This window comes from Rhinolophus hipposideros (assembly GCF_964194185.1).
Source record: "Rhinolophus hipposideros genome assembly, chromosome: 7".
Lineage (NCBI taxonomy): Eukaryota > Metazoa > Chordata > Mammalia > Chiroptera > Rhinolophidae > Rhinolophus > Rhinolophus hipposideros.
The window spans coordinates 97603733-97735697 of record NC_138053.1 but is presented as its reverse complement, the minus strand read 5'-3'; the positions used below and the strand labels follow the sequence as shown (position 1 = coordinate 97735697).

Below are 131965 nucleotides of genomic sequence, written 5' to 3'. Positions count from 1 at the left end.
GAAAGAAAGAAAGAAAGACACTCACATCAGTGGTTCTCGACCTATGGTGGTTCTGGCCCCAGGGGACATTTGATTCGGAGGCAACTGGAGAGTTTCCATTGTCACAACTGGAAGGGGCTGCTGCTGGCATCTAGGGGACAGAGGCCGGGGTGATGGTCAGTGTCCTGCCGTGCACAGAACTAAGAACGATGGTGTGACAGACCAGCTGCCACGAATTGAACGGTTTCTGGAAGGGGGAGCGGGAATGACAAAAGAGACACACACAGGAAATAATGCGGCCGGTCTCCAGGGATGCTGGAGCGCGGATTTATTTTACCTTCACCAATATATACCCTATGGGTACGTGCAGTTTAACAATCACATGTGTGCATTACCTCACAGAAAGTAAATTTTCAACTTTTACAAAGAAACTACAAAATCACTACAAAACTCCCCAAAGTAATTAACAAGACAAAGTCTACCAATCATCCTGATAGCCCTCAGTTATCTGTATCCGGGAAAACCAGCCGTTCCCACTTTATTCCTCAGTAGCCTGCAAGCCCCCTGGAGGGACAAGCAGAACAATGTCTTAGGACTTGAAACAAGTTAATCATGAACTAAGCCAGGCCACAAGTTTCCAGAGAAACAAGAAATTATGGCTCCCCACACGATGGGCCCCAAATGCCAACAGTGCAAGGCTGAGAAGGCTTGATCAAAATGAACAGCTATAAGGATTGGGCTGAATCAATGATAGTGGAACGTCTTCGAGCCGTAAAAAAAACCTATGATCGTGTTGGTATGGACGCAATTTATGATTAGAATTCATTAAGTGGAAAAATGGTCATAAATTATATTTGCAATGGCCATATGGTTAGAAAAAGGTAAATATATTAATAAGAGATCCATATTTATAGAATGAGACTTTTCATGTTCTGTGTAGAAAGAATATATTCTTTCTGTATCTCTATAGAAAGTAGCATATGAATGAAATACACATTACATGCACACATGCTATGGAAATTATGGTCTGTTTTTCTACAGTTCTCTCTCTCTTTATATATATACGTTTTTCTGTGATGCCTCAGGGTCCTGTTTCTGAGCGAAGATGCTGTTAGATCTGTACTAACACAGTCGTGGGGAGATAGTGCATTGATCCCTTATCAGCTGTGTATCTGGCCTGTGAAGTGCTTGACTGGATTGGCGGGCCTTCCTGTCACTCAGCCTCAGCTCTGCCCTAAGGAGAAGACAGCTTTGGTGATGACCTTGGCTAGGCGGCTAGACGCTGGGACTGCCCCTGAGGAGGGTCTACCTGTGAGTGACAGGGGAGGGAAGGAAGGACGCTGACAGGGCCCTGCTTTCCCTTAGGCCTGTCTGTCCACTCGCTGAGTCATACAGAGAGCAGAAGGCACAGAGAGACGGGGAGACACCGGACAGTGCGTCCTACATCTGGCCTCCCCCTGGGCTGTGCCACAGGCCCCACCAACTGTGGAGTGGGCGTCAGCAGGCCCCAGGGCCTTCCAGGCCTCTGACCCTTCACTCCTCTCCTGTGTCTGTCCCAGGACTCTGCAATGACTGAGCGGTTCCCATCCTCACCACTCACAGGCCTGTTGAAATAGGTCCCTGGGCTGGACAACTTCTGCTTCTTTTTTTTTTTTCTTTTTTTTTTTTTCTGAAAGATCACAGGTTCCAGTGAAAAGAGGTTAGGTAGACCTCTCTCCAAGTACTGGGCCCCCCAAATCCCAAAGAAATTCCTTCTTACAAAGCATTCTCAAGGTCTGGGGTGTGTGACCACGGGAATCCAGATGGTCAGCCAGCTCTGTGGAAGGGAGGCAGCAGAAGAGTTGGTTCTGCTGTGTGTTTTCCAACCTTTGATCAATTCTGATCTGTCACTTGATAACATAATTTTCCCTTTATTCCTTAAAGCTCAGTAAATCTTCTCCCACCCATACCCTTTATTCTGGGAGGATATAGTTCCTACCTGATCTATTAGTACCCAATATTGCTATGTGATTAAAAAGGGCTGAATTCTGTACCTGCTTTCACTCTATTTTCACTGGCTTCAGCGATGGGGTATGACCGAGACAGAAATAAACACCTTTGTAAATAACAACAACAAACACCCCACAGTATCTTTAGCTTCACGTTTGTGTGTAAGGATTGAGATCAGCGGTTCTCAGCCTCGGCTCTGCTGGCATTGAGGCTGACAATTCCTGTGGTGAGGGACTGTCCTGTGTGTTGTAGGATGTTTTACACCATCCTTGACTTTACTTGTTAGATGCCAGAGGCACTCCCCACCCTCAACAGTGGGACAATCAAAAATTCAAAAATGTCACCTCCCAGGGCACCTGGGGCTCATTGGCCCAGTTGGCTAATAGCCTCCACTGGAGAGCTCCAGAAATGTCTCTCTTACCAATAAAAATAGAAGCCACCTCTCTGCAATGCTCAATTTCTCCTCCTTCACTACTCGTCTACGGGGACTAACCTAAGAGTTGCTGTGACACTGCAGGAACCTAGCTGGGGCTGTCACCTGCACGCTGTGCAGAACCCTGTGCCACGAAGGCTTCATCTTTTCCTCCTGACACCTGGGCACAGGACCCTCCTGAGGCCATCGCTGTGGGCCGGTTTGGAGATGTGCTGCAGAACTGGTGGGAACACTGAGGGGGGGCCCCCTGCTCCAGCCATTGCATTACCTCAAGGCCTGCTATGCTCAGTCTCACAGATGTCACTCGATGTGACCTGCTGCTGTTCAGGAAATCAAACTTAATGACTTAGACCATGTAGTCACACGATGGCTCATGGTTAGGCATTCAGTCTCAACTGGGGCCCAGTAACAACCAAGAGCCATGTCAGAAACAACAAAACAAATGAAACAAAAGACTGTTGGAGTCATTTTTCAAAAGTGGCCTTACTTTGTGCCAAAAGCCTAAGGGACATCACATATTCCCCTACTAGGGCTTGTAATAGGTTACATGAACCACACGGTCTGTGTCACTGCGTGTGCCAGGAAAGCAGATGACAGAGCTCCTTGCCTTCTTGTTCTCTGAGCTCCCTTCCAGGTTGGTAGACTTTCACGTTACTCAATAAATGGGTCAGAGCAGCACACCCAAACGGAGTATACTTTGCCTTAAAAAAATAATAATAATAAAAAAAAAGGCTGACCCAGTGTCGCAGCATTGAGCATCTTTGTTGGAATATACCTGGACCTGTAGAAACTTCACTGGGAGTGGTGGCCCCTGCAAGCGTCTATAGATTTTTATCTCACCTGCTCTATCATGCAGGTGATAGGATATTTCTGACTCACCAAGTTCAATAAGCATGATGACATCAATACACTGAACCAATATGGCACCCTCTAGGATAAGATAATCAAATTCCCAATGACTAGGTTGTGACAATGAAAATGTTGATGTGTACCAGAAGAGTCCAGAATATCTCATTTACATATATTTTTTGCCCAAACTAGTTATATTCCTCTTACCTTACTTTAGCATGTTTGTAATCCATTCCAAAATGTATTATCCAGGTTTCTTCTCATTTAATTAAATATAAACAAATCATAATTATTTTGACTAGCAATTCTTCTCTGCCTGGGTCAAATTCTATACTTTGCTTCTAAGGCCTGTGGGGCTCAGGTTCTAATTGTATGTCTAGAGGCAACGAGGGAGGTGGGAATGGCTCCGGGGAGAAGTAGCATTCCTTCAGGGTAACTGGGTCAGAGGTGGGCTAGGATAGGATTGACATCAGACTAAGAAGGAAGAACTTCTGTTAGCAAGGTGATCTCCCCATTCCGATTCTCCAGTTCCCACTCTTAACTTAGCGGTCCCCTATATTTCAAAAGGTGACCTGCTGACATTGAAATCAACTGAGGTGGCAATTCAGCGATGCGCATGACCGGACTCCTGTGATCCTTTCGGCTCTGTCTGGCCTGCAGCTACGAGTGAGCACTGGCTATCTTGTTAGGACTCAGGAACACCCCGCCCTACACACACACAGACACACTGACTGCACCGTGAGCTGACAGCGGACACCCTCAGGCATGGCGCTTTCTTCCTTTGCACAATCCGGTTCAGCCACAGCAGCCAGCCCCCCTTCCCTCTGTGCCCCTCACTCCGGCCCCAATGCTGCAGCAGCCACTCGACCCACGTCTCACTTTCAATAGGTTCTTTATTCCCTGTGATTCCAGATGACAGTTTAAGCCAGTTTGTGTCCTACTGTGTGCCACTTGTGCCCAGTTTCTTTCTCTAGTGGTAATTGGATCCTGTTTGTCCTCCAATTCAACCAAGACAGATGCACAGTCTCATGGGCTCATCCTTGAGGGTCGGCTGCCCACAGCTACTTCCGCGGCCAAATTCCATAGGAGTAAGTGCCACACAGCAAGAGCTAAAAGCCACGTCAGCCATTTTAAGTAGAGATGGCTTCAAAACAGTCCACACAATTATTGGACACTGGGCTGCAAAAGTGCTGCAGACTGGGCCTCCAAGGATGACACCCAGACACAGCAACACAGAGCAGGTCAGGAGTGGTGAGCTGTGCTGAGTCGGGAAGTTGCAGGGTTAGAAGGGCTGTGTCACCGGGTGCCTTCCGCACCCTCCTTTCCTAGCTGGACAGAGAAACTCCTCCCATCATGGCTGCCAAGGACTCGAGGCGCCTAAAAATCCTAGTGATATCACATGGGAACACGGCTGGGGAAAAGAAAGCCCTCCTACAGAGTGACAGCAGGGGAAAGGTGCCTTCCCTCCTGCTGCTTCCCAAACTGTCTTGAGTGCATCTAATTGGCAGAAGCTGCCTCACATCCATCACTCGAGATACGAGGAGCCATGATCACAGTGCTGTTAACTTTCTAGACCCTCTGGTCTGCAGAAGATACAGCAGAGAGGAGATGAAAGGAGGCTGCTATGGCTGCCACCTCTGTCCACCTCAGTAAGCCGCGTTTAAACAATGGGAGAACACCTACTGTTCCTTCCATGGGATTTGAATTTATTTACCATGTCATTTTCCTTTCTAGGTGGAGGTTTGCAAATTCAGTACCACTGGAGGCGTCTGCTGCTTTCTTCTCTAATATCACATTGACGACTTGGCTCACGTATCATCACTTACGTTTGGGTATGATGGTTATAGCTACTTACTCTGAACAACTAATCTGCAGCTGGGCAGTTAACTAAATGAATGCTCATCAAGCATTCTCGCTCATTCCTTTGAAACAATAGGGCCAAACCCTTTGTTTTTATGGAATAAGCATATAAAGCTCTTGAATTGAGCACCCAGGTATAGCTGACTTTCCCAGAGATATATGACCACAGTAGGTGTTCTTAGGACTTCCTTCTTTCTCTTTCTAACTTCAACAACACATGCTCTTAGCTCCTCTCAGTTACTTGACTCGGAAGTGAGCTTCTGGTGACAAGGTATGGTAAGCCTGTAACTCCACGTCCCAGCGCAGGACACAGGCCCTGGCACGGAGGAGAATACTGGCCCATGAAATCGTGTCCACTAAATGAATGAATGAATGAATGAATGACAGAAATCTGCCTTCATAGCCACCCTCCCAAAACTGGCTTCCTTTTACTGTTGCAGTCTCTAATATAATCAGCCCCCTTAGCAATAAAGGGAGCCATTCATCACCCACAGGGCTGTTCCCCTGTACTTCACACGAGTGAAAAGTACAAGTGCGCAGCATAGTCACAGAGTCCGTGGGAATCAGCTTACACAAGAGGGACGCCCATCACCCGGGCTTCCACGTGGAGTAGAAGTGTCTGATTCCATGTAGATACCTGGCCCGCACCCTTACAGCCTGGCTGTCAGCCAGGGAGTGAGACCAAGACCTAAGCTTCTCCCACCTGACTTAAGTGAGGCAGGATTTTGTTTGCTGGGAGCAGGAACAGAGAACTCTCTATCCTAGCGGATGAGAACCCACAGAAATGCAGAATGAGGAGCTGCTATCACCTGTCACGTGACTGTGTAGAGGGCCTGTCTGATCACTGAAACATTAGAAAGTGAGATCCACTGAGTTCTGGACCCTGCAAGTCACATGAACAAACACGTTCCTTCAAAATCAAATGAGGTTGCATTTTCTGTTGATCATAACTGAGTCATTTCTAAGTCATGTAAGTAACTACCTGGCCTCAGCAGAACCCTGGATAACTTTGTCTACTCAAAAGTGCCCATGATTGTTTATATTTTTGTAAGCAAACAGGAAGTACTACCACCAGTTCCCCATCCTACTTCCCTCCCACACCCACTTTGAGTTTCTTAGTTCTTGAAAACAAGGATGGACTTAACAACCTGCAATTCAAACTTTCAGAGCATCACGGGGCTGTGCCTATTTTCCCGAAAGTCCTTCTCAGATCTTATTTCTGAATTTTCAAAGAGATTTCAACCCATGTTTAAACAGATATTTGAATTCATTTTCTCAACACCCATAAAATTTCTTACTGGATAGGAAAGTTCTTTTGGTAGAAATTCAGACTCTAACAACCATTCAACAGGACATATCCAAGAGATGTTTCAGGTTATACATTTCTTGCCCCCCCCCCCAAAGGTCATTAAACTAAGCTATTAGTTTCCACTCTAGCGTATGGAGAGTGATTGTCTTGGAGCTCCCACCACGTATCTGGAATGTACTGCTAATGCTGAACACCATTTTTCTTCATGTCAGGGCTTGAGGTTGAGGCCAAAGAAAAACTGGCCGAAGATGTTTGGTATCATTTTATCTAAAATTCAAATGATTGCTAGACATTTATTTTAAATAAAAGACATTTTTTTTTCCTTCTCCTTGGCTATCATTTTCTGCCTGGATAAAGGACCAAATGTGTTATATTCTCATGATCTTAGAATAAAACCATCCGAACTCATAATCTGAACCTTTAGGTCCCCCAGATCTAAAGACCAGAAGGAAAGGAAACAACCTCTTTAAGTTACATACATCTTCAATTGCCTGCCCAAAGTGGACTCCTCTCTCCCAATTCAGGAAATGACACCCAGTCTCACAGACTATTTCCAGATGACAGACAGAATGAAGAGTTTTTATTGTAAATCAGATAACGCCACTTTATTCTTAAAACTGTTTGATGGCTGCTCCTTGTACTTAAACACTAAAACAGTTCCACCCTGGCTTGCCAGCGCTTGTATGACCTGGTCTGTGCCCACCCCTCACCTCAGTCAATCTAATCGATACCCAGAGACTCCTTGCTCACTGCACTCCAGGCCCTGAGCTGGTTTCTGATGCACGTGCCACATTTACTCCTGATGTGGACACTTTCTACTATTATTCCCACCACCTGTAATTTTTTCTTAAGTTATTTTCTTAAATTTTCAGAGCAGCTTTAAGTTCACAGCAAAATAAAGTGGAAAGTACAGAGATTTCCCACGAAACCCGTGAGCACAGCCTCCGCCATGATCAGCATGCCCCTCCACGTGGTGTATTTGTTACAACTGATGAACATGCATCAATATGTTACAACCACCACACAGTTGACATTGTGGCTCACTCTTGGTGCTGTACATTCTGTGGTTTTGACAGATGTATAATGTGACCTGTGTCCATCATTACAGTATCAGACAGAGCAGTTTCACTGCCCTAAAATAATCCCAGGCCACGAAAGTCCTCTACAATTGTGCTTCATCTTTAACAATTGTCAGTTTTGCATTCTATTCCAAACTATGCTTGTTTTAAAACAAAAAGATTCTTCTGATTTCTAAAAACTCAGTCATCCAGGAGAAAGTAACGTTTGCTACCACCCCCCACCCTGACTTAGCATCGCTGAGGGTGACAGCCGAAGCTCTAAGCAAAGGCACTGCCTGTTGCTGATCCCTGGGGACAGAGCAAAACACCGCGATCACCCAGGGGAGTGAGAAACACTGGAGCAAAGTAGTTCAACACTGAGCACCGTGGATTGTGAATGAGCAGATGGTTCGCACAAAACTCCTCCTACCCTAGTCTGCCCAAGAGAATGGCCCCCCCAGTCCCCCACGAAGGGGCTGACATGTTATAAATATGGCTGGAAATTCCATTGGTGTCTAAAACACAGACAGGGAAAGATGGACCTCTTGTGGGCCTGTGGTAGCATTACCTCACAGGCCTGGAAATTAATATAACGTAATCAGATAACATCCCTGAATTGTAGACTGCTGGAGTTGCAAACTGCTCCGTAAGATATCTCCCAGGGTTTTACGATAAAGAAGAAAATGTAGCTCATTTTTCGGATGGGTACATGTATTAAATGAAAGGATAGCTCTTCATAAAGCAAAATATAACAACTTTCAATGAACTTTCCATTTTGAATTATGATAAAACCTCCTTTGCTTCCACAACAGATCTAGAAGCCATTTCAGTGGAAGTCTATGGTAACAAGTTAAATCATCAGTCACCTCTCAATTACGGTGTAGAGAATCAGTTTCAGAAAGTTACCAAGGGACTGGGAGTGGACGACGGGAGCCAACTGAGACTTCCATAGTCGGATCCTCTGAGCGGCCTGGACTCTGGAGGCACAGGGAGGCCCCCAAATTAGTCCCCAGGTCTTAGGACACTGACAGAAAAACACACACTTCCTCTGTTTTCCAAAACAAAAAATGGCGTCAATAAATTGTTAACAACTACTCTCCGTGCAGTAGATCCTAGGGATTCGGCCCCAACCTTGTCACTGTTCACCTCAATGATCGCGAATCCTCTGTAAGGAAGTTCCAGCTCAAGTAAGTCACTAGCTTCAGAATCTACAGCCAGCTGTGTAGTTCCAAAGCGAGTGTTCACTTTCTGCAGTGTAGACATCTGCTTGCTTGTTTGTTTCCATCACAATGACAAAACATGGGGTCTATAGTGCGGGAAAGAGGAACGATACAATTTTCAGCATTACTCAACTAGTGACCTACAACGATTTGCATTATTTCCTATAATTACACTTGTTTTTGTAAGCCTGCAATGTAAGGATATCTTTTACATTTTAAAGGGTTCTTTAAAAAACCAAAAAAATGACCCAGACAGATATGTATCAAAGGCCTGGGTGGCTTTCAAAGCCTACAGTATTTACTATTCTCCTTAAAGGAGAATTTGCTCACCCTGCGTTACACAAACAAGACTTGTTTCTTTAGACGTCTTAGACACTGATTTTGAGAAAGGTAGAAGTAGAAAACAAACGCACTTTCATTTTTAAACACAAGCGCTTATTCTTTTTTTTTTTACTTTCAATTAGCTGCAGAAATTCAATTCACTGACATTGAGCACCTACTGTGTACAGCACTTTGCAGGATTTAAGTGGAAAAACACCTCTAAGGCATAAAAACGGCTCTGCTCCAAGTCCGAATGTGGTGTGACAAACAACCACTCAGGGCTAGGGAAGACAAAGGAGGCAGGCATTGTTTGGGGATGAGGAGGTCACATTTGGGACCAGGAAGGGCAGGTACACTAGTGCTGGGAGGAGGGTGTTCCCGGCAAAGGGAAGACCAGGGCAAGGGCGCAAAGGCGGGACGGCAGCAGCAGTTCGAGTTCCAGCAAAGGCAGGTGTGTCGTGGGTGCGGGTGGACAGCAGCGAGGGAGGTACGGAAAGCTGGACGGCAAGCTGCCGCCCCGAGGAAGGTACTCTGGGAGGAACACGCGTTTGGGAAACCTTACACTCAAGGGAAGGGACTGAAAACACCTTTGTCCGGGACCGGAAGCCAGACGGCAGGCATCAGGACCCACGCAAGTCTCGGCTCCCGGGGCGGCGACGGGTCCCGCGGTCTGCGCGCCCCTGCCACGGCGTCCGCTCGCCTCTCCTGCTCCGCCGAGCCCCACGCCGGCTTTCTGCCCACGGTCCGTGGACCGGTCAGAACCAGTCAGGTACTGCGCGGCCTTAGGTGTGAACGACAGGGCACCTGGCTGGCGGGGCTGGACACGCGGCCCCGCCCACGGCCGGCGCCTGCCAGGGTGGAAGCCCCCCGCTGCAGACCGAGGACGCCGCCGCCAAGGTCTGCGCGTCTGCCGAGGACGCGGACGCCGTGAGCGGACGTCGGCCCGCCACGCGAGGTTTCCGGGGGTCCGGACGGAAAGCCGCTGTGACTGTCACCGACATTCCGGAGGCGGTGGGGCCCGGGTTGGACGGCGCACAGCTGCGGTTCCAGCAAAGCGGCGGGGCTTGGTTCACGCAATAAACGCGGCGAGGGGCGGGGGCGCTGTTCTCCCCTCCGTCCCCAGGGGAATCACGGGGGCCTGGGGTGGCTGGCTGTCACCCACGAGCGGTGGCGGGGTCCCCGACGATGCACCCGGAGGGGGGCGGCGCCCACAGCCCGGGCTTCCGGGGGCCACGGGGGTGGGCCTGGGAGCCCGACCCAGGAGCGCGGGGTCGGACGCAGCAGGCGCGGGAAGCTGCCGGGAGGAAAACCGTCCCGCGGGGAAGCAACGGCCCCCGGCGACGAAGGCCGCGACAAGGTGCTGGAGCACAGCGGGAGCGGCCCGGGACCGCTCGGAGTCCGCCCGCGCAGTCCTCGCTTCCCTCCTGGAATGGACAGCGCGCTTCCCCTAGCTACAGACGGCATACCCGCCCGTCCGGGGCTGGGGTCCTTCCAGGACGGGAGGCGCCTGAATGACGTCATCGCGGCCCCCCTCTCCCTGCTTGCGTGGAAGGTTTTAGGCGTCTCTAGGAAGCCTGTCACGCAGCAAGCCGGCAATAGACTAGTAACCCCTACACGATGGAAGCAGCGCACCTCGGAGGCCTCTGCGCTCCCCGGGTTTCCCTCGGTGGGCGTGGCCCCGCCACTCAGCGCGGCTGCGCTCCCTGTTTTACTCAGGCGGCGCCTCAGGCAGCCCCGCGGCGCGGCGGGGGGCGGGGCGCAGCAGGGCGGGGCGGGGTCTTGGCTGAGCTGCGTCGCACTCGGGGGCCGCGCCGGGTAGCGTTTCTCTGTGGTGCCCGAGGCAGCTCTGGCTCGGAGAGCCCTTCGCCGGCTCCACGGGGACCTCTGTGCACGGATGGACCCGCCCGGACACGGCGGGAAGCGGCCTGGCAGGCGGCGGCCCCGGTGGCGTCAGCGGAGGCACTGCAGGGCCGAGGCCGCGGGCCCCTGAGGCGCGCGGGCCCAGCGGGCCCGGCGGCGGCACCATGATGCCGGGCGAGACCCGCTCGGCGGCTCCCGGGACGGCGGCGGACCTGTCGCGGTGTCAGGGCTGCGCCTCCCTGCAGCAGGTGCGGGGCCTTCCCGGAGCCGAGGGCGAGGGGCTCGGCGGCGCGCGGACCCGGGTCCTGGGCGCGCCGCCCGGTCCCTGCACTTGTTCGGGCCGCGGCCTCCTTTGTGTGTCGGGGGTCGGGGCCGCGGTGGTGGGGCCGGCGGGGTCGGCGGCGCCCTCCTGCCTGCGCCGCCTCGGGCTCCGGGCCCGGGGGTGGGTGTCGGGCGCCAGGCGGGCGGGCGCGTGTGACAGGTGACGTCCGGGGTCGGGAGGCAGGAGCCACAGGCGCAGGTGAGGGAGTTGCTTCCTGGGGGCGGACGGAGGGGCCGTGGCCGGGAGGGGGCGCCGGGGAGGGGGCGCCGGGACGGGCCGTGTTACCCGAGCGGACCGCCCGCGGCCGTGCGCACGGGGCAGACCGGCAGGCCCGGCCCGGCCCTCTCCATGGGGGACGCCTCGCGGGGAGCAGCGTGTGCGGCGGCGGCGGCCGGGCGTCGGTCCCGGGCTTCGCCCCCCCGAGCCCAGGGCCGTGCGGAGGTCCCCGGGGGGCTTTGGGGCAGGCCTCTCACTGGACGAGCGCGTGCTGAGCGCGCGCTGCGCTTAATGGCCGCGCGGGGGGAGACAGACGGGGGTTCCGTCCTAGCAGGTGGGGGCACAGTTAAACGGGTTCCAGAGAAGGTGATACACACGCTGGAAACGCGTTGGAGCCGCTGGCATTTACACCCGCGGCCTGGGGGCACGGGGCGGGGACGGAGCGCGCGCCGCGGGTGTCCCGGGGGAAAGCAGCCCGGGCTGCGGAGGGCGCGGGGCTCAGCGCGGGGCGCCTGTGCGGGGGCAGGGCCAGGAGCAGCCTACGAGCAGCAGGGACGGACTTCTCACGGTTCGGGGCGCTGCACGTCCCACGTCAGGGCCCGCGCCCTGGCTCACCGCGGTCTTCTGGCCGTGTCCTCACGTGGCCCACGGGGAAGACAGCTCCCTGGGTCCCTTTCGTCAGGGTGCTGATTCCATCCGTGACCTCATGACCTGATCACCTCCACAAGGCCTTCCGTCCAAGTACCATCGCATTGGGGATTAGAGTTCAACACAGGATTTTTTTTTTTTTGAGGGGGGGTGCCGCACAGTCTGTAGCAGTCGGAGTGTGAAGAAGTCGCAGAGGACAGCCTGATCGCGTAGGCCCTTAGAGACCACGGCGAGGGGTTTGGATTTGACCGAAAGAAGAATGAGTCATTGGAGGCTTTTATGCAGGAGAACAACTGGTGTGAATTCCGTTGTGGATCTGGTCTCACTTCAAAAACCTGGTCTTCCCATAGTGCTTCCGTCTTGGTGAAAAGTACCAACTGTATCCTGGTTGCTTAGGCGGGAAACTAGACTTGCCCTCCAACCTGCATGAAACCCATCAGCTGATTCTGTTGGCTCCACCTTTGTTGTCCATGCACTTCTCCCATCCCCACGGCTGCCCCCTTGACGGGGACCACTAATCCATGGCCTGGACGTCACTGCAGTAGCCTCCTAAGGAGTCTCCCTCCTCCCGGCCTTGTCACGTTCCCCTGTTGGCTCTCAAACGGCAACAGGAACAATGCTGTCAACTCTGAATCCAGGGCCTGCAGACTTTGCAAGCACAGGATCCGAAGTCGGGTCCTGGGCCGCTGCTCAGTGCTCAGGTTCCGCCGTTGTGCAGCCTGGTCCCAGCCACAGCACAGGCAGGACAAAAGGAAGGGGCGTGGCTGTGTCCCAAGGGGAGAGGGTTTACAAACACAGGCCAGGCGAGCCTGCCTGAGTGTGCACACCTCTTCCCCACGTCCGGAGGACACTCCATTGCATTTGGGTTTTCTGTTGCCTGGAAGCCTTTTTGGGGGAAGAAGGCGGTTGGTTAGTCATGATTGGAGTCTCTGAAACAAGTCTCTAATATTGCAAAGTAAGGCTGGGAGAGAAGGTTCATGGCAAGTGATGTGGGGCCTTGAATGGTTACCACCTTAGAGTCTTGTTCTCATTTCTGTCAGCTTATAGAGCGGTGAAGGGTTTTGCATAGTTACCACACCAGAGCAGTACTTACAGTAAAAATAGGGTGGATTGGAGGAGGGGCGACTAGCTACGGGAAGTTATTTTACTAATGCCTGCTAGTGGTAATAAAAGTGTGGGTTCGTTGCAGTTTCTGGGAATGGAACTAGAGAAGAGAAAGCTGATTATGAGAAACTGCAGAGTGGACAGATCTCAAGTGAGGGAGGTAGAAGGTGCAGAGATTTAGAATCTGAGTGGCTGTGAGAACTGGTAGAGGCAGGAGAAAGTGGAAACCAAGAGATTTTGGAAATATGGGACTGAAGTTTTGGAGTGACTTCAGAACGGGATTTTTAGCTGTTTTCACATTTGTTGTTTGTGGAGCACAGTTTCTCCAAGGTACCTTAATATACTTCCAAGGAAATAGATAAGAGGCCAGGTTAGGTGGGCACTGAGTTCACTGTAAGAATTTTGTTTGGGGAGCTATGGGAATAGGAGAATGGAGGACTGTGGCCCGTCACGTAAAATAAACTTTGGAAACCTTTGTGGCACTTTATGAGACCACATGCCATCAGGAGTCAGTGAAGCAAAACCAGCTGGGCGGTGATGAAGGCCAGCATGGAATGGTGAGAAAAAGAAACGTGGAGAGTAAACAGGAAGTGTATAGAGACTCGAGATAGGAAAGAATGAGAACTGAGGCCAGGCGATTGCATTTGTCAGTGATGGCTCAGGGGTCACCCCTAGGAAAGATGTTTCTAGGTGCTAGTACCACAGCAGGTCCTGGATTCCAGGTAAAGTGCTCCGAGAGAAAAACGGAAGGGGTTCCATGTACAGAGGAGATTTCCTGCTGTGGAGTTTGAACACAGGAACTTCTGAATCCTGCAAGTTTACAAGCATATTACAGGCGCCCTCCGTGGATGCTGGGACTTCATTCTGAACCATAACAGAAAAAAAAGTGTCTCCTGCATCGGACAGTTCTTTTCTCAACTGCACTCTCCTTTCATATCCTCCTCCTGCAGCCCCTCTTTCTCCGTGGCTGGAGATACAGTACCTTGGCTGAGATCAGGGCTTGGCGAGACGTGTGTACACTGACCCCATTTTATGCAGCCTTCTTCTTGTGGTCTCACACGTCACCTCATTTCTGTTTTCTCACCCTAATTCATTGAAACAGTTCGTCAGGGATCTACATCCCTGTATCCACGTGGGCTGTCGCACGTGGGTGACCATATACCAGTGTGGACCTTCCTTTGGTGACATGCAGTTACACAAGTCTTAAAGTGAGTGGTTTGAAGTAGAGCTGCCGTAGTGGTTTTATTCTGATGAAGGAGAGCCCTCCCCCCACCCCTTTTCTATCTGTTACCAGTTTTGTTCATTGTAGAGCCAAAGAGTAACTCCTGGCAATCCAGATGGGTTTGAAGCAGACGATTGTCCTGTTCAGCTCATGGAACGGGAATGGCTTCAGAGTACATGGTGCTTGGCTGCCCTTGGGGCGGGTTTGAGCCTCATTTATGGAGACTTGTGCTGGACTCCCGTTGGTAATTACTGGTGGTTTGAACTTCATCATTTGGAACTTGACACACATGCCCCCTAGACATAGTGGTTTGTAAATGGTTGTTACAAGGAATGCTCACAGAATTGTAATTCATTCAATTAGGAAACATTTACGAGCATCACTGCGTCTGATGCTATGGTGTGTTTTGGAATATGGTCAGGAACCGAAGAGGCGTGGAGCTCAAGTTCTGGGTGAGCTCACAGATGAGGAAGCAGCCAGACTAGGTGTAATGCAGTAAGTGCTGTGTTGGGGGACGTCCAGGGGACCCTGGGAGCATCTAGGAGGGGCAACTGAAGTCTTCATAGAGGAAGTGACTCTAAATTGAGTTCTGAAGGGTGATGTCGGGAAATAAGAGGGAAGAGATGCAGGAGTTTTGTGGACAGGGGGTATCATGTGCGAGGCTTGGACGGGAGAGAGGAGTCTTATGATTGGGCACAAAAGTCAGAGGTCAGGGCAGCTCAAGAGCAGGCTGGAGAGAGTGGGGTCTGCGTGCCCAGGACAGGAGCCGCTCAGCTTGTTCTCGGGGGTGAGTGCAGGTGGAGAGCTGGCCGGTGCCCCCCTCCTGCCTCGTTCTGGTCCACTCAGTGCCGAAGGAAATCCCTCGGAGTCCCGCCCGACTGCGCTGGTGGGGAGCAGCATGGCCTAGAGTTGTAGAATCTGAGCAGTTAATAAAAAGGAACCCAGCAGGAGCAGGCAATGTAGCTTATCAGAGAGGATTCGCGCGGAATCCTCCAGCAAAGCAAGTAATGTGATTAGTGTGGTTTGTCAGAATAGTTTCTTTTGAAGTAATTTAGAACTTGCAAGAAAGTCACCAGGATAGTACAGAAGACTGGTATTCTGTTCACTGCATTCCAGCCTGTTCACGTATTTCTGCCTTTGCTTCATTATTGGTATGACACACCGAAACCTTCTCTCTCCTTCACACGGCGGGTCATGTTCCCCCAAATCTGAACACTTTCAGCAGAGTCCGCCCACGGCCCTCCAAGTCAGGGCGCTCGCCTTGGTACAGCATTCCTTCCAGCCCTCACCCCCGTCAGGGTCTGCCTGGGGCCCAGGTGTAGCTTTTCCCTTTCTGGCTCAGGCTCCTGGCAGGAAGCTGTGTGCTACACCCTTGTCTGTAGATGCCTTCATTTCGTTGTTCTCAGTCTTTGTGGAAGTTTAAAGAGTGGAGAGGCTAAGACCACAGTTCTGTGATTCGTTCTGAGGACTCAGGACTCAGCATAGAGTCCTGCCCGTGGGGGAGGTTTATTTCAGCTAAAGGGTAGATGGAATGTGCAAACAGCGGAGAGGCAAGGCGCTTGGGGTGAAATCCAGAGGAAAGTGGGTGGAATGACTCTGAATTCGTATGAAGTGTTGTCTACCAGGAATGCTCATTAGAGACTCAGGGAGCAGAGATGCTGCTGGGGCTGGTCATGCGGACACCCCCTGCCTGGTAGGGACCCCAATTGCAGACTCCCAGAAGGAAAGCAGGGGTCGGCGTAAGGCACCCTTCGCAGCTCAGGCACAGGGAGCCACCCTCACGAGTTCGAGGCATGGTGAGAACCGTCCAGATGTCTGAGTTCCTGGACTCCAGCCAGGGTCCCGCCTCCCAAACAGGCTCTTCTGTGGATGGCAGCTGTAGGCCTGCTGTGGTGACTGTTCTGCCCACACACCTTGGGGTGGGGGTGCTCTGTCCACCAGCTTTGCTGCCAAACGTCCCAGTGGGCGCAGACAGCGGCCCCCACCAAGAACCATCCACCCCAAACCATAGCAGTGTTAGGCAGTTTCCTTTTCCCATTATCGTTAATTTACCTGTTTGCTGTGTCTACATGTTTTACTTATTTGTGTATGTGGCCGTTCTGTAAACCACACTGGCTGTCTCTGTCAGCCCCTCGGCCTGCCGGCTTGCTCCTTGCCGAGGTGCTCGGCCACTGCCCTGATGCCACTTCCGCCAGAAGAGAAGGGAGGAGAGGAAGTCCACAGTGGGTTTCTTTCTCTCAGTGACATTCAGGAGATGTGTGGAGGAAATGATAACAGTGCACTGTGGAAAAGGAGTCAGTGCGGAGCAGTCTAGTAAAAGACGGGCTGCTCTTGGGGGTGTGTTAGGGACCCAGTGAGGAGTAGAGAGGAACTCAACCAGAGGCCAAGAACAGGATGGCAGTTAGGAGCGGAGAGGAGAGAGCGTTGGCGGTAAATCTGCTGTTAGAATAGAAGTTCCAGAAGAAGAAGGCAGGACTGCTGGGAGAGCAGTCATCCAGGAGCACAGCGCCAGTACCTTCCCTGGACGGAAGAACTCCGGGGCCTGGCTTCCTTCCCTGGAGGCCAGGACATCAGGGCACAGCGCAGGGCACAGCGCAATCCTGAATGAGGGTGGGTCGGGGGCCTCCAAGCGCCTGCCTCCGGGCAGCCTGTTTGGCGTTTACAGTTCTGAGAGTCATTAGTTGGAAGCTTTGGTTGTGGCCCACAGAAGTGACATTAGAATAAGATTGGAGGGAAAGAGTGTTTTATTAGGATACTGCAGAATCTGACCAAATTTAATCGCCACCCAAGCAGGCTTTAGGGAAACTTGAGCTAGGAGCCAGAAAGCTGTAGGAAAGCAAGCCACCGTCTTCACTTAGTCTGTATTTTCCCCGTGCAATGCTATGTTTTGTGATTTTAAGTGTTTGCCTTTATTAGAGTCACACACGGACATGGATTTGTTAAGACACCCGGAGTCTCCAGCTCCCCCAGTCCTCTTCCCAAGAGACAGCACTTTTAATTGTCCTGTGTGTTTTATACTGAACTTGCACATTTTTAAATAATAGACTTGCTCCTTCTCGCTTTTCAGTTTAGGCTTATTGTCGGAGTTCTGGCTTTGGAAGGTGAGCGGGAGGTCTCTTTCTGCCCTGTTCCCCACCACACCTGACCCCCCGCCCCGCCAGGCCTCCGTGCACTTAGGATTTCGATTAGGACTCTGTCAGAGCTGACCTAACTATCTTATTCAGAGCTAAACTTTGGAGTAAATTACCATGGCTTTTCCTTTCCTGTGCGTTTTCTTGTTTCTTTTGGTTAATGATTATATCCTTAATTCAACTTACTGGCCTTAAAAGTGTTGCAAGTGCTGACTGCATGCCAGGGGCTTGGTGAAAGGCTTGCTTCCTTCGGGCTCATCCTATTTAATCCTGAGCGCAGGCCAGTTGTGTAGCCTCCGGCGTTTGCCTCCTTATCTGGGGGTTGGATTGGTCCTGAGGCAGGAGAAGTTAAGTACATTGGCCCAAGGCCACTCAGGCAGAACATGGAGGAACAGGAATTTGAATCCAGCTGTGTGTGACTGGAGTCTGAGGTTTCTGGAATGTCTCTGGCATCCTACTTGACATTACAGATGGTGTCTGGAAGCAGAAGGTGGGGAGGCTGAGATTCACTGGCAGAGAACTCGAAGCAGTGGGGGAAAGGAAGAATTGCTTTTACTTAAAAAACAACCATGGTTGAAGGAGATGCTGCAAACCAGCTAGCCCCAGTCACTTGCAGTTCTCTGCCACTTAGGTACAAGTCCCGCTAATGCTCGCTCTCCACAGATGTGCTGGCGTTTTCCTCTTTGATCTGGCGCTCAGCTGCCGCGCTGTGTGTCCCTCCTCGTCTTCTCCTTTACTCCACGGTTCCGGTGCAGCCTGTGCACACCCAGTGCCGCCCTGAGCAAGGCCGTCTGGGAAGAAAGTCTGTGGACACTGGGGATTTGAAAACGTCTGTTTTACCATCACGGCTGATGGATAGTTGGTACAGAATTTTACGTCGGAATTTTCATTTGTCTTCAAAATTTTGAAGGCTTGATGTGTGCATCTAGATTTCTAGGTCTCTAGGCTGCTGTTGAAGTCAAGCCATTCTGAGTCCAGATTCTTTGTACGTGACTTGTCCCCTTTGATTGTTCTCTCAGGGTTCTTACGGGCCCTTTGCTTTGTCTCTGACGTCCTGAAATTCTGCGCTGATGTGTCATGCTTTGGATCCTGTGTGGATCCGTGTGCGGGGCCCTTTCCCTTTGGACACTTCCGGCTTCATTTCTGGGATTTTTTCCCATGAACATCAGTATTTCTTCGATTATCTATCCCCCCATCTCTTCCATTATCCTCTCTCTGGCACTCTTATTGCGGCGCATGTGAGATCTCTTGCACTGACTCTAATTGTTTTTCTTTTTCTTTATTTGTTCCCAAGCCTGTGGTTTATTTCGGGAGATGTTTTGTTTTGTTTTTTTTTTATAACTGTGTCATCAAATTTTTTGAGTCTTGCTTGTTTTTAACTTAGTTGTACCAGTTTTATTGGGATATGATTCACGTGCCGTCAAATCCACCCGTTTAATGTGTGCAGTTCAGTGGTTTTTAGTGTATGCATAGCTATCCAGTCCCGTCACCAGGATGTGATTGTGAAACATGTTCGCCCCACCCCCAGCCCAGGCCTCCCCCAGGAACCCTCTTAAAGTTTAGCGCCTGCTCCCTGCCCCACCCCCCACTAACCTCCTCTCTGACTCTGGCGTTGCTTGTTATGAACAATTTCTGTGAATGAAATCATACAGCAGGTAGCCTTTCGGGCCCGGCTCCTTTCACTTAGCGTACTGTTTTCAAGATTCATCCATGCTGTGGCACGTGTCATTCATTCCTTTTTATCACCAAGTAATCACATTGTGATTACTTGTCTGTAGGACGTTTTGTTTATCAGTCCATGGGTCGATGGGCATTGAATTTATTGTTACTGTTTGGCTAGCAGGAATACGGCTGCCGGGGCTGTAGTAAGAGCCTGCCGGTTTGGCCTGCACACGTGTTTTCAGTCTCCTGGGTGTGTGTGTGCCTAGGAGTGGAATCCCTGGAGCTCGCGGCTGCTCTGTGGCCGGCGGAGGACCTTATTTCACAGCCCAGCCGCCAGCGTGTGAGGGCCGTTTCTCTGCGTCCTCGCCCGCACTTGTGGCCGCCTGGCGTGCCAATGCGTGCGTATGTTAATTGTAAGAGCTATTTAAAAAATTCTCTAAGAGCTCTGATTATTCCTTTTTAAAATAGCCTCTTGTTTGTTTCATGAATTTGCTATAATTTATATCAGATTATATTAATGTTGTTGAAGTTTCCTCCTCAGTTTTGCTTCTTCCAGCTCGCTTTGGTTTGTTTTGGTCTCTCTTCATACAGTACAAGTTGTCTGCGATGTCCGGAACCCCTGATGTTCATAAAGAGCTGTGGCTAATTATACAGTGTGGGGGGGCTCGTGGGCCCTGAGCCTCAGAGCAGTGGGTCTGGGTGGGCTTCATCTGGGCCTAGCTCCAGGCCGTGTGTTCCTCAGGTCCCCAAAGGCACGGCGCACTCTTCTGCCTGCAGGGCGAAGGCTGGCCGGCCACTGTCGGAGCTTAATGGGGAGAGCAGGCGGGTGGCCGTGTGCACAGGTCTGCCTGGCCCCTCTCTTCTTGCTCCAGGCCACCTGCCCCAGGTGTTCACAGTGTCCCAGGCAGGGGCTTCTCCAAAAGCAGAGTCCCTTCTGCCAGATGGGGGAGGCGCACTGTCCCTGTGGCATGGCTGACAGCAGCCGAGTGTCCCTGCTTCCCACGCTTGTCGGAGTTTTGTGTGTGAATGGAGGACAGCTCACTATGATCAGATACCCAGAGTGTCAGTAAAACTGACACTGTACTGTTGGTTAGCGTGTCGTCATTCAGACAGATTCGGAGAGAGCGGGCTCAGGTCACACAGAGTATGTCTGCGTGTTGATATACAATGTAAATAATAGAGTTACGTGTTTGTTTATGTAGCATAGTAAACGATGTGTCTGTATTTTACCATAAATTACATGTTACAGAAAAAGTTACATTTAAAGTAATCTAAAAACAAGTAGCTGACTGTAGTGTTTCTTTTTCTTTCAGAATTTAAATGAATATGTTGAAGCATTAATTGCCTTGAAGCAAAAAATTATTAACACAGAGTGAGTATGTTTTCACGTTTGTCTGGACTTGGTGAATCTGATGAACAAGCTGGAGGTCTGAAAGGAGAACCTGAGTTTCTCATCTGAGGCCTGCGTGGTGGTGGTTATGATGCAAGTCCTGTGTATTGGCCTTTACAGCAAGGCTCATGGGTTAGGAAGTGATTTAAAGCTGTTTTCCCAGCCTTCTTAGCTTTAGGACTGGATCTCAAATGTCCTCATTATTTCATAGCCATGCTGTGACATTTAATGTGTGTGTTTTTTTTTAATTCTATAAAAGTCACATGGATTTATAAAATATTACTTAGATCAAGAAGATTTTAAGTTAAAAGCTCCTATAATGCTGTGTTTTAAGAAATTGAAGGTAATATAGTATGTGTGTGTATGTACTGTAAACAAATTTGTTACATAGGAAAAAGATGTCTTGCATATTTTGAAACATGATTTTAACATAGTACGTTTTCTAGAATAACAAGAGTAACAATTATTTTCTTTGTTGCAGTAATTTGTTAACAGAGTATCAGAAGAAATGTGATGATATCCTTTTACTGGCCTTTTTCCATTGAATTTTTAAATTATGGTTTCTTAAAGAAATGTGAGTCTTCATAGTTATCTTTTGGAAGGCAATATTCACAGGCTCAATGTAGGGGATATTTCTTGATAAGCACAATGAACAGCTGGTCTTTTGCTGTTAATACGTTTCATGATAAAGACTGCTCATCTCCTTATTTTAGAATTTATTTTTTGTCATTGATTTTGATTTTCTTAAGGTCCTATAAGCTTTTTTTAAGTTTCATATCAATTAAATTTATTGGGGTGATATTGGTTAGTAAAATTATATAGCTTTCAAGTGTACAGTTCTGTCACACATCATCTGTATACTGCATTGCGTATTCACCACCCGGAGTCAGTTCTCCTTCCGTCACCATGTATTTGACCCTCTTTACTCTCCTCTGCCACCCCCCTACCCCTTACCCTCTGGTAACCACTAAACTGTTGTCTGTATCTATGAGTTTTTGTTTGTTTGTCCTGTTCGTTTGTGGCTTTCAGTTTTATATCCCACATATGAGTGAAATCCCACATATGAGTGAAATCATTTGGTTCTTGACTTTCTCTGCCAGGCTTATTTCGCTTAAGATATTGTCGCGATCCATCCATGTCACAAATGGCGGTGTTTGTCTTTTCTTCACAAATGGCCGAGCAGTACCCATTGTATATATGTACCACATCTTTATCCATCCATCTATCGAAAGGCTCTTTGGTTGTTTCCATGGCTTGGCCACCATGAAGAATGCTGCAGTGAACATAGGAGTACGTGCATCTTTATGAATACATGTTTTCAGATATTTTGGGTAGATACGCAGAAGAGGGATTACTGGGTTATAGGAGCTTTTTAATGAGTAATAGGTCTTTTTCATTTGTACTGAGACCATGCCACAAATTCTTTAGGTTCACGAATAATGTGAAGCTGAATAGGATACTGTCAGAATATTTTGGGATTTCTGCAAGAACGGAGGGCACTGTGGGAATGCTACAGAACTGACTTCTGTTAATCAGTGTTATGACTTGTCAGAATTAATGTATTTGTCCCAAGTCACAGTGTGATTTATATTCACAGGACAGTGCTTGTGCTCATAGTCACATTTGTTCAGTAACCACGTAGCGCACCAGTGGTGTCGTTGGCCTCTGGTTAAACATTTTCCCGGCTGGGTGAACACTGGGATGAATCCTCCTGCGTCTTGTGGTGATAACCCTCACCCTGAGCTAGGCCTGCCCCATGGAAATGAAAGCTCGTAAGGACACACGTCCATGTCCGGGGTGTCCCGCATGCAGCGGCCCCTCCGTATGGGGAGATCTCCCTGTTCACCTTGGCCTCCCCGTGGCCTGCTCCAGGCTTTCTTCTGGCACCTTGAACTCACACATGCTCATGGAGTACTTGTGTGGTACCGTCATATCTAATTTGTGCAGTTACAGCAGTAAAATCAAGGCATAACATTTCAATTCATTTTTCGTATCTGAATTTTTACATTCAAGAGCATAGGTCATTGAAATCTCTTGTGCTTTATTTTTGAAACTGTCAGTCTCTTTAACTATGTATTATTGCACGAGTAATATCTTTGCTTATGAAAGCTTACAGAAACAGTTACTGCAAGTGCTTTTAATTAGCTACATGGGAAAATAGGTAGGCAATTCCAATATTAGGAGAGTATGTGTTTATTATATCCTTTTGGAAGAAATGGCACAGCCTTTTTGAGGTAATTACACAGGTAAGCGGAAAAATTCTTGATTTGCTTTTCTAAAATTTGCAAAATTTTAAAAATCAAATTGCTAGGATAATTTATTTAAAAATTGATAAAACTTTCAATTGTTCTTTTTTTAAATTTATTGGGGTGACAATTGTTAGTAAAATTACATAGATTTCAGGTGTACAATTCTGTAATACATCATCTATAAATCCCATTGTGTGTTCACCACCCAGAGTCAGTTCTCCTTCCATCACCATATATTTGATCCCCCTTACCCTCATCTCGCACCCCCCACCCCCTTACCCTCTGGTAACCACTAAACTATTGTCTGTGTCTATGAGTTTTTCTTTCTCATTTGTTTGTCTTGTTCTTTTGTTGTTTTTGGTTTATATATCACATGTCAGTGAAATCATATAGTTCTCTGCTCTTTCTGTCTGAATTATTTCACTTAGCATCATACTCTCAAGATCCATCCATGTTGTCACAAATGTTCCTGTATCATCTTTTCTTATGAATAGTATTCCATGGTGTATATATACCACAACTTCTTTATCCATTCATCTGTCGGACATTTTGGTGTTTCCATGTCTTGGCCACCGGTTGTTTCCATGTCTTGCAGTGAACATTGGAGCACACATGTCTTTATGTATAAATGATTTCAAATTCTTTGGGTAGATACCCAGGAGAGGGATTGCTGGGTGATATGGTAATTCTATTCGTAATTTCTTGAGGAACCTCCACACTGCCTTCCATAGCGGCTGCACCAGTCTGCATTCCCACCAACAGTGTCTGAGGGTTCCTTTTTCTCCACAGCCTCTCCAACACTGGTTACTATTTGTCTTGTTGATGATAGCCATTCTGACTGGGGTGAGGTGATATCTCGTTGTGGTTTTTATTTGCATTTCTCTGATGATTAATGATGTTGAGCATTTTTTCATATGTCTATTTGCCATTTGTATGTCCTCTTTGGAGAAATGTCTCTTCAGGTCCTCTGTCCATTTTTCAATTGGGTTGTTTGTTTTTTGTTGTTGTTGAGTTTTATGAGTTCCTTTTATATTTTGGATGTTAGCCCCTAATCAGAGGCACTATTTGCAAAAATCTTCTCCCATTCAGTTGGTTGCCTCTTTATTTTGTCAGTAGTTTCTTTTGCTGTGCAGAAGCTTTTCAGTTTCACATAATCCCATTCATTTATTTTAGCTTTTACTTCCATTGCCTTTGGAGTCAAATTCATAAAATGCTCTTTGAACCCAAAGTCCATAAGTTTAGCACCTATGTTTTCTTCAATGCAGTTTATTGTGTCAGGTCTTATGCTTAAGTCTTTGATCCATTTTGAATTAATTTTGGTACATGGTGACAGATAGCAGTCCAGTTCCATTCTTTTGCACGTGGCTATCCAATTGTGCCAGCACCACTTACTGAATTATTCTTCAATGCCCATTCTGTGATGTGGCAGTCGGCTTTCACCCCAGCTGTAGGTAAACGGATTTTTTTTTTTTTTTAACACATTTGACAGTTGCCCAAATAACTTGATTTGTTACTTTTTTGTGTGATTCTGTTTAGTTATTAGTTCCTCTTTCTACAGGGCAGAGTGTGTTTTATTTCATCAGATGTTTCTTGAACTTTTCTTTCTTGCAAAGACTGCAGTAATTTAGAATTAATACAATATATTCCTTAATCTTGAGAAACTTACATTCTAGGTAATAGAGGATAATGTAGACATGTTGATACAAATAAACATTTGCTATAATGTGGTATGAGAGTAGGAATTATAGGAGATGAAACTTGAAGGAATTATTTTTTGTTATCTCAGAATATTTTATTGGGAACTTGAGATGGGAAATGAAGTCCTCAAATTGTGTAAATTGTGAAAGTGAAGGGTTTCCTGGATTTTATGTTCTCCCTGTCTTTCTTTTCTCATTGCTCATTGAATGTAGTTCTATGTGGTTTTATGTAGTTATGTAACTTTTTGGCTGGAATTATACTCTGGACTGTTTGAGGAGTGAAGGATGAGTTGTTTGGGGATTTCGATACATAGAGGATTATTCAAGGTATTTCCCATTAGTTTCTTATTGTCTTTATTCTTGAAATGTAATATTAGTCATATATTTAATCAGGCATCTTTTTAAATTTAGAGACATGGACATTTTGACTTTTGGTATGTTAGGGTAAATAGGAATAACTCAGTAAAAAGCTTTATCACTGTTATACGTTATAGATGGAACTTTAAATATTGTTTTCTAGTAATTATGATATTGCTTGTATGTACATTCAATACAGATTATTACAGATCCTTGTAAAGTGAGTTTTATCTTCAGACAAGCATCAGTAGATAAAATTCTCAGTTTTCTTTAACAAGTCTTACAGCTGCAGTTTGCCAGAAGGTAAGCTATCTGTTTTCATAGTTGATTTGGGGGAGACATGTATCAGCCTATATTTTTAAACAGATTGGAACAAAGTGTCACGTAGGATTGACCCATTATTTAGAACATTGCTTTGATGCTCATAATAAAAGATTTGCATTTTCCTTACTGTTAAATTGTCTAAATGTATTTCTTAACTAAGGTCTTAAATTCTGACCTGGTTTGCCTTTTCAATAACTTGTACTGATCATGTTGCCATTGAGAGGAGGCTTGTTGCTATATATTTATTGTCGTCTCTGTTAATTGGACTGTTTAATGGGACTGTTTATCTTGTGTATTTGAAACAATTTAAAATAGATTTACATAAAAATTTAGCAGTATTTTATACTCTGATTACATTTATCTCTTAGAAAAAGGAAAAACATGATTATAAACTGAATCACAAAATGGCTTATCCTTTAATTTGAATAAAGAGACTTGAGTTCAAGATTGGAAGGGCCAATTATTTGGCAGCTTGCCCTTTAAAATATTCTCTTGTTGTCTTCACTTCTCAAGTAGCTTTCTGATACACTTTTATTAAAAGTAGACTACAATACCAAAGAAATCAAAAGCAATACGGAGGTCATGTTGGTATACATAGATGGAATGGGCTTAAAAAGAGAATTTCTTTTATTTTTTGTTTCAATTTAGAAACAGATCTGAAAATCACCAATAGATATATCTAATAATTTATTGCAGGTTCTTTAGTATAATAATGTTAATGCATTGTCCATTTTTAGAGAAAATAGCACGCTGCATCAGCAGGTGGAACAGATGCTTCAGAAAATCTCTCCTCTGCAGAGATGTCAGGAAGAGCTGGGATCTTTAAAAGCAGAGCTAGAAGAGAAAAAGGTACCTAAAGTCATTTCCCTACAGAAATTTATCTTCAGGCAGTAAGAGCTGCTAGTGTGTTATTCTTGGGGTAAGGGGACATTCTGTGTCTTAACAAAGGAAAGGACTGCTGTCTAAGTGTATTGCTGTGGTTAGCAGACATTGAACTGCGTGATTAGTGGCTCGGCCCCTACAGTAATTACCAACTCTGATTCTGTGTTAGTAGCTTATGCTTCATGAGAGGTTCAGTAGAATAACCTCCTGGCTATGAATTTTTATGGCTCTGCGTGTCCTGCATTCACTGCCTTTTCACTTACTTTTTTTTTTTAACTTTAAGTGTACAATAAGATGCAAAATTTTAAAGTTAAAGGTAGGAAAATCAAGTTTTCTGTTTTAAAATGAAGTTGCAGTCAGTTTATTTAAAATAAGTTCACTTTTTTATATAAATTTTGGTTTACCCTTTATAGGAGTGTTAAAAGAGAATTCATGGCTTCACAGATAAGAGAAATCTGGTACTAATAAAGTGAGGTGGTTTCCATGAGACAAGCTGTAGACAAGCTGGGATGATTCTTGGCTTCTCTTCCTGTTTTCAAAGTTCTTCTCATGGTGGTGTTTGTATCTCTCCATCTTCAGGTCGTGCCATTTTAGTAGTGCTTTCTGCCTGTCTGAGTCTTTGTACTTTCCCAGCGATTGAGTTTCCTATTTCTGTAGGAAGTCCTTGTTAATATGTTTGACTGTGCAGTGGAAGTTAAACAGAACTAGCTGTGACACTGACTGCTGCCTTCCTCTGGTGCTGCGATCTCGGTAGCCATAGCTGAGAGGAGACAGGAGCACTGGGGTGGGAGCCGAGTGGCAAGCCCTCAGCTCCCTCCCTCCCTGGGACTGTGGAAGACTCGGTCAGCTTGGGGGCCCCAGACCCTCATCTGTGAAAAGGGGTCATAAAGCTCATCACTCAGAGCTGTGGCGATTAAAGACGTATCATAGACACATGACACTGCGGCATAATGTCCGGTAACAGTTTCTTTCCCATCCATAGAGGCCACCAGGGGGAATGTGTTGGTAGTATTAACACACTTTTCCCAGTTACTGTTCAGTGTAATAATTGTTTTATATTTTTGCACAGTAGTAACAATAGCTTATATTAAGCTCTAAAATTTCTGTGTATTTCGTTGAATTTTCAGTAGTATTCTGAAGATTTGGAGTTGCCTTAAAATTTGCATATTTTAAATGTTATAGCTTTGTTTTATTAAACTGTTAATCATATATCTGTTAAGGATCTGGTTATATCCATTAAAGTGTTCAATTAATTGAACTTTGGTTTCCTGCCTAATGTATTTATTCACTTGGTTACTTCATACTGCTAAATGGTAATTTAGCTTTTCAAGGTCAGAATAAATTGTTACTGATGGTCAATGACTTTTAAATTGACAATATGTTTGTTTGTTTGTTTCCAGAGTTCTCTAAAGTTGTATCAGGATACTCATCAGGAATATGCTCGTGTAAAGGAAGAATGCTTGAAAACTGATGCTCAGTAAGTAGTTTTAAAATTACTGTAGAAATAGGGTTTTCATCTCTGCAAAAAGCTAACCCTTAATAGAGTTTCTCTGTTTTGTCTTTGGGTTTGTCGGCTGTAATTAACTGCAATACTGAATTAAATGAGTCTGTCAGCCTTGGTTTTCATATCTGTCAAATGGGAATGATGCCTGCTTTGAAGGATTCGAAGGAGGGTTAAATAAGCCTCACACGATAACAGGCTACGCAGAGGAAGAGCTCCATGGAGGTGTTGGGTGTGTGTGTGTGTGTGTGTGTGCGCGCGCGTGCACGCACGCGCTGTATCTGTGAAAGCGTAGCGATCGACTCCTGTCTCTGAGCCAGCACTTTAACAGGTATCACAGCGACTGGTGTCTTTGTTACCATTCCCAACAAGGGCTGTTCAGAAGCATCCACTTGATTATTTTAAAGTTTAATACTGTATTCACATTATTCAAACATCTTATGAGCTACATATGCAGTAGTTAAATTTCCATGTGATGTAACAGTAACTCAGAGAGTCGCCGGCCTTCTCTGATCAGAAGTCCATCTTAGAACGAGGGCACTTCTCCAGCCACGGCCGCCGTCAGGCTCCCGGAAGTGGTACTGCCTAGTAGGACGCTGGACTGACTGACCTTAGGACCCTCCGGACACATCAGCTCCACTCCTAGATGAGGACACCGCTGTTCAGGGACAGAAAGACAGATTTCTCTCAGCCGTTTTAGAAATAATCACACACTAAACGGCATACCGATTTTGCTTAGGCTTACTCCACTCTTAGAACGGTTGCTGGGAATTTTATTGGTTGATGCGTGAGACTCGTAACTGACATTTTCTTTGTTATAGAAATTTCAGGAATTAAAAAAAAGAAAATGTACCACAAACTGTAATACGTATTTTTTTATAATAGTTATTTTTTTCTAACCATTTTAACTGATAACATTTTATCATCAGGAAGAAGAAACTAGAAGCCAAGGTGAAGAAGCTGGAAGGTAATTGGCACAATTGTTGTCTAACAGATGGATGCCATTGGTCTATATACAAATCAGTGGTGACTCCAAGATTGTAGCTGGGTCATCGTGGTTTTGAGGGCACTCCTGGGTGACTGCATGAAGGGCACTGTTAGCAAGAGGTCTGAATGCTGCATTCCTCTCAGTTACTGGGGAGTACGGAAATGGAATGTGCAAATCCTTGAAATGTTACACTCAAAATAATAGCAGCCTGTACTTTTCCTGTAAAAAGAAGTAATTCATAAAAGGATTTAATTTTGAAAGTTGATTCTCATGGTGCCTTCTCATTTTTCCTAATGAAATCAATAAGGTTCGTAGAGAAGGTTATTGTTAGTCCCAAGAAAGCTGACGTGTTTGGACAGTTAGAGCATACCCATGGGGACATTCCCCACATCGGGCTTGTCAATGTCTCCCCACACCTCAGCTTGGCTGTGGCTTGTGGTCCACACTGACTAGTCAGAGTGCAGAGGGGCCCGGGAGGTCCGGCTACCGCCTCGTGGGCTGCTCAGTCAGAACGCTTTCAGGAATTGTGTTCCTGAATTGTGTGACCCCGGGCCTTTTACTTTCCTTCCTTGTGTTTTCATTCTTCATTTTTTAAATCTTGTGTTTTCCGCCGTCATCGGGTGGTTGGGATGTGGAAATAACATAAGGTAGACGAGTGGGCACTAGTAGACCCAGGCCTGGCACATGATCCCCCCTTTAGTCCAGTGTGGGCGTCAGCAGCCCTCTTACCTGCTGTGGCTCACTGACCCCACTGTCCGTGCTCTCAGCAGAGTGCCCTACTGCGCACACATGTATTTGGGAAAGGGTTCTCACTCTAGTGTTTTATGGGATTTTACTTTTCCTAGCAATGGTGTATGAACTCAGGTCAAATCCTGCTCAAATTCTTCATAGTGTATTTGGACTATCCAGTGCTTCAGAATCAAAACCAGGAATGAGGAATTGGCTGAAGATTCAGGAAAGAGCCATGAAAATGCCTTAAAAGTACAGTTGACCCTTGAACAACTCGAGTTTGAACTATGACAGTCTAGTTACATGCAGATATTTTTCAATAAATAGTGTAAATGTATTTTCCTCGTGATTTTCTTAACATTTTTTTTTCTCTAGTTTGCTTATTGTAAGAATACAGTGTATAATACATACAACATACAAAATATGTTAATTGATTGTTGTTGGTAGGGCTTCCAGTCAACAGAAGGCTATCAGTAGTTACGTTTTGGGGAGTCAGAAGTTATGTGTACATGTTCAGCTGCTCAGGAGCCGATGCTGAGAGGTCAGATGTAATCTACAGTAAAGGTATTAGCACTGAGGACCCTCAGCTTACGGAGGGCTCCCAGGAAGGAGTGACTACAGTAAGCTTCAAGGAGAGCCCTCCCTCCACGTGCAGAGAAAGCCATTAACTGTATGCCAAGGTGAAAGCCCAGTTCTGCAACCTGGGCACCTTGAATGCTGCTGATGGTTGAAGAACAGGGCGTCTCCTCCTCTCTGAGGGTCGTGCATGTTGGAATCCAGCCTGCCAAGAGGGCTTGGGTGGCTCGTGCAGGCCTTGGAAAGGGTGTTGAGGTCTGGTGCCAGTTCTGTGGGTATATAAGCAACAGAGAGAATACTGTGAACAAAAAGGGTTTCTGCATTTATCCCTGCTACAATACTGAAGGAACAGTAACCTGTTCAGACTTGTTTCAAAGTTTTAAGGTATGAGGAAAAAACCTAAATGGATTATAGTTTGAGAATTTCATTAATTGTAGTTGTAAAGTTGGTTAATTAGTTTTCTTTCTTACTTTACTGTATTCTTTAAATAAAGAGGCTGCCATCAAACAAATTCAGGACTTCAAGCAACTGAGGAATGAAAAGAAAGTCCTAGAAAAGGAATTTAAGAAGACACAGGTAATAGATGACAGTGCGCACACGCTGAGCTTCTGGCTTCAGGGCTCCTCAGTGTCCTTTTAAGTGGCACATCCCTGTCACGCAGGAGTTGGGGATGAGGTCCCTGAGGGAAACAGTCACGGGAGGCCCATCAGAGTGCCCCTTGCTTAGGCCAGAATGGCTGCGCGCCATACCCGTGCTGACACTCAGTGCTTTGTTTTCACAGGAAAGGCTTGATGAATTTTCTAAACAGAAAAATGAAAAGGGTGAGTATTCAGTTATTGCTCACTTAACAATTCTGTTTTGATACACAGAGTTCTTTTTTAACTGGTTTCCCCCACATTTTTAGAGTTGAGAAATATCGGAACACAAATTTCAAGTGATTCTTACGGAAGCATAGATAAAAGTAAGTATACTCCCAAGTTGTATGTTAATTTCTCTGCATTACTTGTAATGGTTTGGGAGGTCACTTGCTGCTTTAACCTATGACTAAATATGCCAGGGCTTAATTGATGTTTCATGTAATAGCCATACATGTTTCAGGTCTTCATTAGATCTATGTTATTACCTTGCTGTCTGATAAAATAATACAGTGAATGAAAGCGTGTAAAAGCAGTATTGTTTGGGAAAGGAAAACTAGTTGGAGATACGATTTCCACACTTCTCAATAAATGAGTATTGTTTTCTCATTAGGTTACAATTTATCAAGTCAGTTTATTAAATTTCTTAGGTGCCAAATGTATAAAAATTGTTAAAGTCAGGCAGGAAAACTGAAGTCAAAGCCCTATTTTTGGAAGACAAGAATTGAGGGAAGGCCAAAAGTACAAGGAAAGTAAAGTGGTCACACAAATCACACGGGAAATCACAGATGTTCACATGTGCCTTTCATCACTGGGTATGTGATCTCGGAGAGGAGAAGGAATAACCCAAGAAGGTGAGAAATAGGGGTTTTTCCTCCAATATTTCTGTTTATTAATTGTGTGACCCCGGGCCTTTTACTTTCCTTCCTTGTGTTTTCATTCTTCATTTTTAAAAGGGAGATTCACTTTGTGCTCTGCTTATCTCTCACTTGTTTGATAGGGATCAATTTAAAATGTAAATAATGGTATTTTCATGTTACTAATGTGTTATTTTTCTCTCCAATAGAAATGATTGAAACCACTTACATTATTTTGTAGAAGTATATAGTGTCTCTTCAGAAGTCACTTTTATCTTTCCCATCCTTTTTTAATTCAGATCACCAGATCGTTTTTATTGTGGCTTCAGGCTTTGACGGCTCATACCTTTCGGTTGCCTGGACACTGATTTATCACTGTCACTAATACACAGTACTGTGTGCTTTAGCTTCCATTCTGCCTCTGATGTGTGGAAAGTGACATTCACCGTAGGAACAGATGTCGCTGAGAGCCATAGAGGACTTGCCAACACTTGGCTTTCCCAACCAGCAGCCACCTATTGGACCAACAGATTTGTTTCAGTATTCAGCCAGTCTCAGGCCTGTTTCAAACCAATCCCGTTGCTGTCTGTCCTGCATGCTGTTTTATTTTCTTCAGAGAACTTGTTACTAGCACAAGTAATTTTTTAATTTAATTTTATTTTTTTATCTTCCTTCACTGTGAGGGCAGGGATCGTATCTGTTGTACATTTTGCTTTTCCCAGACAAATAAATGAAGTCTTTAGGAATCTACTGATGAGCTGTGGACCTTGATAGCTTTAATTCCTAATTCTGCATTGTATCCTTAATGCTGTCCTCTATTAATACTTGACTTCTGAAAGAGATTTGTAAGTTAGGAGGAAAGGGTATTTGGTTGACTGCACTTAAAAAAGACTGCCTGAGTGCCACGTCTGCCTTTCCTTTTTTTAAAATTCCAATAAAATTGGGAGACAATAAAAATGGCTCTTCTTTAGAGTGACATAGGTTTAGCACCAGTGGGGATTTTAATAAGGTGATGTAAAGCAGAAGGTATCAACTGATGATGCAGCCCCCAAATTGCGAGAAAATAGCAGCTCTCCAAAAGCAAGTTGGGGGGGCAGAAGCGTGCGTGTCCCCAAATCAGGTGGCAGAAGGTGCAGGGCACACGCATAGATGACAGATGGAAGGTGTGCGACATTATGGGTTCAGAACCATTTCTGGGTTTGTCCACAGGTTGTGGCCCCAAGTTTAGTTCTCTGAGTGTTAGTTGTGACATGAGAGGCACCCAGAGTGGGCACTTAGGGCAGCTTTGAAAGACAGCTGCTCTCTGCCCAGAAAGTGAGATCTTCTACACTCCGTGTAATCCTCACGGAGGATTACTCCGTGAACTGCATTCACTCTTCCTCGCCTCCCTCTGGAGGCAGGGCCTTATACTCATGAGATGAGGACCTGCATTCATTGCCAAGGAATAGGACTGGAAATGTAGACTAAAGAAATGCACTCTGGCTATCAAAGATGTCCTCCCTAAACTTTCACCTGAAACTGAGGAAAAGCCATGACAAGAAAGAAAGGCACCCAACTCCAGGAGAAGGGCTGGTTCCTGAGGAAACAGTATGAAGTCATGAACCAGAGGAAGTGTTAGAAATTGAACTGTTTCCTTAGAGAAAGCCTGAGAACATATGCATAGGCTGCTGCTGTGAAATTGGAGTAGGGCTTCTAGAGTATTAAAAATAGGATTAGAAATATACCCACTAAGAAGGCTGAATTGTTGAATGCACAGATAGATTGATTTAATAAACTGAGAAATTTAATCTCTGAATGGTGGTGCAAAAGAACAAGGAAAATATAAGAATCTGGAAGATAGAGCTGGATGTCTTAATAGTTATCTATTAGGGGGAGAACAGAGCTGAGAGGAGAGGTTTCCTTCTCTCAGAGCAGAGCACCGGTGTGGTGCTTACATGAGAAAGGCCTCCCAAGTATTGAGCATGACGTTTGTGTACGAACTCCATCTCCGACATATTCTTTGGAAATACATTTAACATCAAATGGAGCAGAAAGATTAATTTACAGGGATGGTTGAAAAAATTTCAAGCAGATGCTAACCTTGAAAGCTGTAATGTAAGGTGAAAAATCAAGCCTAGAAATGAATTTACGTGGATTAAAAGGGAACATATAGATTTTTTTAAAGGTGTAATCTTTCGAGAAGATACTGCTATGTATCATGGACCAAAGAGCATGAAACTTTGTCAGGTAAAATGCTTAGAAATTCTAGGGGCAATAGCCAACTTCGTTTTCATGGGAGACTTTACATGCTTCTCAGAAATAGAAAACCAGACAAAACAGGAGATAGGATTGGAGTCGTAATTACAAGACTGATGAGTTACATATGACTCTTAAACCACAAACCTAGAATTTAAAATACTTTTCAAACATATGTAAAAACTGGCTTTACTAGACAATGAAAACTACAATCGGAGATGTTTAATAAGATGCTTGTAAAGATGTCTCTCCCACCACCACCACCTCCCTCAAAAAAACAAAAAAAAACAAGTAAAACTAAGTTTGAAAACCTACCTGGTAACACACAAACACAAATCCCTCTTGGATAACAGAAAAAAATAAAAATTTAAATACTAAACGGTTGTGGAAATAAACAACAGTAGGGAAGCATTTACTTAATTTTTGAGATATTGTCAATACGGTATTCAATGGAATGATATGTGGTCTTCAGTGATTGTTTTAAAAAGTAAGAATTATAGAAAATGAATGAATAACAATGTAGGAAAATACAGCAGACACTTCAGGGAAATGGAAGGAAGGAATTGATGAAAATCATAACATACGATAATGAAATAGGAAGCTAAGCAATTGATTTGCGACCATTAAAACTAATAGCTGGAACTTCGTAATGTTGGTGAAACCCACAGCTCTTGGCAAGTCTGATCAAGAAAGATCAAAGACCAGTAGCACCAGGACTCAGCTATAACACTGCGGTTGGAGAATATCTTAATTCACAAATTGATATTCCTATTTGATCACGTTCATGAGGTAGACCATTTTCTAGGAAAACATGCTCAGGTTGATTCAGAATAGTTGTTGCAAACCTGAACAGAAAAATAGCAGAAGAACAAAATAGTTAAAGCTCTACAGCAACACCATGGAAGGTCCAGGTGGCTTAATGACGAGCTCTGTAAAGCCTTCAGTGAAAACGAATGTCTTTATTATTATTTTGTTTGTTGTAGAATTTAGGAAAAGATGGAATGCTTTTTGTCTCATTCTCTTAGACTAGCATAACCCTCTACCGAAGCCAGTTAACACGCACACACACCCCCGGCACAGAACTCTGTGACTTAGGACTACACAAAGTACAACTTGAAGAACTCAGATCTACTGGTAATTTAGAATATAGACAAAGTATGAAGTAAGAGTTTATCTCAGGAATACTGCAACAGCTGGTGAAGGAAAATCATATGATCTTGATTTACCCATTCCTTATTAAAAAATACTTGGTGAGGAAATCATAGGAAACCACATTGGAACTTGAGAAGGTCGGACGTGAAGAGCGCAGCCATCTCTGCTGAGAACAGCAGGCGTGTTTGTTCCTTCCGCTCTGCGTACTGGAGGCCCCGCGCAGCGCCGCAGAGCGAGCAGGACACCTACGAGCTGGAAGGACTAACAAAGAGTCAAACCGTTGTCATTTCTGCTTGCACAGAAAATGAAAGACGCAGCTGGAAAACACAAGTGAGGCGCTTGGGGACATGGTGACAAACAAGGAGCACAAAACGGACCATTCTGAACCTGTGGCCACGGAACCGTCAGACGTCAAGGAAAAGGCCTCAGAGCCGCCTGCCGTGCGTGCGGCCAGGAGACACCGGACCAGCCTCCTGAAGGGCATCCCAGGATACCTGGATGCAGAAACTGTCCCTGGAGCTGAGGACTCCAGTGCGAGGATGTGCATTTGCCCCAAATGTGTTTGTAAATATGCAGTCTCATTCAAACTCCCGGGAGGCTTTATATGGGAAGGACAAGCAGATGCAAAACTACATGTTCGGAATAAGATTTTTGGAATGGAAATATCTGAGCAAGTCTCCTCCCCATACAGATACTAAAACAGAATCATGAAACGGTTGTGATTAAAAACACATGTAAGCATGTGGAAACCAACAAGTCGGCGGAGTAGAAAAGTGTCGTGCGGGGTGGCCTGCGGGGTCTCAGCGCCCGCTCCTCACATAAGAACGCAGGACATGGTGAGGCCGAAAAGGAACACTTACGGAGCCATAAGTAGGGGAGTCATACTACTGTATTCTCGCCGGCGGCTGGGCTGGAGACCCAGGAAGCAGGATCTACATAATCTGCAACCCACCGTCCTAACAGCAGTCCACGCTTGCTAGCCACCATCTTCTTGTTAGCCCCTCATTTTTTCTGCTAGCATAGCCACAGCAGTTATATTAGTGGCCAATGGCTTACGGGTTACAGCTGACGGCCAACTAGCCACAGTTGATGGCCATTTACTACCAGAGCCAGCACCTTTCCACGTGAGGCCGAGAGCCTGGAAACTGCTTTCTAGGGCTCTGTCCCCACAAAAAGTCTAGAAATATTCACAGATGCCTTAGATTTTGCTAAAGGCAGTGTTTTAAAGGATTGGGGAAAGGTGTGCGGTTCAATTTAATGAGGGCTTCTCTTCGCAACTATGGAATGGAGGCACAGAGCTGTTCTGCTTTGTTGAGAATGGATAGCTCTTTTTGTCAGATTGGATGCAGTGAAGGAGTGCTCAATTAGCTAGGCTGGTTTAGCCTCCATAAGAATAGACGAGGAACTCTTTTTCTTTAAGGTTCCTTGTTTGCTGCTTTCGGTATATTTTATAACAAGCAGGGTCCTGGTCAGGTCACTTAAGCAAAGAGGATTATACTGTTTGCAAGTAGGCTTTGGGGTCGGCTAAATCATTGTAGACAAGTTACTAGGCCCCAGAACTTTGCACTCAGCAATGGATGTGCCCCACACTCCATGATTGTGAGGGGCTGATTGGCTCAGGGGGGGTTGGCAGCATCCGCTTTGAACCCGAGTCTCCTCCGCTCTAGCCCAGCCCCTTGAGCTGCGTCACTTGGGCTTTCATAGGGCTGTCCTTGTGCAAACTAGGTGGTTCCTTGGAGGTGCTTTGCTTTAAAAGGTTGGTCTTCATTAACAATCTTCGCCTTAGAATGGAAATGACCTATGCAAGAACAATTATCTTCAGTGAAATTGCCTATTCTTTCCAGGTTGTCAGGGGGCCTCATTTTATCGTATTTCAGTAGCTCTTTTTTTTTTTTTTTTTTTGTAAATCCTCTTTCTATCAGCTTTGTAATTTCTGTTTATCGCACTTGCTTCTCTCAAAGCTTCTTATATCAGTTACTTTGATTTCAATAATAATAATAAAAAAGATGATGAACTGAAAAAGAAATAAAAAAAAATAAAAGGTTGGTCTTTGTAGCCTCTCTAGACTAGATTAAAGATTTCAGTATTTTTAATAAATGCTTCAGGTTAATTTAAGAACTTAAGTTCAAGGAAACTAATAGAACTTTGAGGTGGCCTGAAATTGCCTAATACTTAAGTTTATTTTTAGTTGAATTTTGGTTTATGTGGGTTGTCCCTTTATGCAGATTTGACCAGAAGCTATTGACATTTTTATGAATATTTTTTGCTTTGGAATTTTTTTTTTTTTTGGAATTTGTGTATATATTAATGTTAAACTCACTTTAAATCCCTAGTATCATATTCTAATGTTACATGAATTTCATTGGGCCTGTCTTTGTTACAACTACCCTTGGCCTTTCAGCTTAAGCCAGTGGTTCTTAAACATTTAAGGAATCCAGACAGACCCCTTTGAAAATTTATAAAAATTCCCTGTGTAGCTTTCCCTGTGTGTGATTAGCTCTCCCTACCCATATGTTCATACATTCATAGTTTTGTCTCCTGCCCTGTTTTCCCTTAAGACCATGAATGGCTTTTTTGTGATCCCTGAAGCCCCTAGGTTAATTTCAGCATGGCCGACTGACGGCCTCATGTAACTGAGAAAGCCCTTCTCCACTGCTCTTCATACTGTACACAGCCCACATCGCTGTCCGGCCATTGTGTCTCTGCTTCCTTCCCCAGCCCCATAGCTCTGTCTGTAGAAGATTTGTGGGCTGAAGAGTTATGTGTTCCACACACAGGTGAAAGGGACAGAGCCATTAACAACAGGCAGCTTTGGTCTTTTGTATCCTGTAGTCTGCCTCCCATTCCCTAAGGCGCCCCCAGCAAGAACAAACCACAAAATCCCCAAGCCTGTGTTCAGCCTCCAGTGTTGGGCTCAAGCATGGTGGCAGACCCTTGCGACGGGAGCTACCGGAATGATCCACAGTGATCGAATTTGAGGAATATGTTTAAGTTGTCTGGTTTTCTAAAGTCCTACCAAGTCCTGACTTCACAGGACTGTTTTGGCTTGTGTAGACTGAGCCAATTGGCATGTCTTTAATACTTTATTCTCTTCCACAGGAAAAGTAAAACTACTGCTAAAGGAATTGTGGCTCTGTATAAACACAACACACAGAGTACCTGGTGAAGGCAGCAGATGTGTCCCAGGTGAGACAGAAGCTTCCAGAAGTGCATATCGTTGCATGAAAGTAGAAGTGTTTACTGCAGGCATTCTGTGCCTTTAGTGTTTTATGTCTCCTGAACGTTCCATTAAAGGATGAAACAAACGAGTGGGTATCCTTAATTATTCACAACTTCCTTTCTCTTCAGCGTGACTTCCACCAATCTTAGTACACACATGTGCTTTTTAATGTTTAATAGCAGCGTTCATCAGAGAACGTGACGGGAACTGGAAGGACACTGGAGGCCTGCACGGCGGTGGGTGCAGAAGGCTGAGGATACAGAGTTTTTTCTAATCATTTCCTGCGTTTCATCTGTCTGCCAGCAGTTTAGCTTAATTTATTTTTCATGTACCTTACCAGTCCCTTTGGCTGACATTTTAGTTACAATCTATTATGCATTCCTGGTCTCTTAGGATACCAATATGGGTAGATTTCCCTCCACGCCAATTGTCATGTGAGATTTTTGTACAGTGTAGTTAGCTAATGCTTTTCAGAGAATGACTGAATCTGTGGGATACCTTGATTTGCAGTAAAAAGTCACACAGGCATTCTACCACATTCTCAGTTACACTCTACTCAGGATTTAAGATCTGGAAATAGGTATTAGTCACACTAGAGCAGATGGGGGAAGATGGTCGTCTTGCATACGATTCAAGTGCTTCTCAACGTTTTTTCCTTGACTGCCATCTTGGATTAGCTGCTATGAATTCACAGATCATTGCAGGTCTAAATCTGTAGGAATGTGCCCTCCTAGTGTTTCCTTTCAGGCTTCTGAAGGGAATGCTTCCAGAGGAAAAATTTTATAGGAAATGCCTGTGAGTCCTGCAGAGGCGGATTTGATGGGGTCTGTTACAGGGATTTCTCCCCGTAGTTCACCTCCTGGATAATAGCTCTGATGATATAACCCAGTTATGTTGTCTGGTTATATATGTGCATCTCCTAAGTTAGTCTTCATTTTAGAATGTCTCTGTTCCTGGCTTCAGGCAGTAGTGGGTTCTTTACAGTCTCCTTTGTCAATCAGTATTATTTTATTATAAGCACTTGATTTCATGTCATTATTTATTTTTTAACTTTTTTTTCATATTAGAAAAGTTACATAAATAGTGCAGAGACTTCCCTTACACTCCTCATCCAGATTCCCCTGGATGTTTAACATTTTCCGTCCCAATAATCAAAAGCAGGACTCTTCATACAATACTGTTAACTAAACTAAACCGCATGTGAATTCCACCTGTGTTCCCACCAATGTCATTTGTCTGTTCCAGGATTCCACGCTGCATTTACTGCCGTCCTTCCTTTTAGCTCCCCCAGCCTGACAGTTCCTCCTCCTTTCCATGTTTCCCAGCTCTTTGATACTTTTGCAGAATATGCATGATTTTGTGGGAAGCCTGTCAGTTTGGGCCTGTCTGATGTTTTCTCATATTAGACTGAGGCATGAACTCTACAGTGGTGATGTTTAGGGTGGCCTCGGGGGACGAGACATGCCGATGCCCTACCCCTGGGGGGTTAATCTGGATCGCTTGTGTAAGGCAGCAGCTGCCAGCTTTCTCCATTGTAAAGTCAATGATAGTTCATTCTCTTCAGGGAGACACTTGGACACAGCACGTACTCTGTGTCTCTCCACCCGTAGCCCACTGCGTTTAGTCGCCATCCAGGTATCTTGTCTGCTGCAATACTGCTTTTGTCTAACAGGTCTTATTGTATTTCCCTAATTTCTTCTGCATTTATTAACTGTAATTCTTCTGTAAGGAAGAGCTGTCCCTTTCTATCATTTATGTATTCCTTCACTTACTTTCTTCTGTCAGTACAGGCTCATGGGTGTTTATTTGGTTCTGTGCATTGTAATTTGCTCTGCCGTGTTTCTCATTCACAGTGCTCTGGTTGTCGTTATTGGGGCGCCCTCCGGTTGACTCGCGGGCCCTTTCTGCATTCCCCATCCTGTTTTGCAAACTTCTTTACTTTCTGGCACTGTGCGATAGTTCAGGCTCAGCTTGTTTTTCCCCTCCCTAGTCCTGTAATCAGCCACTTCTCTTTCAAGCCCTGAGTCCTTCTGTAAAGTGTATTTCTACAGCTTTCAAATATGACAAATAGATATTTCCAATAATTTCTCAGAATACTTCTGTCCTCAATAATTAGCATCAGTGCAGTTCACCAGGATGGAAACCCCAAAAGAATTGGCTTTGTATAGTAATCCTTCCGCTGCTTTATAACCGAGTATGTGTGTAGCCTAGTTCCTTAATTAGAGCACTGTACAAATGCGGTCATGCTGCAGGCTTGCTGTCAGGTGGCTTTGGGTCACTTTTCAGACAGAGAAAGTAGTGTTTCCTGCCAGGCTACATGCACGAAGCCGTATCTCCCGGGTACCGCTGGCTGTGTGGGGAGGCTCACAGGCCATGTGGGACAGTGACCGCCGTGGAGGGGTCCGGGGCATCCCAGCGTCCACCTGCCTGTCTTCTTTTGCGTCCTATCTGTTGTCAGTGAAGCATGGTTATGGGGAACGTGTTCAGGTATTACAGGATGGTCCTCAGGGTGGCATCTTTTACATTTTTTGTCTTTTAAAATGTTTTTATTTAGACTTGCTATTGCAAGAATTTTGAACTGGTAGAATAAGGTGGGATTTTTTTAAAGTTTTCTTGATATTGTAAGTATTTGATGTGTACATTTTTCCCACAGAAAGGCCAGCCCAAGAAGAGCCCCGACTCAGGGACCCCAGGGAAGCTGGAGTGCCGGCAGCGGGAGGAGGCGGCCCTCTGAGAGCCTCAGCGGTGCAGACATGCCTGGCAGAGCTGTCCATGGAGATAGAGGGCGACTTCTCTGCATGCGAGAATGTGGGAAGAGAGGGGCCCTCCGGAGCGGCCCCCCAGAATGAGCACCACATTCCTGGGGCTTTAACAAAGCATGGGCATGACAGCGACGTCGCCGACTTTTCTGACCATGAGCATCTTTTTGATGAGGACCTTCAGGCTGCAGTGGACTTCTTCAAACTGCCTCCTCCTCTCCTGTCGCCGGTGCCATCACCCCCTCTGGGCTCAGCCCCGCCCCTGGGCACCTTGCCTTCTGCGCTCGCACCCGTGAGTTTTTACTTTGACTTTGAGTCACCAGGCGGCTACAATGGCCATCCTAGTATGTTAGCCAAACTCAGCGAACATTCTCGGCACTCAGACTAGACTTTGTCAGGGAGCGCCGAGAGGAGTTAGAAGGGCAGGCCAGGGCACTCTGAACCAGCAGGTGCAGTGTGGCTTTGCTCACTTGGTGTTACGGTTGCGTTGCTGTCTTTCTCCACAAACAAATTGTAAGTCTCCTGGGGGAGGACACTGTCGTGATCGGTTGCTCTTATCTCCAGTGCCTGGCACTCAGCAGATCTGGAAGGAAGGAATTCAGTACATTTTTGCAGGCATGGAGCTTTTCCGAGATGGGAGGTCATGTGCAGCGTGCATTCACCTGCGATGCTGAATCCCCCCTTTCACTTGACGAAAGCATCGTCTTTTTGTGTTTGCACAATGGTTTATCAGAATTTCTTAGGAAACCACTCTTCCTAAAGCAGATTTCCAACTTTTTGGATTAAGGAGCAGCTAAGTGACTCTGCTGAGTCACTGCTCTCCTTCAGGAAACATGCCTCCTGCCTGCTGTGTTCCAGACGCCGTGCTGGGCACCAGGAAAGCAGAGGTGACATGGCGTGCTTTCTGTGTAGTTGCCTCTTGTCGTGTGGTGGCTGGGCCAGGGGACAGGCCAGTGCTGGGGACGCGGGCTGCAGGAAGGGACCCAGACAGGAGCTCCGTCCTGAGCAGAGGCTAGTGTGTGGGGTGGTGGGGGCTCCAGGAAGGGAGGGGCCCAGCTGAATGTTGAAGGGAGGCGCTGCAGGTGGGCTTGCTGTGCACACTGAGCTCCACTGTGAGAGGGAGCTTCATGCTGGGGGCCGTTCACGCAGACCGGCAGCCCAGGGCCGCGTGTGTCCTGACGACTTTCCGTCTGATCCTGATGGAGCCTAGGGAGTGGCCCTGATGGCAGATTTTTATTTGCCAGCTTGACTTTGTCACAGTGTGAGTAGGTGGGGCATGGGGTGGTCAGGGAAGAGTCGGGCATGAACAGGATGGTTTAGTTAGTGGCCTCCTTCATTCCTGACACCTTAACCCATAGTGGCGCCCGGGTCAGAGAGGTGAGGCGGTTTGAAAAGTTACAAGGTCGAAAGCGCAGCCTTCGGTGAGATTTTCAGAGTGGTGCTTAGGGGCGTTGAGGGGTCAAGGATGTTGGAAAATAACACATACAAGAAGGAGCTCTACTTGAGTGGGAAGATACTGTGTAAAAGGTTAGCCTGAGGTGCGTGTGGGATTTCCAGGCTGGCACGTGCAATGTGCATTTTAGATCCACGGGCATGGTGGCCCAGGTGGGGCTGGTGGGACTCAGACGCTTAGCATTTGGGTGCGGCAGAAGCCACGGCCCTGTGATGTCACTTAAGCAGTGTGTAGAAGAACAGGACGGGTCCCAGACAGACTCCTGGGGAGCTGTCAGTACATGCGCAACCAAGTAGAAAAGAAGAAGCGGGAAGGAGATGGAAGACAGGTGGCAGGATGCTAGAGGAAGACGGGGCTGACGGGACCTCGGACTCCGGGGAGGGTGGAAATGACGGAGTAGGAGCGAGGCTGTGTCAGCGGTGGGCACGCTTCCCAGTCCACCACTTCCCTGACTGAGCGGGGAGGCCCGGCGCTTGATGACTTAGCTCACGTCGTGGGCCACGTGTGATGCAGGCAGGGGTGATGGGGGGAGGGGCAGGGGTGGAGAACGGGTGGTGTGGGAGGGAGAGTTGTCGGTGTAGTGTGGAGGGGTGGAGCAGGGCTGGTTGCCAGCATCCAAGGGGTAGCACTAGGTGTGAAGAAGTGTGTGGCAGGAGCTGCCTGTGAGGCGTCGCCCCGACGGGTGGCCCGCTGGGTGCGCAGAGGGTACCGCTGTGGGCTCGAGTCAGTGCGTGGAGGAGTGACATGGAGGTGGGGGAAAACGGGGGGCTGTGTAGCCAGAACGGGAAGTGTTCTGGCCAGAAAATGGGGAGAGAGGAGCTGAGAAGTGGGGGTGTTTGGAGGGTAGCACTGCACCTGGGCTGTGTGTGGACTAGAGCCCGGAAGGGCCTGTTCCCGGAGAAGCCGTGAGTGAGGGGATCCCCGGGAGAGGTGGGCTTCCTGCCAGCGAGGGCGAAGCCGTGTCCTGCTCAAGACTGAGGCTCCCACCGGTGACAGCGATTCCAGAGAGCAAACTGTCCTCAGATGTGTTCTAGAGGGTTCTTCAGGAAGCGTGTACTCTTCTAATGCATTTCGTTGGTACTTTAGTTGTTGAACTAGTGTTTCATTAACTAACCGGTGACTCGCTTACTTTGAAGGAGACCTACTTTGGAGAGTATGCGGATTCCAGCGATAATGACTCGGCCCAGCACAGAACCTCCGCCGAGTCCGCTTCGGAAGCTGAGGCATTGGTGGCTGACGACTGTCCCGGCTCCTCCAGGAAATCTAAAGGACATGGTGCGCACACGGGAAAGCTCAGGCCACGTGAGGCCGCTCGGGTTCCTAGTATGTGGAAAGCAAACGAAGTGACAGCTGTTGGGTTTGGGACATTTACAGCAACACTAAGAGAGCCTTCAGCCACGTACTCCTTGGCTTGTGAGAAACACTGGACAGTGTCATCTCCACCTGCGAGTGACAGACACAGGGGCGTGGTAGATGAGGCCACACAACAAAGGGAGGCGAGGGAGATGGAGAAGTCAGTGCAAATGGAGGAGGTGCGTCGTAAGCCCCTTGGAAGCGCGAGTGTTGAAAAGCTGTCTGGCAGCCTCGCTGAGGAGAAGGAAGTGGCCCTCGGGAAGTCGGACTTGCGTTATTGTCCCCTCGGCCAGAGGCCATTAAGTGAACTCCTGGGGTCCGAAGGAAAAATCATGGCATCACCCAAATCAGACTTTACTAAGTGGACGCCAACTGTTGAAATCACTTCTGAATCAGATCGTGTGTCTGTTTCTGACCGTCTTCAGGGAACAGCTAGAGAATCAGGAAAGGGAAGAGGAGCTATGCAAGGGTTCATGTTGGGAGAATCACCTGAACTGGAAGAAGATGCAGGCGACGTCATGGCTTTGACAGGGCTTGATGTTGGTGCCAGATGTCCTTCCTCTGCTACCTCGGGAGCGCTGTCTATCTACAGCCATCCCCAGGCTTCCTCTGGGTTACAGTGTGGTGATGAGACTCCTGTTCCTCCCGAAGCCGTCCCTACTGCAGTGTGTCACTCAGAGCAAATGTCGCAGGCCAGAACTTCAGACACTCCAGGGCTGCAGCCTGAGCCACCAGAGTGTTCTGCAGGAGAACATGATCCGGGGACTCGTGTGCATGCTTTGTGCCCTGAGTTGGGAGCACCTGATTTGCACGGTCAGAGCAGCAGTGAGGTGGGACGTGCAGAACCTGTGAAAGGCACCTCCCAGGTGTGCACACTCCCTCTGTCAGTGTTTGCAAAGGCCACGAGAGGTGGGCAGGGTGAAAACCAAGGTCTGCAAGTGGGGCTCACACCCAGTCAGTCAGATTTCACACCGCTAGTGGAGTCTCAGTCTGGCTTGATCAAGCATGTTTTTGGTTTTGTCAGAAGCACTTCCTGGCACCATAGTGATCATTTGAGGAGAGGAGGTGAAGAAAGGCTGAGAGCTAAATCAGAACATGAGCAAGAGACCCACCACCAGTTACAAAAGGCAGTGGCCTCCTTGGAAAACAGAGGGTCGGCGTCCAAGCCTGACCTCGCTATAGAAAGTGCCGGTGCTATGGGCCTCAGGGCTTCTGCGTCCATGCTGCCTAACCAAGTGTCGGTGATCACCAAACAGGCCAGACCTGAGAGGACACACGGTGCTCGGCCTGAGCCCCTGAGCCTGCCCAGGAGTGAGCCTGCCTCAGCGACAGAAAGTGTCAGGAATGGGACTGCTTATGTGTCTTCTAGAGCGAGATGTGGAGAGGGAGAGGACGCAGCTCAGAAAGTCCAGGAGGTGGCTCCCGTGGAAAGGACTGTACCAGAAGTTTCCCCTTCTTGCAGAAAACTCGATTTTAATTCTCCAAGTGGCTCTTTATCAGTAGAAAATTCTCATCGTTCCACAAATAGCAAATTACCTTTCTTTTCTGAAAACACCCCTCTCCCAAACCAAGACGTCATGATGGAGCCTGCAGTGCAGGAGGAGATACGGAAGCAGAGGCCATGTCTGAACGCCACAAATCTGGACACGTCCGGTTTGGGTGGAGATCAACATCCGGCCACAGGAATGGCAGTGGCAGGAGCCTGTCCCGCTGAAGACACACCCTTTGGAGACAGAGCCGGGCCTGATGGGGAAGGCGCAGTCCTCGCCAAGGACTGTCCTCGCATTCGTCAGAGCCCGGAGCGGCCCGAGCAGCTGCCATCGCCGAGTCCTGGCACTGCTTGTCCTGAAGGCCCAGGCCCCACAGCTGCTGCCTTTTCTTCAGCGACCGGCAGGAAAGATGAGATATGTGCTGTCCCCCAAGGGGGCTTTCCTGGTCCTCTGTACTCTTACACAGGACTCCGGGAGGCGGGCGGCGGTGACACAGAGCAGGAGAGCGAGGCCCCAAGCTGCAGTGAGGGTGAAAATGAGCCTGACTCGGCCCTGGGGCCCCGACCTTGGGGAGCTGCCCAGGCGTCCGGGACGGACTTGGGAGCTGCAGGCGCCAGTGCCACCGAACCCAGACCGTCCACCGCGCTGGGCTGCCTGACCTCGGCGCTGCGGGACTGCAACATCAGCGCCCTCCCTGAGACAGACGGCCTGTCCACCTCGGAGGTGGTGCAGTTCCTGGAGAGTTGCCAGCTGAGAGATTACAGTTCAGGGGACTCTGTTTCAGAATGTTCCAGCAAAGAAACCCTAAACAAAGAAATGAACAGAGAGTTAAAGCCAAGTGGAAAAACAGGAGCAAAGTGCAGAAAGCAACTCAGTGAACAAGAAGCGCTGGAAACCAGCGAGGAGTGGCTTGGGTCAGAGGACGAGGAGGGCCCCTTGCGGAGCGCCAGTGGGCTGGCCCAGTGCTCTCTGGAGACGCTGTCCGAGGTGCTGAGCACGATCGGCCGGGAGCTGCAGCCCGACTCGGAGGACCCGAGCAGGAACGATGTCGCAGACTTGCTGCTCCGCAGTGTGCACAGCGGCCCGATGAGTGAACTCGGGAAAGAACGCGTCAAAGCCCCGGAAACAGGCAGCTCCTCGCCCCCTTCAGACCCGCCCCCGCCCACAGCCGGCCTAGATGCCCAGGGCACTTCTCCCGCGACTGGGACATCTAGTGACGAAAACACTCAGCGCATACTTGAGGGTCCCTCAGATGTGACGAGGCCAGTCGATGGTGGGGACGGGGTTCTGTCAGAACCGGTGGGGCCCCCAACCCAGGGCTGTGACTCTGGAGCAGGAGAGGCAGCCGAGCGCAGTGCTGGTGGTGAAGCGGAGAGGACATTTCAGTGTCAGATCTCCACAGTGACCTCCGAGGTTATAAATGTGCTGATAAATAAGGACCAAAATCTAGTCATTGAAAAGGGGGACAACTGGACCATCATCAACGGGGTGGCTCTCGTGCCAGATGTGGACCAGGTTATCTTATGCGACGCGCCTGGAGAAATCCCAGCTTCCCCGGAGGGAGGAGGGCTGGCAGCTGGCTTCGTGCCCGATACTTCCGGGGCAACATCCCCAGACCCCGGTCACACTGGCTCTCCATTTCAGGACCCCCCGTGTGGCGGCAGTCTCCCAGGTGCCCAAGAGGAGATTTCCAGCAGTGGTCAGAGTTCCAACTTTGATAAAAGTCGTTTGCGGAATAGACCTGTTAAACCCAGTGTGAGGATTAATTCTGAAATATATGACCAGATCTTTGAGTCTCAGATCGTTGCATCTGATCACACGTATTATAACTCGAAACTAGAGCCATTTAGCAAAACCAAGACTCGATCAAAGATTTCAAACAAAGATCAGTCAAACAAACTGGTAAAGACTTCAGCGTCCAGCAGAGTTGAAAGTAATCCAAGTGAAGTGTCTCGGTCACCTTCAGGGGACAGAGGTAACACAAGAACTCCGAGACACCCACCTCAGACCATTCTCGCCAATGCTGACACATCTACTCCCACAGATTGTTCTGCTGACACTCTGAGTAAAATTCGGCAGGAGGTGGGACCCCCTCTGCCACCCCTGCTTGCTCCTTTGATCGCCACGCCCCCCAGGACTTCGCGCCCCATCTCCCCCCTGATGTCCAACGCCAGCCCCACCTCACCCACCTCTCCTGCCAGCCAGCTCTCTCCATTGTGTGATATCCCAGCACCACCCGTGACATCTCCTTTGTTGGAAGACCCGGGGCCCGTCTCCCCTTTGTGCACACCGCCGTCCCCGTCTGCTGTACCTACCGGGGAGAGGACATTGTCCTCTCCTTTGCAGTTCTGTGCTGCCACCCCAAAGCATGCCCTTCCTGTGCCTGGCCGACTGCCCCCCTGCGCGTCGGCCCACACTGCTGTGGCCGGGCCCCAGGAGAATTCCGTTAAAATCCTCGACACCATGTACCCAGAGCTGTCGGCCAGGGCCCGCACACTCAGCATCCTCAAAGGTAACATTCAGCTCACACGCGGGCCACCTGCTGCTGCCCGGCAGGATTTGCCAGGGCCTGTCAGCGCCATCACAGGGTTCAAAGCAATCACTTCCACCTCTACTGCCTTTGTCAAGACGGGGGGTAGTTCTGGGGGTGACTGTAACCAGGAGAAGTCGAGAGACTTGGGGAATCCACAGGATTCAGGTGGGAAGAGGGCACTGGCAGTGTGTGCACTAAGGAGTGCTAAAAGGCTGCGCCTGGACAGCGGGTCCCCAGATGCAGAAACGGACAGCGCCACCGCAGAAGGTGTCCAGAAGCACCTCCGCAGAGACGTCCCTCAAGCTCAAGTCCCAGCGGCAGATGAGGAACCGGCTTCTGTGCCGCGAGCTGGTACAGCTTCACAGCTGCCTCTGAACCCCAAAGAAACCGTGGAGTCACATGACAGAGCCATCGCCGATGCCCTGAAGAAGATCGCGGAGTCCTGCTTTGACCTGCTGCCTGTCATCCGCAGTCACGTGTACGTGGGAAATATCTCCAAAAAGCCTGTCATGAGAGATGAAGAGAAGGAGGTCGTGTACGACTTCAGTACTGCCAAGAAGGTATGTGGCCGCTGTGCTCAGCCTGGGGACAGGCTGCCTGGGCTCCGCAGCGTGGGGCGGGGCCCCAGCAGGCGTTTCAGTTCAGAGCTTGGCAGTTCCCCAGGCAAGTCCTGGCCTGGACCTTGTTTTCAGCCAGGATTGTGTCCGTTTGAGATGTGATAAGACTAGAGCCTCAGTGATTTGTGTTCATCACATAATTTGAAATCTTAAAACAAGTATGTCTGGACAAAAATGGTGTATTTCCCATTGATTGTGGCTCGTTAAAGGCTCGCAGTGGTTTGCATCACCTGATTCCCACGTGGCGGAGCCTTTCTGTGAACAGTATCACACGCACGTTGGTGCGTCTGAGTCTCACAGGTAGCAGGTGAGTTTCCCCTCGCTCCCTGAATGTGCTTCTGCAACCCCACGAGAGCGGGAGCCCAGGCTCAGGATGGGGTCGGGTTGTGCAGATGTACGGACAGTTTACTCGGACCGGTGACACGCAGGACGTGCTTTAGTGGTATGTGTACGTCCTCAGGGTCACAGTGGTACAAATACTTGTCTTAGGTCTCTTCCAGAAAGTATTCAGAGCAGTGCAAGTGACTTAGAAAAGGTTTGTTTTCAAGGGGGTGAATGCGTCAGCATTTAGTGCTCCGCTTCCTAAGCAAGGTAAATAAATGTTAGCTAGTATGTGAAGATCTGGTGGCATCAGCGTGTGGGTGCACTGGGGTTGAGAGAACAGGAAGAGGAGTGGGGTAGGGATGGCTTATTGCACATAGATGGTTGTAGCAGAAATTCGACACCGTAACTGGTGGGAGTGGTGCTGGTGACAACAGGTAGCCAGGTGTGCTCAGACCTGGCACCTGCAGCACCCGTAGCTGCAGGCAGCCTGCAGTGTGCGCTTCTCCCCCAGAACCCCTTCTCTCACCAGCTGAGCAGGTTGTGACTGGTTCCTGCTGTCTGCAGCCTTCTGATGGAGCACACATTTTATTTTGCTAGTAGGGACTGAATTTTGCAACATGTAGTCATTTTTACTAGTCTAAAGGTAAATATGTCTACATCGCCTCTTCCTTTTTTGTGGTTTTTCCCCTCCAGCACTTAGCAGAGTGCTTGCTTCACTCTATTCTCTCAGAACTGAAACTTCAGAAAGTATCTCTGGAGCACAACTACATCCATGCCCTGTGCAGAGTGTATGTGGGTCTCTGTCGGCAGCTTGGAGACGTGGAGAGAGCTCGCTTGTTCTGCTACAGTCTCCTTAAGGAAGGTATGTTCCCGGCCCCGTTGCTCTCTTACCTCCTCCTACTCGGATCTGCATTTGTAGCTACGTGATCGCTGTGTATCTTTTAAAGCGGCGTTAGGTTTTGTACATGTATCAGTGGGTGTGAACAGCCTTGGCTGTACCTGGGTGTGTGTTGTTTCCACTGGGACAGTTTCTGTGACTGCTTCCTTATTTGGGCATTTTACTTCCGTAGAGTAGAGGATCTCCCATTACTGTGCATTTGTTTATTCCTTGTGCAGCTGCTGTAGAAGCAGGGATAGCTGACAAAGGATAAGGGATGATTTAAAGTAAGTGTCAGACCGCACGCTGTGTCACCAGCTGGAAAGAGCAGAAACTGTAATGGATTAAGCGCATTAAAGGAGGAAAGTATGACAGAGAAATGGGGAGGAGGCATATCCTTTCTTGCTCTTTTCCTTGTACCACCATTTCTTCAGCCTCTTCTAACATCCACATTAGAAGTCATTCTTCATTATGTCAGATCACAGGTGACCAATGCAGTTTAATACAGACAATCTTACCTAAATTGCAGATTCCTGTCCTTTGATTACCGTAATGTTTATGGGCTTATAAGTCAGGGTGGGTGAGTGTGACCGTCACTTTCAGAGTTGTACATGAAGCTGCTCTGGTTTTTGCCCACTTCATTTCTTTATTTATTCTTTAAGTCGCTGATTTATTCAACAAATAGTTATGGGGCACATGTGAGGTGTCAGGGCTTCAATGGGGACCAAACCAGACATAGACAAGCCTGTTTGGTGGGGCCAGTCTATGATGACACTGCACGTGCACACATCGGGCTGTCATTGGTGGGCAGTGCTGCGTTTCTGGCTCTTCTCCGAGGCCCCCAGCCCCTCTCACTCAGGCCTGTCTCAGGAAGCTTTCCCTGCAGCTTTGTCACAGCTTTCTCAGTGACATCACATGCCCCTCGGTCATTCTTTACCCTTCGTCTCTTTCCTTATGCACTTGCCCTGCTTACAATGTACTCTTAATCTTTTCGTTTTTTATCGCACTCTTCCCGGGAGGCACACTCTGCAAGGACAGGAATCTTGTTTGTCTTGTTCCTGCTCTGTCCCCACCCCAGTCCTTCTCTGCCGACTGAGCAGGTTATCCTGTGCGGGATGGCTTTGAGAGCATCTGAGGGGTGAGAGAAGCTTTCCTGGTCATACTGACTGGAGCTTGAGATGTGAAGATGCAAGAGGATACATCCTAAATTTAGAAAAGTGAGGCGTGAGTGCCAGACTGAGGGAGTTCAGGAAGAAGTCCTGGGCCGCAAGCACGTATAACCGGATGGACGCAAGATTTCAGAAGTAACGGATCCAAGTAGTGCGGGGAGTTTATGCTTTGCGTTACCCACTCTCTAAACACATGGCCCTGTTAAATAAAACAACAGATAAAAGCAAAATGTGGCTTTGCGTCAAACAGGACACAACTCTTCACCTTGACTGGTAAATCTACACTACAACACACTGTGACAGTTTCTTATAAAATTAAAACCTTATCATCTGACCCAGAAATTTCACTCCCAGGTACTTATCCAGCAGAAATAGAGACATAGTCTCATGTGGAATAGCGCACGGGCGTTCATAACGTCTTAATCCATGATAGCCATTGACTGGAAATGTGTCCATAGGCAGGGGAATGACACTGGGCCGTACAGAGGAACGGACCCCATGCGTGCAACCCCGCAGGTGAACTGCACGTGGGGCGCTGGGGCTGACTGGGCGCCAGACAGAAGGAGAGGGTACATGGGCCCCACATCAGTGAGGCAGACTGGCGACAGTGACAGGCAGGGGTCAGGCGGTCTGTGCCCGGGATGCAGTGCCTACTGGGAAGGCTCACACCATGGAACCTGGTGTGCTGGCCACGTTCTGTATACTGATTGTGGTGGAGATTATGTGGGTGCATTTCATGTGTCAGTATTCCTCAGGCTGCCTGCTTAAAAAGAATGTATTTTATTGTATGGAAGTTATGAGGTGTGACCAAAACGTACAGTGAAGGCCGCTGCCGAGTGCCGGCCAATGGAAAGGCATGGATCTTCAACACAGGAAGCGGCAAGGCGAACCTTAATCCCAGTGTGTGACAAGTTTCAATTTGTTCGGTGCAGTTGGTCTGGTGTGAGCTATGGTTGAGAGAAGGTGTGTTTTAAGTGTGCCATAAGTCACCCTCCATCATGACAAGGCTCCATGTCACACATTACTTCCGGTACGGTAATTTCTGTCAAAAACATTATGGTGTGTCCTCATGCACCTTATTCACTGGACCTGGCACTGTGTGACTTCTGAGTCTTCCCCAAAGTCAGAATGATTCATGATACCGGGGCAGCCATGACAGCGCAACTAAAGACACTCACGAAAGAGGACTTCCAGAACTGCTACAGAAAGTAGCAAGAATGATGGGATGAGTGTGTTTGAAGCAAGGGGGAGTATTTTGAGGGGGATTAACGGCAATGTGTCTTTTAGTGTAATACTATTTTTTTTAAACATTCACTATATTTTTTGATCGTACCTCATATGCCTCTGTTAAGTTGATTGTACAAACAAAAGGCAAACCACAGTGTAGGACCAGGTATTTACAACAGAAGGATTATCATCCATAATTTATAAAACATATATCTTTAACCCAAAGCTGAATGTGTTCTACAAGCGAGTTCGCTTGTAAATGCCTAAAAAAAGGCCTGACATGGCAGGAATCCAGTGGGAGGGTTCTGGGGTTGGGGCAGACTGGAGAGCGGGTGTTTGCCTCATCTTCAGTTTTAGAGTGTATTGCTCATTTCATGCAGCAGTGTATATCCATGTATTATGTTTCAATTTTAATTAAAGAATGTTCACCAAAGAGGAGATGCGGGGGAAGAGAGAAGATTTCAAAATAACGGCAGCTGAGGCCTCACCGGGCGCTTCAGCTGCAGGAGGCCACATGGAATTATTAAAATGTGTTCTTAGTATGTAACTCATTCTCTTGATCAGACATAAAGGCTTATTATCTTATTTTCCTTCTTACAGATTTTCCAGAGTCAGAAAAGCTGACTTTGTTCATTGCAAACATGTGGCACGATGTGTTTGTCTCCCAGTCGGTGATCAACAAGGCGATGCAGCTGGTCGCCAGGCAGCGCGCTAGGGGCGAGGTCCTGAGCTGCCTCCGGGCTTTTCTCAGCTGGGAGAAGGTGAGGGCTGCTCTCCTGCCTGCCCACACTTGCAGGGCTCCGGGAACACCAGTGTCTGCGCCTGTACCAGGTCCACGGCCTCTTATAGATGATGTTCTTGGCATTAGATTCTTTCAAATACCATTTTAGCTTCAACTTTTGCATTTTGTTCATTGAGAATGCATGAGACCCTTTGGGAAGACTCATAGACCTGTGCACGCTGTTAATTTAACACAGTTAATTGTGTGTATTAATTTATCACTGATGAAACCCATACGTATCCGTGTGTGTCGGGGCTCCGAGGAAAGATGCAAATCATTGGCTTCTATAGGAGGTGCTTAGAGAGCTGGGAAGATGGGTACTCAACTCCTTTCTGTTAAGATTTTGCTGAATCTAGCATTCTACACTTTTCTTTCTAGTTGACGGAATTTGTGTTTGTTTTAAGTATTTTATTCCCATGTTTCATGTATTCTTTAGTAACTGATGTACTAATAATAGTATCTAGGTTGGTATTTCACTATTTTTTGATGTTCATGTTTATTAGACATTTTCTTATAAAGAGTAAAGGAAAAGGTTATTGAACAAAAGTTAGGAAAATATTGAAAAGCAAGTTTGTAATCATCAGAGTGTATTCATGTGAGGTGCCATGAGTTCCAGTCAGTCACTTGGCAGTCAGAAGAGACCTGCTTCCTCCTGTCCCTTCTCCCCAGGTGGCCCAGGGGCTGCCTGTCCCTTGTGTGGTCCTCCACTGTGCACAGGTGTCTTCTTCTTTGGCCCGCTCAGGATGAAGCCAGATGAACATTTGATAGTAGGGACATTATTCACAAGGAATGTAGAATTTTAATAAATTTTAATACCCTGTGCCATATCAAATAAAAATATAAAGTTAAAGCTTTAAAAAATGAGGGATCCTTGGGGGGAAAATTCCTTTATAATACAAGACTTCCAAATTCTCTTACAGAATTGATCTGATAGACAAAAATCAGTACAGATATAGTGGAATTTGGTAACATAGAAGGGAAACTTGAATGAAGAATAGGTATTTTTTTCTTATGTCTGTGGCACATTTACAAAAACCAGTCATGAGTTTGGCCACGTGGAAAGCTTAGTTTTTAAAAAGTAAAGTTTCTACACTACACTCAAAATTCTTTGGTAATAGTTCAATAAAATTAGGCGTAAGTAATTCAAAGATTCCATAAAAATTCTATAGAAATTACTTGGAAATGTAGATACACAGTCATGGACAACCTGGGAAGAAATATAAACTTAAAAGTAAAGTCACAATCTTATACAAGTCATTGAAAAGGAAAACTTGTCATACCAAAGATCTCTAGTTTTTGGAAAACCTGTACTCATTAAAAATAGTTTAATTAAAACATCTTTGTTATTAAACTAATGATAAAGTTGGCTAATAATTATCTTAAAAATTAAAAATCGGAGAAGGAATCTAGGAAAAAGGAATATGTTTTAAAAAGTATTAGTAATCAAGTAGAACAAACATGGAAAAAAATATTACTTTAAAAATACTGACAAAAGTGATAACCCAGTTCAGATTATTGAAAAAAGAGAAAAGCAAAAATATCCAAGTTTTCAGCTGAAAAAGAAGACATAGCTACAGATCCAGGACAATTACTGAGATGCAGCCTGAAAATCTAGAGCAATAGATTCCGCAACCTAGAATGATTTCTTAGCAATGTAAAACGTACCAAAATTGGTTTTAGAGGTAGAACACTTGAATAATAAGCCAGTTGTTTTCAGTTATCAAAGAAGAAGTTGAAAAGATGATTAGAGATGTACAAAAAAACATGTACAGGTTTCACCAGAATTTTATCTCCCCTTGAAAGCACCTGGTGATTCCATCTTTTTTCAGGTATTGGAAAAGATTGAGAGCTCCCTGTTCATTTTTCATAACAGAACTCAATAAAAAAATAACAGAAGAAAGAAAAAAATTATAAATCCACTGTTGGTGTTTACCCAAGAGAAGTCACCTTTGTGACCACACAGGACTTGTACACGACTGTTCATACTGGCATTATTAGCTGTAGGCTCAAGCTGGAAGTAATGTAGATGTCCAATGTGAGGGGAATGGATGAACAAACTGAGGTATCAGTATGATGAGTTACTCAGCAATAGAAAGGAACACTCAGACTGCCAGTCCATACGAGAATGTGGGTAAATAGCAAAAATACACACAGGTGTGAAAGAAGCCAGGTAAAAGAATCTAGTACTGTCTGATTCACTTTTATGAATTTCTGGGGTAAAAAACAGACTGATATTTAGGGTCAGAAAGGTGACAGAATTTAAAGTATTTTTTTGAAGTTTATTTTATTTTTTTATTATGACAACTTTATAATGTCAAATCTCTAGTTAGAGTTCAAATGAAAACTTGCATCCTAGTCTGGATTGCAGCTAGTTTCTTTTCTACCGAATGGATTCTGCATCCTGCCTGGGTTTTTTGTCTGGCCTGTCAGCCACCCTTCTATTACCGGTTCAGGACACGTGCCATAGCTAAGAAACTGTCCCTTATTCAAAATGAGACGTTCAGAAGGTGTCTTTTTAAATTAAATGATTATCCGTCTGATGGTTGTTACACTCTTTGAGATTACTAACATAAGATGTGTTATACTTGGAACTCTAAACCTTATTTGTTTGTTTGTTTGTTTGTTTGTTTGTTTAATTTCTTCATTTGCTAGAATGCTCCTGCGGACGTTGGCTTCATGGTTTCTAAGCTGCTTCTGACCATCCAGTTATGTCCAAAAACAGAATTCCAGCCGAGCGAACGGTTCGGTGAAGACCTGAGCGATAGCACTTGGGAGTACATATTTGCCATCGAGCTGCTCTGCTGCTATCAGAAGTGGGTGTGGACACATGATAACATCATAAGGTACAGGGCTGTTGAATGTAAAGTGAATTGTAGTCATCTGTTGAATTGTAGTCTGAGTCATTTGTTCCATTTACAAGTAATGCAGCAGAAACATTTACAAATGACTTTGATTTGGATAAGAGTTAATAAAACTACCCATTCAGTATCTCTATCACATCTCCTTGTTTTATTTTTTTGTGGGACCCGTCACTACTTTTCTTTATAGTCAGTTACTACTATCTCTCAGGAGCGACTCCGGTGCCCCGGCCTATCCCAGCACATGGGACAGCGCCCACATCAGGGAGATGCTCAGCGTCTCCTAATATCCTGTGTAGATGGCCATGACCTTAACATACAAAACCCACGTGAGCAGAAATCCAGGTTAGCAGCTCTTCTTACCTGGGGTTTGAGGAGGAGAACTAACTGATGAATTAATTTGTCGGGGTGCATCGAGAATTCTGGCACCAGCTGTGTACCGTCTTGGGGGAATGGAGAATACAGTCAAATTTGTCTTCTGCAGATCTTAGTTTTCTTGAGTCCCCTGCCTGAAAAAGGTGGTTTGAAGGAGTTTGTGGCAGTGGAAGGGATTCACCCAAGCACTGGTCCGTATCCTTGAGATACTTGAGGAATATATTCTATGGATATTTGTTCTCCACTCTTTTCTTCCCTCCTTAACACTAGGGAAAGATACATCTAAATGTCTGTAATAGGAATAGAATGAGGGTGCATTTATATAATGAGATACAGCCATATTCAAATAGCCTTAAGTGGAGTTCCACGTATTGACATGGAAGGATTTCATAGTCTGTTACTAAGAAAGTGACACGTCTGCCCAGTGTCATCTGTGTAATGACGTTTGAGTGCCTACCTGGGCCTCATCTCCCTGACTCTTCATGGGAGTGGGGGCTCCTCTGTCCCCAGTGACAGAGCAGACCGCCCGGGATGGTGCCAGTCATAGGTGTTTTGTCAAGGTCCCTCCACTGGTGATGACACTGATTCTCAGGATCCATCTGAGCAACTGCAGCCCCTGCTTCCTGAGCACCCGTCACTTCCACCTTGTTTGTACAAACACGCACACCTAGAATGTGTGGGAAGAAAGCCCCCAATGAAAAGAGTGACCATTATCTGAGAATGTGTTATTTGGGGTACTTTTACTTTACATTTTTCTTTTGTCTGCATTTAACTTTTCTGATACAAGCATTATGTAAGAACTAAACACATTTTTAAAAGAAGAGAAGGCAAAGAGGAAATGGCACTGTTTTAAGTGAGTAGAAAGTTTCTTTAATCTACCTAAAGTTTAGTTTGATTATTTCCACTGGTTTAGTTCCTTTACAAATATAGCCTGTTTGTCCTTGCTCGTCCCCAAGAAACTGGGCGCCAAGGTCACAGGTGCTGCTTTAACGTTTGGAAGGTCTGAGTGAAAACGCAGATCCCTCCACTTCCAGTTCTGTGAGTTGGGGACATCGTTCAGCTTCTCTGTGCAAAATCTTGTGGAAAGGGTTGAAACAGAGAACACAGGTGCAGGCATAGGTGTCTGTAGCCTATGCCAGTCTGGGCACAGACATCCTGGAGAGGTGGGGAGTGTGTGAGCTTCCAGTGTGTTCTCATTTTAACCTAAAACGTTACAGCTTCAGAAGTCCCTCTTCTTCACTAATTCTCTTCTGGACTATTTTTAGGATAAGTTATTAATATTTGAGCAATGATGAGCTCACACATTTTCATATGTGTCTGTATGTTGTCATTACTTTACAGTAAGGAGCTGTGGCCGGTGATGGATAAGTGGATAAAATACCGAAAAGGACATGCGAACATCGCATACACGCCTGACGTTATCATAGCATCAGTGCTGAGGCTCATTGGTGAGTGGTCTCCGCACTGAGCGTCGTCTTGTTACCCATGATTCCTTGCAGGCGAGTAAGCATGCAGTCGTGTCTGTTGACTGGGACTTCGCAGACAGACTGGTTTTACAGACAGCAGCAGACACTTAATTCATTCTCCCAATGCATACTCTTTCTTTATAAATTAATGATTTTATCCATTTTCGTCAGAGATTAAGATTTTAATGTTCGTACACCATATAATTGAAGTCTTCTCAGATACTAATATTAATATACACAGAGATACACACACACTTACACATGGGGTACATAAATTGCTATAAATTATACTGTAGTTTCATTTGTTTTCTAAAATAAGGCTACCTGCCTCCTCCCCATCGCACCACTATTTTTTTCATATCCAGTAAGGATCATTTTATGTGCTTCCATCATTGGAAACTAGTTTTGTTTTCTTTTCCTCTAAACTGAATATATAGAAATTAAAATCATTGTTTAGAAATGTTTTAAATGAGACATAGATTTTTTTTTCTTAATCTGAGAAGGAAGTTGGTGGCCATTTGGTTCTCCTCCTCCCTGAAACCTGCAGATCCTTGGTTTTTCATCCTGCCTGCTTTCCCTCCTTGCCCCTCTCTGGCTCTGCGGGGCTCTCAGCGATGGGGTCTGGCGGTAACCGGCTCTCAGTCTGTGGAGCTGGCTTCCCTGTCTGCAGCTGCATTAACGCACTGCCCTGGGGCACCCAGCACAAGCTTCATCTCATTTCTGCCTGAAGGCCCTTCAGGTCCTTGAAGATAGTTATAGCCTTTAAATGTCTTTGGAGTTTAAATAGAACTCCGAGATAATACCATTTGAAATAAAGTTTGGGAATATTGAAGTTTTAGGTTTAAGTCAGTCTTATAAATTGATGACAATAGGAAATGTACTCTCCTTGGTTAATTGTGTTACTATGTCAGCAAACATCCATTCCTGCTCTGTGCATACTTCATGTGCAAACATAAGCACATTGTGACACATAAATATATAAAATAGTTCAAGACTACAATCTGGTTTCAAGGTTGACATCTCACTTTCACTGTAAATAACTAAAAGTACACTTTGGAGGCAAGTTACCAGACCAGACAGTGTGAGAACTGAGTGAAGACTGAAGGGATTAGAAGAGAGCGATGCCAAGATAAATGATGGCCTGCAAATGGAGTGAGTACACTGCTCGGTGGGTGCTGTCTCAAACTTCTTGTCCTGAATTCCTCAGTTCAGGATGCCGTGAAGATCAATTTCAGTCCCAGACAGGAAGCAGTGAAGAGCAAGGAGAGCCGATGCCGGCGTTTTCAGCAGCAAGGTGGCACCTGAGTGTCTGGGAAGCCTGGTTTGGGTAGTACAGTCCTTAAGGATTCGGGAAAGAATGTTTATATCTTGACCTGATTCATTTTAAATTGCAAAACCTTTTAGAATGTAAGAAATTAGGAGCAATGCTAAGCCTACAAATGCATACGTTGACCTAGATGAAGTATATGGAATTTTCAAAGGAATGTGGTTCTTTTGAAGTCACTCTTGTAAAATGTGATACGACTTTTGCTGTTACAGTCGCAGTGGTTTGTTGATTGTGACAGAGAGGATGAGCGTGGAAGGCTGTGTATCTGGTGGCTGGCCATCCTCCGGCTGGAGCTGGCTTTTCTCTGTGTGAAGCGCCAGCCTCGTGTGGCTGTGTCCCTCAGCTCACCCGTGTCACTGTGTGTGTCAGAGGTGGCTGACCATCCAAATCACCTGAGAAGCTTTTGTAAAAATACAAATTTTCTGGCTCCAAACAAAACTACGCAAGATAAAGTAACATATGTGAATTAAGAAGAATGTGTTCACAGTTGATGTGCAAGCTAGAGTGTCTAATTGCAGGGAGAAAACCTGACTTGTTGATTTCTATCCATGTTCTTCCAGGTCTTTGAGCTTCTCTTTGGCAGTGTCTAGCTCACCGTGCCCTTCGCACACCTGCATCTAACTCGGGAATGAAAACCCTGGGGACTTGACCTTGGTCTTAGTTCCGCGCTCTAGGTTGGGCCTCCTTCCCTGCCGGCCCTCAGCCCTCCTCACGTGCCCCGAGTGTGCGCGGAGCATGTGCTGGTGTCTCTGATGTGGCGGGTACAGCATGTTTCAATATGGCTGAGCTGCCCTGGACTCGCTGACGTGACTTCTGGTGGGACTCTTCTTCCCATCTCGTTAGGAAATGTGTGCGTCACCTCTTTGTCAAGTCATGTATTAAAGTCTTTTACCCCAAACCACCTACCTCAGACTTAGAATCTCTTCTTGTTTTACCCCTGGAAGATTTGTTAATTTAAATAGCATATGAAACCCAATTCATTAGGTGCTTTTAATTGAAAGGAAGCTGGTCTAGTGCGGTCAGATGGTATCTGGGAGCACCCGTCCCAGGGCCGGATGCCCCCACAGCTGTGTTAGGCACACACCGTGCCTATGTGTCTGCCAGCAGTTTGGTGCCCAGTGTACCTGATGGATTGTCTCAGTGGGCACACAGGTCCCATTGCCTGCAGTTAGTGGTCTGATAGCACCACCAAGAGAGTTTTAAGAATGATGGACAACTTGAAATTTCTAATCTCTGAGGCTTATCACTTTTCAGCCTCTCTGAGAGGCTACCTAGGGTTCTCTAGATGTTTACAGTTTCATCCGGGATTAGGAATTATCCAGGTGTTCCGGGATCCTAGGAGTACAGAGATTGTGTGCTGTCACTGCATTCCCAGTGTGTGTGACTCGCCTGGAGCTCGTTCCTGGAGGGGATACAGTAATCAGACTGCCTCTGGTGCCTGTGCCTCAGTTTCTCCATAGTCACAACAGCGACGAGACTGATGTCTTGGGTTCACATGTAAACCTGAGAGATGCTTCTAGTGAAGGGAAACAGTTTGCCACACCCAAATATTTCTTTTGGGCTATTGATTATTTCAAGAAAAACTCAGGAAAACCTTTGACCTTCCCCCAGCCTGCCAAATAGAATTGAGATGGAGGAGCTGCTCCAGGACTGGGGGTGTCATCACAGGTAACTCGTATGATGTGGACGTGGCAAGCAGACATGGCGGCACCTGCAAGGACCCTTTGGTCTGTGTCCTCTCCGTGGCCCGTTGTTAAAGATTGACCAGCAAACAGTCATTTACCAACCATGTGCTTTTGTGTCTCATGAGTTGCGCTCCTGCCCTTTGATGTCCCAAACCACCACCCTCTTTTACCTAGTTCAAGATGGCACCTAAGTGTCAACTTCCCGGTCTGCTCTCAGGTCTCATACTCTCAGGGGACCTCCATATAAACATAGTTTATTTGGTTATTTTCTCCAGTTAATCTGTCTTGTGTTAGTTTGATTATTTGTCCAGCTAGGAGAACTGAGAAACATGGGGAAAATAATCATTTGTACCCCACAGGCGTGTGGAGGGAGAATGTGGACGCAGGACAGGGCCTCGGAGAGACACCTACAGGTGTGAGGGTGGGCCTGGCCTGGGCAGGGGAGCGGGGGCTCCGCTCTGAAGCCAGCGGTGACACAGGCCCACTGGGTAGAGGGAAGGATTCAGATGAGAGGGCCGGTGGACGCGTCATCCCGGTGCCCCAGCCCTCAGCTGAGCGCCGTTCCCCTAGTGAGGACCCCAGGAGAACTTCGGTCACTCAGGTTATAGCTTTCCGTTATTGTAGTAGAAATTAAAGCTGGGAAATTTAAAAAATATTTAGTTACTCATTTAAAATGAACAATAATAAACTCATGTTAGCATAAATAATTTTAATGAAAAACAACTATATTTCTAAAACAAACGAAAAATAACAGTAACAAGAATGGCATTGTCTTGTTGTAAACCCCTTTCCTGTCTGGGTCAGTGAAACAGCTGGTTTCTCCTCTGCTCTGTATGCAGTCTCTTGCAATCTGTTGTTTTGGTTGAAGAACATGGAGCAAACCCAGCCTCATACAGATACATAATAGATAAAAGGAGGCGTACTTTGTCATCTTTTCAGATAGTCGTGGACGTTTCAGATAGTCTAAGACGGACATTCCTCCTTAGAGGCTGGCTGCAGTGGGAAACTTGACTCATTGCCAGTGAGCTTTCCTCTGCACTGCACTAAAGCCCGTTGCTCTGAGATGCTTGCGCAGAAGGGACCTTATGCCCCTTCATGATTTTGTAACGTGCATTACTCACTTGGAAATACTAACACACACAGGTCTTCCAAGTGTCAACAATATCCAGAAAACACATGAATATCATCACTGAAATCATCAGAGAAGTCTTAAGTATTTGAAGCTGTCAAGCTTAGGGTGGCTGATGGAAGATTCTCTAAAATTCTGATTTTGCTTAAAGGCTCATATTTTATGATTGCCAACAATGATAAATTTGCTCACAGTGACTGGCTCGCTTTATTCATTTTTAAGAAAATGTCTGCCTCCGTCTGAATAGCCGTACTTTGTCATTCTTCCAGCGGGAAGTGGGTGTTTCATGGAGGATGGGGCGAGTTCCCCGCCCCTCTGAGACCTGTGCACAGCCTTCCCAAACACAAGCAGCGTGCCCGGTGTGCAGTGGGCATGCTTCCCGTGCATTTCCCACCCTTCCAAGGTCCTGTGGGGAGGGATTAGACTTCCTGGAACCCCTGTGGCTGCTCTGGCTGAGGCTTCCTTCTCCCTGAAGGAGAAGGGCCTCGGTCAGCCATTGTTTTTCCACCATCACGCAGGTCTCAGCCCTAGGGGAGGTTCAGAACCCTAGCTTTTCCTGACAGTAGGACTCGGGGGGGTCCGAGGACCGCACTCCATGTGTGCAGCATTGTCTCACACATTGCAGCCACGTTACAGCAGCAAAGTGTGCGTTTGATGCGACCAGTCTTAGAGGCCATCTTCTAACCCAGTCAGACCTGGCCATTTCACACCGAGCCTGCCGAAACCATTCATCCCTGTAAATTCCCTTTGTTGTTATGTTATAACTTAGCTGGGAAAGCAGAACATCTGTATGTGTGAGTAAAAGACGAGATGAGTAGGCATTTTGGTCACACCCCATAAGACAGATAATGCTTTTTTGAGATATGCTGCCTTACTGTTTAACCTGTCTTCACTTAAGAATAGGCACGCATTTTAACTAAAGTTCAGGATCAGTAAGCTTAATGTACGTAATGTTTTACGAAAGAAAACAAATTTCAAATTCTTATGAAAAGTTAATCAACATTTAACCACAGATTGTTTATATTTTGGTTTATTTTTTTTCCCCTAGGTCGTTTAGGCCAGTTGGGTTTGAAGGAAGGCTTTCCATCTGCTGTGAAAAATATTAGTTCGGTTATCGGTATGTTCATACAGCATGCCCGGGATGAAGGTAACACTTCTGTTGTAAATCACTTGCATTCCTCTTACTCAGCCTGACTCTGAGTCCACAGTAGGCCCTCTGCCTCTCACTGCCCGTAGGTGAGGACAGGGAGAGAGACAACAGCTGTGGGCTGGCTCCATTGGCTCCATTTACAATGTGGACATTGGACCCAGAGCCCCGCGTGGCCCCACTCGCACCTTCTTGTGATTTGAAATTGGTTTTTAAATCATTGTGTTTCTCTTACTGGTAGGCTTTTTTTTTTTTTAGTCCTTTCTGTGAGCCTCACTCTGCTTCTCTAATTGCCTCATAGAGTAGGAGAAGTAATTTAAAGATGCAGTACTAGCTCTGTTTTCAGCATTAACATTTGTGTGGGTGTTGTGATGCTATGTAATTTAAATGGTAGATGTTTGTCTTGTTGGGCATCAAATCACTAACAGTCATCTGAAAGATATAATAATGAATGTTAATGAAATGACACCTAAATTTTTAAACTAAATCATTTTAGTGAATTAAACTTGAATTAAAATTTAACTAAATTACATTTTAATGAAATAACTCTGAGGTAAACTTATGCTGCATGAGAACTATAACGTCCCATGGTCTATAAGCTAGCTATAATCTAAGTCATGTGCTGTGGTCTACAGTCGTATACTGTAATTTCCTATGTGAAATTACGATACGACAGCTGTTCTTCATTCGGTCTCATTTCACTATGGTTTTCATTTTCAAAGTCCATTTGTTAACACTTCCAGTGGATATTTAATGCAGTCATGTATTTGGCAAATGCTTGGGGAAACCACATTTTATTAAAACTTAAACATGGGCATGTGATCCTTCCAGAACTGCTTTGGAAAGCTGAGCTGGCATCGGTCATGGGAGGGCAGGGGCTTTGTGACCCTGTGACCCTTGCTAACACCGGGGCGGCCCTCGGCGTGCAGGCTAGCCCTGGGGACCTGCAGAGAGCTCTGATGCTTTTTGCCTTTTCTTCCCCACTTATAGACCAGTCTTCAGTTTTTCACTGTGGGACTTTTATATTTAATTTCCGTTGCTGGCAGAGTGTGTTCTGTATTTGAAGAGTATTCAGTAGATTACACCATTGAAATTTTGAATACCAAACATCATCTTGTGTAATGACTGCTGTGAACACTCTTTTCAGATATACCGTGGGGTATACAGCTAGCAGCCGTGTATGCTCTTTGTGACTTGAGTCCCAGCAATCCAGCGGAAATATCCCAGATCCTGGAAGCGTGGCGCAGAGAGACGTCTCACAGTGTCCCGCCGGTGGTGGCCAGCTCCCTGGAGGAAGTCAGCGCATTGTGTGGGGAGGGGCTCGGCTAAACCCGGCCTGCCGCGGCCTCGCAGAAGTGCCTTCACATTTTCGAGTACAAACAGATTCATCAGCTGTCAGAATGCAAACTGAGGTTCCAAGAGAGAGATACAGAAGAGAGAGCATGCCAGGAGGCTCTTCTCACTGTGGCAAGGAGGCGGGACACATGAGCAGTGGCCGGCCGCTTCCCCTAAACCACATGCGTTTTACTGAAGGCCACTGTGCGTACATGACACAGGGAGTGTGTTACTGTGTCTCGGTCAGACAGCAGACACTTGAACTTAGCCCTTTTTTGCTGCAGAAAGTGTCCTTTTAGCTTTTTAAAAATGAGTGGCATTTTATAATGAATTTAATATAAAAGCATTGATTTGATTCCTGAGCTAATTGTGGGCTTTGCGCTCAAATGAATGAGTAGGCAAAACTAAATTGGCTAAAAGAACTAGAAGACCCTTCCACTACCGTAGCTGGCAATGGGCTGCAGAAGTCGTCAAGGGCGAGTGAGCAGCTCGAGCAAAGTCCAGCGGAAGAGCCTTTAGAACTCACGTCAGTGCGGTTCCTTCACATCTCTTAAGTCCCGTAAGCTGTTTAACCCTGTGTCAGGAAAGCAGAACAAGAGCGGCAGCTCGCGGGCAGGCCGTGGGAGCGACGTGTACATACGGATTCACAGCCAGGCACGGGCCGAGCCCTGGGCCGTGTGCATACGGACAGTGCTAGAATGTGTTTCACATTCAGTGATGTTCCACTTCGGAATTTTAGTATCTGTACAGAGAAAATGGGTTTAATAACTCACCGTGGTTCTGATTTGTCTTATAGTCATCGTTTCTTAAAACTCTTGTATGTGTTTTTTATAATAAAAAATAAAAGCCATGTACATGATTGTTGTGATCTGTAAAGAGGGACGCTGGCATTACCTCGCTGTAACCAAGGATGAAGGAAGTTCTCCAGCCAAAGCCGGAAGCCGCCGGCCATCCTGCAAGAGACTCCGCTTCTGGACAGAACCGTGGCGTGGCCAGTGTCCCACCAGGTCTGAGTGTCCAACAGGCTCTTCTTAGTGATGTCAGATACCAGATACTTCCATGCCGAGGGTCCCTCACCGTTAGGTTTGTTTGTGTAATTAGTTGCCGCCCTTTACAAAGCACATTTGACCACTATTCCACGCCTTGGTATTCCTTAATAATTGTAACAAACAAGTGAGGTTTACGGACAGCCCTGCGTATCCCTGCGTACGTTTCTGGCTGGTGTGCTCACTTCCCACCAGTATTTACTGAGCAGCCAGCAAGGAACAAGCTGGAGCGCTATTAAAGCGGCAGGTGTCCTTTGCCGGGTTACACAGGTCAGTCACGGACCTGGGAGGCTTGAGCAGAGGTGGCACCTCAGATGCAGTCACTGTTCTGTGGCAGAGACCTGTCGGGAGGGAGAGGAGATGAAGGTGGTAGCTGTGGACCATAAATCCTTCCGAGGGCGGAGCGGGAAACACCAGGGAGGGCGGGGTGGTGGGTGGCCTCCTGCCGGCACCCAGCAGGCAGGCAGGTGGCCAGCTGTGCTTGGAGCATGGGGCCAGCTGGAGCCAGCCGGGTGATGTGGGTTTTGCCCCCTGTGGATGTGGTGACCTTGGCATTTCCCATGTAACAGCTTAGCAAAGCAGAGTGCAAGGGAGGTCAGGAGAGAGAAGAGCAGGTCCCCAGACAGGGTTTGGGGAAAACTAGCCTGGTGAATGGACTTGCCATGCGGTTCACTTCTTTTTTGATGTCAGCAGTTTTCTGTGTTTTTAGCGCGCCTGACATTTTCTCCTGGTTGCCATTCCTCTGACCATTTGGTGTGTGGCGTTGGCTCATCGGCGTCTGCTGTGTTGTGACCTGATGATAATGGGCCTGAACTTGCCTGTGGCGTTGTGTCACTCAGAGAGTGAAGCACTTTTAAGCTGTTACTAAATTTAATTTCTGGTGCTCAAGCAAACATTGTGGGGTTTTCTCATTTTAAAGAAATAGTGAGACATTTGGACCTGGAGTTGTGTGGGGCGTTAGGCTTGAATCGAGTCTGTGCCCCCCACCAGCACACAGGTCAGATCCTGGACACCCACGCTGGGTCCCCAGACGTTAGTGAGCTGCCCGCCAAAGGCCTGGCACGCTGCCCCTCAGCAGCTCCTGCCAGGCCGCGCTCTGGTCTGGCCGCTGGGCAGTCATGGACAGCCCAGGGACCCAAGGACCTGCTCCGAGTGGGCAGTGAGGGGCAGTGAGCAGTGTGGCCAGTGACCGTAGCTCAGGACAGCTGAGCTCTGTCCCCATGTGCATTCCCAGTGAGCCGCTCAGCTGTGCGTTCGCAGGAAGTGAGTCAGCCCGTGCACAGTACTTCCAGCTGTAATTTTCCACTGAAAGAACTCAAGTCACATCGCCTGCTTCGTTTTTGAAGATGAGATGTAACTGTAACCCACACATTTAACTTGAAGAGAACGTGAAACAGGGTCTGTCCTTGGGCATGGAAAGAGTTGCACTGTGGCCATTAGAGGGCACTGCAGACTGCCCCAGGAGCTGCGCCTGCGGCTCTGCCAGGCAGGCAGGAGGCAGGCACGTGCACACCCCGAGAGCCTCGTCAGGGAGCCCTGCTCCACTCACGGTGGGAATGGACCGCACGTTCCTGCCAGGCCTCTTAGCGCGGAAGTAAATGAGGAGAAGTGTGAAGGGATCGCGTGTCAAAGTGGTATTTGAGAGCATACCCCCCACACACCCCCAAAAAGCAGCAGATAGTTTGCCTATTTGTTCAAATTCTTCCCTGGGTGTTTTTTAATGATCCTAAAGCAAACACTTTGACTAAAAAAAAAAAAGTGGCCATGTGGGTAAGGGTGGTGGATGGGAAGGTTCTCTCCTGATTCGCCAGTCGTGTAGGAGCAAGTAATTCAGGCATCCTGCCCACATTGAACATACGCAGTTCTTTTCAGATAATATTCCTAACCATATTGTAAAGAATCTGGTGTGAATACAGCTCATAGGTGTGAGCTCAATCAAGCTGCCTGATTAATAAGACTCCAGAGCCAAGCAAGGGTTTAATCAGGAATGTTCTAGAAAGGGGAGTTCCGAAAGTCAGCCATTGCTTTGAACATTGTCCCCTTCCGTGTGGCTGACACTTTCTCAGAGAAGTTGAGAGGACTTGGCTTTGGTTGTGAAGCACTGGAGGTCCCTTTTCCTGCCTCTGAAGAGAACTTTAGGAAGACCGACTTGCGTAGCATGACGTTTCTGTCGCAGTATGCTGGGCTTGTTTCCGTGAACTGAAGCTGCGTCACTATGGGTCAGTGTGCTCGGCAGAGTTAAGTGGTTCTTAGGCAAAGGTAGGACTGTGGGTAAGGCACTGATGAGAGATGCACCAGTCCCGTTCTATGAAAAGAGCAGCGTCTGCTTGCATCTACGGGTGCCGCGTTTTGTGAACGACATCGACTTGGCTAGGCCCACCCTGGCCTCCCACAGCCTGCACGCCGAGGTTTACATGTGGGGCCAGGTGGGTCTCCGACTGCCCTGCTGGGAAAGGTGGTGCTGCCCAGCACCTTCCAGGGGCTCTGCACCGGGGGACAGGAAGGACCCACGGAGTGCTAACCGAGCAGGTGTTGTGTAAGGAGCCTGCCAGGGTCGGGGAACCCTAAGAGCTGCCGCCACCCCGTCCTGCCCTGGGCCCGGCCCCTGCTCTGCCCTCCCAAGCCTTTCTAGACGGCCTCTCCCATTGTCCCCCTTCTGGCTCCATTTCAGTGGAAATTTGGGAGGAAGAGGAGAGCATAGTAACTGCTTCCCACCATCCTGAACTGATGTAGGCCCTGGCGTTTTTGTTTTTAATATTTCCTGTGGTCTTAATCCTTTTTTCTTAACGAATAATCATTAACTGCTGCTCTGAAGTCATCTCACCCTAAATCATGAGTGTACAACTGAAAAACTCAAAATGGGGAAAATGGGGCGTCAAAATACACACCCTGGACCCACCACACCATCGGTGTTCATAGACACTGCCCCTCTTGGTTGCCATGTTTTCACATGTAAATGTGTGTGATTATGTATCGGTTTTTAATCATTCCAGTTGTAACCCAATGTGTTTTATTATTTCATCTTTTCATGTTAATCGTGTATTGTATGTGTAGTAAATTGAAAATTAAAACAGGTCACACACTGGAAGGCAGTCTCCCTCCCATCCCAGTCACTCAGGCCCTGCTCTCGGGGGCAGCTCGGTGACCAGACTTTGTGCAGGGCAGGAGCTTCTGTCCAGAGACCCCCCAGGCCCACAGAATCCTACTCCCACTTCCCCCCATGCTGTAACAGGAGCGCCCACTCTACCCCTCTTTCTTCTAATGTCCCAGAGGTTAACACAGGAGGTGGCTTGCTCTCACCTCCCGGCTCTGCTCCCCTGCCCATGTGCAACTGTGTCCTCTGCCCACTCGGGAAGTTGTCCCCTTGGCTGGCCTCAGGTTATTTCAAGAGCTGAATCATACTTAACCTCAGAAGCTCAGAGTGCCAGGAAGTCATGTAGAGAGGGCTGTCCCTTTGCTGTGGCCTTGGGATTCTGATGTGGGAAGGAGGGAAGGAGAGGAGGGAAGAAGGGAGGAGAGCAGTGCCTGATGGGACTCGAAACACAGTATGCCTGCCCTGGCCAGCCCAGGCTCACTGTCCCCACTGATGGACCCACAGGGCGGGAAGGCCACAGACCTGGATTGAATGGGTGGCCAGCAAGCAGTGTGTTGTGGGATCTGAGGCCACATTCTCTGCTCAGCTTTCACCTATGGCTGACTGTACCTGAACTACCTGATTCCCTGAAGTTCAGCCCAACACCCGTTCGATTCTTAAAACCAACTAATAAAAATGCAGCAAACCTCCAATGAAGTAACCATTCTGATTCTTAAAGAATAATCACATTTACATTTTACAGTGGTTCTTTAAGAAAAAGATGCCTAGTAATATTTCAGAGCCGGAGTTTAGAGGCGATAATTGTTATGATGAGGCACCCGAGTCACTGTCCTTTTCTTTATACCTGCTTTACACCCTGTTTAAGGCTACCTTCAGCATGTGGACCAGTGGAAGGGGCTGGGTGTTGGCAAAACCACTGACAGTTGACACAGGTCCGGCCAGAAGCAGGTGTACCCCCACTCTGCCCTCCCAGGGTGCCTCTCCAGCGGCGAGCAACCACCCACCAAGACCCACCCATCCACCACCAGCAGATGGGTGACAACTCACTTTATTTTAATAGAAAACAGCAGTCATGTTTGCACATGTGTGGACAACCCAGACCTGACCTTCAGAAGCTTCCTTCAGAGGAAGCCTACTGGTAAGCGCTCAGGGTGTTTCTGTGGGGACAAGGCCTCCTGACAACTATGCATATATATTTTTTTGATGCTTCACTGTTGGGGGAAAAATGTTTCTGGAGAAAGAGGATAGAGTTTCACAAAAAGGCATTTAGCCTACAGGCATTTCCTTTAAGTGGAGCCCCCTGGCAGCCCCCACGCCTGACCCAGGGGAAGGTCAAGGGGAAGGTCAAGGACAAAGCCAAGGGGAAGGCTCAGAAGTCCCTGCACCTGCCAAGCCTGTGACCCAGCCACACTGATTTCAGGAAGCACCCATCAAGAATTCAGAGGCTGGCATGGCTTGACTTTTGCATTCACCTCACCCTGCGGACATTGGGGAGAAGAGGAAAGCGACTCTGAGGTGGGGGAGAACTTGCCACTTGCAGGGCATTTATTTCCTCCGGAGTCTCGTTGGTGTGGAAACATCTAGAAAAGCAGAGTTGGGTTCCGTTGCGGCAGCAGCTCTAGAGTCAGGTGTCTTTTCAGAGAAGTGTGATCAGCTGCGGGAGAGATGTTAGAGACAACCAAATGTGACCCTAGTCCCCACCTTATAATGCAGAAGAAGTGTATCATAAAATGTCATGAGCCCTTCTTGCCGGTCAGCTTTCGGAATGCCATCCTCATAAGTTCCCCTTGTTTGAGGAATAAGGAGCATGTGCTTCCCTGGAGAGCTGCCATCACAGAGAATGGACAGTGAGCTGCCATCATGGAGAAGGGTCAGGAGCTGCCATCACAGAGAAGGGACAGGGTAACTGTCCATGCAATGTGCTCACACAACCCCTCCCAGTCCCTAGTGCTGAGGCCTGGCCTTTATTTTCATTGTGAAAATCTGTTTGTTCAACCTGCAGTGGAGCAGAAAATAGAATTGTTAAAGCCCTCACTCTTGACCTTTCCTATTTCCTAATTTTAAAGAGACTGGAATTTAACTCCTTTCATCTTGCAATCATCCAGAACAGTATTTTTAATGCATCTTTCTTTTTATAAAACCTATTTGCATGAGAAAATAAGGTTTCTGGATTTTGGTACAATCTTGAAATGCAGAACTAATTTCTAAATAGAAACATTGGCATTTGAAAAACCAAAGTAAGATAGACACGGTTCCAGAAACTGTAAGTTCACCTTGCTTTTCTTCTGGTTTTCTTTAGCTGTGCATTCCCATTTTTAATGCACTTAAGAGAAAAGAAATGTTCTTGTGAATGTTTTATTCACAGGTTGGGCTTTGTATTTTATCCTATACCTGACATCCCTTTTCACTCAAAGTCCACAATCTGACCAAGTGGAGAGGAAGGAAAGGGGGGAGAATGTTAAAATAAGAAAGCCTTTATGCCTGGCTCGTCGGTGTGTTGTTGTTGTTTGTTTTTCATCCCACAGATGTGTTTTCAGTAGGAAGCGCTGACCTCTCCCAGCCTGGCTCCACTCCACCAGGAGACCGGCAGCTGCCTTACCTACCTGCCCAGCAGGCGGCGCCAGCTCCTTGATCATGGGCCAGAAGCGATCCTGGCATCTGGAGACCCTCCTACACCCTTGCACAAAACACAGGGTTAGGACAGAAAAGAAACTGAACGACACCAACATCATTTCAGAGTAACCCAATGCCCTCGTTTTTCCAAACATGTTCCTGATGTGTGTTTTAAGGAGGAAACTTCCACAAAGGCTACCTCAGCTGGTGGTGGCAACACTTCTGAAGGACCTGGGAAGGGACTTGTGGCACAGGATTTTTGAGATAGTGTTCAGGAATCAGTCCCTTTCTTATTAACATAATCCAATGCAATTTCCCTGGAATTCTTGTGGCGAAAACAGGCTAGGACTCCGTGTGTGTCTCAGATGGAGATTATGTGAGGAATGTCTATATTCTTCCGTGACTTTGTGTGGCTCTTCTCAGCCCTGGGACTTGTCTCTTGTCTTATGTGGTGGTAATGGAGCAAGACATGTGTACCATAAATAATGGTTTTCTAAGGGTCACCCAGGAAATGTCGGTGGGGCTCAAAACCTTTTTTCTATAGAAAGTACAGACAATGTCCCTGAAAAACCCCATTCAGATAATGAGCCTGAGCTCAGGGGACATTTCAGCCTGGGAGACACTTCTTTGCATGAGTGCAGACCACACAGCGTTGAGTTCCTCTGGCTTTGTTAGGTGACAGCGTTAGTACTGGTTCACCATTGAAGTGGGGTTATTTGGACTGTTCCCTTTTGCCTTTATTGTTTACTTGCTGTTGTTTCCATTTTTCTTTTTCTTTTTGGGGCGGGTTGGTACTTTAAAGGTTCAAGTTCATACACAGTATTTTTTGACTATTTAAGTAATTATGTGCCACTAATATCATTTGATTAACTTTTTAAAAAACATTTACTTGATAAGTGTTTAAGACAAAGCACTTTTATTAAATTAGGAAAATATATCTCTGTCTTCCTTGGAGACTGCTTGAAGATCACTGGCTGCTCTAGAGGGTTTGGCTAGAAATAAATAATAAAAATTTATTAGAGGGTCTTAGAGTTTGCAAACCTGGAACACTGCAAGGCAAAAACACAGAAGTGTTCTGAGGAAGAAAGAAGACTTGAGTTCCTTTAGTAAAGAGTGCATTCTTGAGAATAATCAGTCTTGAAATCTTAGCCCTAGGAAGGGTCCAGGGCAGTTATCAGTCAGATGTCTGGCTGTCTGAATGATGGATGCCAGGTAGTCTAGATGGTGCCAGGAAGTTTGCTCACGTCTGGGAGCCTTGATACGTGAGTCCTCAGGGGTAATCAGAGGGTTATCTGATGGCCTCCTATCTGCCCACATATCCAGGCACTGACACAGGATTGGAAAGGTCAAAAAGTTTAAGTTCCCAGGCTAGTTACAACAAGAATGGAGTCTTTCCTGATGCATCAACCTTCATAAAGTTAATACTTTTAGCAGGTTTGTTAAAGTGACTCCATTTTTACATGTTCTCTATCTTCACTCTTTCACACATATACATATATATATATATATATATATATATATATATATATATATATATATATATATATATATACAGAGAGAGAGAGAGAGAGAGAGAGGTTTACGCATACCCATACCCATACGTGTCTCCATCCATCCATCCACCCATCATATCAGGGTTCTTCAAAGACACAGAGACTGTAGCTCTGACTGGTGCTTGTCCTGTTGGCCTGTGTCTCTGACTGATGCAACTCAGACTGATGGATCAGCTGTACCTCCCTCTGATCCAGAGGAAGCAGGTGGCCCTGTGTGAAAGGTCATTTATTTGGAAGGAAACACTTCTGAAGTGATTGATGAGGGTGTCATCCAGCTGGCATATTTGGGGGCACTGGCATTCATATTTCTGAATCCAGACTTCCTAAAACAGGTGCTGCATTGTTCACCATATAATTCTTCACGATGTACCTGTTCATTATTTCCATGATGAAAAATGGTGGTTGGCTGCAGAATTGTTAAACTGCCATTTCTCCTTCTTGGGGTCTGTGGGCTTTTTAATCACAACGTGCCACTTCCTGTTGAGAGAGGTTCCCTCCTTGATTATTCTCCTGTGAATTCAGCAGGTGGGTCAAGGTCAGGTTTTCCCAGTCATTATGGGAGTGGTTGCTCTGTTGTGACTGAACTCCAGAGCAAAGGGGTAGGGGCTTTGTCCCCCCACCTGGACCACACCACCCCGTAGCAGTGTACTCGCCCTCATGGCCAGCCACCTGAACCTCCCACAAGATTTATTACGGGATGATTGCTTCTGTGTCGGGAGCAGAAAAGCTCCTTTCTGTCGTCACACCATTGTCTTAAAAGCCACAGCATCCTTGGTGTCATGTGGGTGCAGTGGCCCCGCGGCCGCCTGTGACCCACAGTGTGTCAGATGGTGCTGGGCTGTAGTCAGCACACAGGTAAGACAATTGCATCCAAAGTGAGAGAGGCCACAGGCTGCAGAGCAGAAGAAATGCAGAGGCGGGTCTGGAGGAGAAGGGAAGTGGGGGGAGCTGATCTCTGACTCTTGGTAAGGATTATAAATTATCCTGCTGCAACATGTTGGACCCCACTCTGCCATCCTCCAGGCGTGTGTTCCCGCCTCTGCCACCCCCTTTGCCCTTTCTCTTGTCTTCCTTGCTTTTCAAAGGTGCAGACAGATGGGGCCCTGGGTGGGGCCAGAGGCCTGTCCCACCCCTCCCCTTGGACCTGACACATGGGGAGGCTTCTGTCTCATTCTAGCCTTGGATCAGTTTCCTCTGATCATTAGTGCATTAGTTTCACTGCCTCTACAGATTTCCACTTTCTATTTTACCTGTCACTGTGGGTTGACCCTTTGGCCTGAGGGCTCCGGTACGCTGGGAGAACACTGTTTGGAAATGGCACCATGTGGCAGTTTGTAATTTCTCCCCTTACCATGGCTGCACCTGTGTGGATGAGCAGCTGGACTTCTCTAGGACTGGTTTTTTTAAAAAAATGGAGATATTAATAGCTTTTTGTCAGAATTGTGCTAATGAAATGGGATAATACACGGGAAATTACCCTGCATTTCATAGGTCAGTGTGCAAATATAAGTAGTTTTTGGTAATGGACAGTCCACACCTAATACATATAAGTAATATCACTTATAAAGTAGAATATTTAATTTGCCCATTTCCTGTCCAAACAGAAAATACAATTTTAGTTTGTATATGTGAGATGCGTGTGCCAAGCAGTTGAACATGACCTTGGAGAAACAGATTTTCCACACGCCCAGTGCTGTCAAGTGCCCGGAGTTACGTGGGCCCTTGCTGCCAGCCCAGAACAGAGCCTGAATGGAGCTGGTGGTTCTATCTGTTGTTCTCTTCTTGTTTAGAAGACTTAATTGGTGGTTTATCACATATTGTTCTTGGAAAGCTGGGCAGCTGATGCTATCAGTTGCAATTGTGGGATGCATTTTTAAGCAGATATTTGTTTCCATAATGTGCTCCTACCAAAGACAGGCTCACAGAGGCCACAGGTGTCGATCACAAGCCCTTGGTATCTGAGAAAAACATGCTGGCCATGGAAACAGTGGGGTTTCAAGAAATACACTCTTTAAAATGCTGTTTGGAATATTCTCAGACATTTCTTAGTTCTAGGAGCTATATTTACTTCAAAGAAGATGAATTGTTAGTTGTTTGGAAACCAATGGTAAGGGTCTTAGAATCTATTTGACCAAATTCACTCTGATTCCAAATGCTTTTTGTAACTTTTCCCCCCTACTGCTGTTTATCCAAAGCTTGTGTTCTAACCTCCAGCTACCCTTTGAGGAAACTATGGAATGATCAACAAGGTGGAAATTCTATCATAGTGACACCACTGGCCAAATTTTTCTTTTCCTTACCCTCTTAATGACTCTTGCCTGGGTGTCTGCAATACTTTGGTCTGAGCCCCAGACAAGCTCTCCTGAAATGCCACCTCACACAGCCCCAGGGAGCTCTGACCAGCCTGAGTCCTGCTCAGCAGTGATCCACACGCTGCTTGCGGTGCACCTCTGGTTTTCTCTCCCTCTTCCTGTATCTTGACCTTGCCATGGCCTCTGCATTCCCCTTCCGCTATGGTACTCCATCTCACTCTTTCTCTCTCTCCCTCTGGCTTAACAAGCATTGCTCTCTTCCCTCTCTTCTAAACCGTCCTTCATCTGTTTTTAATCCCGTGCGGTAATGTGCCTATTATTCTAGCTGCCTGTGTTGTCATTCCACATCTACATGTGTTTGTGAGATAAATAAAGCTATGAATTTTACGCTTCAGATTAAGATTTTTTTCTTAATTATAGAACCTAATTTAGCTGGAGATGGTACAGTGATACAGGCATGCTCATATATCATTGGTGTCACTCTAAATTGTTATAACTCTTTGAAAATAAACTTGACAATGTGCCTCAAGAGCCTTCTCGTTAATCCTCTTTAACCCAGGAATTTAAATTCTGAAGAACTATTCTCCAAAATGAATCCTGAACTCATGCATCAAATCATGCCCGAAGATATTCATGATAGCATCATCCATATTTGCCCCAAAAGGAAAAGAATGCAAACATCCCTAATAGTAAACGGGTTTTAAAAGTGGAATTAAACACCAACAAATTATAATGATAAAAATATTCGTGTAAGATTGGGGGAGCTGCAAGACGGAAATGTTGTTTAAGGACTAACAGAGATGTGTCCTCAGGATAGAAATAGGATGAGAGGTGGGACAAGTTTGGATGACATGGCCCAAAGTCACGGTTACTGAGTGCTACATGACGGACAACCCCCAGCCTGCTGGTGTCAATGCTCACAAATGCTATGGGCCAGGAAATCGTATGGGGCTCGAAAGGGAGGTCTGGGGTCTTACGTGCAAAGACTTGAATGGCTGGGATGACCTGAGGCTGGAGACTGGAAACATCTGGATGCTTCCGCACTCGGACATCTGGCTCCTGGGCTGGGATTGGCTTGAAGGCCGGGCTCTGCTGGGATGTTGGAGCAGAGCGCCTGCACATGGCACATGGGCTGGGTTCTCAGGAGCCTTCCAAGAGCAAACATTACACTACACAGCAGCTCATGTGATGTGACCAAGCTCCACACGTCATGCAGTGTCCCTGCCACCATGCTGACTGACTGAGGTAGTCACAAGCCTCCTGACGTAAGGAAGGGTCACGGATGCAGCCCCTTGAAGGGAGGAGTGTCAAAGACACTGCGACTTTTTTGTTTTTAAACACCACATTGAAAAAGGGGAATGTTCAAGTTTTCTTTTGCCTACAAAGATCTGAAGCACCAAGGCGTGAGTGGGTAGAGGAAGTGTCACTCTTCTGAGCGTCCTTGGATCAGATCAGAAATTTTAGAAATAACTAAATAATGCAGCTAGTCGCTCTCCATCTGCAGGGTGCAGCTGGGCTCAGCCTTAAGAGGGGCTCATAAGACAAAGGGGCTTTTGTGCCAGAAAGCTTGACGCACAGAGGGTCTCAGACCACGTTTCCAGGGGCGCTGCAGAGTGAGATGGGTAGCAAGTTGGTGCTGGATGGTCTAAAAGCGTTTCTCCCTAAAGGTGGAAAGAATTGCGTCCCCGCCCTGGTTCCTGTGATTCATTTGTAGAGACCATTTTCTCTTTCATTAACCTTTGAAGGTTGACCAACAGAAATTAAAATCCACACCGTGAGTCCTGAGTAGAATTGGTTTATTACTGCATTACAATCCTAGAATGATTTTAGCAAATGTCATTAATACATTATATCATAGATCGGGTTTGTCCATATCCATCTGAGTATTCCAGGAAAAAGAACAATACCCAGGAGCAAAGTCAACACATTCAATTGTCGTATCTACAGCATGAGGTTCTTTTAGGAACAAGTGAAAGAACAACAATGTACCCTGCCATGCCACAGCAATTACGGGATAATTGTCATTAGACACAAGTCCTGAGGAGACCAATGGTGACTCCAAAACCCCAGAGCTGGTGCTGTCCCGGCCCCTGTGTCTGGCCCTGCTGCTCAGACCTCTGCTTTTGTCGCTGACCTTGATTCAGCCTCAGAAACTTTCTCAGCACAGAGCCAGTTGCTTCCCTTCGGCACGTGAGACAAATTTGTTTTAGGGAGCATGTTCTCTAAGTAAGCTAACAGAGTCATTAGGCAAAGGGCTTGCAGGATTTTTTTCCTGTCCTGACCCCACACACCGTGAGCACGTGTCTGTTCATCCATGCGGAGGCAGTCCGGCCCCAGCCTATGCTCTGTATGACGAGGCCCTTCTTCAGCTCTTACCCCTTCCCACACCCAGCCCTCACCTCAGGCTGCTCCATGGGGTCCCAGGAGTGGCCAGGTCTGGGTCAGGGACATGCACAGGTGGACACTGAGCAAGGCTCCAGCTCAAACTCCCCACTGACATTCCTCTCCAGGCTGGGTCTCCAGAGGAAATGGAAACTAGAGGAGTCTCCTTAAGAACAACTTGCTCATTACACTCCTCTGATCTGTCATTTGCATTCTTAATTAAAGTGCTGTTGTCCCCCCCCCCCCCACCCCTGAAAACACATAACTTAGCTTGAGGATAGGTTGTGCACCTCAAAACCCTTTATCCTTGCCCAAACACTACGTGGAAACTTATAATTAAGCAACCTGGCATGCTTCCAGGCGAGGTGGACAAGTTCTAAAACACATGTGATGAAGCCTGAGAGAGTTTTCCTAGTTTCATAAAATGTTAACTCTTTAGGCCCATCGTGACACAAAAGGAGGCCGGAAAAAATCTTTATTAGATTATTTAAAAGCTGTACTTAATACAGATAAGTCGGGCCCAGGTGGGACGTTAATGGTCAAGTTTACGGACTAGGAAAGGAAACGCATCAGGAGCCTGACTCTCAAGGCTGTGGGCTCACAGCTCTGGGGAGAGCAGGACTGGGCCGCTCAGTGGCCAGGAGTAGAACCGCCTGCTGTGCTGCTGCAGCCATCGCCTGTGCCCTCTGAAAGGCAGGAGCCTCCCGTTGGGAGAGGGCCCAGCTCTGTCCCCACACTGCGCCTGGCAGTGTGTTCGGCCCTGGGACTTCTGCACACGGTTCATATTTGTTTGTCCCCATTTGAGACAAAGCTAGTTTTACTCTTGATGGAAATTTTACAGTCAAAAGACTAGTGAAGCCATAAGCTCCTGAAATATAACACAACCCAGTCTCTTCATTTTGCCTACGAGGAAACTGAGGCCCAGCGAGGTGAAGTGGAGGCCAGGACAATGACATCCCTGATGAGCAAACCTGCCCTGAGCTGTCCCTGCGTAGCTTGTTGCCTGGCCATGTCCTCAAGCTGCTCTTCCTGGCCGTTCCCCAGATCTTTCTAGAAAGCAAGCAAAGCACATGCGAGGGGTGTCTGTGATTGACTGTTCCGAGCTGGAAGCCTTATCACAGGCCCTCAGAACAGTGTGTGGAGTGTCTGGCAGCGGGCGTGACATGCTGTATTTCAGCTGCTGTCACTGTGGGCTGGTGCCCAGCCCGTGGGAGTGTCTGCACCACCAGCCATGGTGCCAAGGTGTGGGTAGCTCCAGAGGTGTTGGCAAATGAGGCAGGGGACAGGCAGACGGATGGACTTGGAGCATGCTGGGTGCACTGCTGGAGGGTCACTGGGATCTGACTGCCTAGGGCAGCCGCCAGCCAGGCCTCGGTCAGGTGCGAGTGCAGAGGTGAGCCTTGCATGTGGTCTTAGGTGATCACAGTTACCGAGGAAAGGAGTTCCCAAAGAAAATTCTAGTCTCCTACTCCCACCGAAGGGAAAGAAGAAGAAAGAAAAAGTGACTGTGCCAAACGAAGCAAGCTGCTCTGGGCCATGGTCTCCACGCTGCCTGGAATCACTGACGTAAATGTTAGGTGTTGAGTGAGACAAGAAGAGCGAGGGGGTAGGCAGGGCCCTGACTGGGAGCCACGCAGATGACGTCAGAGTGGGGGGCTTTCTGTGCATAGGAGTCCCTGCAGGCAGGGCACGTAAGGGCAGTGAGTCCGTCTGTCTTGACAGAGCCCCTGGCTGAGATGCACAGAACAAACGATGAACGGGAAAGAGAGGGGGCCTAGGAATCAGGGGGACCCAGTGCAGCCAGATCCTGTGGCGGGGACAGCAAGGCTCAGAGATAGAGGTGATTGTCACCTGGCATGTCTGCCACCTGCACTGCAGGGGTGGGGACAGACACAGGGAGCCCTGACTGAGGAGTAACGTGTGACAGACGGCCAGCTCGTGGAGTTGGCCAGAGTCTCAACGACTCGGTGCTGTCAGTTGAACTGTGTCCCCTAGAAAGAGGCATTCAAGCTCTTATCCTCAGTGACCGTGAATGGGACCTGATTTGGAAATAGGGTCATTACACGTGATACCAAACTCAGATGAGGTCGTACTGGCTTAGGGCAAATTGATGCTCTCCTAAGGAGAGAGAGACAGAAGCAGAGACACAGGAGAGCACCACGTGAGGACGGACAGGAGAGAAGGACAGACAGAGCCTGTGTAAGGTCGGGGAGAGGAGCAGGACACAGCTGCCAGCCCGGGAATACCAGGATTGTCCGCAGCACCAGGAGCGAGGAAGAAACTCAGTGACCCCACTGAGTTTTGGACATTTTTGGAGTTTTTTGGAGCTTGATTTCAGACGTGTGGCCTCCAGAACTGTGAGAGAATAAGATGCTGGTGTTTTAAGCCACGAGTTTTGCAGTGTGATGTCAGGACAGTCCCAGGAAATGAACACACTTGGCTAGGAAGGGACAAAGGAAAGGCATAGCAGATAGAAGGGTGGGGGATCAAGGAAGGCTTAGGTGTGATTGGAGAGACGTGGGGACATTGCCGGCACTGGAAAGGGCCGGGGGAGGCAGGAGAGTGGGGTGAGAGAAGAGCCAGACGCGGGGATAATAGTAGATGCAGGGACAGCGGGAAACAGCAGGTGAAAGTTCCAGAATCTCAGTGAACAACCACTTACCATCAAATAAAAGCCACTGGAAGTGCAGGTTAGATGATGAAAGAGAAATAGTTTTCCATAAGCTTGATCAAGGATAAAGGGACGCATCGCACACAGAGGACTGGCAGAGCTCACGGTGGCACTCAGTGGGAGGGAAGTGTCCTTCAGAACGTGATGCGTTAGTGGGGTCACTCAGGAGAAGCGTTGTTTAATCTACTCCAATACCCTTCCCTTCACAGGTTTCAAAGGACACTTGAATGAATGCTCAGTGGTCACGGATTCCTGATAGGGGGCTGGGTCTCTGGTCTCCATTCTCCGGATGGCTCGGGGACCTGGTTTTCATTTCCTAGGGCTGCTGTAACAAAGTACCATAAACTTGGTTTAAAACCAGAGGTATTTATTATCTCCCAGCTCTGGAGACCTGAAGTCTGAAATCAAGGTGTCAGCAGGGCCGTGACCCCTCAAAAGGCTCCAGCAGAGGGTCCTTCCTGCCTCCTCTAGTTTCTGGTGGTCACCGTTAATCCTTGGTGTTCCTTGGCTGGGAGACACGTCACCCTTCTCCACTCTGTCTTCATGCAGTCTTCTTCCCTGTGTGTCTCTACTTTCTCTTTGTGTTAGTATATCAGTCATGGGGTTAGAACCCAGTCTAATCCAAAATGACCTCATCTTCACTAATTACATCTGCAAAGACCCTTTTAACCCAAATAAAGTCACATCATGAGGTTCAGGGTAGACGTGAATTTGGGGAAGATTCTCCCACCCTGTCCAGATCTTATAAGCACTTACCTTTTCAAGCTCGAGTTCCAAGTCCCAATGTCCCTCAGCAATGCTTACCTTGCTCAGTGGACTTATTCTTTTTGTAATTAAGACCTCCTTAAAGTATTAATGGAAAAGGTGGTAAGATTCACTTGAGAATTGTACAACTAAAGAGATGATGGTGTAATGTAACAGCCAGTTTTGAAAAAACAAAGAGTAACTTAGAAATATAGTTATATATTTTTTCTAGTCTAGTTGAGTGAAGAAATCATGTTAGAAATCCAGCAATAATGCTTTCTCCACATTATCTGTCTCCCATCAAGTCACGAGACCTGAATATTAAGAACTCAAATGTTTCTCCTTCATAACATCACCAAACAGATCATGTGTGTCCCCTGCTCAGTATGAAAACTGTCAGCCGGAAATGTGGTCATTCTCTGGGCATTTGTCTTTCCAGGTTCCTCCTGAGAGCAATCACAGACGTAGTGTGTTTCAGGTTGTTTTTTAAGCATAGTGTCCACTTGCCTACACACTACTATCTACTGTTGTTGTGTGGGACTTACCAGGAGGCATCCAACTCACCTTTCTTGTGGGTGTGAGGTCTTTTCTGACAGTTGATCGATCTAGTTGTGTCCTCCACAGACACACTGGGTTCTGCTGTTCAACTCGTCCTTTTATGTCCTCGTAGGTTAGTCATTATCTTCACTTCCCATGTTTATATTCCAAAATCGAATTTGCCTCTTAGCAGCCCAACCTGGGTGGCCTTGAAATCCCTGCTGCCCCAGCATCACCGCCTTCCAGGGGCTTGTGTTCTGTGATGGCTCCTGCGTCACAGTAGGCTTATTCTTTCCCTTTCTTTTCTTCCCTGATTCAGAAAGACAGCATTATTTAAGCATTTCATTGTGAAATTAGGAACATATAGATTGCTTTTCAAGTGCGTTGTCCTTTTAAAGGACTGTCAGATCAAGGTGCATACATCTGTAGTCGGTAAAGGGCCTTGAGGATACATCTTTTCAATAAAGAGATTGTCTTTTTATTTGTTTTGATTAAAAACAGCAGCATTCCCTGCTGCCAAATAACTCACCTGGGTTTCATCTCATCACTGTAAATAAACGGAGCAGGCCTGAAGCACAATGAGCTTCATTCAGAACATCAAGGCAGAGTCTAGAAAAGGCTCCCTGTGGGCCACGAGTCAGTGGCACTTTCAAGATCACAGGCAGCCCATTTCTTAACACCTTTATTCTCAGCCATCCTGTCACACCACCTCCTGGGACTGGGGCCTCCTGCTCTGTGCCCACTGAGCTCAAGGCCACACATCCAGGCTTGTCGGTGGTGCAGCTGCTCACCGTTGGCTGTTGACATGCCTCCCTGACATTTTCATATGGTCAGAGAGGCAGAACACGTCACTCGACCTGTGCCTCTCTGATGGGCATGGTTGGGCACACTTAGATCCAGAGGTCTCAGGTGGGGCATTCAGGAGTGTGGGAGGTTGGGAAGAAAAAGAAACCACAAAAAGAAGGCAGAAGCAATCTACCAGCTCTGAATGACAATGACGTTGATGACAGTGATGATTGTGATGATGGTGGCGATGGTGGTGAGGACAATTATGGTCATGTTGCTGATGACAGTGATGATGATGGTGACACCTATGATTTATCGAGCTTCCTCTGTTTTAGGTGCTTACCTCTAATTTAATGTAATTTAAGCCTCAAGCCCTAGAATGCAGTTACTATTATTAGCCTGGGTTGGTCGACTCGTAAACTGTCCTTGATGGAGTCTTACTCTTCTGGTTTTAGACGTTTGGACTTTTCTTGTGGAAAGTCATGATATGGACCCTTGAAAGGGCTCTCTCATGGATCCTTCCTCACATGTGTGGTGTTGAAGTCAGGATGCCATCCCTGTGATATGAGTCCATACGGGACAGAGGTGGACACTGAAGACAGAATGTTCAGGGGAGGGTGAGGAAAGCTAGTACAGCAGCCTTCGCCTGGAGCCTCACAGCGCCCTCTGCCATCAGAGGGAGAGGGGCTCTCAGAGTCACTGGTGACTGTGGACTGAGGCAGGAATGTCATGCTGCTCACGATTTCACTGTTTCCTGAACTGGACAGATCTGCTCCTGACAAACCAGAGAGAGGCACAGGCTCAGGGCAGTGATTCCCAGCAGACACCAGCAGAACCAGCTCTTCTCTCATTCTCAGAAGCCTAGAGCTATAAGACGCCTTGGGCCTCCTTATGTTTTTTGTCTGAAGACCCTTTCGATCACTCAAGGTCTCAGAAATGCCTGCTCTGGAACAACCTTTTAGGGAGACTTCCACCCACCTGATTTCTTATCAGATCTTTCTTTTTCTGTGGTTCGTCCATTTGACCCCAATGGGAATTCTGACTATACAACCACCTACATTTTATTTAAAGTCTATATCAATAAGGCTATAAAATTGTAATGTTTCATGCTTACTTTTAAGAATGAGAGAACACTATACATTTTATCTTCCATGTTAAAGTACCTGCTAAAACAACATAGTTTATTGGCTGTACCGGGGCTAAACTGTAGGTGTTTCGATTTCAAATTCCCTGTTCTTTGGTCTACTTCATGAAATCTGCCTTTATATATGTAGTGTGTGTGTGTGTGTGTGTGTGTGTGTGTGTGTGTGTGTAATTTTTACCACAGTTCAACACAACCTTTCTGTCATGCAGGATGTCATGCAGGGTCTCTGGTCCCACTCCCTGCACAAGAACTCAGGACATGGTGAGGCCAAAAAGGAACACCCACGGAGCCATAGATAGGCAATCATACTGCTATAGTCTCGCTGGTGGCTGGGTTGGAGACACCGGAAGCAGGAGCCACATGATCCACAATCCTCCGTCCGTTTCTCTGCCAACCAAGCAACCCCACTTGCTAACTGCAATCTGCCCTTGCTAGTGTAGCCACGGCAGTTATGTCAGTGGCTAATTGCTGACCGGTAACAGCTGACGGCCACTTAGTCACAGCTGATGACCATCTACTACCCGAGCCAGCACCTTTCCATGTGAGGCCGAGAGTCTGGCAACTGTTTTCCTGGCTCTGTCCCCACACCTTCTCCAGCAAAGGTCAAAAGAAAGAGTCTGACATCATGAAAGACCTGGGATTCTCTTTTTAGATACTGGTTTCTGAGTCAAAAACACACACCGGCTCTCCAATCAATGCTTAACAGGTCCTTGGTGAACGAATTTCAGAAGGACTTCATTCTTCAGAGTGGTTCTACCCTTCTACTCCCAAAGAATAGCAACACCCCTGTTTTAAACCCTGAGTTCCATTTATTTATTCCATAAACTTTTGTGTCTTTTAGAGCACCAAGTACAGGTACCATAAACAGAATTTATTTCAAATCATTCACATCAAAATCTGGTCAAAAGTGTAACTTAGAGGTTCCCAAGTAACTTATTTCCAACTTCAGGTATTAAATTCTGACATTTTTATGCTTTCAGGTTTGGCATTTGAAAGCACGTTTTCCCTTTTTTTGATAAAATATAACACATGCACATAAAATGTACAAATCATAAATGTACAGGCAGTGAATTGTTAACAGATGAATATCCCTGCATTACCAATATCCAGGCCAACAGACAGAGAACACTGCCAGGACCCTAAAAGTACAGCTCACACTGCCTCAAAATGCCGCTAACCACCACGTGCTCTAACATCTTAGAGCAGTTCTCCCTGGTTTTGAATTCATGTAAGTGGGACTGTATAGCATAATTCTTTGTCATTCTTCTTTCTTCATTCAATTTACATCTGTGAGATTTAGCCACGTTGTTGTATGTAGCTGTACGTTGTTCATTTTAATTGCTTCATGATACTTCATTGTATTAGTATTCTACCATTTATTTATACATTCTACAATTGAAGGATATTCTAATTGATTCACTGTGGGGCCATTATGGATAATGCTGCCACAAATATTCTCATACACATCTCTTGGTATAGACCAGAGAGTATAGCAATTAAGTCATAGGAAAGCATTTGTTCAAATTCAATAGGTAACACTGAATGATTTCCCGGCAGCTGCGCAAACACTTGTCACTGTCAGTCTTTGAATTTATTTATTTTGGAGGGTGAGTTATGATGTTCCATCATGGTCTTCCTATCTATGTTTCTACTGATGGCCAGTAAGATTAAACAAGTTTTTATGTGTTTATTAACCATTTTGATGTTGTCTTTGGTGAAATTTACGTTTTTGCCTGTTTTTTTCCTTGTGGTTGACTGTCTTTTTCTTGTTATTCTCCATGGGTTCTGTATGGGAGAAGTTTGGTCATTATATGTGATGTAAATAATGTGCATAATGTAATATAATAGTAAGTTTATACAACAATAAGCTTGCCTTATTCCTCCCTTAGTAGTGTCTTTTCTTTTCTTGAGGAATAAACTTCCCTAAGTTTAACACATCTCTATTTACCACTTTTGCATTTTATCTTTCCCTACTCCCAAGTCACGGAGATATTCTTTTATTTTCTAGAAACTTTATTGCTTTGTATTTCATAGGTATATCTATAATCCACCTGGAACTGATTTTACGTACTGAGTGAGGTAGAGGTTAGGATTCATTCTTCGCTATGTGGGTATCCAACAGACTTAACACTACTTATTGGAAAGACCATCATGCCCTCCTTGCCTCAGTGCCACCTTGTTATCCAGCAAGGGACCGTATTTAGCTGCTGATGCCACACAGTTTTCCAAAGAAGACATTCCATTTTAAAACAAAACAAAACTGTTTACCCTTCTTTCAGTACCAAAATGTCTCAATTATGGTAGCTTCATAGTACGTGTTGATAACTGGAAGAGATGATTTTCTTCATGTTCTTTTTTATTGGACTGGTAAAGTATCTTTTAAATTATTCCATTGCCGTCTCCTATTAGCTTCATAGTTATGTACTCTTTTTAAACTGATGATAATCCTAGAGAATGCAGCAGGCATCCTTGACTTGTGAAATCTAATATAAATTAATACTTTTACTTATTTCTACCCAATGCAGGAAATTTAGGATGCCCTAACTCCACTTAGCCTCCTTCCACCTCATATATTATTGTTGTCAGTCATTTTAATTCTATGTTGTTGTTATTTTATGGAAAATTCTGTTTAGATTTATTCACAGTTTTAAAGTTTGCATTCTTTCCATTCTTATCTGGAGTCTATTTCTTCTACTTAAAGAACTCGCTTTGGCATTTCCTTTAGTGTATTTTTCTTATTTGTCTTAACCTGTAATTTCATTTTCATTTTGAGAAATATTTTTCTAGAATTTAAATGAATTTAAATTCTTAGGTTTTCTTTTGTTATAATCATTTGAAGTTAGGATTTTATGTTTTTCTGGATCCATCATTTCTATTGAACAGTTAGCTCTAACTCTTATTGACATTAAGCTCAAATAGTTTAAGGAATTTACCTGGGTTCATAGAGCAACCATTCGCATCGCCAGGCTATCAGACTACAAAATATGTTTCAGGCACCCCACAATGAGGCTTTTGAACAACCATAATAAGAAGTATTTACTTGAGTTCAACTATTGGCCTTTGGAGTCAATGCAAAAATAGACGAAAGACATTATTTTACTCTTTGAGTGTGACAAAACCAGCAAGCATCTAACTTCACAATCTATCCAGCTCTGATCTACCTAACCCATGTCTCATGAGGGTTCTTTTCAGCAGGACGAGATGGGTCACTCCACCCATTGAGCTCATGTGCTTCCCTTGTACTCAGTGACAAAGGGGCTGAGAATGGAAGTGTGGGCTCCGCAGCACAGAGCAGAGCAATTGCCTTTAGAGGCGGCACTGAGTGCTCATCAGAGAAAGAATGCCTATAACCTGGCTCTGACGGGGAACCACCTTCCCAGCTGTCTTTGGGGTTCACTTGCGTCTGACTTTACTCTCTCCAGGTGGGATTCTCTGATGTGAGGTGCAGACTTGTTTTCAATAGCAGGAGTGCCAGTGATAAATCTTACCTATTCACAAGCCACTCACTTGCGAGCCTTCGAAAGCACATTACAAGTCATGAGGGAACATCCACCTTTCAAATGCCTCCATTTTGAAGAGCGACCTGTCTGTAGTTAGGAGATCCTCAGGAGAATGGTGACATCAGAAACACACTAGTAACTCCTGTTGAGTACTAAAACAACTTCAGGGATGTCACAGCACGGGACTGGACTCCAGGCTTGTGTCAGCCCGGGTCCCCGCAGAAAACAAAATCGAACTCAGTTCAGGAGATCTTAAGGAAACGTCTGTTCTTGGAAGTGTTGGCTTGTTTAAAGGAAATGATGAAGGAAGAGGACTATTACTCCTAGACTGATGGTCTAGAACGCAAGGTTTATGACTCCCATGACACAAGGTGGCATAGTGTCCTTGACCAAACTCTGGTCAGGATTCTCTGGACCCCCTTCCCTGGGCCTTGACCTTTGGACTTTAGTATCCATCTTTGCATCACCCAGTTTTAGCAAAAATTCTGCTCAGTTGGTTTTGCCAGAATTCCCCACCCTTCACACCTCATCACCCTGGATATCTAATCAGGTTCCACCTCACCTTCCCCTACCCCAGGTGATGCCTGATCACCGTGTCCTACCTTCAGCAAGAATCCTATTCCGTCAGCTCGGCCAGAATCCTTCCTTGGCTATGAATTCCCACTTTTCCTTGTTGTGCGTAGAGTTGAGTCCAGTCTCTCTCCCCACCACAAAACCCCACTGTGGTAGTCTGTCATGTATTGCATAGGCTCCCTGAATAAAGTCTGCCTTACTGTCTTTAACAAGTGTCATGAATCACTTTTACTTTATAAAAGGAAAGCAAAGGGTTTCATCTGAGGTAAGAAGGAGTGGGGGCTGTGAAGAAGGGACCCCAGTAACTTCCAGAAACATGGTCTAAATCAGGAAATGGAGAAGAGACCATCTGACCTCTTTTTTTTCCTTCCCTCCAGTCTCAGGCTGGGCTTCCCACTGGTTGAATCCAAAGGGAAGCCAGTTTCCAGGGAACCTTGTTGAAACAGTCCCCAGGGTTCTGTGTTGTGGGAGGGAGCTGGGGACAAACAGCCCAAGGTGTGTACGTTGTTTCAAGTCAGCTGAGACCTGGCACATTGGTCTTTTGTGCTTCCTCTCTGCCACTTGACAAATTTGGTCTCTGCACGGTTTGTGGGGGTAGGGAGGGCTCTATGTATCAGTTCCTGCACAGAAAGAAACCCGTGGGGGCTCTAAAGCAGCAGAGCACTGAGGAACCTAGGTCCACATCCGCCTCATGACAGCCCTGTTAGAAACGCGGCCTACCAGTTTTGTCAGCCGCTTTAGAGTCTGACTCTGGGATGTAGAAGGAAAGTGAATGGACTCCACTCACTGTGTAATTAAAGTGTTAGATGAGGAAATCAAGGCACAATGTGGGAAAGTGACTCTCTTTATGTTAATTTGTGGGGGGGTGTCCAGGACCCCTGATGCCAGAAGCTCCCTCTCTGAACCTGAGTGTCTGTGGAATTATGGAATTGTTGGGGTTGAAGAAGCCCAGGGGTCAGATGGGAGCTCGGATTGGGCGGCAAGTGTTACACACAGACGCATGGCGATGGGAAAGAAAACAGAAGTTAGTTACGTGTTTTGGATTAGTCCAGGTGTGTCACTATCTGTGAGGTTTGTACCGTGTAGCTGCACACCACAGGGACCCCTAGGAGGCCAAGAAGAGATATACGCCCAATGGAAATAAACACATGCTTTTTAGAATGAAAGCAGACGGCGCGTGGAGTGTATGTCTGAGCACGTGTGGGCACCTGGATATGTGTTGGTGGGGGTGTTATGGGGTGAATTCTGCCCTCCCCCCATATACATGTTGAAGTCCTAACCCAAAGCACCTGAGCATGTGATCTTCCTTGGAAAGGGAGTCCTTGCTGATGTATTTAGTTTAGATGAGGTCATACTGGTGGAGGTGGCCCTTAACCCACGATGACTGGTCTCCTTATAAAAGGGCAAATTCTGACACAGACAGCCCGTGGGGAGAACACCATGAACCTGAAAGTGGAGAGCAGGGTGATGTATCTATGAGTCAGGAAAGACCAACAATCACCAGAAAGCCCCTAGCAGCAGGGACAGGCCTAGAGCAGGTCAGTGACCTCTCCCGACACGGTCCCCTCCTTGCAGCATCAGGAGGACAGCTTGGTCCGAGACTTCTGGCCTCTGCACTGGGAGAGCATGGATTTCTGTTGCTTAAGCTCCCCGGTTCGTGGTCCTATGTATGTCAGCACTTGCTGACTCATACAGGGCACTGTGTATGTTATATATCTTTGTATGTATTTATATACATATATAACTATGTGCACATATGTGAAACACACACACACACACACACACACACACACACACACTGAATGCATTCTCCAAACATACAGAGTCTTGCAATGATTCTACCCGCACCCCAAAGTCTCTGTAGGCCTTCCTCCCTTCCTCCTCTCCCTCCCCTCTCTCCCTTCCTTCCTCTTCAGGAACATGGACACCCCAGACTACACACCAGCTCCCCTTCTCTGCCCTGCACATCCTCCCATCAGACCTGGAGGGAGGGTCCCCGTGGGAGACCACTGCAACCCCAACAAGAGCCTTCTCTTGGGCACTGGCCTTGTCCTGTCCCACCCTGGAGAAACTCTCTGACCCCGGCTCCATCAGTGGAGAACCGAATGTTTGATCCCAGGCTCAAACACAGACTGGACTCCTAAGGAGGAAGTGGCAAGACACGGTGAGGGGTGTCACATTGATGTGTTTGGATGCGAAGGCTCACTGTCTGTGTCCTCTGAAGCATAAGGACCAGACATTCCATAAGACAAAGGCCTTTGTTCACTTGACAGTGTGAGCAGGGACACAGCCCGGATGTGGGAGGGGGCCCTCCTTATCCCCTCTGGGTGTCTCCAGACAAGCATAGGGGTGCCCACCTGAGGACCTCAAAAAGGGATTTGTGGTTTGGGGGACTTCATATAGCAGTCAGTTTGGTTTTCTTGTCAGTTTCATTAAAGGCTACTGCTGTTGTTTGGACATTTAAAGCAAAACCATTTTAGCATCCAACCATCTTAAGATGGAAAGTGGTTTTTTTCTTCATGGCTGGGTAACTTCAAGTTGGCTATGGTGATTTTTAAACGCTGCTCCAAACCAAAGAAGAAAATAACCTACCTAGTCTATTATTAAAAACAAGACAAGAGACCCAAATTGGGGTTGTTATGCTAAGGTCCACACTGAGACTTAACTTAGTGATAGTTTTGTCTCTCCCAGAAGCCGAATCTAGCACCAGTCGATGAGGAATTGCCTGATGAGCACTAATGAGGTCATCTGCCTGAGAGACGCTGACACCCGGTAAATGAAAGTGACCTTGCAATACCCCACCCACTTTCGTGCCTCCTATGACTTCCTCGTTCCTGTTGCCTTCTGCCTATAAATGTTTTCTGTTGTGTACAACTGCTCAGAGCTAGATTAGATGCAGCCTGGTTCAAATAAATTTTTGCCCCAACAAACCCTTACAATTCTAATATGCCTCCATTCATCTTTTAACACCGCCAAACACCAAGGGCATGTCGCATGCAGCTGAGGTACAGCAATGACCAGGACAGACTGTGACCTACGTCTGACTGACAGGACATGCCTGTTCTCCTTTGCAAAGAATATCTTGGTCAGAACAGGGTTCACGTCTCTGCAGTGACTCTGACGCTGTAAATTTGATCGTGGGATTGACAAGTAGCTGGAACATTCTGGAAGCTTGAAGTCTGCCTGCCCTTCCTGGCAGCATCTGGAAAAAAGGAAAGGTGCTGAAGTGTGTGGACAAAGGTCAGGTCTAACCACAGGATGATGGAGACTGAACTCAAGGTGGGCTCTGCAGACAGGTAGGACCAGTGAAGATGGTCTCATTTGGAAATCCCTCCTAGCCCATCCCTACTTTCTTTTGTCTAAATCCGCCTCCTTTTCAGAATGGCTGTGCCTTTTCCCTCTTGGCCTCTCTCCGTGGAAGGCCTCAGGACTCCCAGCTTGTCGCGCACCTGTAGGAAGTACGCCGTGGTTTAGGTAACATTCCTTCTGGTTATTCGTCCCATATGCTGTTCACTTTGGTAAGTGTTGTGCAGCCTTAACAGATGACATCTCACGGCACTCTGTCTCCTCCCCAGGACCACCAGGTTTCGACTCCAGGGTTGGGGACCCACTGATGCCAGTGGGGAGGTATGCTTGGGGAGGAAGCTCTCAGAGTCTGATGGTTAGGTGGCCACTCGTCCAAAGGCTGCTGGTCACCATGATTACACTCACATCTCACTTTGTCACCATGAAATGAAGCTGCATGTGGGGGTTAAGAGTGGAAATGAAAGCATAATACGCCTGGCTAATGATCAGGGAATATTTTATGATCAATATCTTGTCCCAGAACTGCAACACCTCACCAAGGGGAAAGAGCTATTCAACTTCCCATTCACAAACACCTGGCATATTGATAATTGTTGCCATTTGCTGGGATTTGTTTTTCATGAGTCTATAGACTCTGAATGGTTTTTTATGCTTAACTTTCCTCCCATTCAATCAAACTCATTTCATCAGATTTTCCCAAGTGAAGGTTTCCAAACATGCTTGTTTGTTTGTTTTGGAAAATGAGATAAAATTCATATGAAATACAATTCACCTTTTAACAACTTGAAGTGCATATTTTAGTGACTTTTAGCACATTCACAATGTCATACAACCATCACCTCTGTCTGGTTTCAGAACATTCTCACTGCCCCCGAAGAAAACCCCATACACATCAGCTCCACTCCCCACCCACCCAGCCCTGGCAATCACATGTCTATTTGGGTCCCAACTGATTTGCATAATCTGGGTATTTCATATAAAAAAATTATACAATACACAGCCTTTGTGTCTGATTTTTTCTCTTAGTATAATATTTGCGAGGTTCATCCATGCTGTACACATCTTAGTACTCATTGCCTTTTATGGGCTAATTATAAGGACATACTGCATTTTGTTTCTCCATCCATCAGTTGATGAATATTTGAGTTGTTTCCACCTTTTGCCTGTTGCAATATGCCTATTTCATAAAGTCCTGTTTCTTTGTTGCTTTCACTACAGATTTTTTAAAAAAAAAGCACAACTCATTCTTCTTCTAGACACCTACTAGTCTCCACTTTCCCTGTAGCCTCTTGTCCAGAGTTGAAGTGTGTCCTTCCTTTTCTGAGTATCCCTTTTTGACAATCAGGGCAGGATAAGGCAACTAGAAGGTAACTAACTGACTTTTATAAATTCGGGCAGCAAATGAGACCAATGAGAATGTAGATCTCCGGATCCTTGTTGAAAATTGCCGTGTGCGACTCTGCTGCAGTTACCTGTCAGCGACGTGCCCCGCTTCCACACATTCCCACGTTCTGGAACTGCCAGGCTGCGTCACTGTGGAGTCCTGGCCTCATTTACCAGCCAGCAACCGCTTGGACATGAAGAGGACACTTCATCAGTAGGTGATGGCGGCCACAGGCATCACCTATACTTATCCCTGTTTGGGCATGCGGATGTTGGAATCCTGTACTTGCCAGAAAGAAGACAGACTGGAATTTGTGTGTGAACAACTTCCCAGGTCAGAGAGCATGGAGTACAGCTCTGACTCATTTGTGTCTTTCAGTTAGTCACGGTTTCCCGACCTCTGCTCTGTGGACATCTTGGCCTGGATTACCGTCCTGGGGGCCTGTGCGTCCTGTGCGTCCCAGGGTGGTGACCTGCATCCCTGGCTTGTGTCCACTAAATGCTAACAATGCTACTCCGTCTCTCCCCAGTCATGAGAGTCAAACATGTGTCCACACATTGCCAACTGTCCCCAAGGAGGTGAGAGCATCTCTGCTTGAGAACCACCAGGTCAGATAAATTAAGTAGACTCATTACTCCCAAGACCGCCAAGTCTGATTCTTGATGGGAAGGAGGCAGCAGATAAAGTACCGAGAAATTACAGGTGGAACAGGGTTATCTGGAGAGAGGAAGCCATACAGGTGAGATGTGTGGTCGTTTAGGTTCAGAGGGCTGATTATCTGGGGACATTTTTTAACAGAGCAGCTCGCTACAGATTCAGGGCTCATTACTCCCAAATTGCACATCTGTCACCACTCATTAGAAGGGCTTTCGTTTGAAATCTGTTTCTAGTTTTTGCCCTCTTTGAAGAGAATAGTGAATGAGGTCACAGGGATTAATGGATACTAAAAGCTGCTCTGTTCTGATATTTCTCCAAGGAAAACGAATCACCATGTTTTCTGAATGCAAACCCCTACATTAAAAATTTTAGAAGTGGCAGGTCATCTCCAATCAGGTAGTTTTATGTGGAAACCTTTGGGAAAACTTTCATGTACGTTTCTCAAAACCTCTTTGGAAGTGAAATGTCAAATAGGTATATAAGGCAGATTCTTTTAACTCAAAATACCACAAACTTTTAATCAAAATTTTTGACATGCAGGTTGCCTCTGTCTCTGTTTCTCTCCTGGTGACGTTTTCCATGTTGAATCTGAGGGGTCTGCCACACAGTTCTCCTCGTAAAGCTGGTCTTTCCTAAGTTCCTCTTGGGGGGGTTCTCCCTCGCCTGTTGTGTTCACTGTTCCCCTTTCCATTTTTGGCTTTGAGCTTCCAACCAATGCATTCTAAACTGCTTTCCTTCACCAGGTGTCAGCTTTCCTAACATCCACAGAGCCTGGGAGAGCTACACTGTTACCTTAGAGAACTAAGCCTTGTTCCTGACCCCACCTTGCCATCTCTTCCTTCATTAAGAGAGATTCTTCCCAATTTTTTTCCTTCTGTGATGTTTAAACATTGCCTCTGCTCCAGGTCATTCTACCAGCTCCCTCTGCTGTGCTTCATATCTGGGCTCTTCCTTGTCCTTTGTCATCTTAGCTGATGAGCCCAGAGGAGTCAGGATACCTGGTTAGAGGACATCTGTTGTCACTAATGAGCTCTGTGACCTTGCTCAAACCAACTCTGGGCTTCTCCTCATTGTGTCACCTGAAAAGGAGGACTGATGATTTCGCCCTGGAGGCATAGTTAGGAGATTATGAGATGAGAATTTTTAAAGTGCTTTGTGCAGTGAAAGTATAAATGGAAAGCCGTGTCTATGTCTTTCTACTTACCTTGTTTCTGGGGTTCTCTATGGACCGCTTTTTCTATCACTCTGTCTAGCAGGTTTCCTTTAGCCTATTGGTTCCCAGCTTTTTATTTTCTTCTTCTTATTTCCAATTTCGCATTTGTTTTGTATAATATTCCTTAAAGAGCATGGAAGGAAATGCAAACTCCAGAACCTCTGTCTTCTGAAATGTCCCTGGTACTGACAGCGTGGCTAGAAACAATGCCTCTCAAGCAAAAGTGCACACTTGCCTCAAATGCATGGCCCCTCTTTGGAAAGAAAGCTTCCCTTCAGGTGTACCCACTGAGACTCTTATCTCTTCCATCCACAGTGGGCAATCATGCCAAGAAGATATGCCAGGAACATATACTAATATACTTCTGCCGAAGTCATCACATTTACTAAGTAAAACCAGAAAGTTTAAGAATCAGTATATGCAGCTACAGTAATCAAAATGGGGTGGACAAAATGGATAGACATACAGACCAATGGCATAAAATTGAGAGTCTAGAAACAAAGTTATACATCTGACCAATTGATTTCTAACAAGGGTGCCAAGATCACTCAATGGGGGCAGAATAGTCTTTTTAATAAGTGGTGCTGGGACAATTGGATACCCACATGCAAAAGAATGAAATAGGACCCCTGCCTCACACCATATATAAGAGTAAACACAAAATGAATCCATAACCTAAATATGAGCAAAAATCATAAAACTCTAGAAGAAAGCCTAGGGGTGAATCTTCATGACCTTGTATTTAGCAATGGATTTGACACCAAATCAATTAGACATGACACCAAAATCATGAGCAACAAGAAATAAATAAATTGGATTTCATCAAAATAAAAAACTGCTGTGCATCAAAGAATGATATGAAGAAGTGAAAAGGCAGTGCACTCAATGGAAAAAATTATTCACAAACTATATGTTAATAAAGGTCAAGTACTCAGAATACAGAAATAATGCTTAGATCTCAACAACAAAAAGACAAACAACCTAATTAAGAAAGTGGACAAAGGACTTGAATGGAAATTTCTCCAATGAAAATATAAAAATGGCCAATAAACACATGAAAAAAATATACCATTAGTTACCAGAAAAATGAAAATCAAATCCACAATGTAATACCATTTCACACCCTCTAGTATGGCTATCATAATGATTTTTAAAATGAAAATAACAGTTGCTGGTGAGGATGTGGAGAAATTGGAACTCTTATACATTGTTAGTGGAGATATAAAGTTGTGCAGCCTCTGTGGAAACAGTTTGGTGGTTCCTCAAAATGTTAAATATAGAATTATCATGTGACCCTATAATTCTCCTCCTACAAATAGACTGGAAAAAAATTGAAAATTAGTTCTCAGTAAATACATCTGTATAGCCAAAAGGTAGAATATATATGTACAATAGTTAAAAGATAAAAATAGTCAAAATGTCCATCAAGAGACGAATGGATAAACAAATGGGCAGATCAATACAATGGGATATTATTCAGTCATAAAATGGAATGAAGTCTTGCTTCATTTTATTACATGGATGAACTTTCTAAAACATCATGGCATCTGAAAGAAGACAGACACAAAATGTCACACACTGTATGGTTCTGTTATATGAACTATCTGGAATAAATACATGGAGACAGAATGCAGACTGATGCTGGCCAGGTCTGGGGGAGTGGGAGGATGTTAAGAAACTGCTTCATGATTAAAGGATTTTACTCCGGAGTGATGAAAATATTTTGGAACTAGGTAGAGGTGGTGATTGCACATTGGAAATGTACTAAACACCATTTAATTATTCAGTTGAAAATGTTTAGTTTTATGTGACTTGCACCTCAATAAATTGTTTTTAAAAAGCAATTTATGCAATATTCCGTTTTTGTTAAAAATGTGTATACACACACACGCACACGGAGAAAGGCTGAAAGAGGATTTGTTTATAAAAGTGCTGACAGTGGTTTTCTCCAGGGATTACAAACTGGGAAGCAGGAAGGCATAGGTAGTCCCAATGCTGGGGCCTGGTCCAGAGTGGCCTGGTCACTTCCTAGCTGTGGACCTGGGAAATCACTCAGCCTCTGCCTCAGAGATGCTGTGAAGGTTAAACAGTGTAATACATATAAAACCCTCCAGGCAGGGCTCAGCACATATCTGTACTGGTTAAATATCATTGTTTTCATCAGTGATTTTAGTTTTTAATTTATTTGTATTTTTTAAATTTTACAGTGAAATGCAAACTTCATTATAACATTTGTCAGAGGTGTGGAGAACAAGCACCCTGTGGAGTAGAGCACTCTGCCCTACAAAGCCGGACATCGGGATGTCTTTAGGTGAGAAAAAGGGGCCTTGGAGTTAGTGTGACTGATGTGAAAAAGAGCACCTCACCACAGAGATTGTGCCAATCCACACACAAACATGTAGTATGACTGCAAAATGTTATGTCTTTGAAAATCATGGATGTAGAATAGACTTTCCAGTGGGGTTTCCTTGCCAAGAAGGCTCCACCCATTTCCCTCAGGCTCATGCTGGATGCCGGGCCTTCTGAATCAGGGCTCCCGGCACATGGTCCCTTAGCATTTTCCCCTTTCCTTCCCCACTTTCATCACAGCTCTTCATGACCAGGATGGAGGTGCAAAGCTTGTTCAGTGACTGTACCCCTGCTGGAACAGAAAGAAGCCCCATAAGGCCAAGTACAAAGGACATCTTGTTTTCTGTTTCCCCAGTTTGGGGCTCAGCACAGAGGCACAGTGTGATAAATGTCTCTGAATGAACCAGGAGGATCACACAGAGACAAGTAGGTAATCATTACTGGGCAATAGGCTTCCAATGGCATTGATCCCATCAGCCTGTCCTTCCCGGGAAAAGCGCCTTGAGAGAAGGTTAGGCAGAATGACTGGGTTAGTGCTGGGGCAGGCAGAGGGGCCAGCAGCCACTGGGGGACCATGCCCCCTTTCCTGAGCTCCATATGCTTTGTGCGGCTCTCTTTTCCACGCTGGCTGCTCATACATCTTGCGTACCCCCACATTGTCTGCGGTGCCTGTGCACAGTGGGACCAGGCTTTCCACATGAAGAACAACGGGAAGGAATTTGCTTCTGCTTTGTCATCTCCTGTCTGCGATACTTACTTCCTGCCCATCAGAATATGTGTAAATGACCCTCCACAAGGTCTTGAGTACGTGTTCTTTGGTGTGACACCAGGATGTCTTTGGCCTCCATGTATGAAACCCGTGCCTTAAATGTCCAAACCCTTGTGATCACATGAGGCCACATGGGATTAAACATGGAATCGGACTCTTTCATGAGGGGTCCTGGACTTCTGAATTTATAAACCTTCCCACATGGTTTTCCCTCTGTGTTTCTTGCCCTAATGTGATTTGGTTCAATTTAGCTAAGGAGAAAGTTTTGAACGGTGATTCATTTCAGTGGAAGCACTTATAATTAAAAACAGTCGCGACAGAAAGGAGGCGTCAGAACAGAGGAGTCCGGCAGTCACCAGCCCAGGAGGTCCCGCGAAGCTCTAACAGATGTGACAGCAAATTAAGTTTACAGCTCATTTGTGCCCCTTTTCCAGGGGCGAGATCTCAAAATCAGTCGGTTTATGCATTTGGTTACAAAGCGTGGAGTGCCTTTCTTGGAAATGATTATGCATATTTCAGAATCATTAGGATGTCAAAACACATAGGTGTGTAAACCAGGAAGGAGTACTGCTTTGGGTGAGTCTGCTGCAGACAGAGGCAGAACAGGAGTCAGAGAGGGTGACATACACAGATGGTGCAGCTTCAAGGTTAACTCACTGTGGGGACATCAGACAGCATCACGATGACATTGGCTCAGATGAGTGATAAAGGGAGCTCATTTCCATGCTTCATAGCCCAGGACGCTCTTCCGGCCGAGGTTGGGGAGACAGCATGTGGGGTGTAGCACTGTCTGGTCCAGACAGCAGGAAGGGGTGACGCCAGTGCCCTGGAGTGAGGCTGGAAGCTTCTGCCCCTTTCTCCAAGCTTTGTGCACAGCAGCGAAATGGCCCTGTGGGGTCTCAATGATAGCACTTCTGGTGTCAACACCATCACTCAAAGGAGGTAGCCATGTACTTTGAACGCTCCTCTGCATCAAAAAATAACACTTCTTTTAACACATTGGCCTAGTGCCACACGAGGTGGCACTTAGGAAGTTCCCACTGTGGTGAGTCCCAATATGGAAAAATTCCCTGAGAGGACAAGCGAGCAGTGAGGTTTAGGGACCAAGAAAATGAAGGTCCAATGCAGAAGCACATCCTCGTGCTGGCTCAGCACCATGGCTGGGCGGTTGCTGGGAGCTCTCTCTTCCAGCCTGCAGCTCAGGGAGTGGCTGCTGGGCCACCTGGGGACATGTTCCTGTGGAGAGAGGCTCTGTCAGCTTTTTGTCCTGCACTCATCACACACCCCCTCTCCATCTCACGCTGCTTTAGCCCCACACTCACTTTCTCAACGTGGGGTTTACAGAGGAATAGTCCTGAGGGTGTCCTATGAACAAGGAACTGGTCCCAGAGGCAGGAGAAGAGCCCTTCGAGGTTGGGCAGTGGGTGGCTGTGCAGAAAGAGAGGGCCACCCAGAGGAAGGCCTGCCTGGCGTTCATCTGCAGCTCTGCCTGCTGGTCTGCAGTGAGGTGTTCTCCAGGGAGAGGAGCCAATTTATGTGGCAAATTACGTGAATCAGCACCTCCTTCCTTCGGGTTAATTACAGCAAAGTCTAGTCTTAGAGGTTAGCTTTTCCTTACAGATTTCCTTCAGACATGGAGCTGTTTTCAGCCTGGACCCAGCCCCAGGTGCCAGAGGTCCTGGGAGCCAGGCAGGCATTGGAGCCAGCACACGGGGACCGGGCTTGTAATGGTTCTGCCAATGGCAGATGCTTCGAGCTGACTGTGGAAAAGTAGTTTTCAATCACCTGTGGTAATAATTTTTAAATCATTTGATAAGTTTTCCTCATAGAAAGTGGACAATGTCAAAATCACTGACTCTGGGACTTCGCCTATGGTGAGATTTGATTGTGTTTTTCAGTACGTCACACAGAAGACAGAATGGCAGGGCAGGCACAGAGGTCTGATTTGCAAGGTTTGTTGGCCGGAAACTGGAGCTCACGGGAGAAGCTTCCGGCACCTTCGAGGAGCACAGCTGTGGGTCTCTTGCCTCCTCACTCTTCTCTGTGGTACATCAGGTCGCCGTCAAAAGAGCCTCACACGTTAATCAATATAACCTTCACATTGAATTTGCAGCGTAACTGGCCTTCTTTCCTTAGAGTTTTACAGGACTTATTATATATTACGATTGTAAGGCAGATTCTACAAACGTCTGTAGAACACCTACTATTTTGTAGGCAACCTGCTGGGATGCTGAGGACGTGGCCATCAGTGTGCTGTAAGCAAATGAATTCCCACTTATTGGGAAGAGCGTGGCCATGTGATTGGCAGGAAGGTCCCTTGGAGGAGGGGGAGAGGAACCACGCCTGGGGGGTGAGAGGGGCTCAGAGGCCACTGCAGGCTGGACTGTCCCTGAGTTGGGTTGTGAAGGGCTCAGGACAGAGCAGCAACCAGGCTGGCTGGGACCATCTCCAGCAGTGCAGAGGGAGTGAGTGCACCAGACACTTAGCAAGGGGACGCAATCGAAGTCACCCCCAGAGAATGTCTCTGGTTGCGTGAGGTAGATCGGGTTCCAGCACCCTGAGTACTCTTAATTGCCATTCTAGCCACACGTAGAACTTTTTATCCAAACATCATGAGATACAAGGCAGTCACCCAGCATCCCCACCTGTGGGTGGTGGGGCTGGCGCTTCCTGCTGTGGAGTTCTGGGCTTCTTCTAAGACTCTCAGAGTCTTAGAAGATGGGAGAAGAGGGGAGACCATACTCCCTTTGGGCGCCAGCCTTAATTTTGTGAAGATTACTTGGTGGAAGCTGGACTTCAGCTTCTAGCGGGGGAGTGAGGGTCCCATGGCTTCAAGCAGCTGCCTCTCCCTGCACCGACTCCCCCCGATGAGGTGACTTTTCAGGCACCTTGCAGAGAAGATGACTGCCAAAGTAATAAAAGCAACTGCATTTCATCGTTTCCTAATTAATGCATTGCTTTTCGGGCTGAACATAATGAACAAGAAGGAAGTGAGTGTCACAGGGATCCCAGCATTTCACCTAAAGGTTAATTAAGCTGGATATTATCTGGGAGATGATGCCTGCCCCGAGCTGGCAGGGGGATCTCGGGGACAGTGCTGAGCGCATGCCACGCCTGCACATAAAGCAAGGTCACAGGAAGTGAGAACTGGGTTGATGGCTGTTGCTTTTGAAAAAATGTTAATGTGGATATTGATTTAATTCAACACCGAGTGCATTATACTCGGAAGCTTCTAGTTAATGAGAAATGAAAGAAAAGAGTTGCTGAGCAGGACCATGAATTGAAAAGGTACATCTGTGCTAGAGCTTGAATGAAAATAGACTTGCTGTCCATTCATATATTGATCTGGGTTCGTATATGTCGTCTGCGGCCTCACTGGGGCAAAGAGCTCTTTTCACATAAAGACACTGATAGACCTCGGTGGAGAGTCTGTTCGGGGAGCCGGCGGAGTTTCCAAACTGCAGATTTGTACATGGTACTGGGGAAGGGCCCGTTTCAGATTTCAGGGGTCACAGACCCCCAGACCCTGGCCTGTTGTTCATCAGTGACAGTGCTGATGTCAGCTGGGCCAAGAATCTCGGGAGGGAGCTCCCGGCTGACTGAAGGCGAATTGACAACGGCACACAACAGGAATAGTAAAAGCAGAAATAACAGCGTCTCCCCCACCAGCCCACAAAATTAAAAAACAGGATGGAGCATAATTTAGAAAAATGCACACCAAAAGTCTTTAACATAAATGTACACTTGCTCTGCAATTGCATTTATAAAAATGTTATCTTAGAGAAATAATCACAGGTATGCCTGAGTATTTGGCCACAAACATATTCATTATATCATTTTTTTAGGAGAAACCATTGGAGATGGTGATGATTTTATGATTTGATGACAAGATTCTCCGATCCTCTGTGGACGCCAACCCATAACGTAATTTAGTTCCAACACTCAGTCCTCAGAATGAGCACAGACCCCACAGGTCAGGGGCTCCATCTCACAAGGCTGTCCCCACTTCAGATGCCAATTGCAAGTCCCAGTGTACCACCTGTATTCTGCCCAGCGGGCTATAAACCAGGGTGTCCCCAGCCCCCTTCTCTGTGTGAGCCTCACAGAACTCAGGGGGCACTTTACTTATGCCCATCAGCTTATTAGGAGAGATGTAACCGAGAACACAAATGAACAGCCAATGAAGGGGTGCACCGGCAAGGTCAACAAGGTCTGAGCACAGCACCCTCCATCTCCCGGGGGTTGGGGTGCACTGGGCTCCCGGCAGATGGATTCGTTCACCAACCAGGCAGCTCTTCAAACACCGTCATCTAGGGATTTTTTAAATGGAGGTTTTCTCACGTAAGGGCAATCAATTATGAACCGAATCTCCAGTCCTTCTCTACCTGGAGGGCAGGGTGGGGCTGACACTTCCAAGCTTCTAATCAAAGCCTGATCTTTCTGGTGACCAGCCTTCATCTTGAAGCCATCTAGGGGCTCTCCGAAAGTCACCTTAGAGCAAAGATGCTTCTGAATTGACAAGGGCTTTAGGAAACAGAGATAAAGACCACATATACATTCCATATGACATCACAATATCACAACAGCCTAACACACATTATCTGCATAACATGAGCCAACTTGACCTTCTGTGCCTCAGTTTCCCCTCTTGCAACTTCATGCTGCTGCTTTGAGCTTTGAATGAAATGATGCCTGTGAAAGGCTGAGGACAACATCCCCCAGGAAGCCTTCAGTACAGTCAGCTATTGTTACTGCTGCAGCTGTGACTGGCTAGAGGGAGGGTGGCACACGGATGTGGGATTGAGTTACTAAAGTGATGCTGACCCTTTGCTGAATGAGAAAATGGTCACAGTTTAAGTGGGAAGAGTGAGCAATTTGGTAAATAATATTTCCAGACAAAGGTGTGTGTGCGCATATATACATACTATACAATATAATTACATACTATCCATTAACTATTTATGCATATTCACATATTTAGCTCTCTATGCATTTATAATATGTAAAGGGGAACTACTGCTAACATTTTACGGTTTTATCGTTATGTATACACATATATAGTATATAAGTATTACCTATTTTATTTATTGCATATGTATGATATGTACATATATATCTATATATATATGCCATATATGTGTGTGTATATATTTATATATATATGCTAATATATATTAGAAGACTAAATTAATACATGGTTAGCCATGGTTTTCTTTGGATATGGGAAATAAAAATGATTTTAACTTTAGTCTTTGTTTGACATAGTTTCAAAATTTTCCATAGGGAAAATATATATTAATTTTCAATTAGAAAACATTCTTTAAAATAATATCTATTTGATTTAACTCAACATCAGATTCTAAAATTGAGAGCTGAAGATTGAAAGTAAAAACTGCTTGTTGTGCGAGAACACTGTTCACATATTTATATAAAATAAAATGTCTAGTGATGTCATCAGACATAAACCAGGAGAATGAGAAAGTTAGACAAAATTGGCACCAGCCCCTCAGAGAGCGGGGACAGGAGTTGGTCTTTGTGTTCTTAACATGCTAAATATTATAAGCGTGCATGTCCATGTTCCATTGTGGGGCACCGCCGGTTCTCAGAACTGCTGGCTATCCTGCAATCCCAGAGGGCAGTGTGGCCTTCTGGGGACAAAGTGGTCATTCTGGTGAGAGGGAGCGTGGTGCCTGACCCACGGAATGAGTGTGTTTGCCCCTCTGACAAGGACTTCTTATGGTGGAGAGGGGCAAGCAATACAGAAAGACATGAATGAAGGAAAGTGAGATCCTGAACACCACTTCTAAAATTCTTCATAAAGGACTGACTCATGAAGTGCTGATGAAGGTACCCTGTTCACATTTTTTGCCTTAAAACAAAATTCAGTCTGCAGCTTTCAAGGTGCTCACAGCTATTTCTTTATTTAAAATCCTAAGCAAAAATAACCTCTGGATGGAATCTAAAGTTTGGAAGTACTCATGATGTTTCTGTAAATTGACCACAGAGGATGTCCTTAATACAGTGGGGTGGGGGGTGGGGGGTGGCAGTGAGTAGGAAGAGATGGATAGGAACTTAGCAAAACTGGCCTTCCTGGTGGTTTAGTCCTCATTAGATATAGCTCTTAAATGAAGGTAGCAAAGTGAGAATAGATTTTTCCTCCTTTCCACTTGTGCTAAATAATCCCGTCCACAATTTGTGGCCACGTGAACAAGATGCAGGGTTGGCAAAGGGCGGAGAATCCATGCATCTGTAAGAATGATGTAATGAAACATTCTCTGTAAAACCCCATCAACTTTGAGATTCTCTGGCAAATTTCCCCCTAAATAAAAAGAAATGACAGGTCCAGAACCTCAAAACATTGTCCTTTTCTCACTACACAAATCCCCTTTGCTAAGAAGAAGCACTGCTCTGGCCAAAGCAGTTTCTTGACATAGGAATTGTTAATGCGTCATGCTTTTGTTTTCCAGCCTCTCAGAATTAAGAGAGGCTGTCCATTAGTTTAAATATTTAAATTTATTTATTGTTCTCATCCATTTGTTATGACTACACTCTTTACAGAAGCAATGAATGTTTCCAAGTTCTCTTTGAGTTCAGTCTGGCTTAAGATAAGTGGCAGCCATTGGCCTGCTGCCAGCTCTCATTGGCTTGGACCTCTGTGTGGCCATTGCAAACTCAACACCCCTTTTTTGATACAATTGTCTCACCCTTGGTTTCCATATCATGAACTCTGGATTTTTCTTCCCCATCTCAATTGGTCCTTCTCAAGCTTATTTCTCTTCCTCTGTTCCCTGTGGTGAAGTCTTTTCCAGGACTCTGTGCCTGAGCCTCTTGCCTCTTTGACATCCCATTTCACTGAATGCAGTCAGCTCTGTGTGGATGGCTCTCAGTTCTTGATTTCTGGTCCCAGACTTTTTCCAGAACCCCAGGTCTGCATTCATCTTGTCCAGTGAACACCTTCACCTGGTTCCCATCACTATCTCCAACCTCACTAATCAAAATGGAACCAGTTGCCATCCTTCTCATCCCCACTCTTCCTTATTTCTTACCTGTTTATGTTCAGACAATCGTTCTCTGATCCTCCAGAGTGTTTCTAGGGTAGTAATCACTGCATTTATTAAACGCCTACAGTGATTCACACTGTGCTGTCCCATGATTCACATCAATGCCGGCTACGACACGTCGGGTAAGGACTTGGGTTATCCGATTCTCAGGCTTGTGTTTGCAAACACATTACGCAGTTTCTTATTTATGTTTGAGTAGAAAGAATTCTTTATATCAGATTTATGATCATGTTACTTTGTGATTAAAAGTCTCCACTTTTCACTACTGACTATTAAATTCCTTGGCCTCAGATGCTAGCTACTTTGCCCTCTCCTCTCCCACCTCACCCTTCTGCTCTGGTGAAATTAAATAGCCTGCTATTCTGCACATGCCACGTAGGTTCTCATCTATGAGATCTGATTCACTCTTCCTTTTCTGCCTAGAATCTTCTGCCTGTCTGCCGTTCCATCTGTATGTCTAAGTCTGTTCTGTTAATCAATGTACCTCAAAAGGCATTTCCAGAAACTACTCTTTGATCTTCCCAAATGAGTCTCATGCCATCTGCCATGCCATGCTTTTGGAAGTGTCAGGACATGTCTCGTATCACTGGCCAATATCTACTCGGGAGTAGAGTCTGTGACTACAACATGTTTGTGTTATTGAAGAAAGCCATCCCTCCACAATAGCACTGAGAGCAATGCTTACGCTAACAGTGTCCTTAGATTATCAGGCCTGGTATTTTAGTATCTCCAGCTTCCCAAGGCCAGACACGGAATTACATAGAAATGTAAAAGTACAATGAATAGCCTGAAGATATGTATGCTGTTTTGGGAAAGTACTTTTGATTAAGATGTAGGGTCCACTTATATTTTTTAACCACACTTCTTTGGTGATTAAAATAAAAGAAAACTTGGAAAGCCATCAGCACTGGTGTGTTCTGTCTGAGAGCCCATGTTTCCTCAATGGCCTGTGTCTCCTCTGTTAGGCTGTTGAGTCTGGTCTCCTCCTCCGACCTGGACATTACTTGACAATGTTCAGTGTTGATCATGACCAGGACCTGGGGTTGTCCCTTGTCAGGTACCTGATTTAATAAAGGAAATATACAACTGAAGTTTTCATTATTTTCTGTTACTGGAGAGTCCCTTTAATGACAGGAAGTGAGGGACTCTAGGGGACTTAATTAGCATTTAAAAGAAGAAAATCTTGACATTGTGATTTAATGAGCTTAGGTAAGTTATTGCTCTGAGCATTGCTGCAAAGATGATGTGAGCTAGGGTGGAAATATGCAGCTAATCTGAATATATTACGTTCACTGAATTCTTGGTAGAGCTGTATGTTTAGCCATAAGGGCAAAAGTATCAATGCCATGGATGACAATGTGTGTTGGGGCAAAGACCACGGCTGTGGAGTCTGAAGCATGAGGCTGCTGCAGCTTCCTTATTTTACTGTCTCATTCCTCTCATCTGCAAAATGGAATATTAGCATCAACTTTGACAAGTTGTTGTGATAACTCAATGAAATAGTAAATGGACAGTTTGTAGCCCTATGTCTGGCACACAGCAGGCACTAAACTGATTAATGAGGAAATAATCAAAATAAAGCAATCTAATGTTTGGGGGAGTTATAGGTGATATCATGTGAGTTCAGGCTAAGGAGTTACACGTTGCCTACCTGGTGATGAGCAGCCATTTGTGGTTGTTCAGCAGAGGATGACTTGTTCAAAACAGGGTTTTATGGTGATTAGTTTTGCAATAGTGTAAAAACAGTGAACTGGAGAGGAAACAGGATAGAGACAGTTAGGATATAATAGCAAAAGTATGTGCATGAGTAATGAATACTGCAGTGCAAATGGAAACAAAATGTAAATTAAAGAGACTTTAAAAGAATAGCTCCAAAAATCAGCTGGTGAAAGAAAGTATGAGAGGAAGTTATTAAGGAAGCTCTTTCCATAAGGAAACTGAAAACGAGCGGAACATAGAAGTATTTGGAGGCAGAATTAATTGGGGACATACCAAGTTCAACATTCAGCCTATTGAGTTAGACATGATTCTACAACATCGGTGGAGATGAACAGTAGAAAGTTGGGCCCGGGGACTAATGATTAGGAGAGACTCCAAGGCAGCATATTCAGATATAAAGTTGGATTCAATGGCAGAAGCCACATGAAAGAATGAGAACTGTAAGGCAGAAGAATAAAGAGAAGAGCAGAGGTGAAAACTTCCATGACAGCCGTGTAGTGGAGGGGAACCCAGTGGGAGGGGAATGGAAGAAGGGAGATGTCACTGAGTAATGTTAAAGGTGAGAACTGAAGACTGAGGACAGATGCTGCGTTGGTCAAAGGAAGGGCTGAGAACTGCAGACATTCTTGGTGCAGTCCTGGTGATGAGAAGATGGGACATCAGATGAGGAGAGACTGATAGGAGCTGTCCGTGGTGCTGCCTGGTCCGCAATGGCAGACTCTTGATGGCTATCAGAACGCCTTTTGTTGTGGATAGGGTGGTTGTTTTTTCCCTAAGATTGAGCTTTGTGACTTTGAATGAGATACCCAAGTTATAAACTTTTAAAAAGCACCTATGAGAAGATTCCCAGCACTTTGCTTATTTCCTAAGTAAGGAGATTGGTTGCTCTCCATTACCCATTAGGGAAAACTGAGCTCTGATAAAGTTCTTGGAGCTAGTTTTCCCGCCTGTGCTATACTTGGATAACACTGTATAATTGGACATTAAAAATGATACTTACAGGCTGTGAGATGTGGTTTATGTGTGTGCATGTGAGAAAACAAGAGCAAATAACAACTTTTAAGAATTTAGTTTCAGTTAAGAATTAACAAGTGTGATGAATTGAGACTTAATCTCACTCTTTCTCTGAATATCGATCATGTCTGTCTCCAGAGACATCACTCTCCTTTCTCAGATCTGAGAAGGCCCTCAAGGCCTTTGCAGCAGTTTAGGTTTCTGCAGGCTTCTCAAACTTTGCGGTTTATCTGAGGTACAAAGTGCTCGTGTCTGTGAAAACTGGTCAAATACAATCTGGAGTTATAAGAGCACTGGCAGCAGGAGAAGCTATAATGCACTGAAAACCCATCTTCTCTTGATACTTTGTAGTAATACTCTCATATTACTCCTGTGGATGAGGAAGCTAAAATGACATAAATGCCAGAATGGAAAGCAAAATCCATGATTATCTCCCCTTCAACAGAACTGGGACCAAGACAATTTAATAGTTGATCACATAGTAGCGATACACATTCACACCAAAAAGGTTGGATGGATTTGGGTGCAATTGGGAAGGCTGGAGCCCTGGAAGTGGAAGTGTGGAAGTGGTCTGCAGAGTGAAGTTTTATGTGAAGAGCGCGTTGTCTGTAGCAGAGTCTTGAGCTTGCCACCTGACCTCCCATGGGAAGTGGTCAATCTGGCTTGCCAAAACTAGTAGAAGGGGTTGTTGAAAGGAACAAATATCTCATGTTTTCTCGTGGGGTCTTGTTCACACACTGGGTGATTAGTAAAAGTTCTCTACTTGACCAAGCTATCCAGATAAGAGAAAAGGAGGAAACAGAAGTAGCCTCCATGACAGTCTGTGATGGTCAAATCACAGAAATCATTTATACAAAAGCAGAGAAGGAGAAGGCCAGGAGCGAACAAGCAGAATACCATAGGCTAGGCTCTGCTGACCTTTCATTTCATTTCCTACAGGTTGCCCAGAGGCATCCTGGGGTTCAAATGTCCCGAAACTTGAGGTTCCCTAATAAGGATAGAGTTCACTCCTACTAATTAGGTGGAAATTTCCCATCCATTTTATTGAACTGCCACCGGGGATAAGTAGGTCACCAAGCTGTGCCTACATTTATTATATTTGCACCCTGTACTCCCTGCATCTTTCTAATGTAATTACTGTGCAAAAACCCAGACAGTGGATACGGGTACCTTACTGTGTCCTCTAAAATTCCTTGTGCTGTACTTTCTAGCCATATGCTAAGAAGAAACATCTGCTATCACAAGTGACATTATCCAGTGTCACATATTTTACCTTGTCTCTGAAGACACATGGTTAAATAGCCACTTCATTGTGGAAAAGATAAGAGGTGGGCCACCATGTCCCATCACCATGCTCACTCTAGGGTGCTTTTGGATTCATGAGGGAGCGTGCAGTTGGCTGGGATTTCAGGAAAAGCCAGGGATTGTCCAGGTGGCATGCCATCACCATTGGCTGCCTCTCAGAGCAATGCTGAGGACAGGCAGGCAAAGCCATCTGTGTGAAGTCTGCTTTCAGCAGCCCACAGGACAGGGGCAGCTAAGTATGACCAAGGTGTCTTTCTCCACAAAGGTCTTATCTTGCTAAGAGATGGGGCGTGAATATTTTGGTTGGTAGCACTGTAAATCAGCATATATTTACATGGTAGGGAGAGAAATAGGTCTTGTGGATTTAGCTGGCTTCTCTCCCTGTGGACTGTACCCTTCACTTGTCCCAGGGACCCCAGTTTTGCATGTTCTTTCTGGTTATGGCCCTGGCTAGCAGGTGGAGCTGAGAAATGCCAGTTGGGTGGCAATTTGGGCATACAGACTGCTGTCCAGCTCTCCTCTCTTGCTCCCAGACAGATGGGAGAGCACAGTCGTCCAAAACCCAGGTTTTGGAAGGGTCAGTCTCAGTTCTGTCCCTTTCTGGCCATATCATATTGGGTAAATTATTTAACCTCTCAAGGTTTCTGTTTCCTCACCTGACATTTGAGATTAATTCTAGTACCCTTATCTTGGTAGGGGTCTAGGCATAAATAAGATAACCCATATAGGTAAGTTCATCCATCATTTAACATCAAAGAAATGCTGTGTCCTTTATTTCTCTTTCGTCTGTCACTCACTGTCCCATTGTTACTGTCCAATGGATTATGTTTTTAAAAAATATATATGTAAGAAAGCTCTACTAGTTGGCTGTTTAACCTTATTAGTTCTAGTGATTCTTGACAGTAACTACCTCAAGATACAAGGAAAAGTCAAAAGTCTTACTATCAAAAGTTCTACTGTGACCTTCCTTATATTTCTACGATCCCCCAGAGCCTTGAAACACTAAGGAAACTGGAAGTTCCCTCTTTTGATCATAGGAAAGGGCGATGACTTCCATTTACCCTGAAGATGGGTGGGGGTGTGGATTGTGAGTTGGGGTGAGGGTGGGAGGCAGGAGGAGACTTGCAGAACCAGAATTGACCTTGGTTAGCTGGTATTTGAAGGTCTGCAACCAGAGGTCACTTCCTTTGGCTTATTCACAGGGGTCTCTGGCCTGAACTCTAAGAATGTTAATGATAGAGAGCATTAATGGTTTCCAGGAAAAAAGAGGACCACACCAAGGTAGGGACAGAGCTGCATGCTGGCTTCATCCCAACTGTGCAGACGACAGGCCAAGGACAGCAACAGAGCACGGGAGAGTGTTGTGAGCGAGGAGCCTGGGAGATCCCTAACGCCAGTGTCCAAGGACCACAGTGGGGACAGGAGACTGAGGGGTCACTAACATTGGAGGAAAGAGGAGAAGGTCAGGGTTAGGGCAGTTGGGAGAGACCACAAGTGGATAAGTGGCCATTGGTTTTGCCATCCGTGGGGCATCTTAAACATTTAAGCTTTTAAGTTGAAAGGTTAATCTTCATTACTTTTTTTTTTAAAAAAAGAATTTGATTCTTTTTTTAACAGCAAATTGAGGAGGAAATGGAAAGAGAGGAGGTTTAAAACAAACAAAAATTGGTTGAAAAGAAAGGCCATAAAAAAGGCCCAGGTTGGGGAAGGAGAAGGTCAAGGAGAAACATTCCCTCCCCACCGGTGTGCAATCCCAGTCTGAGAATCTATTTTCACATCAGGTTGGTCTGCGTCAATGACAGCCAGAGCAAAGATATCTAGTACCCATGAAAAGAGCAATCGTGTCTTTAATTCGCTGTACCCTGTTCTGGAAGTCTTGTTGGTAATTAAAGATTGTTTTAAGTACAGTGGAGAGCTGGACAATGGCTAGGGTAATGTGAATTGAAAATCAGAGAAGAGGCCCTTTCCTTGGATAGTTTAGCTGACAACACCCATGGGTACTGTGAGTGGGGACGCTAATGTATTCAAACCACCCATTCTGACAACAGAGACATAGTCCCGTGTGTGCGCCTGGATAGTCCCCACAAACTTGGGAAAGCACTTGAGGCCATGCACACTGACGTGCGCTGGGGACAGTGGGACTATGGGACAGTCCCCAAGGGGTCCTGTGTGTTTGGAACTCAGATGTTCAGGTGTGGAGAGTGTTTAGGGGCAGCGTAATCTGTTGTCCCAGGCAGCTTTCCAAAGTGCCAGCTCCCTTCGGAAGGTGACTTTTCTGTGGCAGCAATCTGGCTCCAGAGCCCGTTGCCAGTTCCTGCCGAGCAAGGCCAACCTGCACCGTACTGACCCATCTGGGGTGAGGAGAGGCTCTGTAGCCTGGGGCAAGGCTTGAAATGGGACTTTGCAGCTGGGGTGGTGTGAGGGTTAATAAAGACCCAGGGTGCCCGCCATAGCTTTGGTGGTGGGTAGACAAAATAATGACCACTTGGAACCCAGACTCCCTAGGATAGGTCCCATCCATCCCTCCTCTTTTGGGCTTCTTTTCTTTGATTTGGAGAACAGTGTGGCTGTTATTGCCAGAGCCACTGCTGGGAGCCCAGAGCGCCCTGACTGCATGGTAGTTGAAGCTACCCCAATGAGGGCACATTTACAACAAGCATAAACAGAGAGCCATGTGGGAGGGGTGATTTAATAGCAGACTGAGCCAGAGACGTGGAGGGGTACATGCTTGACAGGACACATCCTTCGTTATTTGATCAGTCTCCTTGGAAACTCATAAAGAAGGGAAATTAAAACGCCCTTTCCCACCGCTCTGGCTATCACCCAGTAAAAAGCATTGGCTAATGCTTTGCTCCAGTGCCTGCCTCCTACCAACGAGGTGCAGAGAGTGAGGTATTGACTTAACTGCAATGGGTCCCATTAGTCGTCTTGAGCTTTGTAAACAGAACGTAGAGCCCAACACACTCACAATAAGGAAAAGAACTCCCACTGAGTGTGGGATTCCACAGAAAGACTTGGACAGGAGGCAGGAAAGGGGCTCCCGTCGGGGAGGACCGAAAGCTGTCATGCCCAGGTGTACAGGGGGCAGATCTCTTACCAGGTCCTGGTGCCTTTTCAGAGATTGATGCAGCCTAGTGACATCAGCTCTCTGGTGTCCAGAGAAGGTGGTGCTGCCCCATTCTGGTTCCGTCCCCTTGGCTCCTGCAGAAGCAGGGCACAGAACTTGTGTCTATCCTCCTCCCAGCAGGCCAGCTCCAGCTAAGTCCGCAGGAGACAAAGTGGCAGATGGAAGCGTGTTCCACACAGGGTGACACATAACTCATTAACTCTGTCACCAGTTCTGGCTGTTGACACAGTCTGGGAGCTACACAGTCAGGAACTGGGCTAATGACACTGCAGCCCCCCACAGGCACAGCTCTAGACATCTTTGGCTCGGCAATCTGGCCTCACTGCTTCTGTTTCCCATCTGTGAAATGGGAGAGCACTGTCCCTGGCTGGGTGGCTGCCCAACTCACACGCCCCCTGAGAAGGGGACCAAGAAGGTGCTTTTCTAGTAACTGCTGAGTATTTTACACTGAACAGAATCTGAAAATTTTAACTTCAAGATAAATGTTATCTTGGTTGGAGCTGCCTTGCAGTGAAGTTTTTTTTATTCCATAATATCTCAGATGGTTTGGCATTATTTAAAAGGACAGCATGGAGAATAATTCTTTTAAATGGTTTGCATATAATACCCTCCTTGTGCTCCCAATGGTGACTTAATATCGCCTGTTTTTGTCCTGTTTCAGGCTCTGACTCCTCTCATGTGACTTGTTCTATCAAAGTTCCATTGACCCTTTAGAAAATTCTGACTTTGCATTTTTCAAGGACCTTATGGATGAACGCTGTCATGATCGATAATCCTGTCATTTTTCTGAATATAAAAGCCTTGTTTGATGTTGTAGAAAATATACTCTAACTCTGACTAACAGAAATTCATGATCAATAAACAGTGCCAAGATAAAAATAGCTGTGCATTAGAAATAAACATTTAAATCATTTTTATATAGTTCATTGGTGAGAAACAGAATCATAATAAAATTTAAGAAATTTGGAACCAAATTTTAATGGAAATGCTATATCTAAAACTTTTAAGATTCAGTTTAAGAAACTCCTACAGGGAACTTTATTGCTTCAAATCCATATGTCATGAAAGAAGACAGAAAATTAATTGTCAATTATTTAACTCAAATTAGAGAATAAAAATAGCAAAACAAATTGAATGGAAAAAATAAAAGAAGAAATGAATAAAATATGTAAGTGCTGACCCTTAGAGAATGTCAACAACAACCATAGAAAGCTGGTGCTTTGCAAGGAATGTTTGAACATTAACTGATCTTTGCCCAAACCAATCAAGACAAGACAGACATAAATTAATATAAAGTGTAAAAAATGAGGTCATAAAGATAGAATAGAACCTAAAAACTATAAGTCAATATCAAGAGAGCATTTAATACAAGTAACAATTTTTGAAAACCAATTTACCAAAAGTGACACAAGAAAAAAACATGACATAAGCCTTGAATTAATTCTCAGACCTATCCACAAAAATGTACCAGGGACAAATGACTTGACTGGCAAATTTACCAACTCTTATCATGTACAAACTGTTCCAGAAAACTGAAAGAACAGGAAAACATCCCAAATCCTTTTATGAGGCCAAGATAACCCCATTTCTAAACAAAACAAGAAAAAGTAAAGGCCAGTGTCACCAAGAAGTGTATATTTAAGCAACTTAAATAACATGTTAGCAAAACAATTCCAGAAATGAATAAATATAAAATGACAAATAACATATATATAAAATAAATTATGTATGTATTTATGTGCATATACACACACACATATATAACTGAGTAAGAGTTGTGTACACACACACACTTCCAGTAGAGTATAGTCCAGAATAAGCATGGTAAATATTAGAAAACTGTGGTTATGCTATTATAAATAATTTTACATTTTAAAACCACCTAAATTACTATCAGTAGGGGAATTGCTAAAGAAATTGAGAGGTGATGGAACTGCTATGGAGCAGTTAAGATGAATAAATGATATCCACACACATCAACATGAATTTACCTAAAAAATAGATAATAAAAAATTGTTTTCTAGCTAAAAAAATAGAATAAAACAATCAAAAAAGTGTTTTCAAAAAAGTTGGGAAAAACACACTGCAGAAGAATACATTTAGAATAATTTGCATTTATGTAAATTTAACATAACATAAAACCACTCTATTATTTATGTATATGAACGTATAAAATATAAAATAAAAATGTAAATATCAGGAATCATACACATAAATTTCAGAAGAGTAGTGACTTTTGCAAATGGGATAAGAGATCAGCTATGAAAGCTGGTATTGAGTACATTGCAATTTTTTAAAGCTCTGAAGTAATCATGGTGACTGCAGTCAACATTTCAGTTTCCTGACAGGGTCGTGTGTAAGTGGGTCTTTGCTATCTTTTATCCCCCTATTTTTTTGTATATTTAAAATGTTTCAATATTTAAAAAAGAAATATTAAAAGTTCCCATATACTTGGATTCACTGTTCTCTCCTTTAATGGGATAATAATTAGGCTGATTGCAAATCCTTGGTCATGTTGACAGTTGACCTTGGGATCTGATAAAAGGCGGAAAATGGTGCAGCAGTGATCCCAGGTATGTCAACCCCACACTGTATCCTTCTTCCCAGGCCTTGGGTACAGGAGAGGCAGCATACAGGCCCATGGGGTAATTGATTTCATCGCACTGCTGGCCTTGGATGGAAAAATGAATTTGTTGTGGGTATAAAGTGTATATTCTGTATGTCAGGTACCCCCAAACTTCTTTCCCTACCTTCAGATGCTCAGCTCAGGAAAAGTCAGAGGTTTCAGGTTTTTGTCCCTACCCTGCTTCATTTTAAAGACTGACATCTCAACACCACCTCCTGGCACCATGGTTCTGTCCCTGAAATGGGAACCTCTGTACACTTGATTGGAATGCAAAATGGTGCAGCCACATGGAAAACAGTATGGGGGTTCCTCAACCCAGTAAAAATAGAATGACCAGGTCATCCAGCAATCCCACTTCTGGGTATTTACCCCAAAAAATTGAAATCAGGATCCTGAAGATATATTAGTACGCCCATGGTCACTGCTCCATTTTCATGAAAGCCAAGATGGAAAAATAATCTGAACGTCTATTGACAGATGGAGTGAGAAAATGTGGCATATATATTAAATATTATAATTACATATGTATGATGGAATACTAATGTGACCTTAAAGAAGAAGGAAGTTTCGCAATATGAGACAACAGAGATGAACCTTCACATTATGCTAAATGAAATCAGCCAGTCAAAAGAAGACAAATATTGCATGATTCCACTTACATGAGTCCCTAGATAGTCCTATTAGTAGAATCTAATAGTAGAATGGTGGTTGCCAGGGGCTTGGGGAGGGGAAATGCGGAGTTACTAGGCATGGGCGTGAGGTCCCAGTTTAGTGAGATGAGTGAGTTCTAGAGAGCTGCTGTAGGACATTGTAATGGTAGTCAGCATTACACCGAAGCATTTAAGAGGATAAGATTTACGTTCTGTGTTCTTACCACAATATACTAACATTAAAAATCGGAAAACCTTAAGGAAATGTGAAAAAGTGAAGGAGTGGAAGTAGGGCTGGGAGGCTTCAGGCTGGAGTCTCGTTTTTAAGAACCCCTCACCTATATTAAATCTGTATTGTCATTTTTTGTCCCGTTTCATTGATAATGAGCTGAGTACCCCAAAAGAACCCTCTGGCCCTTGATGTGCATGAGTGAAAATATATATACACACATACAAGCAAACCCATGTCCTGGCTGGCTGGGAGACTTTCTGCAAAGATTTCCATATTTTTATAACATGAGCAAAACTACATAATCGACAAATTATCACCATTATGGTTGACAAGAGACACGTTATTTTAAAAATATAATCAAAATGTTTCTTTTCAAGTTTTGATGACAAGTTCCTGGGAATTGTGAAGAATAATCCTGTCAGTTCAAAATAGGAGTCACTTTTCTTTTGAGAAGTTGGGCGGAAGTCTGTCACACACCTCGAACAGGATAGAATTTTGCAAGTGACTACAGGAATGAATTAAAACCATCAGTTTGGACTCTTGGGTAATTAGGAAGTCATTTATTGATGGCTCACTGCCTTGTGTAGGCAGATACTGACTTTTTTTTTTAAGCAATCAGATCATGCTGGGAACTTTAATTTTGACATCTCAGTTGTGAGAACGTCATCATGTCTTTTACTCTTGTGTGCTGTATGTGGGTATAGTTCTTAATTGTATTAGACCCAGTAAAAGTTTGAGTTATAAAAATCAACCGCAAAATATAAAGTTGTGTTTTCCTTCTTGTGGAAATGAGATAACTAGTGAGGATTAACCTAACACCCAGTGGCTTAGGTTGGGTTCCTTAAAAGCAGAATTGGAAACATGGATTTGGCCATGATTTATTGAGGACGGCTCTGCAGGAAAATGTGGAAGGAAGGGAGTGAAGCAGGATGGGCAAAGTGTGCTGTGCTCACAGGCAAAGCTGGACTTTGGTCTGATCCTTGGGTGGGCGACAGGGGCGGGGGTGGGAGGGTGGGGGGAGGCAAATGAAGGAAGCAGGCAAGAGGGGGCGCCCTGGAGCATAGACCCACTGCTGAGTTGTACTTCTTGAGTCATGGAGTTCAGATTTTTTTCCCTAATTTCAATCACTTGTTGGTTATGGGCCACACCTGGGGGCTGGGGACGGGACTTGAGTACCTTCCCAGAAGAAGCAGTTCCAGTGGGCAAAGGACAATTCTTCAGGGAAGGGGGTAGCCTTGAGTTACTAGTTGGCACACACAGCAGTTGGGGAGTGGGGGTGCCACCCTGGTCAAGGAGATCTGGGTGGGGCCCACGTTGCCTACGGCTCAAATCCACTTGTTTCCCACATTAAAATCATTCCACTCATGATTCTGTGGTCACAAGTCTGGAGAAACCTACAAAAAGAGGGTTGATGGAGAAATTTCACTGACATTGTCAAGATGGCCCTGAGGCCATAAATGAAAATGTGTCCTCCTCTACTCCCAACCCTGAATTCTTCTCTCTCTTACTAGAGCCTTGGCAAATCTAGGTGGACTGCCTGTCGGTTGACCCAACCCTCATTGTCAATGGGTCTGAAACCCTGGTGACCAAGCCCTTATTAGGCTATGGTTGCTGTACTTACCTATTACTCTTTAAAGTGTGCAGGGGACACCAAGAATCACCTTGTGGATTACGTAAGGGTACATTAGTGTTGTGTTGACCTCATGGTGGTCAGACAGAATTACTCCTAGGGATGAGGTGGATACTTTCTTTATGGAACCCAAGTGCTCAGGCAACAGCCTTTGGTTCACATTTAGAAGGGACTCTTCCTGTGTCCCATCAGCACCATCACTTCTCTTGGTGAAAGGACCTCTAGTGATTCTGAGTTAAGACTGGCCTCAGAGCCAAAAAATGTTGAGATGGGAAATACAGATCCTTGAGTGGGGTCACTAAGAGTGATCTGGGGGGGCACCCCTACTTCTCCCTGTCATTTTCCAGATTCAACAATTCTTCCTTTGAGAACATGGCACCAGCTGTCTTGGGTGAGGCTCCCAAGAAGTGGAGTCTGAGACAGAGTGCAGGCGCTCATGCTCGTAAAGGTGGTGCTCCTCAGGAAAACACCTGCCAAAGAGGAAATGGCTCAGAACAGGGCAGGAGCAAGCTGAGCAGGGTGGGGTCTCAGGAAAAGATCCAGGTTGGGGCGGGGAGCTGTGGACCCTCCATTACACCAGCCAGTCCTTAGCCCTTTGAGGCGGGCAACAGTCTTTTGTACCCCGTATCAGTGAGCTATTGGCTGTGTGCCAAGGGGCTGGAGGACATCACTTCCTGGGTGAGGTGGTATTAGCTGCCAACACTCAAGGCAGTTGGTAGGTGGGCACCAGCCTGGTAAAGAGGGCCTGGCTGAGGTACCGTAGTGCTTACTGTATCTGAGCTGTGCGGGTTCAGATGGCAGTTCCACTACTATTGGCAGTGCAAGTTGTGCAAATAAGTTCATTTCTGTGCCTAATCTACAAAATGACACATAATAAACTCTCAATACTGTGATTTGTTTTTATTGGCATTATTGCTATTCATTAATCATTGAATGGATTTTCCCAAAATGCTGGATATGAACCAATGTTTTGGTTCACTGAAGACTAAAAAAATTTAAAAATTAGATTAAAAAAATGGATAAATTTTCACTATGTATAGTTGAATATTGACAGGCACAATTAATAGCTACAAGGTCAGCTCTAACATCCCCCATATTCATTTGTTCTTATATGATGATGATACAATTACTTAATACTCACTCTGAGTAAAATAACAAATAGCTTGTTGAATGAAATTTCTCATTACCTGAACATAGGAAAGAAACATGAGATATACAAACAGGTCTGCTTTATAGGTCAGGAGAGTTTGGTCCCATGCCCAGATCCATTCCTGACTCACTGTAAGACCTTAGAGGGATAAAAGCCACCTATATTCCCCCTGTGGCTTTCTCATTAAATGGGGAAAGGGAGGAAACTGGCATCTGTGAGCATTGGCCCAGCCTGGAACTGATTGGCTGTAACAAACAGAAACCCATTTAAACTAGCTCTAGAGAAAGGAGAGTATTTTAATTTTGTTGAGTTCATCAAATCCTGTATTTTACCATCAGGAATGTTAGTTGTCATTCTTCACCAATATAATTTACATTCTAACTCAGTCTCTGTGTCTCTTGGTTCAGATCCTCAAGAAACAGAATATGACTGGCAGCTGATTAGGTCCAGTTAGTGGTAGCCGGGAGAAAGTCCATGTGGTAGAACCAGGCTGTGAATGGGATGTGAACTAGAATGGAACTATAAGCACAGCCAACAAAGTTGATTATCAGCTCTGCTTTGAGAGTATATCCTGTGTTAGTCATTGTGCTATCTGTTTTCTTCTTGGTACCATGCTGGATAGGTGCATTGAGCTTACCTTACAGTTCTGGAGGCTGGAAAAGATTAGGTTAAAGTCCTAGCTCTAACGTTGGTGAGGCAGAGCTGGGAGAACTTTACCTGACGTCAGGAAGTTTCTGAGCATGAGAACACCCTTGTTCAACACACCTCTTCTAAGATTTACCAGTGCTAGTGTCTCTTTAAAGTAGGTGAAAACGACTGGTCCCCATGCTGTGTGGTAGACCATCATTACCCCAGCCTGTAGGAGCGGGGTTTTCTTCTGGACACCTGGGGAACTTGTCTTCTGACTATCAGAAGTCCTTGCCCACTGCCAGTGAACAGTGAGACTAGGTCCCATGTCTCATCCAAGCCTATGTCTCTTTCTTGGATGACCTCTCCTGCACACAGGAAATAGGTCTTCCATCATGGCTGGTTTACAGCATACAGAAATTCCTCAGTGTTCTGGTCTTCCAATGAAATCATGCTATTCTCCATTACCAATATGCATTTCTTCTTACATTTAATTATTTTTTTAATTGGAGAATACTGGGGAACAGTGTGTTTTTCCAGAATTCATTGACTCCAAGCAAGTTGTTGTTTTCAATCTAGTTGTAGAGGGCACAGCTCACTGGACCATATGGGAATTGAACCGGCGACCTTGGTGTTATGAGCACTGCGCTCTAACCAACTGAGCCAACCGGCTGCCAGCTCTTCTTACTTTTGATAGTCCTTCTTTAATTCAGTAGGATTGTAGAGGCAGAGGTAGGTGTGTGAGCTCAGCCATCTTGAAGTGGAGACCCTGGGCTTCAGTCTACAATACTAATTGATAAGTGCCAGATATCAAGCTCTGCTCGTTGGCACATTCTTAGTCTTCTGTTCATGTGCTGCATTCTAGTTTTAATTGAGTTTTTTTGGTCTGGTAGTTTTGGCCTTAGGTGCTGGTGGCTTTTGTCCCTTTTGTGATACTTTCTTCCAGCAGTGGAACATCACAGACACAGCCTTTGGATACAAATATGACATGAAGTTTTGATAGCTATTCTGTTCTTTTTTCTTACTTGATATATTTCTGATCAATAACGGTTTCAAGAAGAATGGTAGCTTGTGCTGCAGACAAAATGGCAAGAAAATACTTTTTCTTTTGTTTGCAAGACACCTTGTACCCATCAAGTACCATGTGCACTCAAGCAGCGCTTCCTGTGAGTAAAGCTTGGCTCCTTGGCATGTAACAATGTGGAGTTAACGCCTCAGACAGCAGCAGGTGAGGAGAGAAAGCCTGTGGCTTTCAGCCACCAGCACATTTTATGATTCACCCATGTGACACGTCTACTGAAAACTACAATGTGCTCTGAAACAGCGATAAACAAAGTACAATGTACTTAGAACTTAGTGCTCAGTTTTGGGCACCGCACTTGTGCCTTCTTTATTTCAACGAATTATTAAAAGGCAGAAGGCAAGGAAGCTGTCCCAGTCAACAGACTGGCCTTTCCATTCTGCTCTCCAGTTCCCCTGTCCCGATCACGAACTCTCGGTCTCCTTCCAAAGTCACTACATCTTTGAATATTTAAAGTCATCACATTCCTGCATTTCTCCATAGTTTATCACCCACGTGTATATCGTGTATATCTACATTCTGAGAAGTGTTCGCATGCATTTTACGTTTGTTTTAGTCTCAGTCTTTCCCACCGTCTTTTTGATTTCCTTACAAGTTTTATGTTGGAAAACAGAAGTCCTCAGTCTGGAATTTGAGGATTGTGTTCCTGTGGGGAGGTCAGCCTGCTCCTCTGTCCTTCATGCTCTCGGAACATTGGCAACTGAACCTGGAGATTTGCTGAGACTCAGATTCTATTCCTGTGGCAGGCAGAAGAGGGTCCCCCGAAGATGTCTACCTCAAAATCACCTTTCATGGCAATAGGGACTTTACAAATTTGCTTAAAATGCGGATCATGAGATTAAGAGATTCTTTGGAATTACTCTGGGGGACCCAGTGGAATCACACAGGTACTTGTAAGAGGGATGTAGGGGAGTCAGTCAGAGGAAATGTGATGATGAAAACAGAGGTCAGAGTGACGTGGCCACAAGTCGAGGGATGTGGGAAGTCTTAGAAGTGGGAAAGGTAAATAAACAGATTTTCTTCTAGACCCTCCAGAAAGAAATACAGCTCTGCTGACACTGATTTTAGCCCCATAACACTTCTGATCTCAAGAACTGTCAGGAAATTAGCCATTGGTTAAGGCACTAAGTTTGTGGCAGTTTGTTGCAGCTGCCATAGGAAACCAATGCATCCCCTGGAAAGAGAGCAGGTGGCAGGTGATGTATTCTTTCATAGGAGACATTCAGGTCTGGTTTCTCTCTTTTTGTGCTGTCCACAGCAGTTGATGCTCAGTGCCTATATCTACTGATTCATCAGGTTGAAAAAAGGTATTCTTCTGTTTCTCTCATTCCTTATTCTTTTAGCAGCTGGAATATGTCTATAAGCTTTCACACAGGATACATGCTCACTTTGCTCTCTTTACTTCCCACATTTTAAGAGAATGAATCGATTTCCTTCCACCCTCAAAAGGTGACCAATATATGTGTGCATGTGTTTGTGTGTGTAAATACATACATACATACATACATACATACACTTATATACATATATATATATATATATATATATATATATATATATATGTATGTAATTTATGAAGCGTTCAGCCCATTGTAAACATGGCCCTTATTGAAGCTTAAATTGTTCTATTTATGGCCAATGGAAGACTCTCAAGTTGGCTTATCCAAGTCTCTTGGCCTTAGCAGTCTTTGATTCTGGAAAGTTCTTGCTTTCTAGAGTGACAATGTTTTCCAGGCTCATCTTGGACATTTTCTGCTTCAGAGCAGAAACATTTAATTTCTCCAAGAAATCTTGATGTCTTTTTAGTGCAAAATGAGATTTCAAAACCACAGTGAGAGTCCAAGTGGTAATAAAGCTATTTTACTAAAGACTCTGGTGTATTCTTAAAGGTGATTTAATTGACTATATGTGAAAAATGACCTTTCTAATTTTCTTATAAAATAAGCATTAGCAATTTCTTTAATAGAAATAAAATGGAATCAAATTTTCATCAACTTAAAGGATAATATTGAATCAATTAATATTGCTGAGCTAATATAATTTAGTCAAAAATTTAACTGTATGATTTTTATATTATATACACACCGCTGGGTATTCTAAAGTGAAGAAAATGCATCTTCTTGGACTGGGTTTGCAGCAGTCTTGTAACTAATATTTCTACCTTATTGATATACCCTGCGTACTGATGAATACTCTACTTCCCTAAAACATTTGATTGTGTCAACCCCTGCTCAGCACACCAGCACCTCTTCTTCCCCGCCAGTTAAAATCTACAGCCCTTGGTCTGGCATGCAGAGGTCCACTGTTCCTTTTGACTTTATTTTTAACCAGTCTATTTCCCATCATGTCTTCTAAGATACCTTCCACACTCCACAGAACCTTCTACCATCTGTCTCCTGACGTTGGTATTGGTGTCTGACAGCTGAGAGTTTAAAACCATGTCTGGGTAAAGCAGGACCGTTTTGACCCCGTGTGGGCCCCCTTTCCATTTGAGGATAATACCTGTCCTGCTGAAGGAGGGCTGTGTGGGAATCAAATGGTGAGATGGCCTCAAGCACGGTCTCTCAGCCCAGAGGAACCAGAGTCGGGACTGGCGTCACCCTCCCGGCTTCCCCACCCACTCAGACCTTCCACCACATCTCCTCCATGAACCCACATTTCACCCACTGTTCAAGTCCAGCCACAGCCCACTACTTCATGAGCAGGGGCTGCTCACTTCAGTCCAGGAAACTCTGTATGTTGCTTGGCATGGAACCTTCTAGTCCACATGCCAGGATGCAGCGGCATTATGACTTAATCCTTGCATTTTTCATCATGATCTGCTCTGCGGTTGCCTTGGCAGTTCCTTTGAGGAGAAGACAGGACGTGCATTGTCAGAGTGAATGTTCTCTGTGCAATCGGCTGTGTGCTGAGGGCTCTGTACATGTGAGTGCAGTTTGGAGGTGAGCCAGATGGTTAGTGGACACACACAGGTATGTGGGCATGGTAATAGGCAGTGACTTGGGGGTGCTGATTCAGCTGGTTGGGGCAGCCCCTCCAAGGAACCCTGAATGCTGAGGATGATGCAGGCCCAGGCAGCACTGGGAGAGGAGTCTGCCAAGCAGCAGGGACAGCAGGTGCAAAGGCCCTGAGGTGGGAAGGGGTTTGGAGTGTGGTGCAAAGGGGAGGCAACGGTGAGGCTGGGAAATGGGACAGAGTGGAACCACAGCACTTCCTGAGGGGCCCAGAAATCCCAGGAAGACACATGGATACATTGGGGAAAGAACAAACTTTCCTCTATCCTTACAGTTCTTTTGGCTGGCCTAATAATCAAATACATGTGAGATAGATTAGCAAGAGATAATAACCAAATTTAATACATATATACGTATGGGAACCCTGTATGTGTACGTGTGTGTCTGTGTGTGTACTTATGTGGGGTCAGAGACCCCACATATATGAGAGATTCAGAGACAGAAAGGGAACACGGCTAATAAGACATCCTGAGCTAGGGATGAGCTAAGGTGCTTTGGGGACTTCAGAGGGTCATTGCAGGATGATAAGAACAGATGCTGTGTAAACAGAAGCTTGTCCGTCTCTGTGGGCCATATCCAGGGATGTCTGAAACTACAGTGTGACCTCACTGGGGAACAGGACCTTCTAATTGTGAGCAATTTATTTAAAGTGTGTTTGCATATACTTTGAGGATTACAACAATTTATATAATTTTCATCTTATTTCAGGAATGTAATAGCCAATTAAACTGTCTTCAGTATCAGATTCCTGCCAGAAGATGTTAACAGTCACATTTTCATTTGCGTTGCACCAGTCACTGTGAAAATAATTAGGGTGCAGGAGTGTTTGTTGATAATGTTAGGTGGGAAGATGACTGCTCTTTTAAGGAAGTTTTGCACTAGGAGGGTTATTTCTTACTTTGAGTTTAAGGCTTACATTTCCTCTCATCCTTTTAAGTCATTAATACTATGGTGAATAATCTGGATAGGATAAATCTTATTGATAAAAAAAAAAAAAAAAAAAAAAAAAACTCCTACTTACTGAATCTTTCTCTTTTCTAGGAATTAGAATAGCAGCTTCTTTTCTGGAAGGTTCCAGTGAGTGAAGGAGGCAGTATGATGCCCCCTGAACAGAAGACACCATCCTCAGTCTTGGAATCCAGGACTTCTGCATTCGGGATGCATGTCAATTTTCAACTTTCAGGCCTTTTGGAAAATCACAGGTGAGCTTGAGAATGCAGCCAGCTTGATCAAATCAATCCTCGAATCATGGGCCGAGAAGCCTTTTCCTAAGGGGCACCACATCACCCTGGAGACAGATACAAGACGCTGGCATTACCTTACTGTGGCATCTGTCCTTCAGGCACTATGGGCCTGAGACTCACCCCAGAGCAAACAAAGCCAGCCAACAAACTCCCTAAATGCCCTCACTGGTTGTTTGAAAATGATCTGCTGAAGAGTGAAAGGATAACCCTGGTGTTACTGACCCGTTTTCTGTTGTGTGAGCTGTCTGGTTTGTTCCCTACCTCATCACATGTATTATTTGTGAACTGAGCTGGCAAATGAAGCCCAAGTCATTAAAGCTTTTCATTATTTCAATAATTTCTATTCATTGATTTATTCGTTGAAATATGCAACAATGTATTTATTGGACTGCTACTAGATACAAGGCATTTTGCTTTTTGCTAAGGGTGGGTGGGACAAAAAAAGGTGGGGGGAGGGGTTCCACAGCTGCGTAGATAATTAACTTGTGTGTCTTCAGGAAACGCAGTCTTTCACGTGCTCACACTGACTCACCACAGTGATGCTCATTGTTCCAGGTGCCACTTTTGTAGCTCGTCTATAGGTTGCTTCTGAATATGTTTTAATCAGATAATTTCAGTGAAATCATTATTTTTTTACTGGACTACTTCCTGATATGAAAAACGTATTTGTTCATATTAAGTAATTAAGGTTATCAAAGAGTAGGTAAAATACAATTTAATGTTTGCAAAGAAAATGAATGGAACAAAGATGAGAAAGATGATAGAATAACAGTAAGCATCTCTGAGTTATATGTGCAGCTCATCTTCATTTTCTTACATTTCATTGTCTGCTTGTATACAATATGCCCAATGCAAGTGTACTATTTTATAATAAGAACTAAATTTATTTTTAAAATCAGAAACAAGGAGAAGTAGTATCCATGGTCCGTTCCGGTTTTTAAAAGAAGCTTCCTGTTTCTAACAATTAGCCTTGTCTTCCATTTTTGCAATTAGAACTGTGATCATTTATACATGTGGCCCTGTATACATGTAATTATATGAGCATTCACTAATTGAAAGACCGTTGTTTTGTTTTTGAGAACTCACTATGGAATAAACAGCAAAGTACAGGCAGCAAGTGTTTTGAACTAGGGAGCGGGGTGAGTGAAGAGAAGAGCCAGGAATGTCTTTGTTTGCCTTTGTGTCAAGCAGGCAACTCCTGAGGGTGCATCAGGGAGAATGATTTCAAAAGGAATGTGTGGGATTCATCACAGAAGCTATTAATCCACGTTACGCTCACGTCTCCGAGGTGACCTGTTCAAGATGTTGCCAAATGTCTCCCCTGACATTTAACCGGGCGCATTACCGAAGTCACAAGACTCCATTTTTATGGCTGCTGCCGGAGTCTTGACTCATCTCTCAGACCCGGGAAGGTTAATGAGCCTGTGCCCCAGGCGTCCTGTGACTCAGGGCAGTGGCTGACGTTGCAGTGTGTGCCGTGGGCCTCAAAATGTGTTCTCTTTCCTAAGGTGCAATTTTCCTTAAGAAAGAGGCATTGGTACCGTGTTTGAAAACACTCTGAGGGGACAACACAGACTCTGGTGCTTTACGGTTATGACCTGTCAGTGTCCCATCCCTGGCTAACCCTGAACTCCATTGCCTGACTTTGGCACAATGACCCGCTACCTAAGATGCACTTCCTAACATTACCATTTCCAATTACTCAGTATGTTAAAGACGTTCCCAGGCTTTCTTTGTATTAGTTTGAGCACCCTGGAATGATTAATAACGATAACCTGGAACCTGGAACAGTAAATTGCATTTACGTGTGCTATTGAACGCATATGGTTCCATGTGTACGATGCTGTTTTGTTGTTGGTTGCAATTTGGGAAACCACCTTGCTCCAGGAATCTCACACAATCTTCTGGAAGCTTCTATCCTTTCCTTCCCACAACTCCCACTCATCTCTCTAAGGATGCTGTAACAGCAGGAATATTTTTTGACTTTGCACCCTCTGTGGTATACAGAGGCCAGACTTTTTGTGCCATTCACGGCCCTAAGTGTCTTTCTGCTGTTGTAGACACAAGAAGCAGCAGCTAGGACAGGCGTCTTGTGAATCTGTGCCCCGGAGGGCTCGGATTCCGTCTGGCCCCATTTACTCTCATCATCTCGTCCCCGCACACGGTGTTCCATTAGCCCAAGACCTTCGGCCATGCCAGCCTCCACAGCAGGTTTCTGCCTCTGCTGTTCCAGGAAGGCACGGGCAGACCAGATGGTCCTTTCCAACAGGCATCAGTTCCAGAGGTGTAGGGAGGGCTCCTCAAGCTGTGATATGTGCTGCCACACAGGCCTATGGCCTTTTGGGATGTGGGGTGACCAGTGGTCTAGCCGAGCCTGCGTATCTCGGATTCGAGGGGCTGCACGTTTGGCACTGAAGAGCGTGTGCAGGAGTCGGCCTCATTTTGCCCACAGGAGTAGGGCATTCCTCTCACTTTAGATCAGGAGCCTTAGCCCTGACATTCCAGTTCCCAGGAGCTGGACAGCCTCCCTGGAGGCTGGCACAGACCAAAGAGGACACCCCAGGGTCCCTTTCATGGTGTCTGTGTTGGGACCCCGGAGAGTTAAGCTTTTCTATTTAGCTCATTTCAGTGCACTTAGATGGACATAGCTGAGCACTGATCAGTGCCGTGGATGGGCAGTGAGTTGCTTGTCGACCTTTCCACCATTGTAACCTGCCCTCCTCCACCTGGTCTGGGGGTGCTCTCCCATCATTATCACTGCTAATAAGAGAACAGCACCAATATCTCATATTCAAATAGCTTAGTCTACCAAATGCCGTCCTGACTGCTCTCCCTAATGCAGAGCTCTTCCTTAGATTCTGATCTGAATCATCCTTTATGATGATCAGCAATTTGAGCCTAAAAAGAAACAATCTGTGAGTAAAAACTAGACAGAGTTTTAGGGTTGGGATAAGAACTCTTAAATAACGTGAAAGTTTTTGATCGCTTGTGATTGATAAATGAGATTTATAGTACTGAGTTTTGAAAAACAATATTTACCAAATTAGCATATTTGCTCCAGAAAATTGGTCTTTCTTTTTCTTTTACAGCAAAGTGTTTGGAAAGAACAGGCCTTCAAAGGAGAATGAATCAGCAGACGAAGCGTTTACAGCAAAGGCTATTCTGGGAATTTGGTTGTTTTCCTTTGTGAAGATAATTCATCATTTCTTCTTTTTTGTGTGCACAGCATTTTGGTAAATTACTGGCTTCAGATGTGATTAGAAAGTGATGGAACTAAACTATGCCCAGCCAAACACTGTTATAGTGCACGGGGCAGGTGCATGATGAAGGACCAGACGTTATTATTGATGAGTGACTGTGGCCCACATTTATTCACAGCGCTGTCTTGGCTTTGGGCTGCTCCCCACTGGGGGCGGGATGTCTTGTGTGTCTGTATCTGCTCCCCCATTGCATCCCCATCTCTGTAAAGACCCCAGGGCTGAGGAGGACATAGCTCAGAGAGACACATGCAGGCTGAAGGCTTCCCATCTCCCTAGAGGGAGCCAGGTTCTTGATCTTGCTGCCTGGACCTCTTTGCAGCCCATCAGGACACATGCAAACCCGAGGTTCTGTTAGTCCCACGTAGAAGGCTCCTGTCTGGCTGCGCTTCTTGCTCGGGGAGTCAGGAAGCACGGCCACACCTGGGAGGACCGCACTTTCTGTTACTTCTACTGCCTTCTCCTTAAATGGAAACGAGGCTGCTGCTAGATGATGAGCAATGCCTGCATGTGATGAGAAAAGCAGTGTTCCCTAGCACCAGAGCCGAGTCCTGTGCATGGGCAGACAGCCATCCTGAATGAGCCTGGGGCATGCTGTGGCAGTGCCCAAAGCCACCTTCTGGAGTGAAAGACCTCCTTTCTCAGTGCTAGGCGTGCCGCTGCAAGACAGCCCCTATGGGGACTGCCTCACCCAAGGGCTGCCTCACCCAAGTCCGCACCCATTCTGTGGTGACATGCCTTGAAGGGCTCAGGGATGTCCCAGCTTTGGGTCACTCTGAAGGCCTTTCCCAGCTTCAGGATTCCCCCCAGTGGGCTGGGGCTTCCACACAGAGACTGATCACATCCCAGTTTCTGTTTCAGCTCAGTCCTTCCCATGGGTCACGATTGCAGGAGTGCTCACTAGTAGGCCGGCTTCCTATGAACCCAGCCCACAGCAAGCAAGGGGCCTGAAAGCCTTCCCCAAGCTCCTGGCTGGGCTCTGCATCTCAGAAAATGTGGTCCGCATCTATTTTCTAAATGGAGCTTAGTGATATTTGCAAAACGCTAGTTTGATCCTGTCATCCCTTACTTGGAATCTTTCATTGGTGTGTCTTTGATCTTAGGGACAAACTGCAACCTCCTTCACGTGGTCATTAAGGGGAGAGGGTTAGAATGCACAAATTGCCATCCAAACTGGGACAGTTTGGGGAGTGCAAAAGAGAACAAAAATTAATTTAACTTACGTAGTTTTAAAAATGTTTATTTGCTGATCAACCATTGATTTTATTACATTGCTGGGCCTCTCAAATAATTATATTAAAAACTCTTAAAATTATCTAAATATTAACATAATGTGCACTGAAGAAAACTTTGATCTTCATACTGATAATCTGAACATAAAATAACATTAGCAGAATTATTATTTTTGGCACGTATTCACAAACTATACCAGTTATTTAGTGTGTTTATTTCTAACATTATGTCTGTGATATTTTTCTGTACAATATATTTTTAATATGGTCATATTTTTTCTAATATTTTTAAATAGCTGTAATATTTTGCATAGTTGCATTTATGGTTAATAAATTTGAAGTCATTGGTGTTCTAATTGACTCTTTTTTATAGCCAAAGCATTTTTTATTGAGAAAATATTCTTCCTACAGACGGTCGTATACCTGGTAGGTTCAGAGCAAGTTCCTCAGCAAAGGAGGGAATGAATTCTCAACTCTAGTTTTTATTTTGAAATACATACATGTTTCAGGCCAAACACCCATCACAGCTTCTGACTTCCTTCCTCCAATCAGGGTACTAGCTGATAAATGTTGTTAAAAGATGAAATTTATTAAATAAATTGCCTCCATTGATGAATCTCTTAAATGTTTCACCAAATTTTGATGTTGACCAATCATAGGTCTCAATTTTATCCCGTTCTGCTGCCACATGTTTTTTTTCAAATCAAAAGTTGAAATGCCACCAAAAATCCTTCACAAAAAGTGAGACAAAAACTTCAAAATTATATTCTGAACATTATGGAAATTCTCATCTTTTAATTTGTTTAGTTGCTTAGTTCCTCTTTAGGGCGACATTTCATTTGCTAGTTTAGTTTTAGGTAACTTAAGTTTGCTAAAACTTCAAAAGTTAAGGTTTTCTTGCCTGACGTTACTGACTACTTGATTTAGAAATCTCCAGTTTTGGTCTGAGGACCCCTAAAACATTCAGCCTTTTTGCAGGACACTAGTGATTTACAGTGATTTCCAAGGCACACATCTCTTTTGTGAAACGTGTTATTGACATATGTCATATTTGCAGGGCATATATTTTGTATGTATCGCTTGATCTTGATGATTAAAAAAATGAACATGGCTGTATAAACACCACCCAGTAAAGGTTTAGAGTATTTTCTCCACTCCCCTGTAGCTTGTGCCCCTCCCAGTCAATACTCCCGTAACAGTGTCCTTACTTGACCTCTGTTCCCACAGGCCAGGAGAAGGATGGCTCATGTCCTAATCCCTGGACCTGTGAATGTGTTGTTACTTGGCAAAGGAGAATTGTGGTTGCTAATCAGCTGACTTTAACACGGGGAGCTTATCCTGGGCCAATGTCATCACAATGTCCTTGAATGTGGAGGCGGAAGAGTCAGCATTAGAGTGATGCCATGTGAGAAAGACTCTAAAGAACTGAATAAATGAGCAAAGTAAACAGAAATAGTCTCAGAGATATAGAGAAAAAATTGGTTTCTACTAGACTAGACCGGAGAGTGGTGGGATGAGGGAGAAGGGGAGAGGGTTAGAAAGCACAAATTGGTAACTACAATATTGCCACGGGAATATGAAAGACAATTTGCAGAATATAACCAATAATGTTGTAAAGATTTTGTAGGGGGTCAGATGGGCACTTGTCTTATCAGTGAACCCACCTCATGGACGGTGTAGATGCCTGACCACTGCACTATACACCTGAAGCTGAAGCTGAAGAATATTGTATGTCAACTATAATTTAATATATATAGTCATGGGCTATGGAGTACAGCATAAGGAATAGAGTCAATAGAATTGTAATAGATACATACCATGTCAGAGGGGCAATAGATTGGGGGAGAGGGGTTGTCACTTTGTTGGGAGGTGAAATATCTAGCTATTGCATTGTTTTGTGCATCTGAAACTAATTTAAAAAAAAGAAGAAGAAAGAAAGACTCCATCAGTCATCACTGGCTTTTTTGGTTAAGGATGATGTTTAATTTATAAGAAGCGTTTGATCCAACAAACAGTACGGAGACAACTAGATATCCAGGGAAATGAAAATATACCCTGATTTCTACATAAGAATGTGGGAATCAGGGTCCCTTATAGAGCCGAATTTAAGCTAACGCCATAAAGCTTCCACCAGGTGGGCGGAACTCTGATTGCTTTGTGAGTTAGATAAATGTCTGATCGCTGTGTTGTTTTGTACACCTGAAACTAATATAAAATAATATTGAATGTCAGCTATAATTAAAAAATAGTCTCGTGGATGAGTAGAGCAGCATGGGGAATATGATCAGTTATGTTCTAATAACTATGTATGGTGTCAGGGGGTAGAAGAACTATTGGGGTGATCAATTTGTGAGGTATGGAAATGTCTCATTATTATGGGGTTCTGTACCGCTGAAACTAATAAAAATGTGTGCGTTGAATAATTAAGCTCCTATTATGACCAGTGGAATTACTCAGCTGACTTATGCAGTTATGAATTATGAATGCACCACAATGAATTCAAAGTGAAATTGGAACTCACAGATTTTTATTTCAGTAGGAAGTTTGCTTTTGCCATGAGATTTTGCTCAGTCAGGATGTGTGTCCTCATTATACAAAACGAATAATTCTATGTTCAGTGTTGAATGTTTGAGTGAGTATACAAAAACATGAGCAATAATGTTTTACCTTCATCAAAACAAACTTCCAAAAGCTTTCCTTAGGCTTCATGAATTGCATAAGGTAGTTAACAATTATTATAATAATCTGATTTTCTATTTGAAGCATCCGACGACATTGATATAAAACTGTATCCTTTAACTGCAAAATTTTTCTGCTATGGAGCCAAACTACTAATAGGCATTTTTGCACTTTGTGTCTATGCACAAAGCAACCTGAAATTGAAAATGAGCACAGTGAACTCAGAAAACAGCCTTTGATCGGAAGCCAAGCTACGCAGATTGCGAAGGAACTTTGCCTTCTGCAACTGTGTGTGTTAATCGGCATCTTCAGGCACCATCTCTTGCAAATCACCAATACTCCTCCAGCAGACTTGTGTCTGATTTTTATGTGGCGTCTGATGTCACCTCATCCCTCAGGCACAGGGCGACTGGTCAATAGTAGCAGATATTTTGTACATGTTACATACTTATCACCAACATTCTTGAAAAATAGGAATAATTTTTCACCAAACATTGCACTATCATTTTTTAGTTCATTGCTGTTGAATGTGTTTAATGAAAAAAAAAGTAAAATAAAATAAACAAGTAATTGTAGAGTTTTACAACATATTAAGAGCTGCCTTAGCAAGAGCATTTACATACCGATTCACATAGGTCGTACGAGCCTGCCTGTTTCCAGCACTCCACTCTGTGACTTCCCACCTGCCCTACTAACCTTGCTGGTGGCAGCCTGGGGACAGGGTGTATCTTGCAGGCTTCAGCAAACATGTGACAAAATTGGCTAGTTAATCAATAGATGGCAGGAGCAGCAGCTTTAAAAAGGTTCCCGTTATGACTTGAGAGAGGAAGGACTCGGCTTCTCCTAGCTGCTGGTGTCTAAGCATTTTTATCAGTAAGTGCCCTGCGTGCTGCCCTTGAAAGGAAGGTCACACAATCTCCTGTGCCTGGACCTGGAAGTGTGAAGACGGGCTCTACTGAACACCTTCTCCTTTGTTTAGGTGTAACTAGCAAAAAAGATACTTGGCTAAAAATTGAAAAAAATGAGGCAAACAGTAAATCAAATGGGAAGACAGCAGAGACCATCGTGAGGACCTTCCCTTTACAAGTGGGACATTCACCTTACACATAAGACTTTGCAGTTCTGGCCCTGCTGACCTTTTCCACCTTATAATGGAAACACGTGTCCTCAATGTATCCACTAAGGAAGCCCGTGCTGGGGAGGCCTGAAAGACGCTGCCCAGCCCGGGGGAGGGCTCCTACCAGGATGAGGGAAGTGGGTAGCAGGGGAGGCAGCCACTGTGCCAGGGAGGGGCAGGGCCATAGGGCAGAACGACAGATTTGTGTTTGTTAACGTCCATTTCGAAGCAACTAAGTTCCATAGGGGAATGGGTCAGCAAACTGGTACATCCAGACAATGGAATATCATTCAGCGTTATAAAGAAAGGAGCTCTCAATCACGCAGAGACATGGTCCTTTCATGCATGTTACGATGTGAAAGAAGCCAATCCGAAAAGGCCGCATACGGGGTGACAATTCCAACTCTATGAGATTCTGGGAAAAAGAAAACCATGCAGACAGCAGCAAGGTCAGCTGTGGCCTGGTGTTGGGAGGGGTATGTCCTGTGTGGACACATTCCTTCCGCCTGTTTCCACCCTGTATGATGTGTTTACGTCTCCAGCCGTTTCGTCCATCATCTTTGGGGATTATTTTCAAGTGGGAACATTTAGCATAAATGCACAGAGACATGGTCCAAGCCAACCTGGGCCTGCTCCTTGTCCCAGGGAGCCAGAGCTTGGTGTGACCCTGAGGGGCCGGGGCCCCAA

At 45.6% G+C, this 131965-nt stretch overlaps 1 protein-coding gene across 1 annotated transcript; it reads left to right on the top strand.

Moving 5' to 3' along the window:
* Positions 1-10919: 10919 nt before the first annotated feature.
* Positions 10920-64738, top strand: ICE1 (interactor of little elongation complex ELL subunit 1). Its single transcript, XM_081054000.1, has 19 exons — positions 10920-11126; positions 20497-20555; positions 21055-21091; positions 25163-25179; positions 25938-26049; positions 27483-27559; positions 28513-28550; positions 30370-30452; positions 30658-30697; positions 30781-30837; positions 37855-37941; positions 40629-41026; positions 43324-48123; positions 49198-49366; positions 52378-52538; positions 55211-55401; positions 57133-57239; positions 62447-62545; positions 63693-64738. Exons 1-19 carry the CDS (start codon positions 11043-11045, stop codon positions 63872-63874), a joined length of 6798 nt encoding a protein of 2265 aa, XP_080910126.1. The 5' UTR covers positions 10920-11042; the 3' UTR covers positions 63875-64738.
* The last annotated feature ends 67227 nt before the right edge of the window (positions 64739-131965 follow it).

Excerpts from the sequence above, each read along its gene's own strand:
- ICE1 (XM_081054000.1), top strand. The coding sequence starts at position 11,043 with ATGATGCCGGGCGAGACCCGCTCGGCGGCTCCCGGGACGGCGGCGGAC. Across the intron at positions 26,050-27,482 it reads CAGAGCTAGAAGAGAAAAAG|AGTTCTCTAAAGTTGTATCA; the intron begins GTACCTAAAGTC and ends GTTTGTTTCCAG. Across the intron at positions 30,698-30,780 it reads TAAACAGAAAAATGAAAAGG|AGTTGAGAAATATCGGAACA; the intron begins GTGAGTATTCAG and ends CCACATTTTTAG.